Consider the following 144,179-nt stretch of genomic DNA (forward strand, 5'->3'; position numbering starts at 1 on the left):
AATGTTCTCCTATCTATGGAATATTCCTATGAGAAACTGGGTGTAGCTTTCCCAGATTCCCTGCCCTGCCCCAGGTGATTAGGGCTCTCTCCTTCCAATTTCTTTGTTTTAAGCTCTTTTCTGTGTGTTGTATCTTACTTAGAAGAATGTAAACTCTTTGAGAGGCAGAGGTTTTCCTTTGAGTCTTTCCAACCCCAATTGTTCAGTCATATTGGAAAGAACCCATTTGGGGTTTTCTTGGCAAAGATACTCAAGTGGTTTGTCATTTCCTTCTCCAGATCACTTGGCAAATGAGGAAACTGAGGCAAATGGGGTCAAGCCACTTACCCAGGACCACACAGCTAGGAAGTATCTGAGGCCACATTTGAACCTAGGACCTCCCATCCCTAGGCCTGACTCTCAATCCCCTGAGCCACCCAGCTTCCCACAGATTAATAAATATTTGATTGATTGATTGATTGACTGAACAAATAAATTTAGGCTTCTAGGGTAGAGAGTTTTTGTTCAAGCATTTTGAAGCTTTATTCCTATAGAATATGGACGTGTTCACTGGCATTCTGCTAAGAGGAAAAAATGCATCACCTTCAAGTTTCAGTCACTGGAGTTGTCTCCACCAAGATGAATTAGTGCTTTGGAACCATACTTTTGTGCTTTTTGGAGGATGAGCCTCACTTATGTGGGGCTCCCCTCAAGATGTGTTGTTTGGGGGACAGATAGGTGCCTCGGTATATAGCTAGGCCTAGACACTGGAGGTTCTGGTTTCAAATCTGACCTCAGACACTTCCTAGCTATGTGATCCTGGGTAAGTCACTTAACCCCCATGGCTTAGCCTTAACATTCTTCTGCCTTGGAACTGATACTTAGTACTGATTCTAAGGCAGAAGGTAATTTTATCAAACATTCAAAGAACAACTAATCCCAATACAATACAAACTATTTGACAGAATAAGCCAAGAGGACTATCAAATTCATTTTACAACACAAATATGGTACTGATCCCAAAGCCAGGCAGGTCAAAAACAGAAAGAAAACTATAGACCAATCTCCCTAATGAATATAGATGCAAAAATCTTAAACAGGATACTAGCAAAGACTCCATTAAGTGATCACGAGGGTTATTCACTATGACCAGGTAGGATTCATACCAGGAATGCAGGGATGGTTCAATATTAGGAAAACTATCCACATAATTGATAATATCAGCAATCAAACCAACAAAAATCACATGATTATCTCAACAGATGCAGAAAAACCCTTTGATAAAATACAACACTCATTCCTATTGAAAACACTACAAAGTATAGGAATAGAAGGGCCTTTCCTAAAAATAATAAACAGTATATATCTAAGACCATCAGCAAACATCATCTGCAATGGAATAAACTAGAAGCCTTCCCAATAAGATTAGGAGTAACACAAGGATGCCCATTACCACCTCTATTATTTAACATTGTACTAGAAACACTAGCAGTAGCAATTAGAGAAGAAAAAGAAATTGAAGGTATTAAAATTGGCAATGAGGAGACCAAGTTATCACTCTTTGCAGATGACATGATGGTCTACTTAAAGAATCCTAGAGAATCAACCAAAAAGCTAGTGGAAATAATCAATAACTTTAGCAAAGTTGCAGGATACAAAATAAACCCACATAAATCATCAGCATTTCTATATACTTCAAACTCATCCCAGCAGTAAGAGTTAGAAAGCTACATTCCCTTTAAAATCACCCTAGACAATGTAAAATACTTAGGAATCTATCTGCCAAGACAAACACAGGAACTATATGAACACAACTACAAAACACTCTCCACAAATTAAAAATAGATCTAAATAATTGGAAAAACATTAACTGCTCATGGGTAGAACAAGCTAACATAATAAAAAAAATTACAATCCTACCCAAATTTATTTATTTATTTAGTGCCATAGCCATCGAGTCACCAAGAAACTTTTTTACTGAATTAGAAAAAACCATAACAAAGTTCATTTGGAAGAACAAAAGATCAAGGATATCCAGGGAAATAATGAAAAAAATGTGAAGGAAGGTGGCCTCGCAGTACCAGATCTCAAACTATACTATAAAGCAGTGGTTATCAAAACAATATGATTTGGCTAAGAGACAGAAAGGAGCATCAGTGAAATAGACTTGGGGTAAGTGACCTCAGCAAGGCAGTCTATGATAAGCCCAAAGATACCAGTTTTGGGGACCAAAATCCACTATTTGATAAAAAACTGCTGGGAAAATTGGAAGACAGTATGGGAGAGATTAGGTTTGGATCAATATCTCACACCCTACAAATGGGTAAATGACTTGAATATAAAGAAGGAAATTATAAGTAAATTAGGTGAATACAGAATAGTATACTTGTCAGATCTTTGGGAAAGGAAAGATTTTAAGTCCAAGCAAGAGTTAGAAAAAATTACAAAATGTAAAATAAATAATTTTTATTACATTAAATTAAAAAGGTTTTTTTTGTACAAACAAAACCAATGCAACCAAAATGAGAAGGGAAGCAACAAATTGGGAAACAATATTCATAACAAAAAAATTCGACAAAGGTCTAATTACTCAAATTTATAAAGAGCTATATCAATTGTACAAAAAATCAAGCCATTCTCCAATTGATAAATGGGCAAGGGACATGAATAGGTAATTTTCAGTTAAAGAAATCAAAACTATTAATCACATGAAAAAGTGTTCTGAATCTTTTATAATCAGAGAGAGGCAAATCAAAACAACTCTGAGGTATCACCTCACACCCTACCAGATTGGCTAACATGACAGCAAAGGAAAGTAATGAATGCTGGAGGGGATGTGGCAAAGTTGGGACATTAATGCATTGCTGGTGGAGTTGTGAATTGATCTAACCATTCTTAAGGGCAATTTGGAACTATGCCCAAAGGGCGATAAAAAACTGTCTGCCCTTTGATCCAGCCATAGCACTGCTGGGTTTGTACCCCAAAGAGATAATGGGGAAAAAGACTTGTACAAGAATATTCATAGCTGCGCTCTTTGTGGTGGCAAAAAATTGGAAAATGAGGGGATGCCCTTCAACTGGGGAATGTCTGAACAAACTGTGGTATAAGTTGTTGATGGAATACTATTGTGCTAAAAGGATTAATAAAGTGGAGAAATTCCATGGAGACTGGAACAACCTCCAGGAAGTGATGCAGAGCAGAACCAGGAAAACATTATACACAGAGACTGATACACTGTGGTACAATCGAATGTAATGGACTTCTCCATTAGTGGCAATGCAGTGATCCTGAACAACCCGGAGGGATTGATGATAAAGACCACTATCCACATTCAGAGGAAAAACTGTGGGAGTAAAAACACAGAAGAAAAACAACTGCTTGACTACATGGGTCGAGGGGATATGGTTGAGGATGGATACTCTAAATGATCATCCTAATGAAAACATCAACAATATGGAAATAGGTTCTGATCAAGGACACATGTAAAACCCAGTAGAATTTCCTGTCGGCTATAGGAGGGGGTGGGGGAGGGGAAGGAAAGAATATGATTCTTGTAAACAAGGAAAAATATTCTACATTGACTAATTAAATAAAATTTTCAAAAAAAAATAAGACAGAAGGTGGGAGTTTAAAAAACAAAATGACAAAAAAAGTATGTATTGATTAGTTTGGACTCTTGAGGACAGGATCATCAGAAGAACTGCCCTTTTTTGCTGGTGTAAAAAAGGTATCTTCATCACACATTCGAATTCTTTTTCACCTTTTTCCTTCTAGCTTTCTTCCCAAACCCAGCAAGAGTATGTTGAGGGAGTCATTCTCTACTCCTGCCCAAGAGTCTCCAATGACCACACTTCAGCAGAAGAAACAGATAAGCTGAATGTGCCTGCCCCATGTGGCCCGAGGAGAGTTCCCAAACAATGCTAGTCTTGGGATTGCATCATGGTTAACCTCAATTTCAAGAGTCCTTGGGGGGAAGCTAGGTAGCAGAGTAGATATAGTGCCAGGCCTGGAGTCCAAAGAACATGGGTTCAACTCTGGCCTCAAACACTTCCTAGCTATGTAACCCTGAGCAAGTTACTTAACCCCCAATGCCTAGGCCTTACCATTCTTCTGCCTTAGAACCAATACACAGTATCAATTCGAAGATGGAAGGTAAGGGTTTAAAAAAAAAAAAAGAGCTGGACTTTGTTCTCCACTATTACCATGAGATGGTCAAAAAGTTCAGGTCTTATGGGAAAGGTTTACCTGTAAAAACCACAAAGTAGGCTTCTAGAGGAATCCAAGCCCTCCAAGCTAAGAGATTGACATGTAAATTATCTCACTGGATTTTCATAACAACTTTGTGAGATAGATTCTATTATCATCCTCATTTTACAGTAGAGGATACTGAGGAAGACAGAGGTTAAAATTAATTTCTTAGAGTCATTGAGTCCAGATTTGAACTGAGGTCTTTCTGACTCCAGGTCCAGTACTCCATCCACTCTGCTACCTAGCTGCTTCTCTTGATAATGTTTTTAAAACATTGTATAACTGAACATTTATATGTAGTTAGGGTAAGTTGAAGCCTTTTCTCTATAATGGTAAAATCCTGAAGTTTTAGCTGTTCTAGAAATCTAGGAAATATGTAACCGTCCAAGAGAAAATTAGAATTCCTTAACACAAATGGTCTCTTTAAAAGAATATGACTGAAAAACATTCCACTTGGCAGTTGTGAAGATAATTTTAGGGTTGTGACTTAAAATCTAGATTTAATTGGCCACTAGGGGAAATTCCAAATAAAATACCCAAGTCAGTCTGGAAATTTATGGTAATTTAATTAATATAGAGGGAAGGAATTTAAGGAGGAGGGAAGAGGATATAGGATTTCTCCTGCCTGGCCTATGCCAGGGGGGGGTTAAAATTCCTGCCTCTAGGTCTCTGAAGAAAATTAGAGGCTTCTAAGAGGATAAAGTTGGAAAAGTAAAGGAGGGAAACTCAGCCAGAAACTCACCACCAAACCGGAGAATAGCTTGTAGCCACGCTAAGATGCCGAAATGCCCAGTACCGCTGCTATCAGCCAACTCTCCACCGCAAAAGGTACCATAGAGAGGAAATGAGCCAATATATAGACCTTTCACTCTTGTGTCTCCTCCTCTAAATGCTCATTCTTTTTAGTTCTCATTTTCTTTGATTAGATTATATCTTTAGATTTACTTAACACTTCTTTGTTAAGTTCACCTTTTGTGAGTTACTTAACCTTTTTGTGATTAATTTAACCTTTATAGTTACTTAACACCTTTTTGTATTAAGATATTAAAATAGACTTAGCTTAAAGTTCTAGCTTTACTATAAGCTAAGAGTTAAGTACCTTCATTGTTCAATTAGGTGATTACAACTTTATCTTCCCCTAAAGTATGGTCTAAGTAGGGTGGAGTAATTTAGAGTTCTGTGACAAGGAAATCACTTTAAAAGACTGATATATATTAATTTAAGGTCGCCAAGGAATTCAGCTATGTAATTCCTTAATGAAAACTCAAGTCAGTAGTCAACCTTTTATGGAGTTTAATTACAAACAGGAGGAAGAAAAGTATTAGAGAGAGAGAGAGAGAGAGAAAGAGAGAGAGAGAGAGAGAGAGAGAGAGAGAGAGAGAGAGAGAGAGAGAGAGAGAGAGAGAGAGAGAGAGAGAGAGAGAGAGAGAGAAGGGAATAAGGCTTAAATACCCCCTCTGTTTAGGCTGGGCCAAAAGGCCCAAGCCCTTAGATAGCTGAGGCAAAGAAAAGAGATCAGTCCCTATCACTCACGTGACCAAAATGGAGAAACAGTCTCAGGGGTCTCCACCTTCAGCTTCCTTCAGAGCAAGCTTCTCAGAGCACAACCTCTCAGAGCAAAACCTCTCCAACCAACCTCTTAGTCCTCAGACCCTGCTATCTTTAAGGAAACCATCCAAGTTCCCTCCCCTCAGTTCTCACATCTACCAATCACTGTCCATGTCTTCCCTGTGCCAATGGTGGCTCTACCTTAACCCAGGACCACCCAGAGGTCTGTGGCTTTGCACATGTCTGTTGAAGGTCATATTCTCAAATAATTAAATCTTGATCTATACTGCAGCCCTTCCTAAATCCTGTTAGGACTGAGTAGGGTTGAAATTGTATTTTCCAAGACCTGGTTCTGTCATTCCAAGTATCTCTATTGTATCAATTCTAAAATCAATCATGACTCAAAGAACTTCCTGTTCTATGCTTAAGCATAGGTCAAAGCCCTTTCCATTGTTCAGCAAAAGGTTTCTGTCCTAAAGTAATCTTAAGTAGGGAGGAGAAAGACCCTCCCATGCCAAAGGGGGGTTCACATTCCAATAGACTATCAGTAGGAAATTTTTCAAGTATGAAATTTCCCAATGGTGAAATTTCCAACATTTTTAAGTCTAAGAAATTTTAAGGTTTACAGTTCCCAAGACATTCCTGATTTTATTAAACTAAGTATCTTCATTGCTACAATCAGGAAATGGTTAAATCCAATCTTCATACAGTGGTCAGTTATTTAGAAATAACAGAGTACCCTTGAGGATTCTCTCTTAGAAATGCAATCTGCTCATTTATTTATCTGTGCAGTTTCACTATTTTGTCTCTCACCCCTAAGGTGTAAGGAAAATCTGGGAAGCTTTTCCCCTATGTTCAAAATTATAATAATAATAATATAGAAATATAAACTAATAATAATATATAAATAAAATGTAGCAATAATAATACCAGTGTAGATGAGTTTTTTCCTTTAATGGTGGCCCACTAGATCTTACAAACAGCATTCCCAATCATAAGAGGAATTAAGAAAGATGACTGTTCTAGTCCTATTTCTACCATCTGATCTAGCCAAACATAAGCCCTAAAAAAACCTGGAATCAAAAAAAAACATTAAAACATTACTGATGTGTGTCAAAGATGGAGATTTTCTTTATTAAAAGGAAATCTAGTAAGTAAATCTTTGGCTTTTGTACCTCATTGGAATGCTGCAATGCCCTATACCTACCACACTCTCTTTGTGAATACTGTCATTCCAAACTAACTGATCTGAAGTCATAGGCTTCTGTGCCACTCATAGAGCTGGAGGAAGGGCTTGGCTTATGCCAGATCAGTTGTTCTTCACTGTCTTTCTATAATTAGTTCAACAATATTTTAATGGCAATCTATACTATAGAGGAAAACAAATCCTTTTTAGGTAACACTAAAATTTTCTATCAAAAGTCCATAGGACATTAGTGGATTTATTTTTTTTATTTCCTTGGGCTATATACATCAATAAATGCTTTAAGTTAGAAAGAGAATATTATTTTTCCAGATGTTTTTCCTAAATTAATATCTATTAGTCAGAAGTAGGAAATACAAGTTTAAAATCTAAAAATAATTAAATGTCTGAAACTTTTTAATTTTCATCTATCACCATCATTGCTAAATAGTCTCTGTATTGAATTGTGTTTGTATCTGGATCAAGTGCAGCAGACAACATTTCTTCCATTTCCTCCTGGGTAAAAGGCTCACCTAGCAATAATAGAAAGGAAAGAAAAAAAAACGATTTTAGTTCATGGAATCATTGAGGCAGTGACAGATGATCACATCTCCAGTTTTTTGGTTTTCTTTCTTTCTTTCCTTCTGCCAATGCCAAGCTTAACTGCCATACGACCCTATATCATTCTACCTCATCATATGTTCCCTGGCATCGAGAGTTTTTCGCCAGACCATTCCACTGTGGCATAAAGCATTCCCTGGTGATTCATTGCTTCTCTCCCGTCCTTTTCTCCTTATTAGAATTTGGATCTGTCCTCTTTCCCAGCTAACAGAGGCTGAGGAAATTGCCAAGCTTATAATTTCACCTGCAACAACAGGCAAGGTATCAAGATATCACTTCCAGATAAGCTTATATTAAACAAGGCTGCTGAAATACCGAGAGATCAAATTGCAACTCCCATCTGAAGAGGGAACCTAAGAAGTAATGTTTCAGAAGACTATGAATAGAAGGCCACATGGCTTCCATGCAAATCTTGTTGACGGGGCCATGTCTGAGACTTGGGGATGTGAACATTTTGTCTCTGATTGAATGTGCCTTAATAAGAACCTGCCATCTTAGACATGTGAGCAGTGAGAGATACCAGGGAGAGAAGCCACATGACAACCATTTCAAAATGACTCTCTTTGTCTCAGCTTGGCTCAGTAGATTGTTGCACAATTAAACCAAAAAAAGCTGAATGGAGAATCTGTAGGTTTTAGTTGGCTTCAGATAATAGATGAGAGCCATCTGGAGGTTGGTTTCACCAGGATGGAAAATGGTCCTGGGAAGAATTCTGGCAAGATCATGAACTAATTAAAATGGTATTCAATACTAACACCAGAGACAAGAATACAGGGATGTATCCAGAGTAGTAACCCCCCACCCCTTCCCCAAGTCCAAATGGATTTGGTGAAATGGAATAGAGCCACTAAAGCTCAAAGTTCATTTATCCTGAGTTGAAGTCACTGCCAATACAGTGTCTTCCAGATTTGACTCAAGTTCACAATTCTGGGATGATTCAAGAGGTTTCCGTCATTCTATTGAAGCAATGTTTATATTCCAAATTCAGAGACAATTTAAGCTACATCAGGACTCCTAAAACCTGAATGGGGGTCAATGTCCTTGTGACAAATGCCTAGCTTTTGCTTAAAGACCTCAAGTGAGAGGCAACCCATAGCTTTATGAAGTAGCCCATTCAACTTTGAGATAACTCTAATTTCTAATAACTTTCTACCTGACAACAGGCCTAAATTCACATCCTTCTGATCATGAAGACCAAGCCTTGACTTTGCATAGAAGGTAACTAGGTTGATAGTTATCGCAGGATGGTGTCTATCAGACTACTTAAACCTGGGGAGTTCAAATTAATTTTAATATTTGCCTTGCTAGGTATAACGAACAAGGTCAATGAGTTTTCCCTCTATATATACACACACACATACACAGAGAAAACTTAAAATTGCACAATGACTTTGGGGACACTGGAGAGAAAGAGACAGATTTAGAGATATAGAGATATATGAATCTAGATCTATATTCACATAGATATACACAGAGAGAGAGACAGACAGACAGATGGAGACACAGAAAGAAAGTGAGAAAGCTATCTTTTTGCTCAAAAGGCACAGCATGACAGAGCAGATAGAAAGTTGGCCTCAGTTCAAATTCTACTTGACATCTACTTGCTGTAACACTGGACAAATCACTCAACTCTCCATGTTCTAAGCAACCATCTAAAACTACAGATTATTGAAAAGGTACCAAGTTTGCATTGGTAGAAAAGTTCTCTATAGCAATGACATCACAGTTCAGTGACATCACAGGTCCTGTTATTATCCTACTTCTTGCCCACTGCAAATACGAGCAACAGATATTTTTGTAGCTTTGTCTATTTTCTATAAGAAATTATAATTAAGTTTAAGTAAATGAAAATACATAAAAAACTATTGTGTTTTACTTTATCAACTGTCAGCTTATAGAAATTAGATACTTTTTTTTAGTTTTTACATTTTTTTAAACTCTCACTTTCTGTCTTAGAAGCAATATTAAGTATAGGTTCCAAGTCAGAAGAGTGGTAAAGGCTAGGCAATTGGGGTTAGAAATTGGACACTTATAATGTCCTCTAACAGTAGCTACTAGCATTTATTATTCCTACTGTTTTGAGAAAAACCACAATTCTCTGCCTCACAGATTTGTTTAAATAAACTACGATGATTTCTATGTGTAAATCGTTGTTCTTTCTTTCATATATAGGTCCTGGGAGAACGCATAAGAGAAATGATGAGGAAGTTCACCTTGGAGAAACATGAATTAGCTCAATAATTAATACTAATTTTTCTATTAACTATCACATCTTCATCTTCCCAAATGAGAAAGCTTTTGCTTAATTATTACTGACATTACTAACACTAGTAGAAATTTATTTTTACAAGAAGCAAATTATTTTTACCTTCTTCAGTCATATACCTGACCAGATCTTCTTTAGTAAGAAATCCCCCTTTAGCTGTATCTAACACCTATAGGGAAATAAGAGAAAAGTATGACCTTTTTGGTTCTGGAAGGCAAATTCAAGTTGACTAATGACTTGAATTTTAAAACTCTAGCAATTAGATACCTCAAATGCTTGAAGAAGAACGTCTTCTGGAACTGGTCTGTATCTGTAATGATATAATCAGAGACATGGCTGCCATGATTTGAAAATGGCTATTCTTACTTTAGCTAAAGGACCCTTTATAAATCAAATCTCTCTCTCATGCACACATGTGCGCACACACACACAAAAGAACTAACAATATAATATCCCTTCTGAAGTCTTTTCAGGTTTCAGATCATAAAAAAAGAAAAAACTATCTGTTTTCTTCTCTCAAAAGAAATAATTTTCCAGTTTAAAATAGCAAACATTGTGGGATATGATGCACTGTTTATTTTCACTGACTGTCACTGAACAAAATCTTTACCATTACCTAGAATCAACGGATTTCAAAATATTGATGTTGAAAAAGGACCTTAGAAATCAGCTAGTTATTTAGTCAATTCAGTTGTGTCTGACTTTTCGTGACCCCATTTGAAGTTTTCTTGGCAAAGATACTAGAGTAATTTTGCTATTTCTATCTCCAGTTCATTTCATAGATCAGGAAACTGAGGCAAATGGAATTAAATGACTTGCCCAGAGTCACACAGCTGGGAAGTCTGAAATCAGATTTGAACTCAGAAAGATGAGCAATCCTGACTCCAGCCCCAGCACTCTACTCACTGTGCCATCTAGCCGCCCCCTAGAAATCAGCCAGGCCAACATTTTACTCCATGTGTCAATTCCTTCTATAGGTTTCCTCATAGATAACTGCCCTACCTCTTTTTAAAAACAATGACAAATGATAGAAAACTCACTTTTTCACAAAACAGTCCATTCCAAATCCAAAGGATTGTATTTTTCTCATGTTAAAATTTCAAGTTCATTTTATTGCCTATTCCCTATCCACTATATATAAACAACTCAGGTCATTGTTACTATTTGTGATTCTCTTTACAGTTAATTTTCTACCATTGGAGAAAGTATCTCCCCCAGTATTAGTCTTCAGATAAAATTATATCTATGTATTTATTACCTATTAGATTTCTCATATTTCAATATACTTAGTTTTACAATTTTATCTAAAAATTATTCTCCTTCATTCTCCATTTTTAGGTTAAATTCCCCCTGCTGACATTTACAAGTCTCTAGCCAATACATTTATTCCATTATTCATGACATATATTTTTTCCCTAGAAAGCAGTCTATTATTCCAGTATTTTAAACCATGGTCCTAAGAATCAAACATTCTCTACTCAATCATCACCTCTTTTTCTTTTTCATATACTCACTTTCCCTATTTTCTTCTTTTTTTTCTTATGTCTATGTCTTCTATCATTGGGAGGCAGCTTGGCCTACTATATAGCGTGTTGCACATAGATTCAGGAGGCTTGTGTTTGAATCCTACCCCAGGCACTTCCTAACTGTATGAACCTGCATTTAATTAAGAATCAACTAAGCATTTAATTGAGAATTAAACTTCCTGAGCAGTAAAATGAGGAGAATAATAATAGCTACCCACCTCACACTATAAAGTCCTTTGTAAACCTTAAAACTCAACAGAAATGTTGGCTATTATTGTTAACGGAAGGAAGGAAGGAAAGAACATGAATCATATAACCATGAAAAAATACATAATTAAAATTTTATTAAATCTATATTATAAGCCTTCTATTCCTTTAACAAGGAAGCTACCTAGTCTTGTGTGATCCTGACTTTAGTTCTGTAATGTCTGAATAGTTTCTTTCTGGCTTCTTGTAATATTTTCTCTTTGACCCAAGAGATTCAGAATTTGCCTATCATTTTACTGGAAGTTTTCATTTTGGGATCTCTTTCAGGAGGTGATTTCTGGATTCTTTTAATTTCTATTTTACCTTCTGAATCTAAGATAACAGGGGAGTCCTTGATAATTCCTTGAAATATGATATTTAGGTACTTTTTTTTATCATGGATTTCAGGGAGTTCAATTCCTAAAATTTATCTTTTATCTGTTTTCTAGGTCAGTTGTTTTTCTGTTGAGATAATATATTTTCTTCTGTGTTTTTTTTTCATTAACTTTGTTTTATTGGGTTTTTTCTTTTTTTTTATTTATTTTTAAATCCTTACCTTCCGTCTTGGAATCATTGATTCCAAGGCAGAGTAGTAAGGGCTAGGCAATGGGGGTTAAGAGACTTGCCCAGGGTCACCCAGCTGAGAAGTGTCTGAGGTCAGATTTGAACGTAGGACCTCCCATCTGTAGGCCTGGCTCTTAATCCACTGAGCTACCAAGCTACCCAGCTGCCCCCTTTTTTTTTAAAACTCACCTTCTGTATTAGAATTGATAAAAAAAAATAAAAAAAAAGAATTGATACTAAGCAATTAGGGTTAGGCAACTGGGATTAAGTGACTTGCCCAGGGTCACAAAACCAGGAAGTGTGTAAGGCCACATTTCAACTCAGGACCTCCCATCTTTAGATCTGACTCTCTAACCATTGAGCCATGTAGCTCCCTAGTTTTATTGTTTCTTGATGTCTCATAGGATGATTGCCTTACATTTGCCCAATTCTAATTTTTAAATTAATTATTTTCTTCAATGAGGTTTTGTATCTCTTTTTCCATTGGGCCAATTTTGCATTTTTCTTCCAGTGAGATCATTCATCTCCAGTAATGATGAGCAGAAGTAGGGAGTGGTTAATGGGTTTTATAATCTTGACAGATTCCCTATCATGTTTCAGATACATGCTCTGAAAAAACTGTATTCCTCCCATTTGGTCATATTTGTACTATCTAGGCTCATCTCTGTACCCCTCAGCAGAGAGTCATCAATTACTATGATGCTCATCTTCTTCCTGGGGCTACTATCGATATTTCTCATATTAACTATTTATCTTCTTTATATTTTCCTTCTCATAAAGCCTAGATTAGCCTATGGATAGGAAAGGTCTCATATTTGCTACACAGTACTAGTGATTCAGAGTTTCTCTTCCTCCCCCCTCTCCTTTGTGCCATATTTTCCACTTTCCAACCTCTTAACACCAATTTCCATCCCCCCTCCTGCAGATTTTTCTTCCAGGCTTCCTTCACTGTGTATATACTTTTCTAGTTTGTCTAAAAACCTTTGTTTTCTTAAGAGTCTGGAGGATAGAAGGGCATTCCTCAAACCTTCTCACCATCTTACACATAAAGATTTCATAAATTTAGAGCTGGAAAGGCACTTGGAAGCATCGAGTCCAACCTTACATTTTATAGATTTTGCTTTTATCTAGGTTATATTGAACATAAATATAGTTGGTGAGTGTCTCTGGCAAGAAAATAAGCATAGCACAAAGCCTTCTGGAAGACTGAACGAACCCAGAGTCATTGGAATGATTATTTCAGTTTCTATCTTTATTGAATTACAATTCAGGCTACATACAATCCCTTCTGAATCACCCTGAAGATGTTACCTGTTAACTGCCATGGCACATTTCCTTTTTTCTGTGATCACCCTATCACTGGGCTCCTCATCTTCTAGCTAAAATAATTTAAACTTTGCAAGTTAATTCTTGATTAAATGTGTTCATGGAAGAGGGTATCATTATGAAAAATCCCAAATAGCTGATAAAAAGCATTATATTTGAATTCTCAAATAATGATGATTTTGGCAGCATATTTATCTCCCTAATGGTGCTCTGCTTAGGCAGATATACAAATGAGTTTGAATTCCTAAGCATGTGCCAATGACAGTGGGGCAAGGCTAATCCAGGAGTATAGAGAGAAGTCTGGGGTGAAATATTTGTTGTGGCCAAGCTATAAAATGGAAAAATCACTTAGAGCTGACTTTATATACTAAGTGTTTTCATCTGTAGCCATCCAAATCCCAATCATATCTGATCTCAACGATTCTATTAGTCCATTTACCTTCTTTCCTTGAGCACTTTAACCATCATCGGAAGAAATGTTTCTAAACGAATGTATCCAGTGGGTTCTTCTTCCTCCACCTGAAGGTCCAATGTAGAAACACCAATCAGAATTTCAATCCACTTCGTATTTATTTAATGCCCAAAGGCTACATGGAACTAGGTAATCCCACAAAACAAGAAGCAGGCGGTAGCCAAGCAGCATGACCTTTGGTACCTGACGATATTGGATGAAGATGTGATTGCTGCCTATGGGCTCTGCTGTGACAGTGGGCCTGAAATCACTGCTGGGTTTTTGAGGGTTTATGGCTGACAGGTGTAGAGTTGGGCCTCTATCGATCTTAACTTGTATGTCAGGCTATTTATGAGGCATTGTAAATTTTCCACTCCCTCTCAAAAATCCTATTAAAAGGCTCGTAGATCCTAATTCAGTAGATGAGCTTATAACAGATTTATTCTTTGAGTAAAAATAAGAGGCCTACAGACTGCTGCTAAGCGGGGCATACTGTCATCCAAATGACAGCTATTTTTAATGTGTTTATACTGGCCTCACCCCATTACAATCTCACAGCCTTCAGACTACTGTGCCACCAGAAAATGTAATCCATCTGACGATAGAATGATGCGTTATCAGAATTTCTGATCCCTTTAAAATATGAACCATTGTCTTCAGCTGCTCCGCTGTTCAGCTGAGTGGGCTGCATTTTAATACTCGTATGGTTCTGATGTGCATGAGTAGCACTCTGGGGCTGCCAGCCCCTCGGATCTTCATAAGCAAGCTTCTGCCCCATGTGACTGTCCGGGAATAATCCTTCTAAAATAAACACATTTCATTCCTGTTCTGCTTATTCCAGAAACTTGCTCTAGAAGCCGGGGGGGGGGGGGGGGGAGATTGGGGGGGTGAAGAGGGGGGGCGATGGGGGGGGCCGTACCTATTACTGTGTCCCTCTCAACCTTTTCAAGATAAAAAGGTCCACTTTGGCAAGAACAGCCTTTACAGAGGAAAAGCAGAGAATGGATTTTTGATCATCACCAAGAGAGTGTATCCTAACACCAGGCTAGAGCTATCATGTGAGTTTTCTCATTTATAAAATTAAAAGATTGGACTTTGATTGGCCTGTTCCCTTCCAGGTCTAAGATCTACGTCTCTACAAAATCCACCTGCAAAATGGGGATAGTAATAGCATCCATCTCCCAGAGTTGCTGTGAGGATCAAATGAGATAATCATTGTAGCCCTCTCAACACAGTACCCGACACCCAGCAAATATTCTATGTTGTTCCTGGGCTTCAGACACTTCAGTCCTATCTGACTCTTTTTAACCCATCTGGGGTTTTCTAGATATTGGAGTGTTTTGCCATTTCCTTTTCCAACTCATTTTACAAACAAGGAACTGAGGCAGAGATAATTGATTTGCCCAGGCCACAGCTAGGAAGTGTCTGAGGCAGCATTTGAACTCAGGAGGAAAAAGCCCAGTGCTCTCTCCACTGAATCAACCAGCTGCACAAATACTTTATAAATGTTAGTCATTATTAATATTATTATTATTATTATTCTACAGTATCCTATGTATCACAGTATCTCTGTTGGCTGCACCATTTATCCCAGCTGCAAAGATTGTGGCCACCAACTTGAAAGATATATAATGTCATTATTTCCTGACAAAAATTGGTAGATATAAAATAAAATCTTCTTAAAAAAGAAAAATTGGAAAAAAGATATTATCAGATAGAAAAAGATGTTTTTAAATGCTCCATGAACACTTTTGAAAAGTGGGGGAATGGCAAAGAGGAACAAGGTAGAAAGGGAGTGGAAGGGAAGAGAGTTCTTTTGATTCTAAAGTTAGGAGAAAATAATTAAGATGTTTAGCATGCCCTCAAATTAGCCAGCCACAGGGGAGCGTTTCATTAATAAATATTGCCCTCTAGCGGCCATCATGAATCAGATCTTCGGGGCTCAGCAGGGCCTGCTGGATGCCATGCACTGGGCTGAGCTCTGGGAACAGACAGGAAGGTGGGAACAGTCCCTGCCCTCAAGGACCTTATAGTTTAATGGAGTCACAATGAACACTGCCAGGGCCGAGTGGACGTTCCACCATCTTTTTCTAATTAAAGAGATTAAATCCTAAGAGTCGTGGGGAGGCAGGTGTGTGCTCAGGGTATCTGCCCTCTCCCTGAAGCTACAGCACATACACAAGCATGTACAAACACACAAACAACCACCGCAATTCTCAAAAATAATTCCCTGGAGGCGCGCTGTGATGCCCCGCTGTGGGATGATGACCCTGGGTTCTCGGAAAGGATGGCGGGAGAGAATGAGGCCTGGGAGGGCCTGGCCTCCTGATGAGCCTGACGCTTGTCTCCAGGCCCAGGCCTGCTTCGCTCGCTCAGTCCTGTTGGGCCACCTCGGGATGAAGGTGGCGGCCATAGTAACACTCTCCAGGACTTATAAGAAAGTACTCTATCCACATCAAGAGAAAGAATGGTGAAAGTAGAAACACGGAAGGGAAACATTTGATTTTTCATTTGTTTATATGGGTTTATAATGTGGGGCTTGCATTTTTAAAAGACTTACAAAAGTGAATAATATGAAAATGGGAATTGAGTGGAATTGCTTGTCAACTCTAGGAGGGGGAAGGGAAGAGGGGAGGGAAACAACATGAATCATGTGACCATGGAAAAATACTTAAATTAAATAAATTAAATTAAATAAAAAGAAATAAATTAAATAAATAAATAAAAATTCCCCAACATGACAAAGAATGCTATCCACCTCCAGAGAAAGAACTGTTGGGAGTAAGAATGCAGATTAAAGCAGATCATCTTTCCATTGTTTATTTGGGTTTATGTTTGGGGGGGTGGTTTTATAGGATTATTCACTTATAAAAATGAACAATATGGAAATGTGTTTTGTGTGATAATAATCTATAACCCAGATCAAATCGCCTGCCAGCACCAGGACAGGAAAGGAAAGGAGGGAAGGAGATATGATCAATCATATAATTTTGGAAAACTTACGTGGAAATTTATTACATGAAATTGGTTTAAAAAATAAAAATACAAAAACAATTCCCTAAGTCATGGAGAATGTGTTGTGTCAGTGAAGGAAGACCAATTCTAGCAAAATTCTAGATTGCAAAATCGCATCTCAAAGTCCGCTTATGATTGGCAGAAGCCTACTCAACTCCTTCAGATGGAAAGGTCAAACTGGAATAGTGGCTCTATTGTTCAGGTAAAATAAAATCAGGTTTCCTATCCTCAGAGTGGAATATTATGTATTTTTTTCTAGACTAGATGGTTAATAAATGTACAGAGGCCAACCGTGAACACCCAAAGAGGGCTTATCCCAAAGAAAAGAATCCCTAACTAGCAAAATTTCAGACACTGTCAGTGAATATAGATTTTCTGCAAAATTTAATCATAGGTAGCATTTATATCAGGTGTCCCAAGTTTGCAAAGCTCTTGTATCCCCGGTGCTAAGTATATAGGCTTAACAAATATTTTTTCATTCATTCGTTTTTTTTAATCCTTACCTTTTGTCTCAGTGTTCATTCTAAGATAGAAGAGCAGCAGGGGATACCCAACTAGGATTAAATGACTTGCCAAGAGTTACACAGTGAGGATATATCTAAGGCCAGATTTAAATCCATTTTACTCTCAACTCCTTGTCTGGTGCTTTATCCACTGTCCTGCCTAGCTGCCTCCATCCTTTGTTTTTTTTTTAACTCTTACCTTTTGTGTCTCAGAATCAATACTGGGTATCGGCTCCAAGTAGAAAACTGACAAGAGGGCTAAACACCCAGGGTAAGTAATTTGCCCAGGGTCACACAGCTAGGACCAGTCTGCAGTTAGATTTGAACCCAGAACCTCCCATCTCTAGGCCTGGCTCTAAGTCCACTGAGCACCCAGCTACTCCCATTCATTCCTTCTTACTTGCTTTCTTTCCCCTGACTCTGTGATTGATAGCAATGTCAAATACTTCTACATGCAATTTCCAGAGTTTTCTGAACTTAAAAGGAGGGAGCCAACCTTTTAGCAGCAACAAACCTCCCATAAATAAATTATAAATAATATATTATATAAATTTTTTCATCATGTCGCCCCTCCACCAAACAAAAGCAAAAGTCAGAGTGATAAGAAAACACATGAAATTAGGACCTCTGAGTGGCGCAATAGATAGTTCCAGGCCTGGAGGCAGGAAGACCCGGGTTCAGATCTGACCTCAGACACTTCCTACTTGTGTGACCCTCGGCAAGTCATTTAACCCCTTTTGCCTAGTCCTTGCCTTTCAATCTTAGGGTTGTTACTAAGACAGAAAGTAAGGGTTTTAAAAAGAAAAGAAAATATATGGAATTCACAAGTAACCTTTCTTTCATTAGAAGGAAGTTTAGGTGCCTCAATGACAGCCAGGCCCAGACACGGGGATTCAAATCTGACCTCGGACACTTCCTGGCTAAGTGACCCTGGACAAGTCACTTAACCCCCACTGCCTAGCCCTTACCACTCTTCTACCTTTGAACACAGTATTGATTCTAAGACAGAAGGTAAGGGTTTGGGGGGAGGGGAGGAAGTTTGCCATTTGGAAGCCAATGAAGGCAACTCATGAAAAAAATGGGTACTCAATCTTAAAATATTTATTTAAATACCTAAAATATCTATTAAATTATTTCACTTAGGGAGTGGCTAGGTGGCCCTTACTGCTCTTCTGTTTCAGAACAAATGTTGATTGAATACAAGATACACAACATTGATTCCAAGATGAAAAGTTAGGGTTTAAAAAAAATTGCTTCCCTTAGGAGAGAAAGGCTAACGGGAGAGACGGAGGGAATAGCAAAAGGCCAATGTCAATGAAAACATCCTATTGGAGAAGAATGTCTGACCGTGAATAAATGATGATGATGATGACGATCATATTTTCTTTCATGGCAACAGCCATCTAAGAATCTCAAAGTACTAGGCAAACTGAGTTTCTGACTGGAATCTAGTGGAAACAGGTCAGGGTTCTTAAGCCCATCCTGCAGATGAGAAAATGTTAGCACAGAAGGTGAAGTGCGTTAGCGGGGGCCACGGAGGAAGTCGGGGTTCCCCTAGGATTACAACCCAGAGCTCCTGACTCCCCCACTCTGGCCGAATCATTAAGCTCCATCTCCTCCCATTACAGCATTATTTATTTTAATGCTGAATCCACGGAAAAGATACAGTAAAACACACACAGTGAAAATTCATTTCTCTCTCGTGACACAACAATCAGTCAATAAACTGAACTATTTCATGCTTCACAAAAACCAAGATAGTATCTGTAGTTAAGATGTTTTATGAAGCACCTACATTTCAACCAGTTCCAGGTCAGCAAACAAGAGATACGCACAAGATTCGTTTTTAACTATTTAGAGTGAAAATTACAAAGGCCAGAAGAAAAACATTTTTGTGCTTGAGAATCAAAATAAGAAGGTTAGGCTGTGAGGCACACATGACAAAGATGTTAGAGCAGGAAAAATAATCCCTCAGGAAGAACGGTTTCTTCCCCAGGGATGAGGGACCAGCTGGCCCAAAGTCCCCGGCGCAGCTCCTCTACACGGCACTCATTCCCCAACCCCCTGCGGCCGCCGGAGCTCTCACCAGCCTCTCAGAGGATGCTCAGAGCCAACAAGGCCATCTTTGGGAAAATGACAGCCAGGATCCTTCTGTAAGGGTCAGGCAAATTCCCTTAGGGATAAAGAGAGCAAATGAATTTGGCTTAATTATATTTTCAAAAAGACTTTGATGTGGTTTATCTATTTTACTGAAATGGCAACTAGGTGGCTCAGCAGATAAAGCACTGGGCCTGGAGTCTCAAAGACTCATCTTCCCAAGTTCAAATCTGGCCTCAGATATTTACAAGCTGTGTGACCCTGGACAAGTCATTTATCCCTGTTTGCATCGGTTTCCTTATCTGTAAAATGAGCTGGAGGATGAAAGGGCAAACCATTGTAGTATCTTTGATAAGAAAACTCCAAATGGGGTCACAAAGAGTCGGAAATGACTAAATAACAAGAAATAACACTCTTAAAATTATATCGCTTTAAAAGGAAAAAAATACACATAATTATCACTTAAAATAAATTTATCATGGAAGGATTTTTTTATTTTTGTTCAACTCAAAGACCTTTTATTCATTTTTATCATCACGACTCTCTTCCAACTTTTGCTGCTGCTCTCTTCTCCCTGATCTTCCCACCCACAGCACAGACATGTTTTACACAAACCAGATTTAGAAGGAAAGTCTATGTCTGAGTCACCCTAGAGCCATAAAATATGATTGTTACCTGCCTACCTAGTATGACGGTATAACCACTGTAATGTGTTATTCAGACATGCCAAGAAGAATCCTGTTACCTTTTCTGTTTAATTCCCTAGTTGATGCTTTGCTCTGATGTACTTGCACTTTAGGAAACCTCTAGCTGAAGCTGTAACCTAAGGCAAGACTGAAGCGTACTCCTAAGAAGAACTCATTAAAAAGGTAATTAATTTCAAGCACTGGGTGCAAAATCAGCTTTATGCCTAAGAGAAGTCAAGTAAGAGTAAATTGAAAAAATATGATTTTACTTGGGGGGGGGGGGAGAAGTAGGGATTTTTTCTACTTAATAGAAAGGCAACTTTTGAGACATTTTTTAGACTTTTAGGAGAAGAAGAACTGTTAAGGGCATTTAGCTGAAAGAGAAAGGCAGCTAGGTGGCACAATAAATGGAGTGCCCAGCCTGGAATCAGGAAGACTTGTTCTTGAATTCAAATCAAACCTCAGACATTTATTAGCTGTATGACTCTAGGAAAGTCACTTAACTCTATTTGTCTAAAAAAGGGGGGGGGGGGGCGGGCAGCTGAGTAGCTTAGTAGATTGAGAGCCAGGCCTAGAAACTGGAAGTCCTAGGTTCAAATCTGACCTCAGACACTTCCCAGCTATGTGACCCTGGGCAAGTCACTTGACCCCCATTGCCTAGCCCTTACCACTCTTCTGCCAAGACAGAAGGTAAGGGTTTTAATAAAAATTTAAAATAAAATTTTAAAAGGGGGGGGGGGGATCAGTGGAGAGAACCTGGTTTCAAATCTTGCCTCGGATACTTCTTAGCTATGTAATCCTTAGCAAGTCATTTAAAAGGAAGGAAGGAAGGAAGGAAGGAAGGAAGGAAGGAAGGAAGGAAGGAAGGAAGGAAGGAAGGAAGGAAGGAAGGAAGGAAGGAAGGAAGGAAGGAAGGAAGGAAGGAAGGAAGGAAGGAAGGAAGGGAGGGAGGGAGGGAGGGAAAGGGAAGGGAGGGAGGGAGGGAGGGATGGGAGGAAAGAAGAAAGAAAGAAAGAAAGAAAGAAAGAAAGAAAGAAAGAAAGAAAGAAAGAAAGAAAGAAAGAAAGAAAGAAAGAAAGAAAGAAAGAAAGAAAGAAAGAAAGAAAGAAAGAAAGAAAGAAAGAAAGAAAGAAAGAAAGAAAGAAAGAAAGAGAAAGAAAATGGGAATTATGTTTTCTTTCATTTCCTTCCTGGTAACTTCTTCCTTACCCAGTACAGGTACTGATACTACTACCCTAAACCCCTATTCACACTGGCTGGTTGGGTCCCCAGAACAAGGCTCTACCCAAGGTTGTAGAGGTAACCTGGAAAGACTAGGAAGATATTCTAGTACTACAGCTCAGGAGTGCCAGGCTGGTGTGCTTCCCCCACCCTTCACTGTCTATCCATTGTTACTGGTTAGCCAGGAAGATATAATGATTTTTATGAATGGATTTTTACAAAGGAGGTATATAGTCAGAGCAGTTGGTACAAATCATCCCCTCCAAGCCAGGGGCATACACTCCCACAAGGACATGAAGAAGGAAAGGAGGCTCCAGCCTAGGATATATGACGTGGCAAACATAACTCCTGTTCTCTCCTTCATGAGGCTCCCACAAAATTGCTCCAGTCTAGTTTATCCATGGCTCCCAAAGAAGACTGCCATCAGCTATATCAAAGACACTGCTAGGATGCTCTTGAAATTTCCAAATCTTTCAGACCTTTCAAAGTTCATAAGGTCTTTCTCTGGTCAAGGGCTACAGGGAGGAGGGAGGGGAAAGCAGAGGCTCTTCTCCCTGACCCCCACCCCCTCATAACTGATCTTCTCAGGGGCTTGGAGCTGTTTCCACCACGGGACTGACCGGGCAAATGAATCCTGGGTTCTGAACTGACTTACTCTTTTATTCAAAACTCACAGGGTATGGCTCAGTCGCTTCAACCAATTCATACACGTTCCCTGTGTAGCATGATTTCATTCATTTCATGGCTGGAAGCATTCTACTCTTTCCCAACTTGATTAACTGAGTGATTTATAGCTAGTTCAGTGCCTTTGATTTAGTGATTGAATAGATGTATTCTCACCCAAGAAAGGTATCAGGGAAAGAGCCTTTTTCTAAGTATTTAAAGTAGGATGGGGTAATTGATTAATTGGTTCAATCATCCCCATCCTTACACTTATAATAACTGAGAGAAGAGAACTGGAAAACAGAAGTCTTTTGCCAGGTGAAACAATTGCTTAGTTGAAGATAAAATGAAGGGAGTTTTGTACACATGAAAGGAGATAAAGCTTCTTTTTGGAAGCCACGTACAGGATTGAAGGAGGAAATTTAGAACACAGTGTGAAAAAATATGTCCATGTATGTGAAGAAGCTTTTCAAATATCATCTCTATAGAACCTTCCTAAAATTTAATGATTGTTGGGAGCAGCTAGATAGCTCAGTGGATCAAAAGCCAGGCCCAGAGACAGTAAGTCCTGGGTTCAAATCTGGCCTCAGACACTTCCCAGCTATGTGACCCTGGGCAAGTCTATTAACCCAAATTGCCAAGTCCTTACCACTCCTCTGCCTTGGAACCAATACACAGTATTGATTCTAAAACAGAAGGGTGTTTTGTGTTTTTTTAATGTAGTGGTTGTTTGAAATGTTAATAGAAACAATTTTAATAGTGATTTTTTAATATAAAAAGTTATGAAAATTTATAATTTAAATCCATTTGAATAGAAAGTCACCACCAAAAGGCACAGGAAGGCTGTCTTTGAGCCTCTGAGATACTTAATTATGGTGCCGTGCTGCCATCTGGTGGCTGTGTGCCCAAACTACAGCCAGGGATGGAACAAGGGGCCAAAGAGCAGCTGCCACAGAACTGAAACTACAAGTAAGTCACAAACCAAAATTAACAACCTTATTCCATTGGTGAAATACATCAAAGAATGGGCTTTTCTTTAGTTAGGGGTTATTTTTCATTTCAAAAAAAAGGGGAGGCACTGGGGGTGTAAAAATAAAATTAATCTACAATAATTTCAATATTATATTTTATAAGATTTATTAATGATATTAGAATAAAGGAATTAAAAGGTAACAAAATTTAAAAACCACGTGCCCATGGCTAATCTATCTGTTCAAAAAGCCCACTTACCACCACAGTAGCAACTCAGGAAGCCAAGAGAGCAAGACCAGGAACCTCACCCAATATATATCCCTGTCTAAGTCACCAAGTAATGACAGGAAGTCAGTGGGCTCCTGGGAAATGCAGTTTTTAGGATAACAGATATCCAGTTATACACAGAGGGATAACAGAAATTCAGTTTAACAAAAGAAAAACATATGTCTTATCACTTGTTTACATGGGTATATGATTTGGGGTTTCAGCGTTAAAAAGATTGCTCTATTGCAAAAATGAATAAAATGGAAATAGGAATCAAGTGATAATGCTTGTATGATTGCTTGTCAGCTCTGGGAGGGGGGAAAGAAGAGGGAAGGGGAAAAAAAACAAATCATGTAGACATGGGAAAATATTTTTTAAAAAATAAAAAAAGGGGCAGCTAAGTGGCTCAGTGGATTGAGAGCCAGACTCAGAGATAGAAGGTCCTGGGTTCAAATCTAGCCTCAGGCACTTCCTAGCTGGATAACCCTGGGCAAGTCACTTAACCTTCATTGCCTAGCCCTTACCACTCTTCTGCCTTGGAACTAATATACAGTATTGATTCTAAGATGTGTAAGATTAAAAATTAATATACAATAACTCCAAGAATTATATTTTATAAGATTTATTAATAATCACTTGAAGTAGAAGAAAGTAGTAGCCTGAGTAAAGAGCAGTTTCCCAAAAAGCAAAAGCAGAAGAGAGCAAGGGGGCAGGATTACAGAAACTTTATCTACAAAAGGTAAGGACATAAAGTGAGGACCAAAAAGGAATGCTGGAAAATTTGTTCAAGGGGTACAAAATTCTGATTACACAGATGAAAGGGAAGGGTTTAAAAAATAAAATAAATAAAATTTTTAAAAAGAAGAACTCAATCCAACAAGCATTAGGCCCCTTCTTTAGCTCAGAAAATGCTGTGCTCTGGGAACATCTGAAAAGAAAGAAAACTACTTGTGGTGGGAGGAATCAGGGAAAAGAGGCAGCACCTGAGCTCAGACTGAATGGAGATAAGGAACAAGAAAGGAGATGAGTAGGGAATGCACACTTGGCATGAAGGCAGAAATGAGACAGCGCATTGAGCTCTGGGAATAGCTAACATGTAGTCCCATTTGGCTGATCATAGAATATATGGAATTAAAGGAGAGTAGAAGTGCAGGCTGGAGTCAGACGGTATGGGCTTTGAATGGTGGGAGGGAAGACCAAACAGATGAGGAGCCAGGAGACTAGGGTTCAAGGCCTATTTCTGCCACTGACCCGTCTCTCTAACCATTGTACTATGTGAGTGTATATGTGTGTATGTGTGTGTGTATACACATCAGTTTTCTCATCTGTAAAATAAGCAGAGTAGATGAGCTCTCCTAAGTTCTCTTTCCAAATTCTAAGCATCCAAGCTTCTGTTGTTTTCCAAAAGTCTCTTAAAAAATAAAGGACATAGAACTCTCTGAAATTGGGAAAATATCAAGTTTTGGAAATTTATGTATATGATAGGATATGTAGATTCTCCTAGTGTATATGTTTAAAATTATATTTGCAAGGGGGCAGCTGGGTAGCTCAGTGGATTGAGAGTCAGGCCTAGAGACAGGAGGTCCTAGGTTCAAATCTGGCCTCAGACACTTCCCAGCTGCGTGACCCTGGGCAAGTCACTTAACTGCCATTGCCTAGCCCTTACCACTCCTTCTGCCTTGGAGCCAATATACAGTATTGACTCCAAGACAGAAGGTATGGGTTTAAAAATAAATAAATAAATAAAATTATATTTGTGGGAGGAAAAATTATTTTTCCCGAAAATGATTTAAGTTTAAGACCATCCCCATCTAGAGCTGTATAACAAACAATTTGTCTTTGGTTTCTTCCCATGAACCCTTTAAAAGTGGCCTCCATCTCTGACTCTCCAGGACACAAGGCTTGCTCTCCAAAGGCAACTTTCCCTTGGTTTGAACTCTTCCACCCCCTTTTCTCCTATCGAAACCTACTCCATTGTCATTGTAAAGTATCTGATATTTTTATCCTTCCCAGGGTCTTTCAATGAAACAAGGTACATGTCATTTTTCTTTTTTTTTCTGATGGAAATTCTCAGTTTTTATTTTTTTTTTTAATTTTAATATTATTTTATTTGGTCATTTTCATACATTATTAACTGGAAACAAAGATCGTTTTCTTTTCCTCCCCCCCCCCCTTTCCCTCTCCCATAGCCGACGCATGATTCCACTGGTTATCTACATGTCATTTTTCTAAAACATCCTTACCTTTCATTTTAGAATCAATAATACATGTAGGCTCCAAGGCAGAAGAGTGGTAAGGGCTAAGCAATGGGGGTTAAGTGACTTGTCCAGGGTCACAGAGCTAGGAAATATCTGAAGCCAAATTTGAACCCAGGACCTCCTGTCTCTAGACCTGGCTCTCCATCTATTGAGTCACCTAGCTATCCCTGGTACATGTCATTTTAAAAAATATTTATCAAGGAGGCAACTAGATAACACAGTGGATGGAGCACTAAGTCCAAAGTCATCAGGAGGATCTGGATTCAAATCTTACCTCTGATACTTCCTAGCTGTATGAGCCTGGACAAGTAAGTTTACCCTGATTACCTAGCTTTAGTCACTCTTCTGTCTTGGAACTGATACTAAGATAGAACGGTTCAAAAAAGAAAAAGAAAAAAAACAAATATTTATCAAGATCTATGTTTAGACTACTGTGCTAGGGAGAGAGAGGAGGATGCAGAGAAAACACATGTAGTAAAAGATAAATAAGGGACAACGGCCTAGCCCTCACGGCTGTTCTGCCTTTGAACCAATACTTGTATCAACTCTAAGACAGAGGGTAGGGGCTTTAAAAAAAAGACGAATAGGACCTGGTTCCTACCATCAGTTCCCTTGTCAGGGGAAAAAGGACATGCACAGCAATGTCCCCTCCTCTCCAACTGTACAGTCACAACCCCTTTTTAGGTCATCACCACCTCTTCCCTGGACTAATTGCAAAAAAATAATGATCTCTGGTCTCCCTGCCTCAGATCTCTTTCCACTCCATTCCATCCTCTTCGTTGCCAAGCCCATTTTCCTAAAGCATAGGTCTAGCTACCTCTCTCCGCCACATGCACGGACACGTAGACACCCCCTAGTGGCTTCCCATGACCTGCAGGATCACTCGGATGCTTGGCATTTATCCAGCCTTAGCCCCTCCTCCCTTTCCAGCCCTCCGTGGAGCATGTGCCCTTTGCAGTTCCTCCTTCCTCTCGGTGCCTTGGCACCGGCTCCCCTCCAGCTCCTCATGTCCCGGCTTCCTTCCCCTTCCCCTCCAGTCCGAGCTTCTCCAGCGGGGCTTGCCTGGTCCCACTAGCTACAAATGTCTTCCCCTTCCGAGCGCCTTCCTCTCGGCTCTCTAGAGCTGGTGTGCCCCTGGATGCTGGCTCCTCTTCTTCCGGGTTAGACGGAGGACCCAGCACCGGGCAGCTGTTGCCTTTTTTTTTTCGGAAGATGCTTGTTCACTAACTGCCTGACAAATAACCGGGAGGAGAGAAAACCAGGTACCGAGAGCTCCAGGGCTGCCGACAAAATCATTTGTCGTTATTGGAGCTGAGAGAGCTTCGCAGCATTAAGCGAAGTCCTGAGAGATGGGCAGGGTTTCCATAAGCAAAGTTGGGAGGGGGTGGGGGTGGGGGGGAAGCAAAGAGGAATCTCGGCATTGAGAGAACAGGGTGAGCCCAAAGGCGGGGAGGGAGGAAAGCGCAGGATGGCTCCCAGGACGAGTCTGAAACAGAACAGCCAGGGGGAATCCTGGGAGACGCGGCTGGGGAGGGAAGGCACACAAGCTCGGGAGGTCCTCGATTGCGTTTCTCCATCGATTTTTTTCCCAACCGCGGCTAGGAGAAGAAATGTGATTACAGAAGATAAAGAGGCCAGTTGGGATGGCAGAAAAGTAGAAAGCTTCTGTGTCTTTCACAAACGCACAAAGATGAAGTCTTTGGGAAAGACCAGCAAAAAGGTCCGATTAGCCGGAGCCAATAGTGTGGCCGAGGGAAAGACGGAGAGGAGTGGAGACCACGCCTGCATAGGCAGACTGGAGGCAGGCTGGGAAATGCCAAACGTTTGGTCCTGGAGGCGCTAGGGAGCACCTGCAGTTAGCTGAGCGGGGGAGTGACACCAGCAGACCTGGGGCTGGGGAAGAGCAATTTTTGCAACTCCGTAGAGGAGGGATGGAAAAAGGAAAAGATAGGGATGGAGGTGGGGAGACGCGCCAGGGAAGAGAGGACTCTGATACTTCAGGCTGAAAGGTGATGTGGTGGGTGTAGCAAAACCAAAACCAAAACGGAGCTGTAAACAGAACTGAGGCAGGAGGAGTTCCGGCCGTGAGCTGTGTGCCATTCAAGGGAAATGCCAGGCGAGCCGTGCTGGAACTTCCCCCAGGAAGGATGCCCAGAGAGCAAGGACGGAGCTGAAGCAGCAGAGGATTGGGTCAGGAACAAGAAAAACAGGAAGCAGTAACAGATTCTTTACTAAACCAGGGAGGACCGATTTAATATTTAGAATACTTCTGCTGTTTTCAGTCATATCTGATTTGGTGATTCCCTTTGGGGTTTTCTTGGCAAGGATACTGGAATGGTTAGCTCTTTCCTTCTCCAGCTCATTTTACAGATGAGGAAACTGAGGCAAACAAGGTTAAAAAGTTTATAGGTATGAGGCAGAATTTGAACTCAGGGACTTCTAAACTGTAGAAGTGGCATTCTATCCATGGCACCACCTGGGTTCCCCATTTAAAGTACTCCTATTCTCTAAATATCCAATTTACCATCTAAATAACCATGTTAAAATGCACACATTTGTACTTTTTTTTAGAAAACCCTTACTTTCCATCTTAGAATCACTACAGCCTATTGGTTCCATGGCAGAAGAGTGGTAAGGGCTAGGCAATGGGGCTGAAGTGACTTGCCTAGGGTCACGCAGGAAGAGTCTGAGGTCATATTCAAACCCATGGCTTCCCAACTCTAGGCCTGGCTCTACTTGTACTGTTAGGCAACTGGGTGGTATAGAAATCCAACCTGAGATACTGACTGTGTGATCCTGGACAAGTCACTTAGTCCCTGCCTCAGTTTCTCTATCTCTCAAAAGAGAACAATAATAATACCTACCTCCCAGAGTAGTTGGAAGAATAAAATGAGATATTTGTAAAGCATTTTTTTTTGTTTAGATTATTATCACAATAGAAAGGGGGGAAATAGCACTACAAAGATGAAGAATGTGTTTAAGTGCATTGATGTCTGCCTCTGAGTGCATCTCAGGCTTTTGCCTCTGAACCTGAAACAGGATGTCGGTCTCTCAGTCAAGAGGTACTACTGGAAGTTTTTACTACTAACAATTGGGATAGAGAAATGGATTTAAGGAGTTTGGATGATGAATGTTGTTTTATTAGTGTAGATAGGTAGTTAGTAAATATTTTATGGATAGAGTAGGTTAGATTAGGCCTGAATGACCAGGCAGAAGAACCTGTCCTTGAAGACAGAGTAGATTTTTTTTAGAAATTTTAGTTAGAATTAGGAATTTAGGTATAGTCATAAGGTATTAGAGAAATCTCTCTTTCCTCCTTATTATTTTCTATCTGTACTTCTTAAACTAAATATTTTTATCAAACTGTCCTCCTCACTTCTGTCAAACTCCTACTATTTAATCTTTACAGGCAAAGGTGGTCGCCACTGTCTCTTAGGGAGAAATTGGGATTTCAAAGCAAGCATTCCCCAAATGTGATTCTCCCATGATCAATTGCAACAAAATCACAATTTCATTGAATCTCAAAGTTGGAAGGAACTTCGGAGAACATCTAGTTCAAATCATACCTACAATAATAATAATAACTAACATTTCTACAGTGTTCATGTGTCCCAAGCACTGTGCTAAGAGCTTAATAATTATTATTTCATTTGATCCTTGGGAAGTAGGTGCCATTATTATTCCCATTTTTGAGATGAGGAAAATTGAGGCAAAAAAATTAAGAGACTTGCCCAGGATTATATAGCCAGGAAGTATCTGAGCCTGGATTTAAACTCAAATATCCCTAAGTGCAGACCCAGTACTCCATCCACTGTACTACTTAGCTGCCTGAACAGGAATAATCAATCAATAAGCATTGATTAAGCTATTACTAGGCACCATTCTACATGGCAGCCCAATAGTTCTTAAGACAAGTACCATATGCTTGAGAAGGCAAATTTAATGCAATTTAATTAGTTAAGTTTATACAGCACTTTACCGCTCCCAAAATACTTTTTCATGAATTAGATAGTTTAGTCTTCAAAGCAACCCTGGAAGGCAGACAAAACAGAAGCAGAGAAGCACTGTTCCTCCCTTCTAATAGATGAAAAACCTGGTTCCTTGAAGCCACAAAAAGTACTGTCATGAATATACTGATACATGTGGGGTCTTTCTTTCTATCCTTGACCTACTTGAGAAGAAAATCACTTTTTTTAGCCCCAATTCAAATTTTAGCAATTATGGGCAGCTTCTCCTGATGAACAAGTCTAAATTGCCCTCCCTGGAGAACTTTCTTTCCTCATCCTCCTCAGCACACAGCTGCCATGGTGACTGAAGTGGTCTCCACATCATCCCAAGACTCTGCCTTCCTTATTCCCAAGCCATGTCTCTATTCCTATTTTCCCCTTTATCTGGAATTCCTGCTTTTCTCCCTGCCACCTGTTTAAATCCTGTCTATCCCTCAAGATCCAATCCAAGGCTCACTTCCTCATGAACCCTCCCTGACTCCTCTCCTTTACTGATTTCACTTTCCTCTGGATTTGTGTGGCATTAAAATATATAGGCAATTTAGTATTTAATTATAGCCAGATCCTGATGAATACAAACAAGGAGTCCTATTAAGTGGTCACATGTATTTGAATTCACATTATTCAAAGTAATAATTATGTAAACTCTTGTAATTGGTTCCGGCCCAATGGGAATGTGCCATGAGGATTCCACAACTGTTTTATGGGGTTCATTACTGGCACTAATTGGGACCAAGCTATAGAACTACTGTTTTACTATACAACAATCATTATTAAAAGCGTAATGTGTGCGGAGTATTATGCCACTTACTACTGCTTTATACCTGGTAATCTCTTCTTACCAACTAGATTATAAACTGAGAACAAGACCCATATTTTAGTTACTTCTACTTCTCCACAACCACCAGCCAAGTGCTATGGAATAAATGCTAATGTTTATATAGCACCTACTCCATATCCCAGACACTGTGCCAAGTGCTTTACAATTATTTATCACATTCCTGGGAGATAGGTAATATTATTATCCCCATTTTATAGATAAGGAAATGGAGGCAAACAAGTTAAGTGACTTGCTCAGAATTACACAGGAAGTATCTGAGGCTGGATTTGAACTCAGGCCTTCCCAACTCTAGCCACAGGGTACCATCTAGCTGCTTCTAGTACACAGTAAGTGCTCCATAATCACTTTATTTTTTAAAAAGCCTTACTTGCCCAAGGTCACACAGCTAGGAAGTCTGTGACCAGATTGGAACCCAGGACCTCCTATCTCTGGGCCTGGCTCTCAATCCACTGACTCATCTAGATGCCCCCTATAATCACTTCTTGATGGATGACCACCACCTCCTACTGCTCATTCCTTCACTCGGTCTCTTAGGAGTCACCTATTTATATAATCTTTTTTTATATTTATTGACATATTGCTTTGTAACAGTTCTCCAATTATTCCTTATAAGTATTCTTTGTCTTCATAACCAGATTTGGAATTCCTCTCGGGATTCTAGCAGTAGCAGTCTAGACAGCCTAGAAGGTAAATGTACCATCAAAAACTCAACCACTGCTGAGTTTTCAAAACAATTCAGCTCTCTCCCTCTCTCCAATCTTCCAGAATAAAAAGATGAAAATATTTAGGAGGCAGCTGGGTGGCTTACTGGATTGAGAGCTAAACCTAGAGACAAGTCCTGGGTTCAAATATGACCTCAGATACTTCCTAGCTGTATGACCCTGAGCAAGTCATTTAACCCCCATTACCTAGTTTTTACTGCTTTTCTGTCTTGGAACCAATACACAGTATTTTTTTTATTTTAAATATTTAATATCAGTACCTAATATAAAACATGACTGTGACTTTCTTACCTATCATCCTTGAGGAAGCTTAGGAGAGCCAAATCCTAAGAATAATTCAGAATAAGAATTCATCTCTCTCTTGAAAAAAAAGATTTTCCCTTCCAAAAGATGTAGATTTCATAAATCTCATTTTATTGACTAAAATGTTGCTGTAGTTTTTAGTTAAGAAAGAGAAAATTGGACTATTAAAGGATGAAAAAAGATATTAATAATAATTATAATCTAGTGACCTTTTGTTCTCTGTGGTTGTTGTTATATAAAAGGAACTCGTGATAACATCCAAAATTTTTAAAAGGTTTGACATGAAGTGCCAGGGAACAACCCTGAGAGGTTTCTATTACATGGCGATTGCATGTGGTGATGACAATGTTTCCTCACCACCATTAATTAATAACAGTGCCCATGAGGTATGGAGAAGTCAAGGAGGTACTTCACTGGATACGAGATATGGTCCCTTTCCTTATTTGAATGGTTGGGGCTGACTGCAGTGCCAACAGTTTATAATATATAGATATTTTAAATTGCTAGGTTCATTAAACATTAGAAATGTTTTGCAAAGTCTGCCCAGAGGCTAGGTGCTTAATAATTGAGAAGTCTGAATTCCAGGGTTTATGAAGTTTAAAAACTGATAATATTCAAAGTCAGATATATTATAAGCACCTCATTCCCAGAGTACTTAAAATGTTTCTCAGTCCTGACCTTCAACACTTGCTACTATTCTGGTAGTAGGTCTCTTAAAAAATAGGGGTTGGTCATAGTGCCAAGTGATGTGGTGTGGGAGTCAGAAAAGAAAGTGTAAAAATCATGAGAACCAGAGGCGAACCCAGACATATAACCTACCCTGAACCCAGAAACAGAAAATCAACACAAAAAGTGGGAAATTTTGGAGAAGGAAAAGATTTTGTGAGTGGAATATAACAGTTTCCATTTTGGATTTGCTGAGTTTGAGGTATTTGGGAATCATACATATAAATATAAAACTGAACACATAATAACAAAATTCAAGAAGCAAACATAGAAAGGGAAACCTAATTCCAGATAAGTACAAAATGCATAAAATACCTGGGAATTAATCTCTCAAAGCACTCAAAGTACTCCTTTAAAAAATAAAGAACAATCTAAATAGTTGGAGGGATATTCAATGCTCATGGCTAGGCTACACCAATGGAATCAAAATGACAACACTACTTATAATGCTGTTGCAGTCAAATGACCAAGAGTGTGCCTTATAAAATTTGATAAAAATAATAACAAAATTCATTTTGGAAAATAGTTTATCTATGATAATCAGGGAAATTATAAAAAAAAAAAGAGGTAGAACTTCCAGACCTCAAAATATAAAGCAGTAGTTATCAAAACCATTTGGTATTGATTTAAAAAATAAAGACAGAACAATGGAACAGATTAGGCAAGGGAGAATCTCTATAATCCAAAGTTTGATAAAAGGAGAAAACATAAATTACCTAAGAAAAAACCCTTACTTGATTTTTAAAAATTGCTGAAAAACAGACAACAGAAATTAAGCTTAGACCAATATGTTACAATATATTCCTAATTAGACATGTGGCTTTAATATTAAAAATCATACTATTTGATGCAATTCAACTGAAATATAAATGGATATGTAATCTTAATATTTGAGATCACATTATAAAAAATTTAGAAGAGAAGTAAATCATATACCCCTCACAACTATGTTAATAGATCTATTCTTAACCAAAGGAGAGAAAAATTTATAAAAGATAAAATAGATAACTTTGATTTACATGAAATTGAAACAGTTATTCATAGACAAATTAATTTGCCTAGGATATGAAGGTAGTGGTTAAATGGGGGGGGAGAAATCTTTATATTAAATTTCTCTCATAAGAGTTTGGTGTCTAAGATATATAAATAATTTATATATGCCCATTCCCCAATAGATAAGTAGCCAAAGGATATGAATTAACAAATCTCAAAAGAAGAATTGCAAATTATTTATAACCATAAGAAAGAACAAGCCAAATCACTAAAAATAAAGAGAAATGCACATCAAAATCCTGAAGTTTCACTTCACACCTTGCAAATTGGCAAAAAGGACAAAAAAATGGCAACAGTCAATGTTGGAAGGATTGTAGGAAAAAAAAGGCAAGCTAATACATTGTTGGTGGAACTGTGACATGGCACAACTATATAAAAAAGTAATTTAGAATTATGCAAATAAATTGACTAAAATGTTCATTTACTTTGAACCAGAAACTCCATTGTAAAGTTTATACCTCAAGAAAGCCATTAAAAAGAAGAAATTCCCCCATATCAATTAAAATATTTCTAGCAGCATTTTTTGTGATAGTAAAGAACAGGAGACAAAATAGATGCTTATTGCTTAGGGAATGCCTACACAAATTGTGGTACATGAATGTAATGGAACATTACTATGCTTGAAGAAATAATGAACGTGATAAATATAGAGAAGCATGGCAAGATATGTATGAATTAAGGCACAGTGAAACAAGCAGAGCAAAGAAAACAATATACACAGTGATTACAACAATGTAAATAAAAAGAACAACCACACTCCAAAAAATCAAAAATGAATTAAATAAGAAAACATAAAGATAAAGCATGAAAGGACACTCCCAAACCCAACTCTTCTTAGAAGTCCAAAATACTACATTTTGCACATGGTTCTTTTCTTTGTTGTTATTTTCTGTCTTAAAAAAATACTATTTATTATACAAGATGGCTCTCTGGGAAGGGGAGGGGAAAGAATACTGGTGATAACTATGATGATGCAAAAAACAGAAGACATCAATAAAAACATTCAAAAAGGATAAAGGAAAGACAAAGGGCCATTGGTAACCCTAGAAAGAACCATTTGAGTTGATTTAGAAACCAGAGGGAGGGGGTGGCAGGAATGAAAAGTGAATGAGAGGTAAAAAAACAGAGGCAAAAATATGTGAAAGGAAAAAAACATATGAAAGTATGTGAAAAATCTGTCAGGAAAAAAAGGACAAAATCTTGTAGGTTTTATAAAATCAAGTTAAGGCTTTTTTTTCTCTTTTTAAAGGATGGCAGAGACCTGGAAAAAGAGAACAAGGGACAATTGAAGATTAATTACTGAAAGGTCAAAGAAATAGGAGGGAATAGGATTAAGTAGGAAGTTAGATTTGGAAAGAAGAGCCATCTCTTCCTCAAAGAGGGGAAAAAAGGAAAGGATGCTGGATTAGAGAGGAGATGTGAGGAAGGTGTACAGCAGAAGAAGGAACATAGGATGAAGAGCCTCTATTTAATCACCAAAATGGGAGGCAAGGTCCTCAGTTGAAAGAAGAGAAGAAGGAAAGATATCAGGGACTAAAGTCAAAAGAAAAAGTTTGGAATAACTGCTATAGAGAAAATGGTAGCAGTCATCAGGAAATACTAAAAAAAAAAAGATTGCTTTGCAACTATCAGAGCCCACTTGATAAAAAGTATAAATTACAATGGACCCAACAGGCATGGTCTACTCTTTCCAGAAGTCTTCAGTTGTGTGTGAATAGGACAAAAAAAGGAAATATATGGTAGATGATTCAGGACTTCATGAATAAGGTATAAGTTGGGGAGGAGGGGCATTTATTAATTTTTTTTTCAATTTTATGTAGAAATCTTTTTTGACAATTATTTTCAGACATTTTACAATTCAAATTCTCTTCTTTCTTCTCTCCCCAACATGAGGCAGTAAATAGTCTAATATGGGTTATAATAGTGCTTTCATGTAATATGTATTTCCATATTCCCCATGTCATGATGGAAGATGCCAATCATACATACAATAAAAAATTCATGAAGGAACTAAGGGCTAGCATACTTTGATCTGCAATCAGACTCCAACAGTCCCTTCTTTGGCTGTGAATAGTGTGTTTTTATCATGTGTACTTGGGATTATTCTGGAACCTTATTTTGCTGATAACTGTTTAGTACAGTATAAAGTATGGTTCTGTACAGTTAAGCACAATCATGTTGAGGTGAAGAGTGTGATGGCATCAGTGTCACAAGACATAGCCCCTTGCAAATAGGCTATTTTACCTTGATCACCCTTTTCATTTTTGATACTATTAATTTGATTATCTTTTTTTATTAGATTTACCAGTACTTGATTTTATTTTTTCAAAGTACCATCTCCTAGTCTTATTTATTAATTCAATAGTTCTTTTACTTTCAATGTTATTAATTTCTCCTTTAATTTTTAGGATTTCCAATTTAGTTTTTATCTGGGGATTTTTAATTTGTTCTTTTTCTAATTTTTTAAGTTGCAAGTCCAATGCATTGATTTCCTCCCTTTCTATTATGTTGATAAAGGTCCTCAGAGATATAAATTTTCCACTGAGTACTGCTTTGGCTATATCCCATAGATTTTGATATGTTGTCTCCTCATTGTTATTCTCTTCAATGAAATCAGTAGTTGTTTCTATGACTTGTTTTTTGACCCATCAGTTTAGAAGAACTAGATTATTTAGTTTTCAATTAATTTTAAATTTTCCTCTCCATGATCCCTTGCTAATTGTAATATTTATCACATTCTGATCTGAAAATTTTGCATTTATTATTTCTGCTTTTCTGCATTTGTTTGCAATGTTTTTATGCCCTAGTACATGGTTGGTCTTTATATATGTACCCTAGTTTTACTTTGAAAGGTATTGAAATGTCCTTGAGATCTAACTGGCGCTGAGGATGAAGGCTCCCTGAGCCCAAGAGAGGCAAGATCAGAGGGAATTTGGCTCTTCCGATCTCCGACCAGTACCAACACAGGGGAGCAGAGCTTAGCTGAAGCCACGCTGTAACCTCAGTGAATCTATCCCTTCCCCTCTCTGAATGTCAACATTCTTTTGTAAACTGATGTATGAATCTCAAATGTTTTATATCACTCTGACACTGTACCTGAGATACCAGTCTAGCCTGAGCCAGGTCTGACCCACTCACTCACTACAAAGGGTTTAATCATCTCTGTGGGAGGCTGAGGGATAAAGAGGATTGATGCCATTAAAGTTCACAAGACTGAGGAACTGGAAGGACAGGTTGTACAAGAGGATATCAGTATATATGTACTGAAGTCCTCCAAAAAGAAGAGAATAGAAAGGGATAGAAAAAGATTGTGATCTAGTCTAAATCCCTTAAGAAAGGCTTTTTCTGGGCTAAAAGAAAAAAAAATTTTAAAGAATTATAAAGCAAAGATACAGTGAGATAGCACAGTGGATGGAGTGACAGTCCTAGAGTTGGGAGGACCTGGGTTCGAATCTGTCCTCAGATACTTCCTAACTGTGACCCTGAGTAAGTCACTTAACCCTTAATTGTCTAGCTTTTGGCACTCTTCTGACTTAGAGCCATTACTAAAGCAGAAAGCAAGGGTTTGTTTGTTTGTTTTTTAATTATAAAGCAATTTGAAGGGAAAAAAATTAATTACTGAGGTTTTTCTTTAGAGGTGTTTTTATTGATATGACATTTCCAGTATAGGAACTTTTTCTACTGGGTACATCATCAAGCATCTGTAACATAATCTTAGAGAGTTCCCTGGGGCACTGAGAGGTGAAATGATCCTCCTCTGATCACACAACTGGTGCTGGAAAAATATGATTATATTTGAAGTGATTACTTCAAACACATGTTAACGTTTTTGGGATGCCCTATATATTAAATCTATTCCAAGGTCACTGGGTAGATAGCAAAAATATCCAAATTAATCCATAGACAATGTAATAAAATAAAAAATAGGAAATGGGCTACTTCAGAGAATTAAAGTGACAAAATTGCATTTTTTATTTTATGTTTCATTCTGGAACCAATAGGGAGCCACTGAAATTTATGAAGGGGGGGAAGGGGTGATCTAGATATTCCAGAATTTTATCACTTGAGTTTTTTCAGTTTTACAACTAAAAGGAAAATGGAGAGGAAAGAGACTTGTTGCAGGCCACAGCCTACAACCATTCAAGGTGATGAGGTCTGCCCCAGAGGGGTAAGCAATGGCAGAGGAAAGGGGGAATATGCAAGAAATGTTATGAGTGCAGAAAACACAGGACTTCACGACTGCTTGGATGTAGGAGGTGACTGAATTGGGCATCTGTGGTAACCCAATTGCCATCTGGAATTTTGTTGCGTGGGAACTCCTTCTATTGACACAGATTGAAATGTCTTTAACTAGAACTCAGTTTAAAAAAAAAAAAGTCTGTAAGCCACATTGGCTGAAAAACTCATCCGCCTGGTGTTGAGTCTCTGAATTTAATTAGGCTGATCCTCAGATGGTAAATAGACAGTTTTTTCACTGAGTCAAGACTTGGTAGGGCTTGAGAAAATATATACTGGCAGAGGTTTTAATATTAGCTAACTAACATTTAGATGGCCCTTTAAGGTTTGCAAGGCACTTTTTATATATGTTAATTCTTTTGATTCTCACAACAACATGGGGAGGTAAATACTATTATTCCCATTTTACAGATGAGGGAACTGAGCCTGAAAAAGGTTAAATGTCCATGATCACAGAGCTAGTTAAAGCTGGATTTAAAGTAACATCTTCCAGACACCAAGTTCAGCTTACCTGCCTCTGTACTAAGATCACACACACACACACACACACACACACACACACACACACATACACAAATATAGTTCAGACATGGAAAAAATGGCATTTTTGTTAATATTAAATTATTTTTTTTCTAAAATCATATAACTTTAAATTTTGTGTATGTTTTGAAATGTTTGTATTTATATAGCAAAATGCCTTTTTGTTGATGACTTGTAAGCTTACAATTTCTAAAAAGTTATCCCCAATTCTTGTGGTGTGTGTGTGGAGCATGCCTCTGATTCTTTTCACCTTTTCCTCTAGTGTGAAAACCAACCTGAATTTAGTGACCATATGACGATCACTTGCCACTGGCAGAAATACAAATTTAGCATATTCCTAGGTCACTGGAAAATTCCTTTAGCCCTCCATATTTCCTCAGTTGCTCTGGTGTGGCCAACAGCCTTGTCTGTCTTCTATTAATTGCACTATTGGCTTCCTTCTTGTAATTGATGCCTTGTCTGCATTGGGTTGTGGCTCACAGTATCCCTTCCCCCTTTTCTTCTGAAGTAACAGCTCCTACCTGCTTGGTTCTCCAGCTAAATGTAAGGAGAAGATTTCAGCCAAAGTCTTAACTCTCGCTTATGACAGCTGAGCTTGGTTGTTGTCTATGGCATCTTGTGTTGGAATCCACCTTCTAGCTCACTTCTCCTTTCACCACTGATCCCACCACTGATGGAACCATCAACTCTTGTCTCTTTGCCCATTCTGAGTCATCTATCTCTGCTGAAAGGAAGACTTTTTCTCTAGTGAAATCCCCCCTTTTTTCTGGGGTTTTCATTGTTTTGCCCTGAATATAAAGGATCTCCCCCAGAGCCATCTGGGGCAAAACCGCCTTTCTTAACCCCCTTAATTCCTGCATCCTCCCTTGTTGTTGTTGAGTCATTTCAGGTGTGTCTGATTCTTTGCAACACCATTTGGATTTATCTTGGCAAAGATACCAGAGTGGTTTGCCATCTCCTCCTGCTCCTTTTACAAATGAGGAAATTGAGGCAAACAGGGTTAAATAACTAACATGCCCAAGATCATCCAGCTAGTAAATGTCTGAGGACAGATTTGAACTCAGGAAGGTGAGTCTTTGGGACATCAGGCCTGGCACTTTACCCATTGTGCCACCTCATTACTGCCACTCATTCTTTGTTTTTCCCCTTATTCAGATCTATGATTTCACTGGAGAAATTCAAGGTGGGGTGACTAGTCCCAAACTGGATCCCATGCTGGATCACTCTATTTCCTCACCTCTGCCTTTCATTTTCCCTGACTTGCTTCAAGGCTCAGCTGAAATCTTACCTTCTATGGGTATCCTTTCCCATTTTCCTCCCCTTCTCCCCTCAGACAGACTTCCATCCACTCTGCATATAGCTCGTATGTAGCTAATGGAACAAGGACCTGGCCCATACCAGGTCTCCTGAGATGGAGGTTCCTATGTGAGACACCAAGGACCTGCTTTTGGTTGGTTTGCACAGATATGGACATTGTGCACCAGTCTATACCACACAATTGAGCACAGCCATTTTCCATTAGTGGTATAAGAATTCAAATTTAGGTTTTATGCTAAATATGAGAATTCTAAAGTAATATTGTGATCACCAATTTAAAAATATTACTGCTTAAGTCAAAATGATTTTTAGCAGCTTTATTTACAAAGAGGTAGAAAGAGTGAAAGTAGAAAAATGTAGATGAAGAGACAGAAAGTACTGCCTAGTTACAAAAATTCCCTAAGTTTAATGCTAATGTCTCCAGACCACAAATGCGAATCCAAAAGTGAATCTTACCAGAATCCAAGGTCCTAATTAGGACAAGAACCCTCAGTGCACACAACGCTAAGACTGCCAAGAATCTCACCAGAATTCACGCTAAAGAGAGTGTCCCACCTAAGCACCAATGAGCACAAAGGATCTCCTCACCAAAGAACCAAGGAAGGAATCTGCACTCACCACCTCAAGCCTGATGCAGGACCCAGAGAAAAAGTCTTCTCCTCCAGTCCGGCTCACCAATGCAGAGAGTCCAAAGACAACTCCAAAGGAGAAGTTTAAAGGAGAAATTCCTTGGACAGGAAGTTCAGGACTTTTTATAGTCTTTTTTCCCATGTCATTTCCTGTCACTCACCCACTTTACAGGAACCAATCGCTGTCTTTCAATTTGCCTAGCACTGACCAGGGGCGGGGCAGTAGCCTCTGGAGTTGTCACCCACTCTAACAAGTGACTTGTGAACTCTCATACTTAGTGACTGGTAAGATACTAAGTAGAGGTACTTGAGTTTTGATCACTTAACTTAAAAGTTGCTGATTGATAAACAAAGAAAGTTTGATTCACTCTTCACAGCTGTCACTGGCTCCATTGGCTACATGGCCAGAATAGTTTGTACCTTTAAAACTCCTGGGCGAGTATACTTGAGCTCTCTCTCTTTCTAGCATCCAGGAGTGAAGGGCTCCTTCCCCCATAGCAAAGGTTAGGAGTTTGGTTGTCTAGTTTGTCCTTTTCTGTTCTAGAAGCAGAGAGTGGAGTCTTGGATCTGGGAGCCCTTACAAGTTGGAATTCCAGGCCAGGTTTTGCCATGGTCTATTGGGATTATCCCTGAGAAGCCAGGGTCCTGGGAAGTATGTCCATGGGGGCTTTATACTTGGAACTTCATGAGAATAACACTGTGTAGGAACTAAACTGTAACCCTAAACCTTTCCCATGGGCTAAGGTAACGATGACCATTCTGCCCCAGAGGAACTGAGGGAAATGTTCATGTTTGTTTTTGTTATACCTTTGAAGTACTGTTCCTTTGTAAAAGTTAATCTGATTATTCAATGGTTAAATGGAACTGAGGTGCTTGAACCCCTAAAATTGGAGGAGCACAATTGGTAGGGTTGCTAGCCAAAAGCAGAGCAATTCCCCAAACCATAAAAAATGCCAGAGATCCCTAGAGTAGGGGTGAGATTGTAATAGATCTGTCCTTGAGGAAATGGGTGGGGAGGAGATACAGTATAACTGTTAAACTAGTTATTTATATCTTGTCTCCCACACTGGGGACACAGCCAAGTAGAGCAGTAAATAGAAAAGTGGGCTAGGAATCAGGAAGACCCCTCTTCTGAGTTCAAATCTAGCCTCAGACACTTCATTAACTTTTTAAAATTATATTTATTATATTTTTATTAACTGTGTGATAAGTCGTTTAATCATATTTGCCTCACTTTCCTCATCTATAAAATGTGCTAGAAAAGAAAATGGCAAAACACTTCAGTATCTTTGCCAAGAAAATCCCCAAAATGGGATCACCAAGACACAAATGAACAATATGTGAGCTCCTTGAGGAGCTCTGTATTTAGTGCCTATCAGATAAATGATTGTTGACTGACTATAACATACAGTGCCTAAGAGTTATCTAAAGGCATGCAGAAGTTAAATGACTTGTTCAAGCTCACACAACCACTAATCAGATGTAAAACTTAAATTCAGATCTTTCTAGCTCTGAAATCAGGTCCTACGTGTCAGTAAGTAAATCAACATTTAATAAGTACTTACTGTGCTTAATATCAAGTACTGTGCTAAACACTGAGGGTATAAATACAACCATACCCTCAGGGGCCCAGAATATTAATAATTAATAATATTAATAAGGCAAGTCAACCTATACGAGAAATCGGTGGCCAGGAAGATGGAGGGCTAGAGTGGAAGACAGGCAGGCATGATCACAGTGGTATGGTATAAGGCTGGCCAAGAAGCATCATGGAGGATGGACCATCCTGGACCTTTTCCAGGCTAGATAAGTGGGAATGTTCGCCAATTAGAAGCCTAGAGTTCAAAGTAGTCAAATGTAGTATCTCCAGCACAGGAGTTTAACCAGGAAGTACTGGTATTTCTCTTAATTTCTGCAATTTGGAATAATCATTCCTATAGTTATTATATAGTTTATAAATTTTTTTAATTGTTGCTATTAAGGGTAGCTAGGTAACACAGTGGATGGAGTACCAGGTCTGGAGTCTGGAAGACGTGAGTTCAAATCTAGCCTCAGACACTTCCCATCTGTGTGACCTTGGGCAAGCCACTTAACCCCAACTGCCTAGGCTTTACTGCTCTTCTCTCTTAGAATGGATACTAGGTAGAAGGTAAGGGTTTAAGGTGGGGAAAACTGTTGATATCCTTTGATCACTTGTCAATTGGGGAATGGCTCTTAATCTTATTAAATTTATGTTAGTTCTCTATATATCTGAGCTATGAGGCCCTTATCAGTTATACATGATACAAAAATTATCTTCCCAGTTAGCAGTTTCTTTCCTCATTCTAGCTGTATTCTATTCATATAAAAGTTTTTCAATTTCAAGGTACTGAACTGTTTTATTTTATCTTTTGTCATTGCCTATACTCCTCATTTAGTTAAGATTTACCCCCAGCTGTGGCAAAATAGGGACACTAATACATTGCTGGTGTATAAGAGGGAAAGACCAGATGCAATGAAAAAATTGAATTTTGAAGAAATGTCTTAGAAGAAGAGCAAATGGAACCCCAGCTGACATTGGGGAATGGTATGGAATTTTCCAGAAAGGCTTAAAAGGCAGTTGGGGGAAAACCAGGACTTCTTGTCTTGGGTTCCTTGACCCAAGAAGGAGGGAACTACCCTTGGCTGTGAAGATACACAAATCTCTCAATCCTTTTACTTGAGCAGCAGAAAACCTTATCTCGCAACTGGTGACAATCTTTAGGATAAAGACTCTCTTTTTTTCCCTTAGGGGAACCCAGAGCTTATTTCTAAAGAAGACTCTGGTTCAAACCCTCAAGATCTGTATAGGGAAAATAGCTAGGGATGTCCTTTTCCCCCCCTGTTCTTATTACCCTTCAACCCTTTATACTTAAATAAAAGACATCTTGATTTTTAATAGAAACTTGAATCAGATTCAATGTGTTAGGAAGGGAACTTCAAAAAGCCATCATTTCAAGAAGGAAGTTGATGGAAAATCTTACTTACCCTTTTAGTCTAGTCAGACTGACTCCATTGGTCAACAGCTCAACTTGGCAACTTGGGGGAAGAGGAGGAAGGAAGGAAGGAAGGAAGGAAGGAAGGAAGGAAGGAAGGAAGGAAGGAAGGAAGGAAGGAAGGAAGGAAGGAAGGAAAGAAGGGAGGGAGGAAGGGAGGGAGGGAGGGAGGAAGGAAGGAAGTGTCACCTTATATTCAATCCCCCAAGTGTCTAACAATTTTGGTTCTTCCTTCAAGTCCCTCACTAATAGCCTGGTAGAGTTGTGAATTGATCCAACCATTCTAGAAGACAGTTTGGAATTATGCCCAAAGGGCTTTAAATGACTGTCTGCCCTTTGATCCAGCAAAACTGCTGGGTTTGTACCCCGAAGAGATATTAAGGAAAAATAAATGTACAAAAATATTCACAGCGGCACTCTTTGTGGTGGCAAAAAATTGGAAAATGAGGGATGCCCTCCCATTGGGAAATGGCTGAACAAATTGTGGTATATGTTGATGAAGGAATACTATTGTGCTCAAAGGAATAATAAAGTGGAGGAATTCCATGGAGACTGGAAAGACCTCCAGGAATTAATGCAAAGTGAGAAGAGCAGAACCAGGAGAACATTGTACACAGAGATTGATACACTGTGGCACAATAGGACATAGCAGCAATGTAATGATCCAGAACAATTTGAAAGGATTTATGAGAAAGAACACTATCCACATCCAGAGAAAGAACTGTGGAGTAGAAACACAGAAGAAAAACATTTCCTTGATCACATGGTTCAATGGGGATATTATTGAGGATGTAGACTCTAAATGATCACCCTATTGCAAATATTAATAATATGGAAACAGGTCTTGAGCAATGATACTTGTAAAACCCAATTGAATTGTGTTTTGGCTACAGGAGGGGGGAGAGAGGAGAGGAGGGAAAGAATATGAATCATGTAACCATGGAAAAAATATTCTAAATTAATTAATTTTTAAAATTTTAATTAAAAAATAAAAATAGATTTACCCCAAGTTGTAGCTGTGAAAGTCATTCAATCTTATTATTTTCCAATTTTTTAATAGTATGATCTTTAATACTAAAGTCAGGTGTCCATTTTGAACTTGTTATATATGGTGTAAGACGTAGGTCTAAACCTAACTTCTGCCAAGCTGCTTTCCAGTTTCTTCAGCAGCTCTTGTCAACAAGTAGGTTTTTCTCCTACTAATTTAAATTCTCTAATTTGTTGAATATTGCATATTTGAGTTCAGTGGTTTCTGATTCTTACTTATCATTTACTCCATTGATCTACTTTTTTTAAAACCCTTACCTTCTTAGAACTAATACTAAGTATCAGACCTAAAATAGAAAAATGGTAAGGGATAGGCAACTGGGGTTAAGTGACTTGCCCAGGGTCACACAGCTAGGAAGTATCTGAGGCCAAAATTTGAACCCAGGATCTCCTATCTCCAGGCCTAGTTTTCTATACACTGAGCCACGTAACTGTCCCTCACTGATATACTTTTCTATTATTTAAGCAGTAGATTCAATAGTTTTAGTGAATAAAGTTATTTATGTGTGTGTGTGTGTTTAAACATAAAATTTTTAAATGAATTAATTTATAATAAAAAGCTTTTTAAAATTGTTATAGATCCTAGTCCATATCACATAACTTAGTTGTTGTTGGTTTTTTTTAACTTATTTTTGGAGCCAAGATGGTAGAAAAGGAATAAGGACCTACCTAATCTCTACCAAATTACCCTCCCAAAAATTATGATATAACACCTCAAAATTGATTCTGGAGAATAATAACCTACAAAAAACAAGGTAAAATAATTTTTCAGTCCAAAATAGCACTTAGCATGGTGCTCAGTACATAATAAATGCTTAATAAAAACTGATTTGTTGATTTTAAAGTTTTACTGTTGACTTCTCTAAATTTGGCTTCCCCTTACTAAAAGGAAGGAAATGTGCTATTAAAAAATATTTATTTTACAAGACAACAATAGCTTACATTTATGTCTTATAGTTTACAAAAATGTTTTTTATCTCAGATCATTGATCTCTTTCACAACAACTCTGTAAGGAAGAAAAAGAAACTTGAGCATCTGATAGACAATATTATTTGCACAAGGCCACAAAGTTTTTAACTGGCTGATCTGGAGCATCAGATAGACAATATTATTTGCACAAAGCCACAAAGTTTTTAACTGGTTGTTCTGGAACTGGAATTGAGGCATTCTGTCTCCAAATCCAGGGATCCTCCCCTGCCTCTTACACATTTCATTTAAAATATGACAAGTATTTTCAAGGACTTAAAAAAATAATCTTTGAAGCAAAATCCTTTTTGCCCTACTTACCTCTGCAATCAAATCATGTAGTTCTCCTTCACTTGGGCAGCAACCCAATGATCTAATAATTGTGCCAATTTCTCTGGAAAACAAAATTAATTAAGTCCTTGTAACAAAATACTTTGAGAGAGCAAGTTGTCTGCTTTTCTGAATAAACATCTTGAATATGACTTATTAAGTTATAGAGGGATTGAAATTTGCATTGGTAGGAAAAAGTATCTACACTGATTTATAAATCCTTAAAGTTTACAAGTTAAGATGGTATGTGTGAGTGTGTATATGTGTGTATACATGGATCTGGTGTTTATTATATGCATGTGTGTACATTATTAAATCTATTAAATGTAAATTGGTTCAATATAAAAATATACAAATTAGCATTTATATATTTGTTATAAATATATGCTAATAGATATATGCTAGTTAAATATTTGGGAATACTTACATGAAAATTTTATGAACACCTGTAACAATCTAAAGGAAAACAATGTCAAGAAAACTTATCAATGAGGGCAACTGAGTGGCTCAGTGGATTGAGAGTCAGGCCCAGAGACAGGAGATCCTGAATTCAAATCTGGCCTCAAACACTTCCCAGCTGTGTGACTCTGGGCAAGTCACTTAACCCCCATTGCCTAGCCCTTACCATTCTTCTGTCTTGGAACCAATACACAGTATTTATTCTAAGACAGAAGGTAAGAGTTTATTAAGAAAGAAAGAAAGAAAGAAAGAAAGAAAGAAAGAAAGAAAGAAAGAAAGAAAGAAAGAAAGAAAGAAAGAAAGAAAGAAAGAAAGAAAGAAAGAAAGAAAGAAAGAAAGAAAGGAAGGAAGGAAGGAAGGAAGGAAGGAAGGAAGGAAGGAAGGAAGGAAGGAAGAAAGGAAGAACTTATCAATGCAATAATCAAACATGAGTTCAGAAGAACAATAATGAAGCAAGCTATGAATCTACTTTTGCTTGATTATGCTTATTAATTACAAGAGAAATTCTCTATGTGAGGTGGGGGGAGAGGGTCCTGGGAGAGATAGTTCATGGATAGTGATAGTGATGCCAAAAAAAAAATCACCAAAACTTTTTTAAATAGCTAGAAGAGAGCAGAAGGAAGTTCCAGAAGGAGCACAGACAAGCAGGGCAGTTTTGTTATTGTGTATATTTATTCCCACATACATTTAAAATAAACTACATAATAGAAATTTGAAGTTTCATGTACAATCCTCTTCTTCAGTTCTTTGTATTTTTAAATGTTCATGTTTATGGTATGATGCAAAGGCAGCCAGTGGTGCAATGGATGGAGTACTGGGCCTGGCAGTAGGAAGACCTAACTGCAAATCCATACTCTGACACTTACTGTGTGACTTTGGGCAAGTCACTTAACCTCAGATTCTTCAACTGTAAGATGAGAACAATAAGAGCCCCCACCTCCTGGGATTGTTGTAAGTATCAAATGAAATAATAATTATAAAGCACAATTTAGCACAGTGCCTGGCACCTCCTTTAAGCACTGTTTAAACGATCATTCTTTTCTCATATAATGTATAATAAAAAATAATTTTTAAAAATTCTCTGAATAGGTCAACCAAAAGGAAATCGTGTACTTCTCAATGTCCGTGTCTCTGCTCCTCCCGCTCCCTACCTTCGGATGCTCAGGTCCTTCCCACAGCAAAGGCCCCATTCAAACACCCTGGGAAAGTTTCCTGAGCCCCGCTCTCTGAAGACGGCCAGGACATTTCCCTCTGGAACTCGCAGCCATGCCAGTGTCTGATGAACTGTCTAATTCCACGGCTCTGGCAAGTAAACACCCTAACTGCAGTGTGGCGTAGCCCAGGGTGTAGTGGGCCAGACCCCGTCCCTTCCCCCACTCCCCATCATCCCCCCACCCCCACTGGTGTTGTAGGTCCCTGGGGCCACACTGCCCTTCTTGGCTCCGTGGTGTTGTGTGGCTGTCCTTGTCCCATGGGGCATTGTGTGGCATGTGTGGTGTGACATGTCATTGTATGTTCACGTGTGTTCTGCTCCGGCGTGGCACATGCTGCCTGTAATTGCATGGCTGGGCATATTGTGCTACTGTGAGCCAGCAGCCTGTGGCTGCACTCGATGGTGTGTGGGTGGTACCATGTGTATCCTATGGTGTGATAGGCGTGTGTGGCTGCATGGCCCAGGCGGTCCCTGGGTGATGGTGTGTCATCAGTGCACTGGGGCGTAGGACACAACGCCAAGTTGTTTATGTGATAGACTGTGTCACTGTGACTGCGCCTGGTGCAGGTGCTGCTGGAGTGCCGGAGTATGCTGGGGGTCACTAACGTGGTGTGTCATCAGCATGGCATGGCATGGTGGGGTTGCACAATGCAGCCGTCCCCATGTCCTGTTGGTAGAACACTAGGTATAGGTATGGGGCTGTATTGCACAGGCACGTCCATTCCTGGCCCGGCACAATGTTGTCTGAAGCATGCAGGAGTGGTGCATGAAGCAGGTGTGTCCTGGGGTGGCACTGTATGGCACAACAGGGGCAGTGCACGTCACTGCACACCACGGAGGTGTTCCTGGCACGGTACGTCTTTGTGTTTTACTGTATTACCCAGGTAGGTCACTGAATGACATTGCGCATCATGTGACTGAACAGTTTTGTTGCATGACACATGTGTATCCCTGACTGCCACTGCCTGCCTTGTATGAAACCAGTATGGTGCTATATGGCAAGCATGCCAATGCATTTCCCAAGCCTGTCTTTGTTTCTCTCAAAAATAAGATTTTAAAGACAAAATGAAAAAACACTTTGATTAACAAGAGTTATCTCAAAAGAGATGGTCCCGGATTCATAGTCTTACAGTACTTAGGTTTTTATTTTGTTTGTTTTTTTAACTACATAAGGAAAATGGGAAAAGGTGAGGTAATAGAGGATGACTATAAACGCATGGCCCAATCCAGTAAATCAAGTAGATCTAAATTTTAGGATGAGCTAAAATTGTTGAAATGAGCTAAGGACAACAAAATTGGACTGTGGTGGGGAGGAAGTTGGGGGGGGGGGGCGGTGGGCAACAGAACACACTTTTAAGTCTCATCTGTAACATTTTCTCCAGTCAAAACAATAAATCATGCCCTAATTTGTACTTTTTTCCAGTTTCTAAGGGTAAATGCTCACACTGAAAAATATAACAAGAGCTGACTCCAGCACACCCCTGCCCTAAATAAATAAGGAGAAAGTAGGCCTAGCTGCCCTTGGTGGAAACCAAGTCTTCCAAATGAAGTAGAGAATTTTGAATACCCAAAGAAGTCGTGGATATTTGAAAGATCATGAAGAAGAGGAGAGAGATCATTAGAATTGAAAAATGCCAAATACTTTGCAGATTTAAAAAAAAAAGAATATGACAAGACTTATATGAACTGTTGTGAAGTGATATGAGAATATTTAAACTGTAGACCAGGGAGCTTCATATTTACTCTTGGCAAAATTCTAAAAAGTTATTGTTAATCTAGAAGTTCTGTTATTCTAGAAAGTTATTATTATTAAAGACATGATTAATGAGTTTCTGCAGACAGAAACAGTGATCACAAGAGCCTGCATGGTTTCATCAAAAATAGTTTATACCAAGACAAGTTTCATTTCCTTCTTTGGTTGGGAATGAGATGGATGGCTGTGTAATAATTAAAGTTAAAATTATGAGGCTGGTAGTAGCTTTATAACTTTATTAAATCAAAGTAGTGTAGTAAAGAAAGGGAAAGGTAGGAAAGAGGTAGAGAGGTACTTAGCTTACTAATCTATTGGCCACCATGATGTGTCTGTAGCTAACTTCGACAACTCCAGCCTCCACTCTCCAGCAAGAAGGCCCCAAAGACTCCTGGGTCTCCCCTTATAAGCTGTTTTTGCCACCCAGTAGCTCTCACACATCACATCTAAGGAACCAACAACCATAGTTTCTTAATTTGCCTGGGCCATCCAGGGGGCAGTGCCTGTGGAATCAGTTTCCTGTCTCGTTGGTTCCTTGGTTCTTTAACTTCCTTTCTCTAAGAGTTCATCTATACTTGAATTTACTCAGTGGTCTTTGACCTCCAGGTCACTGAGAGATGAGGTTAAACAAAGCAACATAATGGAGAAATTCTCTTCCAACAGATGGAAGGGTGGATGGATAGATAGATAGATAGATAGATAGATAGATAGATAGATAGATAGATAGATAGATAGATAGATAGATAGATGGACGGACTGACAGATAGATAGATAGATAGATAGATAGATAGATAGATAGATAGATAGATAGATAGATAGATAGATAGATAGATAGATAGATAGATAGATAGATAGATGGACGGACTGACAGATAGATAGATAGATAGATAGATAGATAGATAGATAGATAGATAGATAGATAGATAGATAGATAGATAGATAGATAGATAGATGGACGGACTGACAGATAGATAGATAGATAGATAGATAGATAGATAGATAGATAGATAGATAGATAGATAGATAGATAGATAGATGGACGGACTGACAGATAGATAGATAGATAGATAGATAGATAATGGACATCTTTTTTTTTTTGCAAAAGATTTGATTAGTCTCATACCCTTACGTGAAGTGGAAAGGGAGAAATGGAGATCTCACTACTGATTGTTGTTTCAGTTGTGTCCATTTCTTCATTTGGGGGTTTTTCTTGGCAGTTACTAGAACTTCTCCAGCTCATTTTTCAGCTGAGAAAACTGAGGCAAACAAGGGTAAGTGATTTGTCCAGAATCATACAACTAGTTAGGTATCAGAGGCCAGATTTGAACTCAGGAAGATGTGTCTTTCTGATTCCTAGCCTAGGGCTCTATCCATTAAGCCATGTAGCTACCCTCTGTGTACTAGCAGGTGTTAAAATTCAATACATTCAGAGCCAGTTGGATAGCCAATCCGTGCTTTATGAGGATCAGATGAAGGAACTAGGAATAGTAAGCCTAGAAAGGAGAAAATTGCAAGGGAGTGGGGGCATCACAGCTGTCTTCAGTTATTAGAAGGGGTGTCATGTTACAATGTATTAAACCTGTACTATTAAATCCAAGAAGGCAGAACCAGGACCAGTTGGTAGAAGCTTCCAAAAGGCAAATCTAGGTTTGTCCAGAAAAGCTTCTTAATAAACAAAAGGCAAATCTAGGTTTGTCCATAAGAAAAGATCACAGTCAAAGTGGAGGGTCATTTGCCAGAAATGTTGTAGGGGGGTATCATAAGGTTCCTTCCAACTCAAAACTAGTGTGATGATGTCAAATAGAATGAGGATTGGGAAGAGGCACTGGATTTAGCAATTAAGTGATTGCTGGCAAACTTGGAGAACAGGTGAGTGACTAAGTTGGAGACAGATTGCAAGCGGTTGAAAATTGTAGAGAAAAAACAAATTTAAAAATAAATAAATACAATTGTGTGAGAGGTTTGGAATTGGAGGCAGTGAGTAGAGCTGACTGTGTCATATAAGTTTGACTGTGAAAAGGAGAAGTCATATAGGATGATTGCTTGATGGGATGTTGGCAGGATCAAGTGAAGGTTTTTTTTTAAGGAAAGGGAAGCTCTAGGTACTGCTGTGGTACTACTAGTCAGGAAACGGAAGAAGCCAGTGAATAAAGAGAGATTGGAGATAAGTGAGAAAGAGGGCAAGTTCCCAAAAAAGACAAGAGGGGAAAGGCAGCTAGGTGGCTCAACGGATAGCGTCAGGCCTTAGATGGGAGGTCCTGGGTTCAAATGTGACCTCAAGTACTTCCTACCTGCATGAATCAGGACAAGTCACTTAACTTCTATTGCCTAGCCCTTACTATTGATTCCAAGGCAGAAGGTAAGGACTTAAAAAAAAAGAAAGAAAGAAAAAAGGACAAGAGGGGATGCATAAGTACAGTATTTGACCAGGACAAGAAGGGCTACCTCTTTCTCTGAGCCTGGAACAAAAGAGGACAAATCATAGGATAATTTCAAGGCCATTTAAAAGGATTGAGAAGATGACTGAGCTCATGACAATTTCTCTTTACATAAAAAAAAAACTTCAAGTTGTCAGGTTACTAAATCAGCTTACTTTATAACCGTAATAACAGTAAACAGTTATTAAACACCTGTGCTAAGTGCTATATATAAGACAGACAGGCACAGCTGTCGTTTTATTATGAATCTAGTTCCAACAGATTATTCAAGCTATTATGCAATTTATTACTTCAACTGGCAATTTAGAAAGAAGACTAAAAGACCCTGGCAATAAGGACAATGGGTCACCAGCAACTGTCTTTTGAAGAATAATCAAGACAATGGGTTTAAATTTCCTAAAATTGTTATAACTTCTTGACTATCACACTAAGTATGTGATGAATGCTAGGAAGACACTACCAAGAAAGGCAATAGAATCTCCTTTTAAAACTGGAAATATTAAAGACAACAATCTGCTTTACATGGTTTGTTATTAAAAATAAGAATAGATAGCATTCATATAGGAAGGACCTACAATGTGCCAGACAGTGTGCTAAGTGCTTTACAAATACTTCAGTTAATTCTCAGAACAATCTTTGGAGGTAGGTGCTATTATCATCCCCATTTTTCAGATGAGGAAACTGAGTCAGACAGAGGTTAAATGACTTGTCCAGGATCCCATGACAAGTATCTCAAGTCAAATCTAAACTCAGATCTACCTGGATTCCAAACCTAGAATTCTGTCCACTGGACCATTCAGCTGCCCCTAGGCTGAAAGCTCAAGGCTGGGAGGGATGAACCAGATAGCTCTGGGAGGCTAGCCCAGTTAAATGATTGTTTGATAGAGACAGGGATTGGACCTGTGATTTCTTTGCAATAGGGAAGTCCCAGATGGGGAGACTCCCTCTATCTATGTATGTTGGCACATTTTTTGCTCCATATCCTAAGACACCGAATGGTTATATGACTTGCCTATCCAAGACCATATGACCAGCCAGCCAGTGTATGTCAGAGGCAGAATTTAAATCCAAGCCTTCCTAGCTCCAAGACCGGGATTCTGTCCATTCTCCAGTGGTTCCCATTTACTGGTTCACAAGCCCCATCCCAAGTTGACACAAAGGAGGCTCATGCAAAAAATTCCTCAATAACACCATGAGCAATAAGTAACTGCAGAATATTATAAATAGCATATATTAATCTGGGGTTGAAAGAGTTTGCAGACCAAAAAACATTGGAAACTGCTATATTATTTCATGTTACCTCTGAGGATTACATGATGTTAAAAATGAAAGAGGGGGGACAGCCGGGTGACTCAGTGGATTGAGAGTCAGACCCAGAGATGGGAGGTCCTGGGTTCAAATTTGACCTCAGACACTTCCCAACTGTGTGATTCTGGGCAAGTCACTTAATCCCCATTGCCTAGCCCTTACCGCTCTCCTGCCTTAGAACCAATACACAGTATTGATTCTAAGATGGAAGGTAAGGGTTTAAAAAAAATCAAAGGAAATATAATGCTTCGCATCTTAGCAATCAAAACCAAATAGCAATGAGGCAAAAGAAGAGTCTCTCTGACAATTACAACCAAGTCTATTATACTTAGATTAACAGGATCTTTATTTCTGCAATAATCCATGCCTCTGTTCTATATTATTTTCATCAATCTCATTCAAAATGAAATTATCAAGCTATGCCTTGATGCTGGGTTTTACATTGTAAATATTAGTGACTTTGCCTCTCAATTTGCCTGAAATAAGAATTAGAGTCCAAGTAAATTCAAATTAAAAACTGAAAGCCTGCCAGCAGTAGATGTCATCCTTTAGAACCTTCTGCCACATTTAAAGGAGAATCAGAATGAGAAGAAATATCAGTGGGTCTCCTCTGCAAGCAGCAAAAAACAACATGAGGATGTTTCTTCCTTCCTTCTTCCTCCAAAGAACAGTGAGGATAATTCTATGAGCAGTTCCATTCTGTAGAAACCCGGTAAATACTGATTTTGTGATTGACTCATGCTCAGAACTGTGCCCAAGCAGTGGAGAATGAGCAGTAGCCAACTGTCTAAAGCCAGGCCAGGCTTTGGTTCCTCTATTGAGTTCCAAATCTGGTCTCTGATCAAAAAAGACGAGATCTCATTTAAGCAGGTGTTATCCTGCTGAGCACACTGAGCAATAAAATAGTGATGTAAAGAGTGGCTATCAAGGAAAAAAAGGATGTTTAGCTTACTACATTCCCAAAGATTCTATGGATTTTTTAAGAAGGATTAATGGAGTGGAATAAGTTTTCTTTAAGATGTCCCTGTGCTCTTAAATTGTAACCCCGAAATAGGTAAGTCTGAGGGGATTTAGAGCAATAAGTTTCCCCATGGGTCCTCTTATTCATTCTCCCTTCTGGGATTCAAGGGCAAAGAAGAGAGATGAGTGAATAATTCTGTGATCTCTACTCCCACTGTAGCCCTATTGCCAGGAGCATGGAGAAGCAGCAGAAGGGTGCCAGGTGGGTCCTGAAGAACTCCAGATGGCAACTGAAGGGAGCTGGGAGCCTGGCCAGTCCAGAAGAAATCTTATTGCTAACTGTTTAGCCCCAAGAATAAGATAGTAGGGGAAGGGGGGGGGGGGGGGAGAAGAGAGGAGAGGAGAGGAGAGAACACAGGAGACAACAAAAGTCAAAAATATTGCCGAACTTGTTTGAGGAAGTCATCAAGAAGCCTAGGAAAGGAAAGAGATAAGAAAGAAAGGCAAGTTCAGGGGAAAAGATGGGGAAAGCATTAAAAAGGCAAGGGGGTTAACATATAGAAGACAATATTGCTGAGAAAAAAAATAAAGGGAAAGAAATTAAATGTGTGGATATAAGTTTATGATACAATAAAAGATGAAACAGAAGAAAAAAGAAAAAAAACAAGAAAATTAAATGCAGTATTATGAATAAGCCTATTTTTATTCCACAAACATGGGTTTTTTAAAGGTGAATTTGTATTGAAAATTAGGCCAAAATCAAATTATATTTTAAAGAAAAAAAATATATAATAGAGCTCAAATATGGTAATGGTTGGAAAGAAATTTACTTTATAAAATTCTAATAGTCAGTCTGATGCTATAGTAGATAAGAAAGCTGACCTTGAAACCTGGAAGATCTGGGGAAGTCTTGCTTCTGCCACACACTAGTTCTGTAATCCTGGACAAGTCACTTGATCTAATTTCTCAGTGACTCCAGGAACTACTTGAAAACTAGAAATTGCATAAAAGGTACTGAGCTGCGTTGGTAGACAACGTACCTTACCTGAGAGCCCTGCTCTAGTAAATATGCATACGTGCATTGTGTGTATGTGTATGTAACACAACATATACATCTATAGGCGCCTGTTCTATTTACATGTGTGTGGTGCAGTTACATTGATAAAACACATGTTGAGTGCATGTGTGTGCGTACATGCACATGAAACATAGAGTAATCCATCAAAAACTGAGTCCACTCTGGAGCCCAGGGAGGTTATGATTTACCCGGGGTCTATGACAGTGTTGTGGGTAGTTTGAGGGGAACGCCCTGGGTTCAGGATGAGTACCCTTTGCAAGAATGCAAGACTCCAAAACTTAGAATAAAAAGAGAAATTTTATTCATTCGGAATTCATGTTGAATTTGACTGGGAGGACAGCATAGATAGAAAGCCTCCTCCTAGAGGGCATTAATTCTAGGGCCTTTATACTCTTTACAACAGGCAATAAGGGACTTGAGGAGGGTATGCACCAAGGGGTGGGGGGGTGGGGGGTAGTCATCTGACAGGGGTCGGGGTCAGCCTGAAGAGATAGGGGGTGATCCTCATAGTTTAGGGGACAAACTGACTAGGTACATCCTGATGGTATCAAAGCATAGCCTGGAGGTGTATCTCTGCGTCCAAAGGGGATAATTCTCTCAAGGATCTTTCTTATCATTAGCCTTTGAAGTCCAGGCCAACCCTTTCTCTAGCCTTAACAAGAACAAAAGGAAGCAGAGGAATTTTCCTGTTTATAGTTTGGCCTGAAATGCTTCTATAATTTGGGGGTATGAGGTAAACCTAGAGGCCCACATCAGTAGGATTTGAACTCCGGTCCTCTTAGTCCTAGCCACCACATCATTTTGGAAGAAGGTGAAAAGGAGGGCCCAAAGGCAACAGGAAATCAATCAATCAATCCCTACCCTCTGTGACTTCTGATTCTCCCACTCCTACCTTCTTCCTGTCCAGGCTATTTTCTTGATTAGCTGTTTCAAGTTTGTCAGTATTTATGACATTTATTCAATTCTTTATCTCGGCTCCTTAAACAGGGCTCTTATAGTCTTCTGCAACACCACTGAGAAAAGAATAATTATTTTCTTTTCAAATGCCCTCTCTTAAAAAAACAATGGATCTAAGGTCATGAAGCTATCTCAGACTCTTACTGTGTGACCCTGAACAAACCATTTAATCTATCTCAGCCTCCTCAACTGTAAAATGGGTATAACAGTACCTATTTCACAAGGTTGTTGTGGAGCTCAAATGAGATATTTGTAAAGCATTTAGAAATTTGTACTCTTATTCAACATAAGCTATTGCCTTTAAGAGTCTCTGGGAACAGTGACTTAGGGCCCCCCTTTCTCTCCTAGTAAGCCTCCCTGATATCTCTTATCCTAACTTAATGTAAGAAAACTTCTCTTGTATATACAAATCGACACAACTATAAAATGAGGATAATAACAGCACCTACCTCAAAAGGCTACTGGGAGGATTAGATGAGTTAATTATTTGTGAAACCCTAACCATAGCACCTGGCACTTAGTAGGGGCTCTATAAACACTTATTTCCTCTCTCTACTCTTATATGCAACAATTAAGCATTTCAAATTAGGGGGAAAAAAGGGTTCTGGCTAAGTGAAACCCAATTATTTCATTTAGGGCTGGGGTTTGTAACCTAGGATCTGAGAACTTGGGCTTCTTTTATATTTTGGTTACTGGATTTCAATATAATTGGTTTTTTAAAATATTTCAACAAATGAATTTCAAAATAATTTATTTCCTTTTTAATTCCACCTATTTTATCTTGTTGCATTTGAAGATGGTATTCTGAGGAGTCCACAGGCTTCACCAAGCTACCAAAGAGGTCCATTACAAACACACACACACACACACAGAGGCTAAGAACTATTATTCTCTAGCCATTCAGATCCTCAGAGAGGTCTCATTTCTACTCTCTAGGGACATAGTCGTCTCCCATTTTGCTAAATGGAAACTAACTGCAGAAGTCTTCTAAAGCTGGGACACAAGACGATTCACACTTGCACCAGCACCACATCTCCTGCAGTCACTGTGATAAGGGCTAAATTCAAGTCAGAACAAATGAGTCACAATCAGGTTGCTTCAAACAATGGCATCATCTTTTAATTTAGAACAGCATTTGGATCAGGGTAAAATTTCCGCCCTGATAACCAGTTCCTGGAGTCCTTCCAAGGCATTGCATGTAGTATCAGCATTCTACCACTAGATGGAGACAGAACCCTTGGATGCTTGGGGAGGCTCCCATGATGCACTGCGGTGCAGGCCCCAAGCCACCTTCGTGGGTGAAGGTGTTGGATTCAGGGCCTAGTGTTCAGAATCCTTTCTGATATGCAGTGCCAGGGCAGCTGAGGGCCCTTCCCTTCCAAAGCATGGGCTAGGAGGGAGGCCAAAGCCAAATTGGAAAAGAGGATTTGGATTCTTTTTTTTTCTCTTTTCCTTTTTTTTTTAGATTAGATTCCATTTGGCAAAAGCACAAGATGAAGTAAAAATGAGGGTTAAATGTCCTTAGTTAACTCACCCCAATGAATGTTAATTAAGTCAGAGGCTGGGAAATGTGTACTGCCGATCTTGTTCAGCACCAGCTATGACTTTTAAAGGTCCTTGGGAACAAATGAAGAGCCTCCTTCCCCCCCAAATTAAGCCTCCCTGATACCTTCTTATCCAGACTTGTTTTTAAGAAGACTTCTCTGGTGCATAACATAGACAGCAAATCCCTGCCCTCCCAGGGAAGTACTTCACTCCACCGAACCAGGGAAATACTGGTACCCACCCTGGGAGGAAAATGGGCCATTGTTCTCCGCACCCGAGGTAAAAGTGGGGGATGGGGAAGCTGCCTGGTAGAATCTGAATATTCGAAACAGCCTTGAAGGTGAGCCAACTACTGGAAATAACACTTTGGGGCTCTGAAAAGCCCGTGCTATTTTTCCACACTTACAGGCAATTATCTGAGAAATTATTATTGGCAAATGGCTATCAAAACATTTTTTAAGGGTGTACTCTTGTGAATATTAAAATACATGTGTAGACATATATGTATATATTAAATACTCGTTTTAAAAATTACAATTTAACAAAGCCTTTGTTTTCTTTAAATGTAGGAAATGTAGTATTCTGACTAATAAGTTATTATGAATAATTATATTGAGAAGCAGGCATTTAATCAGGACATTGCTTCGACAAGCCAAGAAAAACAATTATATTCTTTAACAGACACACCATTAAAAAATATGTGTTTATGTGTATACCTAGGCATATTTGGCTACATAGATATCTAGATAGATAGAAATAGTTAGATATATCTCAGGAATGAACAACTAATGGATTGTTACATGGCTTCTCAAGGTTCCTGTTTGCCCACCCTTAATTTATAATATATATTATACATGGTTTAAAACTTTCCAGAGAATTAGAATATAGTAATAATAATAACATTGATATAATGCTTTCTATGTGCCAGGCACTGTACTAACTGCTTTAAAAATATTTTCTCATTTTATCTTCACAGCAACCCTGGGAGGTAGGTGCCACTATTCTTCCCATTTTATAGATCAGGAAACTGAGGCAAACAAGGGTTAAGTAACTTGCCCAGCACTCTATCCAACATGCCACCTAGCTGCCCCCAAAAGATACTCAACCCCAAATCTAATATAAAAATAAATCATCTTCTTTTGATGATTCAGAAGGTACTCCAGGGAAGGGGGGGAGGGGAACCACTAACTTTAGAACCTAAAGACCCAAGTTCAGTTATCTCTTACAAGCTATATATGTCACCCTGAACAAGTCACAACCTCTGAATCTGTTTCCTCAAGGGGAAGATGGAGATGATAATATACTACTTATCACTACAGGTGAAATAATATATCTAAAGTTCTTTGTATACTACAAAGTGATATTTAAATGTCATCTATTTTACAAGATAAAAATCATTACTGTATTAGAGAGATAAAGAACCAGTTAATAAGCAGTTCTAGGAGGCAAAATAACAAATTATCTAGAACTTATTTTCTATTGCCAAGCCTGTCTATATAATAAATATGCATATATGTGTGTATATATGTACATAGATACATTATCTTTCATTTCTCTAATCCTTCCCACTTCTGTCCTCTTGCTACCTCACCTTTGTTAACATCAAGACATATAAAAGCTAAAAGCTCAATGGATAGAGTCAAGATTAGAGATAGGAAGTCCTGGGTTCAAATTTTACCTCAGACACTTCCTAGCTGTGTGACTTGGGCAAATCACTTAATCCCTATTGCCTAGGCCTTACTGTTCTTCTGCCTTGGAACCAATATTTAGTATAGCATCTAAGTCAAAAGAGAGAGTTTTTTTTTAAATTTCGTTTAAAGCATTTAAAGCCTTGAAATAAAGATACAAGGGCCATAACTAGGTCTTAAAATAAAAAGTATTTTCCAGTGGATTGCTTAAAAGTATGCTAGCAGGTGCAGCTAGATGGCTCTGTAAATAGCAAGCCAGGCCTAGAGACAGGAGGCACCAGGTTCAAATCTTGCCCCAGATATTTTCTATTTGTAGGACCCAGGACAAATCACTTAACCTGCATGGCCTAACCCTTACCTCTCTTCTGCCTTGAAACCAGTATTTAGTATAGAATCTAAGACAGGAGGTAAGGATTTTTTTTTAAGTATGCTAGGGTTTTTAAGTATTTATGGAAAACCTAGTATAATTGTTATGCCTATTATTACTAACAGATAGATGCTTTCTTAAGAATTTTAGAGGCAATTTACATAAGACCACAAGAAAAGGTTAAGGCCAGCCAAACTTAAATTTCCAAAACAGTATAATATAATGATTTATAGAAATCTCTTTTTAAGACCAACTGAATGCCCCTATTAGTATGCTATGAACATGATTTTCCCTGTCCTTTTTCCTAACAAAAGTTTTTAACCAAGACAAACTCCCTGTCAGATGGATTATTAGCAAAAAGAAGTAAACATTTTTATAACTGATGGAATTTTAGAAACCTTCAATAAGATCTTAAGGAAACAAATATTCTCTGGGTAACTAACTGGCTTGTTGAGCATTATGGTATTTTTTCCTTCTATGCCAATTTTCTAGTCACAGGAAAAAAATTAATCTTATGGCTTTAGAATTATGCCTGACTTAGAGGCCAACATGGCAGATTAAGGGTAGTATCCAGCTAACCTCTCCCAACATTCCCCTCTAAAGAACTTGAACACCAAATGACATTTTAAAAAAAAAATTGGAGGAGCAAAACCAACCAAAGGTCAGGGTGAAACATTTTTCCAGCCTAAGAAAATTACGAGGTCAGAAGGAAAAGTCCATGGCAGAGGACAGAAGCCTGTTCAGAGAAATGAATGGCTGCAGCAACAGCACCCTTGGATAAATCAGGATGAGATTACAGAGGTTCCTTTGCTGGCACTGGGTATAGCGGGTGCTGACTGGCAACTCTACTGCCCAAATGCAGTTCTGGATCACAGATCCAGGGCACAGAGGAGCGCTTCTGGTCAGTCACAAGGGAGCAGGGGTCCTGGTTACGGTTCCAGGGCCAAGAAAAATGCAAGCATTCTTGGCTGCAGGGGACCAGGGTTTCTTCTGGGATAAAGAACAGGAACAGGCCAAGAGAGCAGTGACCATACCTCTCCCAAGAGCATATCACCTTAGAACCACTGAAAACCTGTACATTCCCCAGAACTAGCTCTGAAAAGAGCAACACAAAACAGCTTAAGGCTTACGACAATGGCTCCCTACCCCAAGGTTAGCAGAGCTCAACTTTAACATAAAGTTCAAAGTTAAGAAATAGGCTGGGAAAGAAGCAAACAATAAAAATAGAACTTGATCCTAAAAAAGCAACTATGGAGGCAAGGAAGCCCAAGATAAACAAACTTAGAAGATAGCATTGTGAAAACAGCTACCAAAAAAGCCTCAAAGAAAATTATAACTGAAGCCAATCCCAACAAGAATTCCCAGAATTGCTAAAGAGATAAATGGTGGAGGAAAAATTGAACAAAGAAATGACAGTGATGCAAGAAAATTATGAAAAAAGGATTAACAGTTTGTCAAATGCGACCCAAAAAAAAACTGAAGAAAATAGCACTGAAAAAACAGATGTGGCCAAATGGTATTATAATTAAAATTATTTTGAGAGACCGATTTTGGATAAAAATATCAATTTATTGATTAGGTCAGCATCATAACCAATTAAATGACAGATCAATGGCCCTCTTGACAACTAGAGACCTCAAAGGCCCTGGATCTGATACCGATCTGATACCGATATATACTTTGAGAAGCTCATTATTCAGCTCTTCCCTTGAACATACCAAGATGTCTCCAATTGGTAAACAGGAGGTGGTCCATCAAAGGTGGTCCCTTCACCACACCAACAGATAGGTAATGGTTTGTAACATATACAGGAAAAAAAATCATTGTAGAGGGTAGCTTGGTGGCTCAGTAGAGAGAGAGGAGAGGGTAGCTTAGTGGCTCAGTAATGGTTTGTAACATATACAGGAAAAAAATCATTGTAGAGGGTAGCTTGGTGGCTCAGTAGAGAAAGAGTCAAGTCTAGAGATGGGAGGTCCTGGGTTCAAATCTGACCTCAGAAACATCCTAACTGTAGGACCCTCGGCAAGTCATTTATTGCTTAGCCCTTGCTGCTCTTCTGCCTTAGAACCAATACAATGATTCGAAGATGAAGGTATGGGTTTAAAAAAAATGATGTGATGAGGGAGATGGTTTCAGAAGTATATGGCAAGACTTATATGAACTAATGCGAAGTGACATTAGAAGAAACAGGAAATCACTATACACAATAACAGCAATATTGAAAAGCTCCTCAACTGTAAAAGACTTGGCTACTCTGATCAATATAATGATCCAAGACAATTCCAAAGGATTTATAATGAAAGAAGCTATCTACCTCCAGAGAGAGAACTGCTCAACTCTGAATGCAAAAAAAGGTATAAATTTCTCATTTGCTTAATTTTTCTTGATTAAAAAAAATATATTGCCAGTATAGAAATGTGTTTTGCATGATCTCACATGTATAAATACTATCATATTCCTTTCCGTCTCAGTGAGTAGGAGAGAAGACAGGAAAGAATTTGGAACTCAAAATTTAAAAAGAAAAGAGTGTTTAAAATAAATATTTTTAAAGAATTATATCTGATTTTTTTAACCAAAAATTACCTCCTTATTCACCAAATATGGCTTCAGATGATTTTTTTATTATTTCCAAAAGTTAAATCCAATGTCAAAGAAAGATTTGGCAAAGTTGAAAATTCTTTTAAGTGTTTAAAAAGAATTTGCCATTGATTCTAAAAATAATTCCAAAAACAATTTGGATTTATACAATAAAAATCAATAAATTATTCATATCCTTTAACCCAGAGATCCCACTATGATGCATATATCTCCAAAGAGGTGAAAGAAAGGTCCCATGTAAAACAAAATATTCTTAACTATTCTTTGTGGTAGCAAAAATTGCAAGGAAAATGAGTACCCACTGATTGAAGAACAAAGAAATTTTAGTCTGTAAATGTAATAGAATATGATCATGCCATAAAATGACAAAGGAAGCATTTTAAAAATTAGGTATATGGGGGGCAGCTGGGTAGTTCAGTGGATTGAGAGCCAGGCCTAGAGATAAGAGTTCTTGGGTTCAAATGTGACCTCAGAAAATTCCTAGCAGTGTGACCCTGGGAAAGTCACTTCATCCCCATTGCCTAGCCCATACTGCTCTTTTGTCTTGGAACCAGTACACAGTATCTATTCTAAGAAAAGGGTTTAGGAAAGACAAAAACAAAAGGCATTATTTAAATATGAACTCTTAACATTTTAACAATATTATTTATTAGGATAATCGCAGAACTTTTAGAGTTGAAAGGGACCTCAGTGGCTATATCTAATATAACTTATACCTGAAAAAGAATCTCTATTACCACATACCAAGCAAGTGGTCATTCAGACTGCTAGAATCCTCTAGGGAGGGGAAATTCACCACTTCCGGAAACAGTTCAGACTACTTATGACTATCTCTAATTATTAGGAAATTTTTCCTTATGTCAAGCCTAAATTTTCATCTTTGTGACTTACAACATTGCTCCTAGTTCTGCCCTTTGGAACCAAACAAAATAGGTCTAATTATTGTAAATTATTTTATTTGACTGAATTGCCAAAGAGTAGATAGGAACTATTCTCAGACAAAAAAAAAATCCACAACAATGAAAGTCAAGCACTACAAAAGTAAATTCACTCCATCCCTGGCCAAGAACCTGTAGTACTTATATTTTAAATTATGGGATTGACATACAAATCTTGTTCCCAGACACCATCTTTTTAATCAGTCTTTCACCTCTCTAATCAGTTTTTTCATTTCCTTTATTCCTTGCCTTCACTAGGTAGCAGACCTGGAAACAACATTGTGCTCTAGGGTTCTCCTTGTACAAGGCTCTGAAACCTTGGGCAACGCTTTCTAAGGTCCTGGTAGCAGTGTCATTTAAACCCACATGAATCATCAGAAGTAGGCCATACTCATCTGGATTGACTAGTCTTCTTAGGAAGTTTTCTGACATCCCAGTATGACACCAGACCTCTCATCATCAATAAAGAACTAACTCAGTTCCCCAACAAAGAGCCCGCAACCAGCAGTTCTTCCTCCCATCCTTCCTCCCCAGAGCATCCAGCTCCCTCTTCTGGAGAACAGTCATCCTCTCACTCATTCCTGACATAAGTCAAGTTCTCCATGTCTTAACTTTTACTCTCTTTTTTTTTTCCAGATTGAAGTCCCTCTTAACATTTTTTAAAGGAACACTCCATTTTCCTCAATCACCCAAAGGAAGTATGGAGAGAAGGTAAACATTAGTTAACTGTTTTGCCCAAAATCATGCTATCAGTTTTCATTGCTTGTACTATTCCTTCCACCTACAATGCTCTTCCCACCACATCTTCAGCTTCTGAAATCCAACTAAGCTAAAACGCCATCTAAAAAACCAAGGTTTAAAGCCTTCTTTGATTCTCCCTGAAATCCCTCTGAACTCCCACAACATTTTACTTTTACTTCTCATAGGGTATTTATTTTGCCTTAGATTTGTGATCAGAGAAACTCAGATTCCCATTCTCTTTCTACTACATAATACCTGTGTGGCCTTTGCTAAGGTGCTTGTCCCGTCCTAAGATGTTTCATTTAAATAAAATAAAGAGGTTGAACCATTTGATTTTAGAGGCCTCTAAATCTATGGTCCCAGGTATTGACCTGGCACCCAGTAGGTGTTTAACTAATACTTTATAATTGATTGATCCTATGACTTTATACTGAGTTATTTGTATACTTATCCAATTTCTTCCCACTTTCCCTCACAATACATTTTTTTTTTTGTAAATAGGGCTGGCTACTCACTTTGAAGAACCAGCACAGCAGAGCAGATAGAGCATTCACAGCTCACAGCTCATGTCAGGCATTTATTGCATGACCCTGAACATCACTTAAACTCTATTTTCTCAACAACAAAATGAGTGTAACAATATTGAGGCATTTACATCACAGGACCATTGGGAGCATCAGATGAGATAATGTATGTAAAAAGCTTGGAGGTCTTAAAGTACTCTCTAAATAACAATTAGTAGTAGTAGTAGCATCCTCAGCAATGCCTATCATGCAGTAGGTACCAAATAAATATCTGAAGAATTTAAAGAATTCCAAAAGCAAAACACAAGTCTCTGATGTATTTTGTGTATTATCTATATTTAGATCTGGTGAGGATTTCATGGTATGGCACAATGGAAAGGGCATTGATTCTAGAGCCAGAAGCCCTGGGTTTGAATTCTCCCTATTTGACAAGAGGCATTTAACCTCCCTATACCTCAGTTTCCTCATCTGCAAAAAGAAAAAGTTGAACAAGGCAGATTCTAAACTCATTTCAGTTCAAAAACTATTTGGTCCTATGATCCTGTGACATTTTGCAGGGCTTTCAAAATTTACCACATAAACATATTAGCATGTTATTACTAATAAGAAGGCTGTCTTTCGTCTGGAAAAGTGGATTAAGGTAGTTTAACCCTTAGAAAGATTTCCTCAAAATTCTCTCCTCATTTACAATGATTTGCAACAAGAACAGCCCTCTATCTGTAGTATGATTGGAACTAGGTATACTGGAGTGGAAGACTTAGGTTAGAATCTTGGCTCTACTACTTATCATCAGTGTGCCCTTACCAAGACATTGAGCCTCTTGGAATGTCAGCTCCTGTAAATGTAAATGTAAAATGGATGATTTCTACCTCTAAAGTCCAATCATTATCATTATGCTTCTAGGCATGGTCACAGCACATGGATAGAATTGGCACTTACCAATAAGAAGCAATCGTTTAATTAAAAAGTTTTTGCACAAACAAAACCAATGCAACCAAGACTTGGAGGAAAGCTGAAAGCAAGGGAAAAAATTCTGCAGCAAGTATCTGATAAAGGCCCAATTTCTCAAATACATAGAGAACTGAGTTGAATTTATAAGAATAGAAGACATTCTCCAATTGATAAAATGGTTAAAGAATATGAACAGGCAATTTTCAGACAAAAAAATCAAGGTTATCTATAGTCCTATGAATAAATGCTCTAAATCACTCTTGATTAGAGAAATGCAAATTAGAACAAAAATGTACCAAATCATACCTATCAAATTAGCTATATGACAGAAAAGGAAAATGGCAAATGTTAGGATGTAGAAATTAATGCTCTCTTGGTGAAGTTGTGAACTGGTCAACTATTCAGAAGAGCACTTTGGAATTATACCTGACAGGCTATAAAACTGTGCATATTCTTTGATCCAGCAGTACCACTACTAGTTTGTTTCTCAAAGAGATTTTTTTATTTAAGAGAAAAGGACCTATGTGTATAAAAAATGTAGCAGCTCTTTTTGTAGTAGCAAAGAACTGGAAATTGAGGGGCTATTCATCTATTGAAGAATTGAAGAATGGCTAAACAAGTTGTGGCACATGACTGTAATGGAATATTATTATGCCATAAGAAATGACAAGAAGGTTGATTTCAGAAAAACCTAGAAAGGTCTACATGAACTGATACAAAGTGAAGTAAGCAGAACCAGGAGAACATTGTACATGGTAATAGCAATACTGTATGAAGAACAATTGTAAATGACTTAACTATTCTTAGTAATACAGTGACCCAAGATGATTCCCAACACCTAGCAATGAGAAATGCCTCCTGACTAAGAATCGATGGAGCCTGAATACAGATCAAAACATACTATATTGCATACTATATAATATGTTTCAGTTTTTTCTTCATTTTTGTTTTGTTTTTTTGTTCAAATCCTCTTCCACAAAATGACTAATATGGGAAAATGTTTTATGTTATTGCACATGTAAAATCTTTATCAGATTGCTCGCTGTCTTAGAGAGCGAGACACAGTGAAAAAGAGAATTTGGCTCAAATTTTTTTTAAAAGGTTAAAAATTGTTTTTAGGTGAAATTAAGAAAAAATAATTAAAAAAAAACAATCAATTATTCAATGCAGACGGCTAATCTGCTTACTCATTTCCTGCAGCTTCATATCCCAACAGGTTATCAGTGGATAGAAGACTGGGCTTGGAGTCCAGACAACTTGAGTTTATATGCAACCTCAGATACTTCCTAGCTGTGTAATACTTAGCAAGTTTTTTAACCTGTTTCCTCAACTATAAAGTGGGAGATAATAATCAAAGCACCTACTTCACAGAGTTGTTGTAAACATCAATATTTATATAGTACTTATACGTTTGTGGTACTAGTGAAACATTCAGGTAGAAATGTAGCTAGTTGGAAAAGTGGATCTGGAGCTTATAAGAGGTAAAGACTTAGAAATATATATTTGGGAGTTATCTGCAAAGAAATGGAGACTGGCTCCATGGAATTAATTCAACAATAAGAGATTAATGGAACAGACTAGACAAGGGAGAATCAGAAATAATAGAATTTAATAAACAACCCAATGTTTGTTTGATACAGAGGAAAACATAAATTACCAAGGGAAAAATCTCCTTATTTAATAAAAACTTCTAGGAAAACTGGAAAGCAATCTGGCATAAAATTAGGCTTAGGCCACTACTTTGCACCATATTTTACAATATATTCTGAATGGACATATACACATAACCTTAATATTAAAACTCATAATATTAAAAAATTTAAAAGATCATTAGTTTATCATGGCTATGGATAAAAGATGTATTCTTAACCTACCAAGGGATAGAGGCAAATATAAAAGATAAAATAGATAATTGATTATATAAAATTGAAAAGCTTCTGCACAGACACAAGTAATACACCTAAGATAAGAAAGGAAGGAGTTAAACAGGGGAAAATATTTGCATTAAATTTCTCTGATAAGGGCTTGGTATCCAAGATAAATAAACAATTAGTAAATATACATGATTAATAGTCATACTCCAATATATCAGTCAAAGAATCTGAACAAACAGTTCTGAAAAAGAACTGCAAATTACTCACAATCACATGAAAGAATGTTCCAGATCACTAATAATTAGAGAAATACAAATCACAACAACCCTGAGGTTTTACTTCCCACCCTCCAAATCAAGAAAGATGATAAAAAATGGCAATAGTCAATGTTGTAAGAGTTGTGGAAGGATAGACACCTTGATACATTTTAATGAAACTATGAAATGGCACAACCATATTGGAAAGCAATTTGTAATTATGCAAATAAAATTACTAAAATCTCTATACTCTTTGAATCAGATATTCCATTACTGAGCTTATACCCCAAGGAAGCAGTAAGAATAAGAAAGCACTCATACACAACAAAATATTTATAACAGCACTTTTTATGATAGCAAAAATTTGGAAACAAAGCCCATCAACTGGAGAATGGCTACACAAATCAAGGTACTTGAATGTAATGGAAAGATTGCTGAACTGGAAGAAACGATGAATGTGATGAATACAAGGAAGCATGGAAATTTCTATATTAATTAATCCAGAGTGAAGTAGAAGCAAGAAACCAGTATACATGGAGATTACTGCAATGTAAATGGAAAGAACAGCTACACATCAAAAAGTCAAAAATGAATGTAAACAGAATTGCAAAGATCAAGCATAACATGAAGAGATAAGAGAGGACATTCCCAACCTACCCTTCTGTAGATGTGGGAGGTCCATAGGTATTACACATTACACAGATTTTAGACTTTTTTGAATGTACTAATCCATTATGCTGATTTTTTTCCTCTCTCAAAAAAAAAAAATCCCAACTACTGTTTATATAATAGGATGGTTCCCTGGGAGGGGTTTGGGAAATTTGGGAAAACAACAATGAAGTAAGAAACAGAAATTATCAGTAAAAAACTTATTTAAAAATTCAACTATCAATGTGGCTACACAGTCAACATTTTTTAAAAATTCTTTGCCTTCAAGGAGCTTAAATTCCACTGGGAGAGAAAGAGAAGATTCTCTTGTTTTTGCTTATTTTTATCATTGGTACTAAGCATAGTACCTGGCATATAGTGTTTATTATGTGTATTTTATTATTTATTATTAATATTATTATGTATCATAATAACATAATACTTATGTTTGTTTATGTCCATTTGTTAACTGCTAAATGACTGATGAGTAATTAATTTTGTTTTTATTGGATATTTTACTTATCACATCAAGGGATCAGTCTCGGTCAGGCTCAGCCCACTATATCACAGGGAGAGAAATTAGCCTTTGTAAGGGACAGGGGAGGCATTTTTTTCTCTGTATCCAGAGGAAAATAAAGCAGGTAATCATGCTGAGAAATTCCAGAGAATGGAGGGAGGAGAGCTGAGGTCAGATCAGGTGGCCTCAGTCTTCTCAGTGATGCAGGAGCTAAAGGCCATCTTCTAGTTTTCTGGGATGCCTGCGATGTGGTTGGTAGTGAAGAAAGAATAAAAGGTATCCCACAGTTTGTGTGGGAAATGGGATAAGAAGCTGATGAAGGTTAAGTAGAAAGAATATCTACTTACAGTGTGGACCCTGCTGGGGTATATACCATAAATAGTATTAGTGAGTAAATGTTTTTACTTCAGCTTCCTTAAGGTCCTTTTCATTACTAAAATTCTATGTCTCTGTGTATAGAAAATAGGAATTAGCAAGGATTCGGTTTCTATATTTTAATAAAGCCAAAGGTAGAAAACTATTGCTATGGTATAACAAATCTAATATATTCTGTGAATAGGAAAGAGATTTCTTGATATTTCACTTGTTACTTAAGTAATTTATGATTCTATGGCTTAAACAACATTCCTATGTAATATTTTATGAAAGAAAAGATTTCCAAACCTGACATCCACAGTGTCATTGGATTCATGGTCAAAAACCTCAAAAGCTTCTTTGATCTTTTTTTGAAGTTCTAGCAATCCTGCATCTGTAAAAGATAAAGCAACAAAAATAAATCTACCCAACCACTTAAATCAAAGTAGAATTTTTAATAGCCCATGATTACTAAATAAACAATGATAAAATCAAAATTCCTCTTCCTGATTTTACCTAGTTTCTTTTTAAGGAATAATTTCAGGTCCCATCTTCTATCAGAAGCCCTTCCTACTCTCCCCAAGTTGTTAGAAATCTCCCCTACCTGGGACAGAGCAAAGATAGCAGAGAAGATACATAGATACATCTGATTTCTACCAAATTACCCGCCAAAAAGCTAAGATATGGCACTTCAAAATGAATTCTGGAGCAGAATAACCCACAAAAAGACAGGGTGAAGTAATTTTTCAGCCCAAAACAAGTTAAAAGGTCAGGATGAGGGATCTAGTACATGGAATGGAGGTGGAGTAAGACCCACTTCCACAAAGGGGCCTGGGTGAAGCTGAAGCAGCAGCAAATGCTTCTGGAGCTCTCAGGCACAGAAAGGAGGAGGGGGGTTGATAAACTGCTCAGAAAGAGATTACAGGGATCTATTTGCTGGTTCTAAGTTGCACTATCCATATACAGAGCTAGGAAGTAGTCCTAAGGGCATGGCCTCAGGGGGATGAGAAGCACTAGGAAATATCAGTCACAGAGGAAAGGATCCTGGCCATAGTTCTAAGATGGGAAAGAGTGCTTGTGATTACTAACAGATCAGAGTACAAGCCAGGAGAGTATTAAACACACCTCTCCTTACATCATACCACTGTGGAAGAACTGAAAGCAGATAGATCCCCAGTGTCAGCTCTTTAGGCAGCTGCACAAAGAACCTGAAGCTTAGAACAGTGCTCCCTTCACCACACTTACAGAGCCCAACTTTAACAGTTTGGTATTGGTTTTTTGGGTTTTTGGGGGGTTTTTTGGGGGGGGGTTCAATCAAAAGCCTGGAAAATAAGCAAACAACAAAAAAAGAAATTCAGCATGGAAGGTTATTTTGGTGACAGGGAAAACCAAAACACCAACATAGAAGACAACAAAGACAATACTCCTATATCCAAAGCCTCCAAGAAAAATAGGAATTGCTCTCATGCCCAAAAGAATTAATGGAAGACCTCAAAAAGGATTTTAAAAATCAAATAAGAGAGGTAGAAGAAAAATTATAAAAGAAATGATAATAATACATGAAAACCCTGAGGGGGGTGGGGGGAGTCAACAGCTTGGTAAAGAAAGAACAAAAAAAAATACTGAAAAAAAGTAATACTTAAAAAACAGAATAGGCCAGTTGGTAAAAGAGGTATAAAAATGCACTAAGGAAAAAAAAAAACTTTTAAAAAGTGAAACTGGCCAAATGAAAAAGAAGGTACAAAAGCTCACTCAAGAAAACCATGCCATATTTTTTAAAATTAGAATTGTGCAAGTGGAAGCTAATGACTCCATCAAGAAACAATCAAAATCAAAAGAATGAAAAAATAGAAGAAAATGTGGAATATCTCATAGAAAAAAGCAACTGACCTAGAAAATAAATCCAAGAGAGTTAATCTAAAAATTACTGTATTACCTGAAAACCATGATTAAAAAAAAAAAGTTTCAATATCATCTTTCAAGAAATTATCAAGAAAAACTGCCCTGATATTCTAGAACCAAAGGGCAAAATAGAAATTGAAAGAATATAATGATCACCTCCTGAAAGAATTCCCAAAAGGATAATTCCCAGGAATATAGCCAAATTCAAGAATTCCCAGGTGAAGGAGAAAATACTGCAAGTAGCCAAAAAAATGCAAATATTATGGAGCCACATTCAAGATAACACAAGATTTAGCAGCTTCTACATGAAAGGATCAGAGGGCCTGGAATATAATATTCTAGAGGGAAAAGGAGCTAGAACTTCAACTAAAAATCACTTATGTTACCAAACTGAGAATAAACCTTTGGGGGGGTGGAGAATGGATATTGAAAGAAATAGGGGACTTTCAAATATTCCTGATGAAAATTCCAGAACTGAATGGAAAATTTGACTCTCAAATGCAAAATTCAAGAGAAGCATAAAAAAGATAAAAAGGAAAGAGAAATCAAGAGATATTCAATAAGGTTGAACAGTGTACATCCCTACATGAAGAGATGGGCATACATAGACAGAAGGTGGGGGGGGGGGGTTGAATATGATGGGATGATATAAAAATATTAATAAAATTAAGGCATAAAAAAGGAATGCATTGGGAGGAGGGTGAAGGTGATAATAGAATGAGGAGAATTATATTAAAGAGCTTTTACAATGAAGGGGAAGATGGGGAGGGGAGAACACTTGAACCTTACTCTTATCAGAATTGGTTCAATGAGGGAAGAACATACACAATCAATTGAGTATATAAATCTTTCTTACCCTACAGGAAAATAGGAAGGGGAAAGGATAATAGAATGAGAGGTGCAGCTAATAGAAAAGAGGGTAAATCTAGGGAGGTGGGGTCAGAAATTAAAAATAGGGAAATAGGATATAATGTAATACACTGCACAATTTTTCTACAAGTCTCTAATAAAGGCCTCATTTCTATGAAGATTGAATTTAGCTATCTCCTGATTGTAACAATGAAGGTACTTAGCTCTTACTTTATAGAGAAGCTAGAATTTTAAGCTACAATCTATTTTTAGATTTTAACTACAAAAAGGTGTTAAATAACTTCGAAAGGTGAATTAATCACAAAAAGGTGTTAAGTAACCCAAAAAGATATAATCTAACCAAAGAAGGTAAGAACTAAAGAATGGACAGTCCTGGAGAAACTCTAACCAAAGAAGGTAAGAACTAAAGAATGGGCAGTCCTGGAGAAAAGTGTCTGGTAGATGTGAAAACTTAGAGGAGGTGACACAAGAGAAAAAGATCTTTAAAAAGAGGACCAAAAGGCAAAATCAGTCATTTGGAGTCACACAGTTAGTGACCCAGGCTTGGAGTGAAGGATCATTCACTCAGAGTTGAAGGGAAGACGGACATCCGGAGGTTCAGAGATTCAGACAATCGGGCATTCAGAGATTTGGGCACTGACTTGGAGGAGCAGCTGGAAGACCAACACCCAGACTTCTTTTAGACTGTCACCATTGGTGAGTGAAAAGCTGACTTAGTGACCCCGCCTTTCTGGAGGCATGAAGCCTCCAGGTTAGGCCCAACTTCTTGAAACTTTCTTCCCCTGGCTGGGACTTAGAAATTCTAACTGGTATAAGAAGAAGCCAGAGTTTTTTCTCTCTCTCTCTCTCTCTCTCTCTCTGTCTCTGTCTCTGTCTCTCTCTCTCTCTCTCTCTCTGTCTCTCTCTCTGTCTCTCTCTGTCTCTCTCTCTCATTCCTTAATATCTTCCTTCTATTGTAAATATTATAAACAAAACTTACCATAAATTCCATTTACTCTAATAATTCATTTTGGGATTTAGAAATTAAATCCCTGGTGACCACATAATTAATATATTTCACAGTTCAACTATAATTAATTCTAACATTTCTCAAATAGATAGAGAAATTAGTTGAATATATAAGAATACAACTCATTTCCCAATTGATAAATAGACAAAGGATATGAATAAGCAGTTCTCAAAATAATTAAAGCTCTCAATAGTCATGCAAAAAAATGCTCTAAATCACTAGCAATTAGAAAATACAAATTAAAACAACTCTGAGGTACCACCCCTTATCTATTAGATTGGATAATATGACAGAAAAAGAAAATAACAAAACTTGGATGGGATGTGGGAAAATTGATGCACTAATGCACCATTGGGGGAGTTATGAATTGATTCAACCACTTGGGAGAGCAATTTAGACCTATGCCAAAGGGCCAGAAAAGAGCACATATCTTTTGATCCAGAAATACTACTACTAGATTTGTATCCCAAAGAAATAAAAAACAAAAAGGAGTAAAACCTATACGTACAAAAATATTTAAAGTAGTTCTTTTGGGGAAGGCAAAGAATTTTGAAGTGGGAAATTGGGGAATGGCTGAATAAGTAATCAAATATGACTGTAATGGAATGCTATTGTGCTGTAAGAAATGGTGAGCAGAAGGAGCTCAGAAAAATCTGGAAAGGGGGCAGCCGGATGGCTCAGTGGATTGAGAGCCAAGCCTAGATCCTCAGTTCAAATCTGGCCTTAGACATTTCCTAGTTGTGTGACCCTGGGCAAGTCACTTAATCTCCATTGCCTATCCCTTACCACTCTTTTGACTTGTAACTGTGGGTTTTAAAATGTATCCTGGACAGGTACTGCATTCCTCAGAGTGCCTCTGGGGTCCCTCCTACTTCCTGGCATGGGATTGGTCTATAAAAGGACTAATCCTGCGCCTAGGAGGGGTGCTTGCTCTTTTATGAATGATGGTGGTGAATGGGGTTAGGAGGAGAAGTTAAAGTGGTAAATTAATTTGGGGGGAGAAAGATCAGGGTGAGAGAGTTTTCTTTTAGTGCTCTCCACAGAACCAATACACAGTATTGATTCTAAGACAGAAGGTAAGTGTATTAAAAAAGAAATCTGGAAAGACTTGGGTGAACTGAAGCAAAGTGAAATAAGCAGAACCAGGAGAACACTGTACACAGTGACAGAAATACTGTATAATGAACAACTGTGAATAATTGTTATTCTCAGCAATACAATGATCCAAAACTATCCCAAAGGGCTCCTATTTTAAAAATGCCATCTGCTTCCAGAGAAAAAGAACTGATAGTTTGAATCTAGACCAAAACAATTTTTTTTACTTTCTTAATTTTTTAATTTGAGTTGCCTTCCACAAAAGGATTAATATGAAAAAATGTTTTATGTGATTGCACATGTAAAATATACACATGGATGCTGTTTTTATATATAATTGAGGGAAAATTAAATTAAAAAAAAAGAAAGTCTCCCTTACCTGAAATTAATCTTGTATTTTATTTATGTGTACTTGCTCTATACCTGTGTCACCCCCTGTTCTGTACAATGTAAGATTCTTGAGAGCAGAGACTGTGTTTGAACTCTTTTGGTATCCCCAGACCATAGCATCTAACATATTAAGTGGTTAATAAATGTTTATAGATTGATTGACTTTCTAAGTATCCCAATGCCTAACATAGTCCCTTGCATTAGTAGTAAGCACTTAAATTGAATCCCCAAGTTTTTTCTCTAGGTGAAATACAAAGAAAGCTCAATTTGGAGTCCAAATTGAATCCCAGCTCTGCAATTTGCTACCTTTGGGTCTTTAAGTGATTTCATCTTTCTAGATCTTTCTACCATGCCATCAAGCCAATGCCCACTGGCTGCTAGGAAATTCTCCAGGGCTACTCTACTATGACCTAGGGAAAGAAAAATGTATTAAGTAACTGGGATATAGTAGATCTTCATAATAATCCTATGAGGAAGGTGGAAAAATAAGCTTCTATTTCTAAGGAAGGAGGAGGACAAGAGAGAGGACAAGGAAGAAAAGTAGAGGGATGAGCCACCCAAGAGGTAGGAGAACCAAAGATCAAAGAAACAAAGAGGAATAAGTAGAGAATCACTGTTCTGTTGGGCACTGGGCAGCAGCCTCATTAGAGACTGGAATCAGAAGAGGAAGAGACCAGGCCAGCAGAAGCCATAGAAAAGAAGTCCCACGGAAACAGGGGCAGAATTTTAAAGATGATGTCATCATGATGCCCCAGACTCTGGAGCCAGGTTGTGTGTCTAGACAGACCTTGGTTTTTCTGAACTTATTATCCAAGAGGGTCAGATTCAAGATGGTGATTCCCTTTCCAACCCTCCCTTAATCCCTTCCTGTGAGAGCATATGGTGTTCCAAAGTGTATCTCTGATGCTTTCCTTTTTAATTTTCATATGAGTGAAAAGTCTTTTAAGCCAGTATTAAACTAAAGCTGTGGTTAACCACTGCATTACTGATATGTATGTGTTTCACTGCTAAAAGGTAATTCAGAGGAAAGCAATGGGTGGTGAGATATACAGGGAAGGAGATAAATAGATAAATAGATCTTTATTACTTCTGGGACCTTTCTTGGCACAATGGGATCTCAGAGCTGAACAGAAGAGAAATAATTTATTTTTATTTTTATAGCCTTCCCAAAGCAGAGAACAGGATGGATATGGACTATCCTAGGCAGAAAACAAACCTAGCAGTTTTGGGAGAAACTTGCAAGTGAGATGAAAGTTGGTATTGCTAAAATGATAACCTTAGGCATTTCCTCTCTCAATTTTTTTTCCACTGTTGGGCTTGAGACAAAAGACTAAATCACAGCAAGGGGCAAGATTGAGGGAAGGAGTTAACCAGAAAGAAGAGGGTTGGGTAAGGGGATGCATCATCCAAGAGGGAATTATTAGTTTCCTTCTTATCAGCACAATACACCTAATACATATCACTGCTAGACAAAGATCTGATATTGTCTGTCTTTGCCCTATTTCTTTTTTTAAATGAATGAATGAAAAAAAAGTATTTACTGAATACTTACTACAAGCATTGTGCTTAGAGCTAGAAAGACAAATAGAAAAATCAAGACAGTTCCTGCTCTCAAGGTCACATCTATAGGGGGGAGATATCAGATAAGAAGAAGTTCATCTTCAGGGCCAATTAAGATGCATAAGTCAGGAGAGATCTATGGAAGGGCAGATGGCAAGGTCTGAGTGAGACCTGGTAGATTCTCCATCTCAGAAGAAGTAACAGAGCCAGAAAGTACCATTCATCAAGGTTCGTAAACAGTCGAGCAGCACCATTGGTTTCTCAAAGTTCCGGGTAGGAATTGTTACAGAAAGAATTTAACTTCAAGAAGCAGAAAAGGTGATGGCTATCTTTCTCAGATTCAGGACTTTTCTTATGGTTGTCAATAATCTGTGTTTCTCCTTATATTCTTTTTTTATTTCTTTTTTTGAATTTTACCTTCTCAATTATATGTAAACACAAATTTTTAACATACTTTTACAAAATTAAAATTCTTCTACCCTCTTTCCCTTCCTCCCTCTTTGAGAAGACAAGCAATTGATATAGATTATACATGTACAGCCATGAAAAAACATTGCTATATTAGCCATATTGCAAAAGAACTTCTGTTCTTTTAAGAGGAATTTAAAATACAGGAAAACCTAGAAAGTTAACAAAGAAAACAGGAGGGAGGAAAGAAGCCAAAAATAGCTATGGAATATAGCTCCAAACCAAAGGGAGAAAAAAAAGGTAAGAGGAAATGGTGTTTTTACAGTAGGGTTAAAATGATATTGCCTTAAGCCAAAATCAACATCTGTAACCATTGATTGAGTCTTCTCACTTTCTAGTTCCTTGTCTGGCTCATCTCTGAGTTCCTATATTGCATTCAATTTCTGAATAAACAGAAAAATACTTCCACTCAATACCAGTGTTGAGAATCATGTTATCCAATGAAGTTGCTCTCTACGGACATGCCTACTTTCTAGCCATTTTCTTTCCAGATTGCAATTCATCCATTCATGAATACCTACAGAGACAATTTCTGTCACACCGTGCATACAAGTTTATCCTTGTTTCAGTCCTTTGTTCAGACCCTTTGGCAGCAGTTTTTAATGCTGCTGTTTTGTTTGTCAGTCATCCAGCATATGCACCACATATTCAGAACATGGTATGGTCCCCAATAGATATCCATGCCTCCCTGTGCTCCTTCTCTTCCATTATCTCTGCAGGAGCCCTTTTATACACATAGTGTTGAGGTCTAATCCCTCTTGGTTTTGCTGGGCCCACCTCCCAAGTCACACATCTTGCCAGTCATTGAAACGGCCCTGGAAGCTGCACTTATTGTGTTCCCAACTCATCTCCAGTCTCTCTAAGAGTTTGGTGAGTGAATTCTGGGTATATGCCACACCTCCCCACCAAGAAGTTTTCTTATCTGTAAAACAAAGGCTTTAGACTAAATAATCAGCCTCTGAAGTCTCTTCCAGCTCTTCAGAGTTCAGTTAGTTTAGAGGTACTTCTGCTAGAGGCAGAGAATATTAAATTCAGTAAATGTTTTTTGAGCATCTACAGTATGCTTAACAATGTTAGGCAATGTGGGAGAGATCAGTCTATGGCATGATCCCTGACTTAAAGGAATTTATAATCTTGTTGAGAAAAACAACACCTTTTATACACATGTCCCCAAAGTCCTAGAAAAGTTTTAAGTTCTAATAGCTTAAAAGTATGTCTGACAGATGGCAAATGTAATGGGCCTGGAATAAAAAGTTTTCTATGAGTCTAGATGAGTTCTTATAGCTTCACAATTCCGTAAATTTGATGATATTGAATAGATTGTGTAGATGAGAAAGTAAAAGGGCAATCGAGCTTACATGATATAGGGGCTAAATTGGGGGGAAATCTGGATTAGAGACCTCTAACAAGAGGAAATTCTATGAAAAATCTCTAGAGATGCCTGGCACACTGGGTGCATTGATGACCTGTGGGTGACTAATGAGAAGGAATGGACCAGAATCTCTCAGGATGGTAAGAGTTGATGGGCCTGAAATCTGCACAGTTGGAAGCAATAATCTCATCAGTGAGATTAAAGATCCATCCATTAACATACAGAAGTATTTATTGACAGATCTTTTCTGATTTGTTATACCTAGCCATCTTACAATACTGTAAGCAAAACTTCATTGTTTCTCTTGAAGTAAAAATTAACTCTTTGTTATGTTGTTATGTAGGTTATTTCATCATAGCAATTAGACAATCCTGAGCTCTGGGAGGGTGACAAAAGTGAAACACAAACTTTGACAAGTTCTGCTCAACTGGAAAGACTCTGAGTATGGACCAGGTGAAGAACTCGGTGTCTGTTACCAAAGGACTTACAAAGCGGATGCTGACCACTTTCTCCTCTTGGACTTGGTCTTTGGGTTCTTGTGATACATCCTCACTTGTTTCTCCTTCTTGTCTGACTGTTCCTTGTCAGTTTCCTTTGACAGATCATCATGTGTATTTTATTCCCCTAACTGCGGTTAAAAACCAAGGCTCCAACCTTATTTCTGTCAAAGGCACCACCATCCTTCCAGTCCCCAAGGCTAACAAACTTAGTCTCACTCTTGACTCTTCTCTCTCTCTGATTCTTCTCTTTATCTCTCTGCCTCTCTACCTATGTCTCTCTCTTCTCTCACTCTCAAACCCTTTCATTCTGTCTTAGTAACAATTCTAAGACAGAAGGGCAAGGGCTACTAGGCAAATCAGGTTAAGTAACTTGCTCAGGGTCACACAGCTAGGAAGTATCTACAGCTAGATTTGAATCCACATCCTCCTGACTCCAAGCCTGGCACCCCATCCACTGTGCTGCCTAGCTGCCCCTAACTCTTCATTCTCACCCACAAATCCAGTCATTTGCCCAATCCTGTTTCAAACTTGACAACATCTCTTCCATCTTTCCAATATTTTCCCCTCTCAAAGCCACCAGCCAAGCTCATCATCTCATCCCTTCTCATCTGGATTATTACAGTAGCCTAACTGACCTCCCTGCCTCAACTGTCTTAAGTCTTCACTTCATCCTATATACAGCAACTGAAATCATCTTCCTAAAGCACAAGTCTGACCAAGGTACTCTCCATTACCCTCAGGCTCCAATAGGAACTTCTCTCTTTGGCATTTAAAGCCCTTTATAATCTGGCTCCAGTTTGCCAGTCCAGTCATATTACATATCATTCCTGTCCACACACTCTCTGGTCCAGCCCAACTAGCTATCTTATTATTCCTCCTACCCAGCATCTCTGCCTCAGTACTGGCTGTGCTCCATGCTGGCAAATCACCTCCTTCTCAGCCTCTCCATTAGAATCCCTGGTTCCTGTCAAGGCTAAGCTAGAGCAGCACAGAGCCCTTTCTGATGTCCAAAGCTATTAGTGCCTTCTTCCACCCAAATTATCTCCTATGTATTTTGCATATATTTCTATAGATGTATGTATATGCTGTCTTCCCTGGTTAGCCTTCTTACGTGTAAGCTTCCTGGATAGACTATTTTCACTTTTCTCTTTGTCTCATCAGTGACTGGCCTGCAGTAGACACTTTTATCCATCTATCAATAAATAGTATAAATTAATATTATAATAAATAACTAGTATATGACTAGGCTTGTCAGTCAGTCAATAAATATTTATTAAGGGTCTACTATGCATCAGGCACTGTACTAAGCACTGGGGGGGCATACAAAACCTGCCCCCAAGGAGTTCACTCAATTATATCACCAGAAAGTTAGCCATCAAGTAGGGTAGAGTTTGGGGTCAAAGCAACTCATGAAACCGTCTAAGATGTAAAAGGATGGCAATATGCACTAGTGGTAGGAATATCTACCCTAATTTAAATCAAGGATATTTTGAAATACAGAAATGCTTCACTGATGATATTTTCTATTTGGTTATAACTTAGAATTAATTCCTAATCAATGTACAATTTTATTTGTTTGGTTTCTGAAGGCAAAAGAAGGGGACAACTGCTAAAAAATAAAATAAAATACAGTCACATTATTAAACCCTACCCAGTCTTATAATTTGAGTCAATAAGATGAGCCTTTTAAGATGTATACACTTTAGAAAGGTACCTTAATGATGAGATTAATATGTTACTGAAAGCAATCCACTTTATTATTATTTATTAGTAATAAGATCTACATTGGCAAGCCTTAAATAAAATTTATCCCTGACAAAGAAGCATTTTGTTTGGCACTGTCTTTAACTGCTCAATTGTAAATTTCAAAGGCAAACATTTGTTTTGCTGGAAAATATTTCAACAGAAAAAATGTTTGTTTCAAGTATTGTAGAGAAATAATATTTGCTTTGAAGTACCGAGGCCAGCCAAACACTTATGCAATTGTTTCTTCAGACCAGATTGCTATGAATCAGCTCTCCAATTTGACCTGCCTGAACTCCAGGCCAGAAAATGTGAGAAGACTGCAGTAATTTCACAGGCAAAACGTTTGTGTTGGGAGGATGGGTCAAAACATTTTAAAACCAAATTCAGTTTGATCAAAATACTTTTCAAAATGCTTTTATGATTCTGTAATGTTACTACTGTATACACAGAAAAAAAGTGCTAATGCTGCATAAATTATTATTGAACCACATAGGAGAATGTTGTCTTTCTTGTAATTAATTAGTCATTGAGAGAGAAACAAATTTATCAAAAATCCTGAGACATATTCCATTTACATTCTCCCTCCTGCTCCTCACCATTCCCTTTCCTCCCAAACCTCCCCTGCACCTTACTGATAATAAGCAGGGTTCATTTAATTTTAGATCATTTCAACATGATGCTCCTTACTTTATATAAAGTTCTTGTGTTCCTTATGACTACAAACATGAATCTAAGAAATAAATCTTTTCAGATTGCCATATTAAAATCCCTGCTCGGCAATGCTAAACTTGACAAGTCATGGTAAAGGGCTTCTTATCATAAAGTACCTTACCCTCCTCAACAGCAGATTCATTCATCCTTCTTCATGTGTGTGTATGAAAAAAGAAATGTTCAGCCCTCAATGCTGGTCCTTCCTATGGATCATATATAGCTCCTAAGAATTTGTAAACCCAGCCTGGAACTAAGATTTTTTTCATCAAACAAATACAAAATCAGAATCATTGCAACCGATGACACTAAATAATGAAGATTCTGAAAGAGAACTTTGATTTATGTAAATTTTTTAAAAGAATACACAATTTGAATAAATTAGAATTAGGTTGTTGTTTTTAAATGCAATTTATTCTGACAGAAAGAGAGGTATGTCAGCTTCAAAAGCATCTACAGAACTAGGAAGCTGCAGTTGCCTGAGAAAGAAATGGTTCCAAGAAGACAGACTGCCCTGCAGTATTCCAATACAAGAAAGAACCAGTGTAAGATAGATGTATATACTATGCCCCCATGCTCCAAATGTAAAATGTCAATTATAAAAATATATTTTAACCAAATAATATTAAAGAAGATGAACATTTTGGGCAGGGCAAAGAAATGGATCTGTTCCCAATAATACTGCAGATCACTGCTGCCCAAACGTTCCAGATGGTTAAGCCAGCAAGCAAAGCCAAAAACAAACGGAAGCATCACTTTCCTTTTTGAGCTGGTGATTTTTAAAATAAATGCCTCTAGCTTCTTTTGTTTTCCTATATTCTCATCCTTTAAAAAAAAAGAAATGGAAGAAAATGAGATCCGCTCTTTGTCAAAATATAAAATTTGGACAAATCCTCCCCCCACAACTCACCTTAACCAATCCTGCCATTCTACTGATTTTGTAAGACAGTAATATTTTCATAAATGCAAAATGGTGGTTTTTAGTTAGCTCTGGGGGAAAAAAAGAATTCCGTTATCCAAACTGGATGAAAGCAGAAAAGCAATCTGCCTTCATGGATACAAATGTTTACCCAAAAAAAATATTTATTACATGGCTTCAAAATTAATATTTCAGTTCAACAATTGAAATAAATGTTTGAAATTTGAAAACATTGACTAGAAAATAAATATTTTCATCTGGAGGAGAAAAAAGACTTGGGAGCTATTAGAATACAACTAAATAAATTGTTTATGGAAATAATTATCCTTAGAAGAGATTTTTTTTTTCCACAAGAAGTTTAATAGAGCTGGAAAGACTATAATAATGACAACCAAATTATTAAAATCATGCTGATAATCATTTCTCACTTCTTTCAAAATATCAAGAAAGAATATGGGCAATTTTAAAGCATTACATAAATGTTCACTGCTATTATTATTTATGAATATATAATATTGCAGGGCTTAAGAGGTGCTGTGAATAGAGCACCAGGCCTAAAATCAGAAAGACTCTTCTCTGTAAGTTCAAATCTGGCCTTGAGAATACAAAAGGAGGCAAAAGACAATCCCTACCCTCGATCTAATGGAGGAGACTGCAATCGAACAAGTATGTTCAATCAAGCTAGGTACGGGCTAACAGGGAAATCAATAAAAAAGAGGAGGCATTAGGATGAAGGCTTCTTGTAAAAGATGGGATTTCACTGGGGCCTTAAAGAAATGAAGGCAGCCAGCGGGCAGAGATGAGGAGGGAGAACATTCCAGGATTGGTGGCCCGCCAAAGGAAAGACTGGGCGCCTAGACAGGGAAGGTATTGTTGGAGGAACCTGGAGGAGGGGGATGATGTCCCTGGATTGAAGCCTCTAAGGCCAGGGGAGGAAGGAGAGGACAGGGCTGGGAAGAGCTCTGAGGCAGGCCAAAGAGAACGTTCTGTATTGGGTCCCATTGGTGGGGAGCATGAGCAGGAGGCCCAAAGAGTCTGCATAGGAGGGGCAGCTCCAAACTTGGTTCTGCAGGACCCACAGGCCCATTCTCCATTACTGGAAGGCTCAGACCCAGGAGCAAAAGGCTTCCCAGACGTTCAGTGTCAACAAATACTAGAAAGGGTCATCTAACATTCAGATGAATCTCTTCCTCTAGTCTTTCCAAGGCCTTTCCAAAGGCAGTGATGTCATCTAGAGACACATTCAAAATGGGAAGATCCTACTGGGCACATGAAAACAATCTTCTTTGTTGTCCTCTGCCAATAAGGATCTGGGAAAATCCATTGTACAGATCCAAACCCCAAAACCACTGGCTGCCTAACACATGATGCAGGACATCCTGAGCTCATGGCACAGTACAGTTGTCCACTTTCATTCTTCTGTTCAGTGCCCAGAAGTCTCTATATGTCTGGATCTTCCTGGTCTTATTCTTAGATACGCTCAATTACTCCCAATATAGTCTCTGGTTTAGTCAGCAAATGAACTTCAGTCAAAACTGAAGATAAATGAAGAAGGGGCAGCTAAGTGACACTGTGGAAAGAGTAAGAGGACTTGGATTCAAATTTTGCCTCAGACACTTCCTAGCTGTGTGACCCTGGACAAGTCACTTAAACTGACCTGCCCAGCCTTTGTACTTCTTTCTGTCTTACAAAGTTCTTAAAAAGATAGAAAGCAAGGGTTAAATTTTTTTTTTCATGGGGAATGGCTGAACAAATTGTGGTATACGTTGGTGATGGAATACTATTGTGCCCAAAGGAATAATGAACTGGAGGAATTCCATATGAACTGGGACAACTTCCAGGAACTGATGCAGAGTGAGAGGAGCAGAACCAGGAGAACATTATACAGAGACTGATACACTGTGGTACAATTGAATGTAACAGACTTCTCCTTTAGTGGCAATGCAGTGATCCTGAACAATTTGGAGGGATTTATGAGAAAGAACACTATCTACATTCAGAGTAAAAACTGTGGGAGTAGAAACCAAGAAGAAAAACAACTGCTTGATCACATGGGTCGATGGGGATATGGTTGGGGATGTAGACTCTAATGAACATCCTAGTGCAAACATCAATAATATGAAAATAGGTTTTGATCAAGGGCACATGTAATACCCAGTGGAATTGCATGTCAGCTATGGGAGGGGGAGGGAAAGAACACGATTCTTGTAACCAAGGAAAAAAATTCTAAATTGACTAAATAAATTTTTCAAAAAATAAAAAATATAAATAGCCTAACCAAAAAATATTTTTTTTTCATCCTTACCTACCATTTTAGAATCAAAGGCAAAACAGCGGTAAGGACTAGGCAATGGGGGTTAAGTGACTTGCCCAGGGTCACACAGCTAGAAAGTATTTGAGGCCACATTTGAACCTAGGACTTCCCATCTATCGATCTAGCTCTCAATCCATTGAGCCACCCAGCAGCCCAAAAATTTTTTTAAATTTTAATTAAAATTTTAAGTTTAAATGTGTTTAATTTTAAGGAGACATGGTCATTGTTTTCCATCTATCTGGATCCCATTGGGGTATTTATTATACATCTATCAGCAACCTTGATTGTTTTGGTTCTATATTCTGAACAGCAAAAACTTCAGTCTTCCTACAATTATTAAAGGCATTTCATTTCAATGTTTTAAGTATCTAGTGACATAGAGAAAAATATCCAAGGGACAGAAAAGAATCAATTAGTAAAATGATTTAGTAATAGAACTTTAAGAAAATATATATGGAAATATATATGTCTACTTCCATAGACATAAATCCTAGTTCAAGACATTATATCTTCCCTGGACTATTGCAATGGTTAATTAGGAGTCTCCTTGCCTCATGTCTTTCTCTACTCCAAGAAACCCTCTAGAGCCAGATATCAAAATGATTTTTCTGAAGTCCAGCTCTAACCCTGTCATTCCACTATTCAACAAACTCCACTAGCTCTCTATAACCTCTAGGATAAAATATAAATACCTTTGCCTTTAACAGCCCTTGACTACCTGACTCCAACCTATCCTTCCAACTTCAGTATACACTCTACTATATGATTCATCTAAACTTGTCTTCTTTTCCTCACTCATAGCATTCCATCTCCTATCTAGATGCCTTTTCACTGGCTGTCCCCCATGGCTGAAATTTGCCCCCTCCTCCCTCTACCTCATAGGACTCCTTACTTCCTTCAAGATGCAGTTGGAGTAGCCATTCCCTAATTGAGAAATGGGCAAGGAACATGAATAGGCAATTTTCAGTCAAAGAAATCAAAACTATCAATGAAAAAATGTTCTAAATCTCTTATAATCAGAGAAATGCAAATCAAAACAACCCTGAGGTACCACCTCACACCTAGCAGGTTGGCTAATATGACAGCAAAGGAAAGTAATGAATGTTGGAGGGGATGTGGCAAAATTGGGACCCTAATGCATTGCTGGTGGAGTTGTGAATTGATCCAACCTTTCTGGAAGTCAATTTGGAACTATGACCAAAGGGCTTTAAAAGACTGCCTGCCCCTAAGAATTTCAATTCAAAATAACCACATAATTAAGAAAATGTCTACAAGTCCATTTTCTAAGTTAGACTAAAGTGATTTTAAATTATGTTACATTTTATGTCTTTTTATAAATAAAGGAGTACCTAATTGAAAAAATTAAAAAATAAAAATAAAAAGACAATTATAAGTAAAAAAATAAAAAAAAGATGTAGCTGGAGTACCACTACTACACAAAGCTTTTCCTTATTCCCTCACAACTACTAGTACTTTCCCTCCCTGACTACCTTGCATCTATTTTATATTTATCCTGCATATGGTATATAAGGGTTGTTTCATTTTTTTTATATTTGTATCCTTAACAACTAGTAAAGAGCTAGTCACAAAGTAAGCACTTAATAAATGCTTAATCATTGATTGATCAAAGATTGCTGAGTAAGCCTGCCCTACCCTCCCACCCCTTCTACTTCCCTGGACTCTAAAGAAGAAAGCAACTCATGTGTATCCTATACCTTGTATATTCAGTCACTAAATTATGACATCTTGAACAGGCCAGCTAAGTCAGAAAGGTATCCACTTCCATAGACTCATAAAATTAGCCATCTAAGCTATGAAGGATGAAAGAGAGGAGAAAAATCAGGGAGCACTGGATGCACACCATTCCTCCGAGGAAGAAGAAAGTACTAAGAAATCATTCACATGTAGAGAGTGCTTTAAAACTTACAAAGTATTTTCCCTTTAATGTGACCGTGAAAATATGGGTTCAATGACTGTGAATTGCCAAAACTGTAAAGATAATTTTAGTGTCTTGATTTTAAATAAAAAAATAAATGATCGCCATGAGAAAAATTCCCAGATATGAAATACCCAAGTCAGCTGGGTTTTATGAAGATTTTAATTAATACGAATGAAGGAATTAAGGGAAGGGAGAGAGAGTAAGAGGAAATAGTAGGAAAAGGCTAGGGCCTAGGCCAAATGGCCTAGGCCTTTCTCTTTAAGAGAGAAAACTAAGTCAGTCACTCACCACAAGATTTTGTCCCAAGCAAAACTCCAACTAAGTTCAGAGGCCCAGCTACTCCAACTAGTACGAGATCCAACTCACCCTAAGTTGAGAGAGCCAGCTCCTTTTAAAGAGAAATTATCTTGTCACCTCCCCTAAATTTTCACATCTACCAATCACAGTAGAGGTTTTCCACAGGACTGACCATTCTTAATTCACATCTTCTTTTGTTAATCACCTTCCCTGAGTAGACTAAAACTTCACACCTCTTGTTAAGCTTGCCCTTTGTAAGTTGCTTGACCTTTTAGTGATTAATTTAACCTTTATAGGTACTTAGGACCCTTTTGTATTAGATCTAAAAATAGACCTAGGTGAGTTAGGGACTTTTCCATTGTTCAGTAAGGAGTTTTACAACTTTATCTTCCCCTAAAGTATGCCTAAGTATTGGTGGAGTAATGTTAGAGTTCCCAATACATTCCTGACCAAGTACCTACATTATTTAAAATGGGGAATAGCCTTAACCAAATGTTCCAAGGTAGAGTCTGAGAAGTTTTAAGATTCACAGTAATAACTCTATGAGGTAGTGTTTCCCTTTTATAGAGGAGGAAATTAAGATTCTCTGAGCTGAAATGGTAATAGAAGAAACACTGGATCAAACAATTCCTTCTGTGGGTCACCCACGGTGGCTTAGTTGTCATCTAATTGACCTTAAAATGAGAAAAGGGAAAACAAGGCGATGTGATGCCAGCTGTTCATGTGCATAGAAAATTTGTCACTCCAGTATCTGTAATGTGGGAAGCAACTCTGCTTAGAGGCTTGGCATCATAAATTTAGAACCAGAAAGGACCTTCAAGACCATCCAATCTAACTTCCTCATTTCAGAGATGAGGAAACTGAGGCTCATCCCCATATCCGGGTAGTTTCCAACTCCTGTCACCCCACATTTATTTACATCACCTCTCCCATCTACCCACAAAGAACCATCTTGACTTCAAATGCAGCTCTGTGCTTGACTACAAACTCTGCATTTCCTATTCCAACTAGAGCTTCAGCCCTGAAGTTCCCAAAGCTGGAGGATGTCACCACCATTCCTTTTCAGTACAATACCCAAACTCTCCATTTCTGTTTATGGAACTTTGATTCTCATGGACTCCTTCTTCTCCTTTGTCCTTCATATTCCAGTAGTCTCCAAGCCCTATTTGTTTACCCTTAGAAATCTATCTTAAATGTACTTTTCTTTTCATATTCTCAGCTATCAGCCTGGCTCAGGCTCTCATCACTACCGACAAGGATTATGACAATGCTATCCTAGTTAGTTTCCGGTTTCTAATCTCCTCTCCATATGTTATTCACCTCATTATTAAATTAATCCTCTTGAAATGGAATTTTCATCCTATTACTCTCCTGCTTAAATATGTGCCACCCTCCTTATTCTCTACTAGTATAAACCACTCAATTTATTATTGACTGTATTCCATAATCCAGCCCCACTTCACGTATCCAACCTTCTCTTTCACTATTTCCCAAAATAACCCCTTTACTCTAGTCAATCTGGTCTCTTTGTTTCTTTGAATATTTATCTTCTCTGCTGGTAGCCTTCAGGCTATGATGTCTTGACACAGTCACACGTGGAAGCCTGGAGATCAAAAGTGGTTCCTTGGCAGAATGGAATCACCCACTCAGCCCCCTCTGTATGACTTTCTCTCATCAACATCCCTTACTAATGGAATTGACATGATTATTGTCCTTTCCCTGGTCTCAAAAAAAGGAATATAAGAGCAAAATGCTTGCACACTATTTCCCCAAAATATCAGCAAACAATCAGACTCACAAAATTAAACCCAAAAGACTAGTATGGGCTAACTTTTGCTTAGGTATATAATTCCTAACAAAAGCTGTGCCCAGAAATCCTCAACTCCCATGCACAGAAACTAATTCTCTAAGCCAACACATAAAGCATTCATAAGGAGAGGCCTGTACAATATGCCTTAGTACACCATGCCTCAGTGACTTGATTTACCAACCAAAACCCTTCTTGGAAAACTCCTCTACAATCTCTGAAAAATGATTAGTCTAATATTAAATCTGAATTGTGTTTTTAGTACCCCTTTAATATCTCCACTTAATTACTATGATTGTTAATTGTCTCTAGAATTTCTGATTGATTATCTATTTTTATTAAAGGTAATAAGTGATTTTCCTTGATTGTTTGTAAGCTCAAACTCCTCACAAGTTAATAGGAAAATTAAGCCACCTGTGATGAAATCATTTATCTTGGGCAAAATTTTTGTGTATCCTGTCAGAATTAATAGATACAATATAAGTGTATAGAATGATCACAGTATGTTAATCAAGCGATTTGCCAAAAGTTAATATGTCACTTACCCAATTATCTGCATTTGAACATATATAAAACCAAACCTGGGCCAAGGGAAGCAGCCATTCCATGCAGAACCTGGCCCCAGGTTGATACACACACACAGCTATCTTCTATCATTTATTTCTGCCTACGCCATTCCACCTACTGAGGACCCCTGGATTTGTGAGCATTGCTGAACCCAAGCCCTCGGCACTTCTCCACTTCTACCTGCCTACAGATGATTGGCACAGTGGATAGAGCTTCAGGCCTGGAGTCAAGAAGATCTGAGTTCCAAACCAAACTAAAAACCATTCTAGGTGGGTGACCCTGGGCAAGTCACTTAACCTCTATCTGCCTTCGTTTCCTTATTTATAAAATAGGGATAAAAATAGCACCAACCTTCCAGAGGTGTTGTGAGGGTAAAAAAAAAAAAGTTATATTTTTAAGGTACATTCCAAATTTTAATGAGCTTTGATGTTGCTGTGTTATCATCTTTTGTGGTGGTGGTTAGAAATTCCTGAAAAGTCGCATGGTTCCAGCTGTGCTTTAGAAAGATTACTCTAGGTAGCTCAGCCAAGATGGCTGAAGGGTTGCCATTAAACCCAACTCCCTTTTAGTACCTAAAACCAGCCACACACACACTCCCACCTACCTCCACCTCCCTGCAGATAGACTAAGCCCTTTCTTCCCATGGACAGTGTGTATAATGATGAGAGTATGCCCAGATCTGGAGGGAGGAATTTTTAGTAGTAATTGTTCCTATTATGCCATCTTTATAAATATCTTTACTAAAAGTTAATAATTTTACTGACTGATTTTTTATAAGAAGCACATCAGTGGGGACTTGTGTTTTAAATCTTATAGTAAATGGTAGGGGTAGCCACCTCAACCAGAACCTCAACCAACAGTCTTCTTTCTTCTTGAGGATGATTTGGTGGATTATCTCTAAAGTAGATGTTACCCAAAGATTATGTGAAAGGAAGTGTGAATAAAGAATGTAGGACCTGCGTTCAAATTTGGGATTTGCCAAGTACTAGCTCTGTGCCTTTGGATAACTAAGCTTCTCTGGGCCTCACTTTCCTGATTTGCAAAATGAGGGAGTTGTACTAAATACAAAGATCCCTTCCAGATCTAAATTAATGAACCTATGATTTAAAGCTAGAAAGGCAAGTTTATATGAGATTGAAAAAAGTTGTGAATGCCAGACTAAATTCTTAAGATTCTCTGAGATTAAATGGTGATATAAGAAACACTGGGTCAAACAGTTCCTCCTGTGTGACCCCTATGGTGGCTTGGTTTTCATCCAGAGTGACCTTGAAATGAGAAAAAGGAAAGCAAGGAAATGCGATATCAGCTATTTATCTGCATGGAAAATTAATAGCTCTAGTATCTTACTTAGTAATCAATGGGAAACCACTGAAGGTTTTTGAATAAGAAAGTGAAATGTACCAGGTAAAGATATACAGGAAAGGAAGGATTTGGAAAATGGGCCAATGTTCTAAGAAGTGGTGAAAGCAAATTAAGGAAATAGAGATTTGAAAAAATATATATAGACACTTAACATTTTATTAAAGAAATTAAGGCTAATTTGTTTATATACCTTTAATATATCTTACAGATAAAAAGGAAAGATAGCAATAGCATTTAGAAATAATTTCACAATTACAAATATTTATGTCTCATGTCCAAAGTGTTGTTTTTTATAATCAAGTTTTAAATTACTAAATGCAAGTAGTAGAAGCAAAATTGGAATAGTAATGCCTTGCCGATGGATTTGTGAATCGATCCAACCATTCTGAAAGGCAATTTGGAATTACGCACAAAGGGCTTTAAATGACTGCCTGCCCTTTGATCTAGCCATGCCACTGCTGGGTTTTTACCCCAAAGAAATAATAGGGAAAAATACATGTACAAAAATATTCATAGCCATACTCTTTGTAGTGGCAAAAAACTGGAAAATGAGGGTATGTTCATCAATTGGAAAATGGCTGAACAAATTGTGTTGTCTGATGATGACTTCTTATTGTGCTAAAAGGAATAATAAACTGGAAGAATTCCATGTGAACTGGAACGACCTCTAAGAATTGATGCAGAGTAAAAGGAGGAGAACCAGGAGAACATTGTACACAGAGACGGATATACTGTGGCGGGCAAAGACACTGGTGTTCCTTGCGAACAGTGCTGTGCCAGGCTCAGAGCGTGGAATGCAGGCAGTGGAGAAGCAGCTGGAGAGAATGGGAGAGTGCCTGGGAGGCTCCAGCCTTCCAGAAGTCTTCGACCTCAGTGTACATACAGCCCAACCCAGTTGAAATTAATCCGATCAAAAGCCTCCAGAGGACAGGGAAGCCAACATTCCTCCCCCAGAGACTGTACCAAGAGATGTGACAAAGTTCCAAGAGGGGAGACTGACAGCCCAAAAAACAAAAAAAAAATGAGAGGAGCAAGAGCACAGACAAATATGGCAAGTAAAAAAGGGGTAAACACGAGCAAACAACAGAAAAAGAAGAAAGATATTAAAATAGACAGCTTCTGTACAGGTAAGGAGCAAAGAGCGAACAAAACAGAGGAGGAGGGATCAGCAAAGGAAAAATCAGAAATCCCAGCAAATTGGATACAGGCTTTGTAAGAACTCAAAATGCAATTCAAAACACAATTAAGAGAGGCTGAAGACAACTTTAACAGCAAGATAAGTCATCTGGAAACAGTAAATAGTGTCTTGAAAGCCAAAATCAACCACCTGGAAAATGAGGCAAAGGAGATGAAAGATGAGGTGAAGAAGATTAAAGATGACAAAAAGGAGATGAAAGATGAGGTAAAGAGGATGAAAGATGACCTCCAAAGAAAATCAGAGCAGAAGGAAAAGGATGACCAAAAAGCCAGGAATGAAATCCAGTCTTTAAGAACCAGAATACAACAACTAGAATTAAATGACCTCACAAGGCAGCAGGACACTATAAAACAAAACCAAAAGAATGAAAAAATTGAGGAAAATATGAAGCATCTCATTCACAAAACAGAGGATTTAGAAAATCGTTCAAGGAGAGACAATTTAAGAATCATTAGTCTATCAGAAGACCATGACAAAAGAAAAATCCTGGACATCATACTACCGGAAATTATTAAAGAAAAATGCCCTGATATCCTAGAACAAGAGAGAAAAAGTGGAGATTGAATTGATTTCTCAATCCATAGATCACCTCCTGTACTTAATCCCCAACTGACAACACCCAGGAATGTTATAGCCAAATTCAAGAACTAACAGACCAAAGAAAAGATATTACAAGCTGCCAAGAAGAAGTCATTCAGATAACACTGAACCACAGTGAGACTAACACATGATCTGGCTGCATCCACACTAAAAATTCGAAAGGCATGGAATATGATATTCTGGAAAGCAAGAGAACTAGGTCTACAACCAAGAATCAACTACCCAGCAAAAGTGACTATATTCTTACAAGGTAAAGTATGGTCATTCAACAAAATAGAAGAATTCCAAGAATTCGTAAAGAAAAGACCAGACCTGAACAGAAAATGTGATGTCCAAGCACAGAACTCAAGAGAAACATCAAAAGGTAATTAAAAAAGAGGGAAAAAAGAAAAACAAAACAAAAAAATTAAGAGACTCAATAAGTTAAAATGATATGTATCCCTGTAAGAAAAGAGGTCATTGGTAACTCTTAAAAACTTTTGTTATTAGGGGCAGCTGGGTAGCTCTGTGGATTGAGAGCTAGGCCTAGAGATGGGAGGTCCTAGGTTCAAATCTGGCCTCAGACACTTCCCAGCTGTGTGACCCTGGGCAAGTCACTTGACCCCCATTGCCTAGCCCTTACCACTCTTCTGCCTTGGAGCCAATACACTGTATTGACTCCAAGATGGAAGGTAAGGGTTTATTAAAAAAAATTTTTTTAAACTGTTGTTATTACCTGGGCAGCAAAAAGAAGTACACTTAGAGGGAACAGTGACAAACTGTATAGGATGAAAGGAAAAGACATAAATAGGTATATAATAGAAATATGCATGCATAAATACATACACATGTGTATGCATATATATATAAATATATATATAACTAGAGCTAAAAAATAGGTTAATATTAAAAGAAATGGGAAAAGAAACAAATGGGGGTAAATTTATATGTCACAAAGAAACTCATGGTGGGAGGGAGGAGAACATCAATACACTGGAAGGGTAAAGAGGTTGGAGATAGGAAATACTCAACTCTTACGTGCTTTGAAATTGACCCAAAGTGAGAAGAACAATCCAATCCATTGGGGCAGAGAATAGATTTGCACCCTATAGGGGAGTAGAAGGGTAACAAATGGACTGGTGGGGAGGGAACCAGTAAAAGGGAGGGATGGGGCGGGGGGTTAATTTTAGAAAGACTACAAGGAAAATAAAGGTGGGGAATAAGAAGGGAGGGGGTAGAAAGGGAAGTAAATAAGGGTGGGAACTAAGGGGACTGATTAAAAACAAATATTGTTGTAGAAAGAAATAGTGAAAGAAGAAAAGGCAGGACCAGGAGTAGAAATCAAAATGCTGGGTAATACACAGCTAATAATCATAACTCTGAATGTGAATGGGATGAACTCACCCATAAAACACAAGCAAATAGCAGAGTGGATAAGAATCCAAAACCCTACCACATGCTGTCTACAAGAAACACACATGGGGAAGGTAGATACCCGTAGGGTGAAAGTAAGAGGGTGGAGCCAAATCTATTGGGGATCAACTGATAAAAAGAAGGCGGGAGTTACAATCATGATATCCGACAAAGCGAAAGTAAAAATAAATCTAGTTAAAAGAGATAGGGAAGGTAATTACATCCCAATAAAAGGCAGTATAGACAATGAGGAAATATCTGTACTCAACATGTATATACCAAATGGCATAGCATCCAGATTTCTAAAGGAGAAACTAGAGGAGCTCAAGGATGAAATAGATAGAAAAACTATACTAGTGGGAGAGCTGAACCTTCCTCTCTCTGAACTAGATTAATCAAACCAAAAAATAAGTGAGAAAGAGGTAAGAGAAGTGAATGAAATCTTAGAAAAATTAGAGTTAGTAGACATGTGGAGAAAATAAATAGGAATAAAAAGGAATATACCTTCTTTTCAGTAGCACATGGTACATTCACAAAAATTGACCATGTATTAGGGCATAAAAACATTGCAAACAAGTACAAAAGAGCAGAAATAATAAATGCAACTTTCTCAGATCACAATGCAATGAAAATAATAATTTGTAAGGGAACATGGAGAGGTAAATCAAAAATTAATTGGAAATTAAACAATACGATTCTCCAAAACCAGTTAGTTAAAGAACAAATCGTAGAAACAATTAATAACTTCATTGAAGAAAATGATGAGACATCCTTTCAAAACCTATGGGATGCAGCCAAAGCAGTACTCAGTGGGAAATTTATATCCTTGAGTTCATATATTAGCAAATTAAGAAGGGTAGAGGTCAATGAATTGGGCATGCAAATTAAAAAATTAGAAAGCGAACAAATTAAAAATCCTCAGATGAAGACTAAATTAGAGATCCTAAAACTCAAAGGAGAAATTAATAAAATTGAAAGTCAAAGAACTATTGATTTAATAAATAAGACTGGAAGCTGGTACTTTGAAAAAACAAATAAAATAGACAAAGTACTAGTCAAATTAAAAAAAAGAAAGAACAAAACCAAATTGACAATATCCAATATGAAAAAGGAGACCTCACCTCTAATGAAGAGGAAATTAAGGCAATCATTAAAAACTACTATGCCCAATTATATGGCAACAAATATGGCAATCTAGGAGATATGGATGAATACTTACAAAAATATAAATCGCCTAGACTAAAAGAGGAAGAAATAAATTACCTAAACAACCCCATATCAGAAAAAGAAATTGAACAAGCCATCAAAGAACTCCCTAAGAAAAAATCCCCAGGTCCAGATGGATTCACAAATGAATTCTATCAAACATTCAAAGAACAACTAATCCCAATATTAAACAAACTATTTGACAGAATAAGCCAAGAAGGAATTCTACCAAATTCATTTTATGACACAAACATGGTACTGATCCCAAAGCTAGGCAGGTCAAAAACAGAGAAAGAAAACTATGGACCAATCTCCCTAATGAATATAGATGCAAAAATCTTAAATAGGATACTAGCAAAAAGACTCCGGCAAGTCATCACAAGGGTTATCCACTGTGACCAGGCAGGATTCATGCCAGGAATGCAAGGGTAGTTCAGTATTAGGAAAACCATCCACATAATTGACCATATTAACAAGCAAACTGACAAAAATCACATGATTATCTCAATAGATGCAGAAAAAGCCTTTGATAAATACAACACCCATTCCTATTAAAAACACTAGAAAGTATAGGAATAGAAGGGCCTTTCCTAAAAATAATAAACAGTATATATCTAAAACCATCAGCAAACATCATCTGCAATGGGGATAAACTAGAAGCCTTCCCAATAAGATCAGGAGTAATACAAGGATGTCCATTATCACCTCTATTATTTAACATTGTACTAGAAACACTAGCAGTAGCAATTAGAGAAGAAAAAGAAATTGAAGGTATTAAAATTGGCAATGAGGAGACCAAGCTATCACTCTTTGCAGATGATATGATGGTTTACTTAAAGAAACCTAGAGAATCAACCAAAAAGTTAGTCGAAATAATCAACAACTTTAGCAAAGTTGCTGGATACAAAATAAACCTGCATAAGTCATCAGCATTTCTACATATCTCTAACCCATTTCAGCAGCAAGAATTAGAAAGAGAAATACCATTTAAAATCACCCTAGACAATATAAAATACTTAGGAATCTATCTGCCGAGACAAACACAGGAACTATATGAACACAACAAGAAAACACTCTCCACACAATTAAAATTAGATCTAAACAATTAGAAAAACATTGATTGCTCATGGGTGGGATGAGCTAACATAATAAAAATGATAATCCTACCCAAATTAATTTACTTATTTAGTGCCATACCCATTGAACTACCAAAAAACTTCTTTAGTGAATTAGAAAAAACCATAACTAATTTCATTTGGAAGAACAAAAGATCAAGGATATCCAGGGAAATCATGAAAAAAATAAAAATCAAAGGAAGGAGAACTTGCAGTCCCAGATCTCAAACTATACTATAAAGCAGTGGTCATCAAAACAATTTGGTACTGGCTAAGAGACAGTAAGGAGGATCAGTGGAATAGACTTGGGGTAAATGACCTCTGCAAGACAGTATATGATAAACCCAAAGACCCCAGCTTTTGGGACAAAAATCCACTATTTGATAAAAACTGCTGGGAAAATTGGAAGACAGTGTGGGAGAGATTAGGTTTGGATCAACACCTCACACCCTACACCAAGATAAATTCAGAATGGGTGAATGACTTGAACATAAAGAAGGAAACTATAAGTAAATTAGATGAACACAGAATGGTATACATGTCAGACCTTTGGGAAGGAAAAGATTTTAAAACCAAGCAAGAGTTAGAAAAAAATCACAAAATATAAAATAAATAATTTTGACTACATCAAATTAAAAAGGTTTTGTACAAACAAAACCAATGTAACTAAAATCACAAGGGAAGCAACAAACTGGGAAACAATCTTCATAAAAACCTCTGACAAAGGTCTAATTACTGAAATTTACAAAGAGCTAAATCAATTGTACAAAAAAATCAAGCCATTCTCCAATTAATAAATGGGCAAGGGACATGAATAGGCAGTTTTCAGATAAAGAAATCAAAACTATTAATAAGAACATGAAAAAGTGTTCTAAATCTCTTATAATCAGAGAGATGAAAATCAGAACAACTCTGAGGTATCACCTCACACCTAGAAGATTGGCTAACATGATAGCAAAGGAAAGTAATGAATGCTGGAGGGGATGTGGCAAAGTAGGGACATTAATTCATTGCTGATGGAGTTGTGAATTGATCCGACCATTCTGGAGGACAATTTGGAACTATGCCCAAAGGGCACTAAAGACTGTCTGCCCTTTGATCCACCCATAGCACTGCTGGGTTTGTACCCCAAAGAGATAAGACTTGTACAAGAATATTCATAGCTGCACTCTTTGTGGTGGCAAAAAATTGGAAAATGAGGGGATGCTCTTCAATTGGGGAATAGCTGAACAAATTGTGATATATGTTGGTGACGGAATACTATTGTGCTCAAAGGAATAATAAAGTGGAAGAATTTCATGGAGACTGGAACAACCTCAAGGAAGTGATGCAGAGCAAAAGGAGCAGAACCAGGAAAATATTGTACACAGAGACTAATAAATGTGGTACAATCTAACGTAATGGACTTCTCCATTAGTGTCAATGCAATGTCCCTGAACAATCTGCAGGGTGCTAGGAGAAAAAACACTATCCACAAGCAGAGGATAAACTGTGGGAGTAAAAACACAGAGGAAAAGCAACTGCTTGACTACAGGGGTTGAGGGTATATGATTGAGGAGAGACTAAGTGAACAACCTAAAGCAAATACCAACAACATGGAAATGGGTTCGAATCAAGGACATATGTGATACCCAATGGAATCTCGCATCGGCTATGGGAGGGGGGGAGGAAAAGAAAATGATCTTTGTTTCCAATGAATAATGTTTAAAAATGACCAAATAAAATAATGTTTAAAAAAAGGCAAAAAAATAATAAATTATTACTGATATTCTAACACCCTAAAAAAAAAAAACAGTGGAATTGCTTGTTGGCTACAGAACGGGGGGGGGGGGGGGGGAGGAGGGAGGAGAGGAAGAAAAGAACATGAATCATGTAACCATGGAAAAATAGTCTAACTTAATTAAATTTTTAAAAAATTTTAATTAAAAAGATTTTTTAAAAATTAAAACTGATGTTATGGCTCTATACCCTGAAGAAAATACATTTGGGAATATTATTGTACTTATGGTTGCATTAAGTTTTCTGTATACATAGCCTATATACACAGTGATAGGTAGTTTTAATAATTTTTCCAGGTATACACTATATGCAGTATATACAACATATGTGTATACATATGTAAAACATGGTTTGTGTCTACATGTATATATGTGAAACATGGTTCATATATATACACATATTTATGTGTGTATATTTTTATTTGTACTATTTTTCATTCTATATATTCATGTATATATTGGCCAAAGTACTTTTATTTTATATATAAAATCAAGTGATGAATATAGAGAGAGAGAACAGAGATATAGATGTGGAGATATATTACATCTATTCTCCTCCCCTTCTGTGTTAAGACTGCCTGAACATTTAGAATTTTTTATTTCCAACACCAAATCTTCAGTTTTTCTGAGGGAGTTCCTTAATGATTTGTTCAATTTCTTTTTCTGAGATGGGATTAAGTAATCTAGGCATTTTATATTTTTGTAAATATTTGCCCATTTCACCTATATTGTCATATTTATTGCAATATACTTGGGCATAGTAGCTCTTAATAATTGTCTTAATTTCCTCTTTCATTAGAGTTGAAATCATTCTTTTTATTTTTGATACTGTTAATTTGATTCTCTTATTTCTTTTGTTTTCATTAGATTTAACAGTACTTTATTTTATTTGTATTTTCAAAGTACCAGCTCCTAGTCTTACTTATTAGTTCAATAGTTCTTTTTACTTTCAATTTTATTAATTTCTTCTTTAATTTTTAGGATTTCCAATTTTGTTTTTATAACTTGTTCTCTAATTTTTTAAGTTGCAAGCCCAATTCATTGATCTCTTCCCTCTCTATTTTGTTGATATAGGCCCTCAGAGATATAAATTTTCCCCTGGATACTATTTTGGCTGTATCCCATAGATTTTGATATGTTGTCTCCTCATTGTCATTCTCTTCAATGAAATCAGTAATTATTTCTATGTTTTTTGACCCACCAGTTTTGAAGAATTAGATTATTTAGTTTCCAATTAATCTTAAATTTGCCTCCCCATGAACCCTTATTAATTATAATTTTTATTGCATTATGATCTGGAAAAGTTGCATTTATTATTTCTGCTTTTCTGCATTTGTTTGCAATGTTTTTGTGCACTAATGCATGATCAATCTGAAAATGTACCATGTACTGCAGAAAAGACAGTATATTCTTTTTTATCCCTGTTCAGTTTTCTCCAAATATTAACTCTCATTTTTCTAACATTTCATTCACTTCTCTTATTTCTTTATTTCTTTTTTTTGGTTTGATTTATCTAGTTTTAATGGGGAAAGTTGAGGTCCCCCCTAGTATGGTCTTACTATCTATTTCCTCCTTGATCTCATTTAGCTTCTCCTTTAGAAATATGGATGCTATACTATTTAGTGCAGATATTATTTCATTGTTTATATTGCCTTTTAGCAAGATGCAATTTCCTTCCTTATCTCTTTTAATCACATCAATTTTTACTTTAGCTTTGTCTGGTATCAAGATTGCTACTCCTACTTTTTTTACTTTAGATGATGCATAATAAATTTTGCTCCAGCCTTTTACCTTTAATGTTTTTGTCACCCTGGCGCAAATGTGTTTCTTATGAACAACATATAGTAGAATTCTCGTTTTTAATTCACTCTGCTATCCACTTATATTTTATCAGTGAGTTCATCCCATTCAAATCTTCAGTTTTTGACCCTTGGACTAACTTCAGAGAGGTCAAGATACAAAGAAACTATATATCAGAGAGAGAATCAAAAAAAGTTCTCTATTTTGAAGATTGAATTTAGCTATCTCCTGATTGTAATAATGAAGATACTTAGCTCTTTCTTTATTGTGAAGATAAAATTATAATCTCCTGATTGTAACAATGAAGGTATTTAGCTCTTCCTTAATAGTGAAGCTAGAATTTTAAGCTACAATCTATTTTTAGAATTAATCACAAAAAGTTGTTAACTACAAAAGGTAAACTTACCAAAAGAGGTGTTAAGTAACCCAAAAAGATATAATCTAACCAAAGAAGGTGAGAACTAAAGAGTGAGCAGACCTGAAGAAAATCTAACCAAAGAAGGTAAGAACTAAAGAATGGGCTGTCCTGGAGAAAAGCATCTGCTGTGACTGGTAGATGTGAAATTTAGGGGAGGTGACACAAGAGAAAAAGATCTTTAAAAGGAGGACCAAAAGGCAGAAGGAGATCATTAGATCATTTGGACATTCAGATTCAGACATTCAGATCCATTGGGACTCAGACATTCAGAAAGTCATTCCGAGATTCGGGCACTGATTCGGAGGAGCGACTGGAAGACAGACCCTTGAGGAACAACTGGAAGGCAAACACCCAGACTTCTTTTAGACTGTCACCATTGCTGAGTGAAAAGCTGACTTAGTGACCCTGCCTTTCTGGAGGCGTGAAGCCTTCAGGTAAGGCCCAACTTCTTGAGACTCTCTTCCCCTGGCTGGGACTTAGAAATTCTAACTGGTATAAGAAGAAGTCAGAGTTTTTTCTCTCTCTCTCTCATTCCTTAATATCTTCCTTCTATTGTAAATATTATAAATTCCATACCATAAATTCCATTTACTTTAGTAATTCATTTTGGGATTTAGAAATTAAATCCCTGGTGACCACCAAATTAATTAATATATTTCAGAGTCCCAACCAATTAATTTTAACATTATATATATATATACTTTTAAGAGCCATATACATAACACTTAAAGCTATAGTACATTGCTTATATGCCACCACTTTTCATCTCAATTTGAAGAATCAGTAGCTCAAATTTAAATTATTTACCTTTATGTTGACTTATGTGGGTGCTTGGCTTTCTAATTTACTGTAGTTTGCCTTTAATGAATGCTTAAGAAAGATGTTTCCTTCTCTGAAAAGAATTATCGAGACTGAGAAAACAATGTACAGCTTTGGGCGTGGGATAGAAAAAAGATGCTCCACGACAACATGTTTCAGTGTAGGAGGAAAGCTTATTTGAATGCACTTCCTGGCTCCCCCTTATATCTTCAGTGTAGTTTATACAGTATATGTTCAGTGTAGTTTAAACACACACACACACACACACACACACACAGAGATGAGTGTTAGAGGTCTTTTAAAACTAGCTAGTTTCTTTTTCTTCTACAATTGATTTCTTCTTAATCAGTCTAAGAGCCAAATTTTTAACATCTTCTGCCATCTCTTGCACCATGGAAACCATGAAATTCCTTTTTTAAAAATACTCAAACCAAATGAAAATGCTTAAAAATATAGTCAATGACAATGCCTGGGATTTAAATGTCTTTTATACTATTATTCTGGTGCAATTACAAAGTGATTTTGGTCAAATTTAAGTTGGACAAAGCCAGAGTTTGTTTACATTTATTTTGTTCCCTATTTTACATAATTGTTCATCAGATCCTTACTGGGACTTTTCAGAAAAGTTCTTTAAAGATGAAGCTATTGCTTAGCACAAATTTTTAATTAAGAAAAAAGAAGACAAAAAAATCAGGACCAAAAGGAAATGTCCACTTTAAAATAGACCATTTCAACCTGTTTTTATTGTTGAATTTTTAGAGAAATTGGTTATACCTACTGTATCTCATAGATTCAATTATAAGTGAAGAATTTCATTTTTACCTCACTTTTATTTATTCCTCAAAAGTATGCTTACAGTGAAATAAAATAATTTTTAAAATCATTTCAAGTGCAAAATAACTACTACTTGTTTTTGTGACATTATAGACCTCATTGGAGTCTATTAAATGACATGGTATGGCCAGGAACATAGAGTAGTCTACAGTGAATATTTTCCATTGCCTTATAATTTCACATTAGACTCTATCTACAAGGCCAACAATATGGAATGAAGGAGACTGATGAAATGTAAAAAATCCCTGGATTTGACATCAAAGAAGCCTATGGGCTCTAATGCTACTCTTCCCACCTTTTCTCCAGGCAATTTTGGAAAAGTCACTTAATCTTTCTGAACTAGATAGAACTGATGCTGAGTGAAATGAGCAGAAGCAGGAAAACAATTTACACCATGGCTACCATCATTGAAAAGGAAAAAAAGCTGTGAAAAACTTAATAATTATGATCAGTGCAATGACTAATCACGACTCCAAAAGACCAATAATGAATTACGATTCCCACCTATTGGCAAAGAGGTGATGCATTAGACGTGCAGAAAAAATATCCCTTATAAAATATAGCCAATATGTGAATTTAATTTTGCTACATTTATTTGTAATATGGGAGGGATTCTTTTTGAGGGGAGGTGAAAGGAGTCAGAGGAGCATAATAATACTGATATCAAAAATAGGGGGGAATTTTTAATGATCAATAAAACATTTTTTAAAATACACAGAAGAGATAATACATGTATAGCCCAGATTAAATTGCTTGCCAGATCTGGAAACAGGGAGAGGAAGGAAGGAAAGAGACAAAATTAATCATATAACTTCAGGAAATTTATGGAGAAATTTGTTATTACATGTGATTGGTGTGTGACCCTGGGCAAGTCACTTGACCCCCATTGCCTAGCCCTTTCTACTCTTCTGCCTTGGAACCAATACACAGTATTGATTCCAAGAAGGAAGGTAAGGGTTTTAAAATAAATTAATTAATTAAAATAAAATAAAAATAAACAGAAGAGAGAAAAGGGAAATCCAGAAAGGGAAACCACAATCAGCAGTGTTAGAACTCTCTAACTCAATTTAATATATACTTTTGGGGAAAAAAAAGTATATAAGAAGACTCAGTATCACATACAACTTTTTTAATTCTTTGTATAAAATGTTCATGTTTGTTGATATATGTCAAGTTCACTCATTTAAAATGTTTTAATCAAAAAAGAATATTTTAAAAGGAACATATTGAACTAGATGAATTATAAGGTTTCTTATGGCTTATAATCATATCTGTTGATTTTTTTTTAGTCACAGAAATACAAAGATACAAAATAGTACAGCTTCTTGACAGATAGCTGGTAATAGATATAATATTGCATTACAGTTAAATGTTGGAAAGGAAAATTGAATAACTTTCCTAATGTAACCTCAAAAGAGATAAATTACAAAATTACAAATGTTGAAGATATCATTATCAGAATGAGGGAGATGAATTATCTGAGAATGAAAGCTGACTTTCACAAAATCTGAAATAACAAACATTCCTATTATTAGACATATACCATCATTGCCCAAAAGTCTGTGTACATCTTTGAAGCATTTAATCAAGCACTTAAAATCCTACCTGAAGAAGTTATGATAAAATAATAGGTCTCAAGGGATGACTTACCATGAGAACTGTGGAAAGCATATAACAAAAGGCATATAGAAACGCCCTCAAGGTTAATTAACTGATAGTACAAATAATGTTACTGTTCAAAGATATATGCCATGTACTACTAGATAAACATTGAAAAGTAATCTAGAACATGTCTGATCTTTACTAAAAATTCTTAAGAATTCTCAGTCCAGTCTGATTGTGAAAAACCACCTAACATAAAAAGCTACATTTACACAAGATCCAAACTACTGACTCAAAAGTGGGGGAAAAAAGCTCATTTCATCATCTCTCAACATGTTATTTTTGAATAGAATTTTGGAGAGAATTGGACTGAATCTGGGGATTACACAAACATGGTTTTATGTCTTATCAAAAAGCCTTAGAATATTTCATTTTTGAATATTAAATTTTGATTAGAAAACTTACCAGGTTTTAGAGCTATTACATTAGTATTTGATGTGAAATGGAATTTTACACATCAGCACTGAGAACAGAGGTGAAAAAGAGACATCCAGCTTATCACTTATATTCCTCAAGATCCTAGACAATTTAATTCTTTGTACTTTGCATAATTTAATTTTTATATTAAAAATCATGGGACTTCTCTTAAGATTAACAGATGTCACCATTAAGCCTTTCTGATATTCACATTTTTCTTCACTTATTTCTTAGTTGTAACCTCTGTTCAAACCTAAATACTTAGTCATGTCTTCATATTTACTCTTTAAATACTAATAGAATATCAAGATATGTCTCTATGACATTCATATTTGATAATTTTATTGTTAAATTATATATATATGTGTATATATATATATATATATATATATATATCTTCTTATTGGCACCTTATTTTTAATCTTTCAAATTCCCTTCATTTGGTTGTCAATTTCCTGGTAGTAATGTGACAGTAAGTGAACATATAATTTTAGGTGTGGTATCATGAGGACTAGGGAAAAAGAGAATTCATTATCTCTACATGAAATCTAATATGACACAAAAAGGCATCCAAAATTCACACTAAATTATGAAGTTTATATGAATTTTCCTGTATAACTGTCTTATCTATAATACACAGATTTCTCTGCATTAATGATATTTTCCCAAGAAGCATTTTTATTTAGACCTTCTCAATCTATTTTTCATTTGTTTTTTCCAAAGAGCCTTACATAGCGGCACATTCTTCTTGCATTCTCTTTTTAAAACCTCAACAAAGGGTTAATCACAATAACTTTAAAATTCTATTCTTTTTTACTTTTAAGAATTTTAAGCATTAAATTCCTTCATTTCCTCTAAATTTCCTTCTTACAATTTAAAATTACTGGATAGGAACCCATTCGTTATCACTACAATTCAAAATGGCCCAGTTATTTGAGTTAATTATCCTTGATTATTAGAAAGGTATTATGTTGATGGGAGAAGGAGTAAGAGCTACATCTGGAGAAGGGATGTCAAGACACTAATCATGGCTTCAAAACCTATTGAAGTTCCCTATCATCACGGGACTAGATTCCAATTGGGAAAATGCACTAGACTTGAAATAATAAGAGACCTGGGTTTGACTCCTAATTCTGCCACCAATTACCAATGACCCTGGGTGAATGATAAAGGTGAAGTTCTCTATAGGCTTCATATTCTTCAATTGCAGAATGAGGGTGACAAATCCTTCTCTACGATTACCTATAAGGGCAAAGGCCCATCTCTGATGCTAACATTTTAGTGGTGCTGCTCTAAGATAGGAAATCTCATTGCTTCCAAAGAAGTTGGCACACAGAGATTAATGGAGAGGCTGGGATGAGTGGGAACATGAAGAAAAACAGGAGTCAAAAATGTCACAAAGATGGGTTGGTCATATGGCAAGAGCAAGAAATAATATAGGACATCCAAAGCAAAAAAAATACATTTTTTTCTGATGTTTTGAGCTTTGCAAGCCATTTTATTTTGAATTTTTTTATTAATTTGTTTGTTGGTCACATTAAAATTCCCAGGTATCTCCCTCCCTTCATCTCTCCCTTACTAGTAAAAGAATCACTTAACTAAAAAACTAAGTCTATGTAAACTATGTCTTTCATGTTTCTGTTTATCAGTTCTTTCTCTGGAGGTAGACATTCACAAGTTATTCTTCAAACATTAATTCTATAGCTCTCTATAATTTCTTGGTTCTTCTCATTTTGCTTTTCATAATTTCAAGTAGGGCTTTCCATGTTGTTGTTTTTTAATTAGCCATCACATCACTTTTTACAGCTCAGTAGTATTCTATCACAATTGTATGCCACAACTTGTTCAGCTATTCCCCAACTGTGGTGGGCATCCCTTCAATTTCTACTTCTACAAAGAGAGCTGCTATAAATATTTTAGAACATATAGGTTCTTTGGGAGAAATTGAGGAGAGCCTCTAGCATACCAGGGGAATTCTCTGTGAATAAGGGTTGTGCAGGATAGGCAGGCACAGATGGAAGGAATTCTGCATTGTAAATGGGAAAAACTGAATTGATATGATCACAGATCCATCTGAGAATAAATTAAGTCATGAAAATCAAATTAATTAATCTGTATGAAAGCACTTTGAAAATGGTCAAGTATTCTACCAATACAAGCTATTCATCTTCAACAAAAACTGTAATACTATCAAGCAGGTGAAGTCCCCCACAAAAGTCTTCCTCTGATCCCTCATAGTGATATGGAGATAACTCTTGGTTCTGTAAGGCCACATACACACTGCCATGACCAATCTAGGTGGAAATACTTCCCTGATGAGGCTGGTGGCCAGACTGTTGTCTCAGGAACTGTCTGCCTAAGACCATAGAAACACATCATCACATGACTGCCAGTGGATGAATTTTCTAGCCAAAACAATTCTCAGAGATAATCTACTGAAGATTGGAAGCAGTTAGCTATATTTATGTCAGTGATGGGAGTGTACACACAGGCAAATTCTTGGATCCTAGGATTGAGGAAGTTTCTAGTAAATTAAAAATTAATTCATGTTGTCCCAGGTAGCATTTCCCTTTTTTCCCTGCATAGAAAACATCATTATTAGGGGACCCAAAGCTATAACACATCCTGCCATCCTCCTCACTAAAAATATGTAGGAATAATAAGCTAACTTCATTTTTGAGTATTCTCAAAACATGCTCAGGTGACATATTGGGCAGCACTTGATGTTCAAACTCTTGTTCAAATCCATCACTGATCAGCTTGGGCCAGTCATTGAACCTCAGTCTCAATCATTTTCCTCCTCTGTAAACTGGGAGTGATAATGATGGCATCTACTTTCCCAGGGTTCTGAGGAGCATGAAATGAAATGATGTTTGTAAAGCTCTTTGCAAACCTTCAAGTGCTTTTGCCTGGGTTCTAGGGCTTTAAAGATTCAAGTTCTCTATTTGGGGAACATACAAAATCCTCTTTCCAGAACACTAATTAATGTAACATTGGAGAACAGAGGTTTGCTGTTTGTTTGTTTTTTTAAACCCTTATCTTCTTTCTAAGAATCAATACTTTATAATGGTTCCAAGGAAGAAGAGCTGAATGGGGAAGGCAGTAGGTATTAAGTGACTAACCCAGGGTCACACAGCTAGGAAATGTCTGAAATCATATTTGAACCCAGGACCTTCCTGTCTAGTCTCTAGACCTGACTCTGAATTCACTGAACCACCTTGCCACCCCCAAGAATAGTTTTAATGGAAGTTAGTTTTAGATATCAGCATCATAAGCAAAAATGCAAATAAAAAAAATGATCAATTAGAGGTTGATGATTCACTTTATAAGAGAATTTGCCACAAGTTTCCTTAAAATAGATTCATTCATTTAAAATAAAACTTTATCTTAAAATGAACATATTTAATGAAAGCATTCGGTAAACTAGAAACCAGAAGACCTGGCTGGCTCCTCCTAGCAAAAGTTCTAACACTCATTTGCTGAGGGATCTTGGCCAAGTCCCTTAACATCTTCAGACTTCAATTTTCTCTTTTGTAAAATTAAAAGGGTTAACTGGATATATAGTACCATTATGTAATCACTATATTGACACAATCTCTCCCCGATGAAAATTCAGTAATTCTATTGTGATTAAATTAGATATGCCTTTACTACTAAAATTAAATGTATTTTAAATTGAATCTAACGAAAACCTAAAAACAACAAAGATATGACAAATATAGAAAATCAAAGCAGTAAAGAAATCTAGCTGATAAAGAGTACTGGATTAGTTTAAGGAGAAGGCAGTGTTCCAAGTTATGTTGTCCAAGGTCAAGGATAATAATAGTAGTGATTCATATTTAGATCACAAGTCAAGGTTTACAAAGCTTTGCCCCCTCCCCCTCCCCCAACCATACTCATTTTACAAATGAAGTTGAGTTTCTGAATGTGGCATACCTAAAATCACATAGCAAATAAATAGCAGAGATCTATGACCCACATCTTTTGATTCCAAGATTTAGTCCATAAAGATTCCTGGTGGGATCAAAGGATTCAGAGCTGGAAAACATCTTAATAAGATCCCTTAATTTTGCAGATGAAGAAATTGAGTCTCACAAAGGAAAAGTAACATTCCTAAAGTCAGGTCCTCCCTGACTTCCACATCCTGGGGTCTCTCTTTCCAATGCTGCCACTTAAATCCATCTTGTTTTGGGGAGTATAATTACATATTTATTTCACTTCAATAGATGCACAGAATACAAATGATATATTTGTTATATATTAGCCAAATTTCTGTAAAACAAATCATATTTTCCCAATGACATAATTTAAGATTTGTGTACCTATGGGAAAAGATTCTGCCACAAAAAAATCATGAAAATCCTACTTGGGAATAGATGGAGTCATGGAACTGAAAAGGATATTAAAAAATCTGGCAAGGTGATAAGACTCAAGACCCAGAAACGTCCATTTTGGACATGGCCACTATTTTAATTCGTTTTGCTTGATTAGCTTTATTTGTTACAAAGATTTTTTTTCTCCCCTCCCAGTTTTTAATGAGGGATAGAATGCAGAAGAGACAAGGATTGGAAATAGTGATTTTTTTAAAAGGTAAATAAAACTTTTCTAAATGCACAAAAGAAAATAGGAAAAAGCACAAACTGGACAGTTTTGAAAGTTAACATGAACCTTACTTTTTTTTAAGCAAACTATATGAAATGGAGATTTATGGTTTCAAATAAAATCCTTGTTTGTGTTCTGCTATATATATGTAAATACCCTTTTTTTATTGGTGGTAGTGTTTGAATTGCAAATTTAAAAAATTAAGTGGAAAAAAATAATCTGATGTACCTTATTGCCTCATAGATGAGTACCATCCATAAACATCCCCTATTAGTGATCCAACAGGCTCTGTATAAACATTTTCAGTGTCAGGCAACAACAAACTACCTAATCTAATAATTAATCCTATCTTCAAAAAGTTCTAATTAATTGGAAGTTCTTCTATCAAAATCTGTCCCTGAAATTTCTACCCATCAGTCCTAGCTGTCCCCTTTGGAACTAAAGAGACTAAGCAAAATCTAAATAGCTATGTGACATCAGGTAAATCACTTTTGTGTGCTTCAGGTTATTCTTTTTTTTTTTTAATGAGAAAGTAATCCTCTGCAGTTCTAAAATTCCATTGCTTAAATATCTTTCATTTGAGGTAACCCTCCAGATATTTAAAGATACTGTCTTCACATTGAACTAGCTCCTTACACCAATGTCTGTATGACATGATTTCCAGTTCATCATCCTAATCACCCTTGTTCCAGTTTATCAATGTCTTTTCAAATGCGAGGATCAGGTTCTCCCTAATACTCCTTCCTTCTGGAAACTGAATAGTACAAAATACCATTACCTCCCCCAATAGAAACATACTTCTTCTATTCTGTAGCTTAAGACTGTATTAGCTTTTTTTTGACAACCACCTCATGCTTTCAGCTCATACTGAGTCTGTAAAAGCTCAAATCTCTTTTTTTTTTCTTTACATGAACTACTACCCTTTACCTTGGCAGATTTTTATTTTCTTGAACCAAAGTAAATACAAGGCTTTACATTTATACCCAACAAATTTCACTTTGCTAGGTGCTCTAAAATTCTGCATAGGAAAAAGTATATGATATATAAGTATATATAAGACTATAGACAGAGACTTAAAAAAATTTTTTATTCCTTTTATTTTCTTTCCAGCCTCAACTTCCTAGGAAAAAAAAAGACTACATGAATACCAAAATAAATAAATAAATTTTAAATGAAATAAAAGTTCTTGAATTAGGAGAAAAAATAACCTAGAAGAGAAAATGGTCAACTTTACTCAAATAACATGAAAAAAAACTGAAAAAAAAACTGAAATAGACAATAGAAATTAATGACTTCATAAGATAGAAAAAAATTAGAATATTAAAAGACTGAAAAAAATTGAAGACTGTAACTGTTGTTTGTTTTTCAGTCATGTCCAACTCTTTGTAACCCTTTTTGGGGTTTTCTTGGCAAAAATACTGAAGTTATTTGTTTTGCCATTTTCTTCTCCAGAGACAAAAACTGAGGCAAATAGGGTTAAAAGACTTGTTCAGAATCACCATGATAGTATCTGAGGCAGGATTTGAACTCAGTAAGAGGAATCTTCCTGACTCAAGGCCCAACACTCTATCCATGGCACCACCTAACTACCCAATAGGATCAAGGAGATATAAGGTAACAATCATCAGACTCCTGGAAATTATTTTTTTAATCCTGAATTTTATATTTTTAAAAAATCATAAATTAAAATTGGCCATATCTATTATAACCAGTGAGCAAAACAAAGATAAATACGCTGATCACCTTCTGAAAAAAAAAAACACCTATACATATTTATAATAGGTTTTGTTTTCTTTGCCTTAAAAATGAGAGGGGGGGTAGATAAGAGTAGGAAGAGAATTTGGAACAAAAAAAATGTGCTTTGTGAGAAAAAAACAAGCATTAAAATTCTCAAGAAAATCATAGACAAAATCTAGAGTTTCTATAACAAAGAAAAAATCCTGCAGGTATCCAGAAGAACTTCAAGGAACTATAGTCAGGATCAGATAAGATGTCAGCTTCTAGAATAAACTAGAGGGCTGAAGACATATTTCTATAGAAGGTATACTTACTCTTATCTCATCCTTTATCCAACTGTATTTGGGAAATGGTACTTTGTCTTATATATTTGTGTTAATTGCCTACATATTTATAGATCAGACTTCTATCAGATGTAAGTGCAAAGACTTTTCTCCATTGATGATTTCTAATCCTAGCTGAAATGATTTTGTTCACACAAAAGCTTTTGAATCTTCTATAATAAAAAAAATCTAAATTTTTTATGATCACCTCTATCCCTTGTTTAAAATTTCTCTCAGCCAATAATTGTAAATGGTATTTAGTTCCCATTTCCTATATTTTTTTAACATTTATCTTGTCTAAGAATCCTTACTAAGTATTTGTTCCAAGACAGAAGAATGGTAAGGGCTAGGCAAGTAGGGTTAAGTGACTTGCCCAGGGTCACATGGCTGGAAAGTATCTAGGTCACATCTGAACTCAGAACCGCCAATCTCCAGACCTGCCTCTCTCTATCCACCAAGCCATGGAGCTACTGGGAGCTGTCAAGCAATGACGTCTTGATAGTCACTAGTGGTACCTAAAGAGGCCACAGAGTGGCCCTTGGCAAGATGTGATTGCCCACTCAGTCCCCCTTACATGACCTCTCTCATCAATGCCCCTTACCTATGAAATTGACATGATTACTTACTATTCCCCCTAGTCTCAGAAGGAGTAATGCAAGAGCAAAACACCTGTACCCTAATTCTCTAGAACATCACCAAAAGATCAGACCCTCAAACCCTATCCCAAAAGACTATCATGGGTTAACTTTTACTTAGGTTCATAATCCCAAGTGAAACCACAGTTACAGGCCAAGTCCAGAACTTTCCCACTCACAGAAACCTATTATTCTCATGAAGCCAACACACAAATCAATTATAAAGGCCCATACAAAACTTATAGGCACATTAAGCTTAAATATGCTTCAGTGACTCGATTTCACAAACCAGTAACTCAGAAACTCCCTAGTAAACCATGAAAAATGAACATTATAAATTTGAATGGTGTTCCCAATAATGGGAACCTCAACCTCAATGATACGATTGTTGAACTGTCTTTTAAGAACTTCTGATTATTCCATTTTGTAAAAAAAAAATAAGTAATTTTCCTTGATTGTTTGTAAGCTCAAAACTTCTCACGGGTAATAAGAAAATTATGCCACCTGTGATGAAATCATTTATCTTGTATGGAAGCTTTATGCTATCTATAATCACAATACAAGAATATAGAATGTTAATCAAGTGATTTGTTAAAAGTTAATGTATCACTTTTCTAATTATCTCTCTTTGGACATGTGTGTTGGGTAATGTAGCTGTGTGACATGAAAATGTGTATAAAAATAAACACAAGGCCTGGGGATGGGGGAGCAGCTATCAGATGCAAAGCATTCCCATGGCGGTAATGATTAAGCTGTCTTCCATTTGTTATTTTTTTGACTGATTGTTCACCACCTGTCAGGAACATCTGGAGTCACAAGTGAGGGTGGACCTTGCCCATGGAATGGAGCTGCCCCCCTCCTATTTTCCCTGATTTTTTAATGATATAACCTTTTATATACTAAGCTCCATTTGGAACTGCTTTTAATATATGGTATAAGGTATTCCAATAAACTTTTTTTTTTACTCAAACTGCTTTTTAATTTCCCCAGCAATTTTTGTTGAATAAGGAATCCTTTCCTCAAGTAGTTCATGTTCTTGGATTTACAAAACACTGTACTAATCCAGTCCCAAGTTTCTAACTGTCTGCTGGACATCTCAATCTGAATAGCCCACTAATACATCAAAATTCAGAGGCAGCATGGCAAAGAAGGTGGCATCAGAAATCTTGAGTTCCTATCTTGCCTTTGACTTGTCCTAGCTGTGTAATAAAGGTCAAATCTCTTCACTCCTCAGAGCTTCAAACCATGCTCTAAACCCATAAATTATAGATACATTGAGATCTTGAGATCTGTATAAGGTGAAGAAATATTCAGGCCTACAAAATCATGGGCAAATTTTGATCAATGGTCCCCAGACTTAGCAAAAGCCAAAGAGATATTCTCATCCATCTTTCTCTCTCACCTGCTCTAAGTTCCCAGCTTGTAGATGATCTCAAGGTACAGCCAGGTGTTTACACTTAACATTTGTTAAATGTTATTAAGTGGCTGTCTCCCACAGGAAAAGCATTCTGAAAGATGCTGAAAATGGAAAAGCAGAAGCAACATGGTTCTTGCCCTTTAAAGAACTTGTAATCCACTAAGGGAGGAAGGAGGTGATGCAAAACAGAGTTTGAGTCACCTGAATGACCAACTAGCATAACCTATATTTGAAAGGAATCCCCAACAAAAGAAACCTGACACGTGGTCAATCATCCTGAAGAACTCCAATACAGGCTGAGGGCCATTACCTGCTGAGGAAGCCCATTCCACTTTAAAATACTTCTAATGGTGAATTAGTATTTCCTGAACTGAGGAAATAATCCTCAATTGAGGAATGGCTGAACAAATTGTGGTATATGGTGGTGATGGAATACGAATGATAAGCAGGATGATTTCAGTGAGAACTGGAAGATCCCTATGTGAACTGATGAAGAGCGAAATAAGCAGAATCAGGAGAACATTGTCCACAGTAACTGAAACATTGTGGGACAATCAAGTGTGAGAGACTTTACTAGTAATAGCAATGCAATGATCCAGGACAATTCTGAGGGACTTACGAAAAGGAATATTATCCACATCTAAAGAAAGAACTGTTGGGAGTACAAATGCAAATAAAAATACATGATTTATCATAAGTTTATTTGAGTATGTGATTTAGGGTTTGGGTTTTATAAGATTACTCTTATAAAAACAAGTAATATGGAAATGGGTTTTGAGTGATAATATATGTATAACCAGGAGGAAGCTGGGTAGCTCAGTGGATTGAGAGCTAGGCCTAGAGACTAGAGGTCCTAGGTTCAAATGTGACCTCAGACACTTCCCAGCTATGTGATCCTGGGCAAGTCACTTAACCCCTATTACCTAGCCCTTACCACTCTTCTGCCTTGGAACCAATACCTAAGTAGATTGATTCAAAGACAGAAGGTAAGGGTTTAAAAAAAAATTTTTTTTTTTAAATATATATATGTATAACCAAGTGAAACTGCTTGTCAACTCCAGGAGGCAGGAGGGAGAAGAGAAGGGAGACAACATGAATCATGTAACCTTGGAAAACTTATGTGTAAATTTGTTACTGGAATAAAATAAATTTTAAAAAAGAAAGTATTTCCTGATATTATTTTTTTTAAACCTTTACCTTCCATCTTGTAATCAATACTGTGTATTGGCTCCAAGGCAGAAGAGTGGTAAGGGCTAGGCAATGGGGGTCAAGTGACTTGCCCAAGGTCACACAGCTGGGAAGTGTCTGAGGCCAGATTTGAATCTAGAACCTCCCATCTCTAGGCCTAGCTCTCAATCCACTGAGCTGCCCCCTTTCCTGACATTATTGACCCTAACATCTCTTTATAATTTCCACTGCTTTTTCGCAAGTCAAAATTTTGAAGAGGAAAAAAATACTAGTAACTCTAGAGATCAGAAAGAAGACCTGAGCAGAGCCTTAAAGGAAGATAAAGAGAAGAAAGATCTAGAGAGATATGGATGGGTTCCTAGGAATACTATCCTATTGTCTAAAAGATGTCTCTCTCTTATTCAATCCCCACCCCACCTCCCTGCAAAAAGTTGAAGGAAACATGCACTTTATTAATCTCCTTCTATGTGCCAGTCATTGTACTAAGTACTTTATAAATATTATCTCATTTTACCCTCACACCAATCTTATGAGGATTATCCCCATTTTACATTAAGGAAACTGAAGAAGCAATCATAATTATTATAGACTGGATCTGAATGCAGATCTTCCTGACTCCAGTCCCAATCCTTCACTGACTATACTACCTAGCTGCCTATAGGTCAGCTGACTCATTTATTTTAAAATGAAAAATAATACCCTTTAAGTATTTAAATTTTAAAATTTTTTTTAAATTTTTTAAAATTATATATTTAAAAAACATACCCTTTAAGTAATTATGCACATATTCACACACACATATATATATGTGTATGTATATATGTATATATACATATTTCAAATTAGATGGGAGTCAATGTGACATAAGAGAAAGGTCATGGGAAAAAAATGAGCAGATATTTGGGTTTTAAGAATCACATCTTAGAGCTAAAACTGACCTTAGATGTCTTGTCCAAACCCCTCATTTTAAAGATGAGGCTGAGATTGCATAACTAGCCTAAAGCCTGCTAATTAATGACTAGGCCTAGAAGCCAAAGCTACTGACTCCCAGTCTGGTCTTGCCACTCTGGGAATAATCACTTCACATGACAGAATTACAGCTGTCAGATATCTGACCTTGTTCAACCTAAAACTGAGGCCCAGAGAAGTCTACTGTCTCATACAAGGTCCCACAATATGCGATAACATAGTTAGATAAATCCAGGTTTTCTGATCTCATATTCGGCATCCTTTCTACTGGCCATTGTTCTAAAGAAAAGAAGAAATGACTTCTCAAGTCCTTGCTTGAAACTTAAATTTTTTTTTAAATATTCTCTTACTATATCACAGCAAAATTAGCACACAAATATCCATGATTAACCTGTTCAGTTGATGACAAATCTACTTGTCATTGCTAAATAATCAAACCAGGTTCTATTTCCTGCTTTGCAGCCAACTAACTAGCTATAAGGCCTAGCTAGGCAAAGTCATTTAACCCTTACAGTAAAGAATCCTTATCTATAAATAAAAGGGATTAGAATAATGAAAATAGCTTTTTTTTTATTTTGTTTTATAATAAAAATTATATTATATAAATAAGTATACTGTGTAATGTAATATTTTAAAATAATTTTTAAAATTATGTTTTTATTGCTTTCCTCGCTATAATCCAGGGACGTCTGAAATAGTATTATCATTAGTCTAATTTAATACACAGTACAACACAGATTTGGAAAGGCTAAAAATTTGTGACATAAATGGTGGAAATGATACTCAAACCTAGGATTTTTATTATGTATTCACTGTTCCTTCTTTTGTGGCATGCTGATTGTTTTTTTTTATTTAGAATATTTTTCCATGGTTATATGATGCATGATTTTTCCCATCCCTCTTCCCTCTCCCCCTCCCCAGCTGATAAGCAATTCTACTGGGTTATACACGTATCATTGTTCAAAACCTGTTTCCATGTTATTCATATTTGCAATAGAGCTATCTTTTAACATCAAAACCCCAATCATATCCCCATCAAACCATATGTTTTTCTTCTGCATTTCTGTTCCCACAGTTCTTTCTCCTAAGTTCCTCTTGATCATCCTGGGTCATTGCATTGTTGCTAGTAGAAAAGTCTATTACATTCAATTATGCCATAATGTATCAATCTCTGTGTATAATGTTCTCCTGGTTTTGCTCCTTTCACTCTGCATCAATTCCTAGAGGTTGTTCCAGTTCACATGGAATTCCTCCAGTTCATTATTCCTTTCAGGACAATAGTATTCCATCACTACCATATACCATAATTTGTTCAGCCATTCCCCAATTGAAGGGCATCCCCTCATTTTCCAATTTTTTTGCCACCACAAAGGGCGCAGTTATCAATATTTTTGTACATGTCTTTTTCCTTATTATCTCTTTGGGGTACAAACCCAGCAGTGCTATGGCTGGATCAAAGGGCAGGCAGTCTTTTAAAGCCCTTTGCACATAATTCCAAGTTGCCCTCCAGAATGATTGGATTAATTCACAACTCCACCAGCAGTGTATTAGTGGCCCAATTTGTGGCATGCCAATTGTAAATTTCCTTATGCTTCTAAAATTATATATTCCAGTTTCCTTGTATAGCTAAAAAAATTAATATAAAAATAAGTTATTTCTTGGGATGTATATACTGTAGCACTGTACTTTCTAGTCACTGAAAGATAGTTGCTTATTTTAGGAAAAGTAACATATCAATATTCATAAATTTCATCAGAATGTAAACTACTTTAGGCCAGAGTCTGATTCAATTACAAATACAAATATTACTTTTACTGAAAATAGATAAATTTATTTGAGTCTCAATTGACTTTTTTTTAAATAAGTCTTACCTTCTATCTTAGAATCCATACTAAGTATTGAGTTCTAAGACATAAAAGCAGTAAGGGCTAGGCAACTGGGATTAAGTGATTTGCCCAGGTAGCTAGTAAATCTCTGGGACAAAATTTGAACCCTGGTCCTCCCAGCTCCAGGCCTGGCATTCTATCCCCTGTCCTAGATGGATGCCCTCTCAACTGACTTTCTGTGACACAGCAAGGTCTTATATCTGGAGCAAAAAGGGGCCTCAAAGGTCATATAGTCAGTCCATTGTCCTTTTACAGATGAAAATATTGAGGCTGAGAGAATTAAGTGATTGACTCCCAAGTTCACACTGTTCCTAATTTCACAGCTCTTTCCACAGCCTAACCTGAGGGCCCATAAATGTTGATAATCTGTTTTGAATTTTTAAGGTGCTAAATGTTAATAAATATTGCTTTCAATTGCTTTGCTGAGATTTTTCAGTGTGCAAATTGTTTATCAACTTCAATATATAACTATGGTAATATTTAAAATATAAGAGTGATTTAATAACCTATATACTGGATTTCAAATTGTCAACAAGTGGTTATTTAACACCTTATTATATATATATATATATGTATATATATACCAGGCAGCTAGTTGGCAAGATGTATAAAGCATTCGGTTGGGAGTCAGGAAGGTTCATCTTACCGAGTTCAAGTCTGGTCTCAGACACTTTACTAGCTGTGTGACCCTGGGCAAATCCCTTAACCCTGTTTGTCTCCATTTCTTCATCTGGAAAATAAGTTAGAGAAGAAAATGACAAACCACTCCAAGAAAACTCCAAATAAAGCCTTGAAGAAAAAACAACCATATATGCCAAGCACTGTAAGAATGGAGGATACAAAGATAGAAGCCAATAAACATTCTTTGCTCTGAAGGAACTCAGTCTAATGGGGAAATCAATACAATAATTTATAAATCTGAACAAATCAACAGTCATATTTAAAATACACAAGAAGGAATAGGCTGGGTTTTTAAGAATCCAAATGCATTTATTAAGCACCTGCTACATACACACCAGGCACTGTCTAGACATTTTGCAAAAAGGCTTTCAAAAAGGGTAAAAAAAAAAGATTCAGGTCCGGAGGAGCTCACGGTTTAAATGGGGAGACATTAAAACAATGATGTGAAAATAAGCTATAGACAGAATAAACTAGAATCAATAATATATGCACCAAAATGGAGGGGCAGGAAATATTGGGAGATGGAGACAACTTGCATTAAAAGCTATCTTTGCAATAGGTAGGGTTTAGGCACAAGAGCCAGGGGGACGTTTTTTCCAAGTGCTTAGTGCAGAAGGGTTTTTTTGTTGTATTTGTTTTAATGTATGGCGATTGCCTGTTTTAGGATCTAGCCCGGAAGGATTAAAAAACGGTTCTTTTGTGGCCTTCCTGGACTGTAACGGCTACATTGCGGCTCCCCACCCCCTCCCCAAGGTCGAGAATGACTAATCTTTTCACCGGAGCCGCAGTTTCTTAGCTTTAAGGCCCTCTTTATTGTGTGGTGAACCCAGCAGAGGAAGAGAGGCCATCATGTCTGCTATCCACAACTTAAGATGGAGGCCGCAAGACCGCCGTGGGCCCGCGCACGCAGCGAAAGCAGCGCGGAGGCTGGCCAGCAGCAGCCCGGACGCGCGAGCAACCTCGGGATTGCAGAGGGGAAGAGTCCCGATAGGGACGGCCTCTAGGCGAGCAGCTCCACCTCTGAGGCCGGGTTTCCTAACGCACTTATCTCGGGGAGGGTATGGGTTCTAGCGTGTGTACTCGTGTTTTTTTCCTCCTCCCCACCCCACCGAGTCTCCAGACTTGTTCTTTCTTTCTCCACAGACAACCCAGGGCTGGAGAGAGGCGCGGCTGAGCAGGAGCTAAATGGCGCAGAGGGGGAGGGAACCGCCGCAGCCTCTTCTGCTCCCGCCCTCACTTTCCTTCCTAGGGGGCAAGATGGTGCGGCCAAATGGTCGTCAGACAGAAGGAGGCATAGCGCGCAGGGGCGATGATTGATAGGGGGAAGGAGGATCTAGGAGGAATCTCAATGGACTGAAGCCTGAACCCTGGGGTCTAGTGAACGGTCACGGCAATCTCCGTCCATAATGTCACTACCGAGGCATCATCTTTTTGTTCCCGAGCCCACAGCAGTTTCCGAACCCGAGAAGAAAAATAGGGAAGGAGGAAGATGGGGTGCGGGGGAGAAGCCGCCGAGGCGTCGCACTAGGACACCACGCCTGGCTTTGGGGTGGGGAAAAAAGACGAAGGGAGGGGGGGATGAGAAAGAGGGGTGGGAGAGGAGGGCAGAGGCTTCCCTCCCCCTGCGCTGGGCGGGGCCAAGGTCACCGCCTCCCCCTCTCCCCACTTCGGTACCCGACGCTTATTACCCCCCCCCCCGAGAGTGGTGCATACAAAGGAGTATAGAAAAGGGATCCCCTTGGGGCGCTTCCCCGAAGGGCTGGAAGAACCTGTGGGAGCCAGGCCGGTCCCTCCATTCCATTCCCTTCCCTGCCCTAGGAGGTTTCCTACCTCCGTTGTCTTTTTCTTCCGCCATCTTGTTGACGGCCCGGTCGCCCTGGAGATGCCAGGTGGCGCTGGGCGGCGGCGGCGGCGGGAAAGAAGAACCGCCTGGATCGGGAGGGGAAGGGAATGGAGGGAGACACCAAGCCCGGCGTTGCTCTAGCCCCAGAGTCTTCCAGAAGGGACGTTCTTCTAGTCATGGGGGAAGGTGGGGAAGTCAAAGACTAGCACTACCCCCTCCAAAAAAAAATCCCCTCCATTAACATTCTGCGGACCTCCCCCCCAAAAAACATAGGCCCCTCCCTTCCCCCCCAGACCCTGGGGTATTGTTAGGTAATTGCCGCCAAAGCCCTCTCTTCCCGCCTTCCACCCGGGGACCTCCCCCGCCCCAACCTTTCTCCCGCTTGTTTCCTCCCTCCCAGGAGTTACCCGGGATAGCTGTTTTTTTTATTGCTAGATTGGGGAAGGGGGGAGGGGGGAAAGGGCGGTTGGAACCGCATAAGAGGTGCAGTGACCGGCTTAGCCTGACTCGGGATGTAGCCCGGGGCCCGCCCCTCCCCCTTCCTTGTCTCCCACCCCATTCCCAGTGGCTAGCAGCCCACGTAGGGCGCGCACCAGGGCTGCTCCTCCCCGAACTCCCTAGCCTGGGGGCCCGAGGGAAGGAGCAGACTCCCGAAGGCCGAGCTACGGGCCTTCCCTGCAACCGTCCCTCCCCACCCATGCTCTCTTCACCGGCGGGCGAAGTTTAAAAAAAAAAAAAAGCTCAAGCTGGATGGCGCGGCGACTTCAATGGAAAACTGGGCCGGGAGCGGGAGGAAATCTGCCATTAAGTTAATGTTCCTGAAGGAGAGGAGCGCTAGCTGTAGTCAAATGCCAAGCTCTAGTTAAAACACTGGCACTGGTGTTGTCTAGGCTACAACGTCAGATACCAGCCAGGAGGCAAAACATAAGGTTCTCATAGCAACAACTCGCCCATATTGCAATACACAGGATTGCATACGTCGAAACGCATGCTTAGCTTTTTAAAAATTCTTTGTCACGTTCTTCTGCCCCAAGTTGCTGTGAAAGCTTCAACTTTAGCCTTTCTTTTTTAGCAGACATTTGTGACTTGGTTTTAATCAGTGTGCAGTAAGTGTTCTTTTTAGGAGGACATTTGAATAATGCTCAAAATATTTTTTAATTCAGCAGTCTCATGAAAAATACACAAGTATTCTGATTATATTAATACTAAATAATGGTCTATTAATTACATGGTACAGAGGTCATTCAGTAAAGCAAATCGGCTTCGTTTTTCCTTGTTAAAATACTAATTTTTATTTTTCTTGGAAAGATTCCTGCACAAGAATAACATGTACAGGCCCTGGGCTCACTAACTTAAATTTGTAATTGAGCCAGAAACTAATCATGTTGGGAGGCAGATTCTTTCAAAAAGTACTAAAACTGCATTGTGTTGTAAAGAACTTAAATTCAAGTATTTTTAACTTATTAAAGATGGTACTGGTAAGTTTTATATTGTCAAACTGAACCTCTTTTTTAAGTTCAGCCCAATAAAATGTTCCCCATCCCCCATATGGATTCAGAACAGTTGAAAAACTCACTTTCATTCCTAGGCATAATACTTACTGATAATGTTTACATAGGAAAAGAAGGGCTGTCCTCTAAGGAGAGACTTTCTGTTGTTGTAATCAACAGGTAAAAGACCAAAATCCATTTTAGCTGTAACAAAATTCATCCTGGAGATGTTTCTCTGGCCCTGGAGGAACTTCCTGTCTTAGATGTCATTGTTCTCTGATCATCTTATGAAGAATAAATTTGTGAAGATTTCACATTGTGCACCACAAAAAGGGTCGAAAGTAAGATGAATGAAATGCTATCAGGTTGAGCAAGTTGTCTAGAGGATGAATTACCATATAGGCTGCAACCTCCCACACTCCTTGTTAGCTGTTCTGGGGCAACCACCAGAGAATTTTTTGTGACTAAATTGGGAGTTCTGGGCAGATACCAAAGTTAATAGATTTCTTTCTTGTAGGGATGGATTTCCTTTTGCTTTCAGTTTCAGCATATAAAGTGGTATTCTTAAATATGGAGAGATTAAAGTAATTACATAAAAGTTGATAGAAAGTAGGGATAATTTTTAGTTAACCAGATTCTTTTCAAATGTTCCTCCTAGAAAATACTAAATGTTTGAAAATTTTAATTTTTACTTTTGAAGAAGCTCTTGTTTAAATTTAAATTACTCCAGCCCACATTGATCTCTCATTGGTCTGTTATTGTACTTTTAAGTCAACTCCTTATAAGGCAAATACACAACTGTTCCCTAATTGTCAAGTGGGGTTAGTCCTTACTATCAGTCCAGCCAGATGGGGGAAGGGGGTTTTGGTCCATCTTTATATCACTTACAACTAGAATGTAAATTCCTAAGGGACAAGAACCAAGGCATACATTTCATTTGTATTGTACACAACTGGTTTCCATCAGGATACCTAGAAAGGGCTAAATTTGGTTGATTAAACTTCGAATCAGATCACTTTAGAGTTACAAGATTTAGACATCCCCTATAAGCCCATACTTAATTATTGTGCTTTAAAGCATTTTCCCTAGCAAACTATAAGGATCAGTTAAAGGAACTGGAGATGTTTCTCCTTAAGAGAGATCTTTGTAGGATATAACAGCTATCTTCAAATATTTTTTTAATGGCTGTCATGTGAAAGAGGGATTAGATTTGTTCTGCTTGATCCCAGAAAGCTGCATATAGATAAGTTTAGGCTTGCTCTAGAGAAAATCTAGCAATTCAAGTAGCATCCTCCTAGGACAGCAATGACTGGCACTAATAGTGTCTCCTCTCCAGGATGAATTCATTCGTCTTTATCAGACTTTAGAATAATCTCTTCACCCTGGAAGCTTACTCCAGCCCTAGACTTCACCTACTGGAAGAACCTTCTGCCCATGCAACCTTACCTTCTGATGGACTGATTCCTCCCAGTACCTCAATTTTGAGGAGGACACACCAGTTAATCATTTTCTTTATTCTTCTCCATTTATTCTCTTTATTATACTCTTAACTCTAAGACTTTCCCTACTGTGTTCCCAAATCTATACTTTCATCTCTTCTTTCTATGTAGCCTTTTCAGCTTCTTTTTATATAATCTTCCCCATTAGAATGTAAACTTCTTAAGGACAGGGGATTGATTTTCTTTCTGCTTACATTGATATTCTTAGCACTTAGCATAGAATCTGGCACAGAGTAAGCATTTAATAAATGCCTCAGGAGCTGAGAACAAAGTAGACAGACAAAGGCAGCTTTAGGGCTCTACCAGGAGCCCAACAGAAGACTGTTTTCATGCCTATGAAGAATTTTATCTGGACACAATGAAGGAGATAAAAAGGACTTCTAAGCTTGGCCTCTACTTTCCCCTGGACTTGATGTATTAGTGGAAAAGTGTGGTGTTGGTTTGGGAGTGATGTTTTGCACCAGTCATTCTTCCTGTTACACCTGAGCAAATAAATGCCTCCTGCTAAGAGCTAATTAAGTATGACTGATATAAATAAGAATGGGGGGGGGAATCCCCCAATCCTGAAAGTTCCCCAAGAATTCTGGAGGAAGAAACAATAGCATCATTCTGGGGATCTGACTTGCTAGAATGAATAAAGGTTAGGATAGTAAGCCTATATTCTTTCTTTTTTAAAGTAACATTAATTATCTTGTTTTGTAAGCAAGTTTTTTTATTAATAAAATAATTCAGTTAACAAGTCAATCCACAAGAAATATTATATAATCTTAAATTATATTTCCTTGACTTCAGAGACACTCTTTTAATGCCTGGTTGATCCAAATATTTCATAACAATTTTTCTCCCTTTGAGAAATTAAACTAAAAATTATTGTGAGTACATAGTATTCATGTTTGATGCCCTCTCAACAGAATTAGTGTGGCCAAAGCCAATTCCTTCTGTATTTTTCTTATACCCCTTACTCATGTTTCACAGCCAATAAAAGATATTCAATAAAAAAATAAAGTAACCTTTACCTTCTTTTGTTTTAGAATCTATACATATATGGATGCCAAAACAAAAAAGCAGTAAAGGCTAGGTCACTGGAGTTAAATGACTTGCCCAGAGTCACACAGGAAGTATCTGAGGCCAAATTTGAACCCAGGTCCTCCCAACTCCAGGCCTGGTGCTCTTATCTGTTATGCTACCTAGCTGCCCCTAAGCCTAGGTTCTATTAGAGATTCTTGATCTGGGTTCCATGAGCTTGTTGTTATTAGTTTGATAATCGTATTTCAATATAACTGGTTTCCTTTCTAATCCTACTTTTTTATTTTATGCATTTAAAATTATAATTCTAAGAAGAAGCCTACAGGCTTCACTAGATTGCAGGAGGGATTCATGAAAAAAAATGTTAAATACTCCTAATCTTGAGCCAATGCCACCCCCAATATGGAGTATCCTTATCCCTACTTCATTGATGAGGAAACTAAAGGTTTGAAAATTTAAATAATTTGTCCAAGATTACATAGCTAGCAAGTATCAGAAAAGAAATTTCAATCCAAGTCTTCTGCCTCATATTCAGTGTTCTTTCTATTAAAGGATGATGCCTTCCTGCTAACTAAGCTGGGCCTCAGGCCACATGGAGACATGCTTTACAAAGGGAAGTACTATAATCTTATCTAGCTCCCACTGTGGCCAGTTTCCATCTCCAAGAAGAAGTGTATTTTGAGATTATCCAGCTAATATTTTAATTAGGGAGTTAGGAAGACATGATTAGAAATCCCAATTTGCTGACATTAGCTAGATGACCATTGGCAAGTCATTTAACATCTGAGTCTTAATTTCTGCATCTATATGTAAAAGGGGGATATAATCCTCCACTGGACATGACATTCTCTGAAAGCAAGTAGTAGATAGATACCTGACTTCATAAGATATTAGTATATTAAAATAGTGTTAATACTAGATGATTTTTTTAAAAATGCCTTCACCTTCCATCTTGGAAACAATACTGTGTATTGGTTCCAAGGCAGAAGGGTGGTAGGCAATGGGGGTTAAGTGACTTGCCCAGAGTCACACAGCTAAGAAGTGTCTGAGGTCACCTTTGAACCCAGGTCTTTTGGCCCAACTCTCAAACCACTGAGCCACCTAGCTACCCCCTACTTGGTGATTTCTGTAGGAAGTGGGATCCCCTTTCTCAGAATGAATCAGAAGAAGTAATATGATTGAGTGGGCTAAAACTTGGCCCTACCCTTGGGGAGGGTCAAATAGCTAGGCCCAGAGGACAATTCAACTGTCTATGAATACAAACCAAGATCTATCAGTGAAGAACCGTGCAAGAAAAGAGGATTTTCTACACTCCTCTCCCATCCCCACATTGGCCATGGGTTCCATTTAGTGCAGTAGAGTTTAAAGCACAGTGGAAGTGAGAGAGATACCCAGTTCAGGCAGACATACAAACAAAAAGGCAACCACTTGACAGAGAGCAGCACTCTGTAAACAAATATTTATTAAGCAATTATGATGTGTGAAATGGGGCAGCTAAGTGGCACATTGGATTGAGTGCTGGTCCTAGTCAGGAAGACATCTTCCTGAGTTCAAATCTAGCCTCAGACATTTATTGTCCATATGACCTTGGACAAGTCACTTAACCCTTTTTACCTAAGTTTTCACATCTGTAAAATGAGCCCTAGGAGGAAATGGCAAACCACTGCTGTGTCTTTGCCAAGAAAAACCCAGTTGGGGTCAAGGAGTCAGACAACTTTAAGGACTGAAGACAACAACAAAATGTGTCAGTCTCCAGGCTAAGCACAAGAAATCCAGATAGGAGCAAAAAGATAATCCCTGCTTTCAGAGTTATATTCTAATTGGGGAAGAAAAGAGAAAAAAGGAAGCTGAAAAGGGGGGCAAGGAGGATAAAGTCTCTGAACCAGATCCTTCCTAGAGATCTGAAAAGGAATAAAAAAAAAGACTCCTGTTCTGGGCATCTGGGTAGAAGGAGGAGCCCCAGAATCAGGTGGGTGCTTACAGTATGTGAACTTTAGGGCTGGAGTGAGCTTCTAGGGTGGCAATAAAGTAGAGTGAAGTCTGAGAAGATAGATAAAAAGAGCTAGCCTTGGGCACAAGAGGTTTAACCCTATTGTTTGTCAAAGTCCCCAAACTTGTAGCTTAGAGGGATTTGGTGATCCCCAGTTTATTGAGTTTGGAGGCAGAAACCTCAGGTTTGACCCTGTCACATGAGAGTTTCCTCCCTGAGGGAAAGTCCTACTTCACTGATCTCAGACTAACAATAGATTTTAAGATGTCAAATGACTCTCCTAGTCTCCAGGAGCCTCTCCCAGTCTATCACACCCTCCTTCAGTGCATAGTACTGGGGACCTTCTGCTACCTACTGCACCAAATCTTAAAATCTATTGTTAGTCTGAGATCAGTGAAGTAGGACTTTCCCTCAGGGAGGAAACTCTCAGGTGACAGGTCAAACTAGGGATCACCAAATCCCTCTAAGCTACAAGTTTGGGGACTTCTAGATTCCACGTTGACATGTTAGAGAGCCAAGCTGTAGAGAAGACCCCAGCCAAGCAACCTGCCCAGAAGAGATCTAGCACCCAGGGCAGAGTTTTGTGAGGATTCCACCAGGAGATAAAGGATGCCCAAGCCCTGTGGTACTAGTATTCCCATTATGTGTGGCTCCTCACCATTTTACCCTAATATTGTGCTTATTCTCCCCCCAGACAGTGTATAGTGGAAGAGAGGTCCCCAGGTTTATGGAGGAGGGAAGAGATTTTGTACTTAATTCTTTCTAGTATCTGATCTTAGTCAGTGCCTTTACTGAAAGCTAATTTTTGCATTTTGTTTTTGTTCGGTGGGTTTCAGGCATATCCAATTCTTTGTGATCCCATTTGGGGTTTTCTTGGCAGAGATCCTGGACTGGTTTGCCATTTCCTTCTTCAGCTCATTTTACAGATGAAGAAACTGAAACCAATAAAGTTAAGTCATTTGCCCAGGGTCACACAACTAATAATTGCCTCAGGCTAGATTTGAACTTGGGAAAAGGTGTCTTTCAGACTCCAGGCCCAGCACTCTTTCAATTGCCCCACCTAACTCCTTTAGATAAATCATTTATGGAGCATTTATTCATCCCAGGCCTAATCCTAAACCCCAGGAATATAAATACTGGGAAAATTAGAGACAGTCCCTACCCTCCAATTGCTCACACTTGAATGGGAGGGAAAGTTAGATGTGAGAGCTTGGTAGAGGTGAGTACTTCCTTGAATGGAAATACTAGGGAGAAATTCCATAATTGGAGCAGGTCTGGCCATCAGGAAAAAGATGTGAAGTAGCCCAAGGTGTCCTGATCTGAGCTGCAGCTGATCCTTGTGTTGTGCTTGTGAACCCTTTGGTTGACACAGTTCACATGTGAAATCTCCTTTTAACAGAAATACTAGTTCAACAGACTAAATTGAAGGCCAAGGAATATTTATGTGTGATAAATGTTAAATATATCAAAGACCCAGGAAGTTTGCGTACAATACATTTGGGTAAATCACAGGTCCCCTCTGGACCTCAGTTTATCCATCTAGAAAATGAGGCTGAACTAGAATAATTTCCAAGTTCCTTCCAGATCTATAACCATAGTTCTCCTGTTAGACTACTTCTCCCTTCCTTTATTAAACTGTCCCCCACATCTTGACCTTTGAGCATCCCTTCAGACTTTGCCTTTGGGACCCTTTCTCCCTTCTCTCTAAACTCTCTTCCTTAATGATCTCATTTATTTCCATGAGGTCCAGGATCATCTCTACAGGAATGACTCCAAGTCTATATATCCTGTTCTAATCTCTAGAATTCCAATCCCTCACTATAAACTACCTGCTGGGCATCTCTCTACAGCTCAGCATGTGAAAACAGAACTCATCTTCCCTCCTAAATCTGCTCCTCCCTACAACTTCCCCATTTCTGTTAAGCGTCCTTCTGTGCTCGGTTCCTCAGATTCATAACCTCAAAACCTTTCTTCTACTCCCATCCCATCATCAGGTCATGTGACTAGTTGAGACAGTTGCAAAATCTTGAGTTTTCCTTCTTCAACATTCCTCACCTTGTGGGGTGGAGAGGGGTACCCCTGGGGTTTGGGAAGGATGTCTTTTGCAAGAATGCACAACTCCGAAACTTAACTTTAAAGAGAGATTTATTAGTAATGTTGAATTTTTGGCCAGCAAGACAGTAGGAGTGGAGCAACCTGAGAGGTTTTACCTAGAATGCCTCCATTCTGGGGTTTTTATATTCTTCTGCAGTAGTGGGGCCATGACTCTGGTGCAAGGGTTGAGGGGAGGAGGTTAGCTGGAGGGCCTGGGGGTGGTTCTCCTGATTTGGAGGATGAAAGAATGAGGTGTGTCTCTTTGTCCTCAGTTCAATGGGGCAGTCAAAGGAGGGTCCTGTAATCTTCTAGGCCATGTGTTTTGGGTTGGGAGTCATGAGGGCCTAAGGGAGCAGAGGCATTTCCCTGGTAGTAGTTTGCCTGAGTTTCTGGGGGTACAATGCCCATGATCACCTCTTTCATGGTTACTATAACCAAATACCCACTCCCCTATTTCAAGACCTCCTCACTTCTGTGGACTACTCTAATAGCTTCCTAAGTGGTGGTCTCTCTGCTTCTTGTCTCTTTTCCTCACCTCCAGTCCAATCTCTAGCTGGGTAGGAACCCAAGCCAATTACAAGATGAACTTCAGAAGAAATAGATCAACTCCAAGTCTCTGAAATCTTCACTAGCTCTCCATTGCTTCCAAAATAAAATATAAATTCTTCAACCCAGCATTTAAGACCCAAAGCAATCCACCTCCTTCGATTACTCTTATTTCCTGATACTCCTGGGACTTCACAAACTCCCAGCTGTTCCCCAAACTCCAAACTGCCTTCTCAGTGTTTGTGCATTTTAGGAATGGAGGATGACTTGTGTCAATCCATGGAGATGCAAGAAAAAGTGCTAAATTCAGGGAGTGATTCATAGTTATTTGACTAGAACATATCCCTGCTTCCCAGCACCATACCTCACACATAATAGTTGTTCTTTAATTAAATTTTGATTCCAGTTCTTCCCACCCTTTCTAGTGCATCCTATGTGCCATTGCCAAAGTAATTTTTCTAAAGCATTACTTTGGTTATGTCACTTTCCTATCCCCCAACCTTCAATGCCTGCCCGTACTCTCTAAGGATGATGTCCAAATGGCTTAATTCAGGCCTTGAAGGTCTTCAGCGGAAAGAATGCTGGGCCTTGAGTCAGGAAGACTCCTCTTCCTGAGTTTAAATCTGGCCTCAAACACTTACTAGCTGTGTGGCCCTGGGCAAGTCACTTAATCCTATTTGCCTCAGTTTCCTTTTCTGTAAAATGAACAAGAAGGAAATGGCAAGCCACTGAAGTATCTTTGCCAAGAAATCCCCAAATGGCATCATGAAGAGTAAGACTGAAAAATGACTAAATGTTCTGAAATACAAATAAAACTAAAACTCTGAAAACAATCAAAATGCTCCAAGATGTGTTCTGACTAAATAGAGCATAGTACATTCATGTAATAGTACCATAATGCATGATAAAAATAAAGAATCTAAAGAAATATGGAAAGACCTATGTGAAACAATGCAAAACTAAAAAAGCCTAACTAGAATTATAATATACATATGGACCACGGCTGTGTAAAAGAAAAGTATATATTTTATCCATATGTGAATGTATAATTAAAGGTATCAGAAAAGCATAATTTTGTATGTATTGTTAAGTTGACATTGATACCTGGATATTTTAGTGTATTTAATTATGAATAATTTGTATTTTAGTATTGTGTTCTTAAATTGATTTTTCATAATGATAAAAGTAATGATGATGATGATTAAGAGTTGCAGTGAGAGGGCAGCTAAGGTGCCTCAATGAATAGAGAGCCAGTCCTGGAGTCAGGAGGACCTGGATTCAACTATGGCCTCAGACACTTCAGAGCTGTGTGACCTTGGGCAAGTCACATGACCCCCATTGCCTAGCCCTTACCACTCTTCTGCCTTAGAACCAATACACAGTATTGAATCTAAGACTGAAGGTATGTTTTTTAAAAAATCAATGCAATGTATTGGTTCTAAGGCAGAAGAGTGGTAAAGACTAGGCAATGGGGATTAAGTGACTTGCCCAAGGTCACACAGGTAGGAGGAATTTGAGGCCAGATTTGAACCCCAGACCTCTAGTCTCTAGGCCTGGATCAATCCACTGAGCCACCTTCCATAGTATTGATTCTAAGGCAGAGGGTAAAGGTTTAAAAATAAAAAAAAGTTGCAGTGAACCAAACTGTAAATATTCATGAAATTCAAATAAATTCAGGAGAAATCAATACAATTCAAGTTTAACAAGAATTTATTAAACATTGTGTGCTCAATATTCTACTGTTATTGAATGGGGAAGATTCAAAGATTAGTTGTGAAATAGCCTCTACCCTCATGCAGTTAACAGTCTAGTTCTACAACTCTTTCTCCTTTTCAGCTTCCCTTATTTACATAAAAATGTCAAGGGCAGAAAATGTGAAGTTATCTTAACAGTTGGATATAGAATGTTACATGTTCCTCCAGAATTTGTACCTTTTTATTATGTCTAATCTGTATTAATGTAATCCTCTGATCATGCATGGGCTAAATGTTGGAAGACAGAGAGAAGATAGCCTAGAATTGAAAACTTTTTACATTTAAAAAATACACTGATAATTGAAAATTATCTAAATTTGTGTGTATTATTGAGCTCCCCCTTATTGTGTGGGCCCCTTTGATCATAGGATCAGAGTTAGAGCTAGAATAGATCTTCAAGATCAACTAGTCCAAATCTGCCATTTTTTTTTACATTTCCTTTCCCTACTTAAAAAATAACTGCAAGAGTTGAAAAGAATACAAAACTAGGAATTTCCAGCATGTACAGCTCTGCTCCTTTGTTTGTTGTATTATTTGTGTATGACATGGTAGTTCATATGCTGCCCTTCTTGTCTGTCTCTTTTTGAATTTTTTTCTGCTGTTTTATATATTTTTAAATGATTCATTGGCACTCTTTGTTTTCTTCCTTTAAAAGAAAGTTTTATTATGCTCTTATTTGTGTGTATATATTTATATATATACAAATATATATTTTATTTTTTTTACATAAAGATACTAGTTCAAAGTAGAAGACATTTAATTTTTAAAATGGCAAGATAAGTCAACAAGCATTCCTTAAGATCTTAGTATGTGCCAAGATCTATACCAAGCACTGGAATACAATGAAAGACAAAAACAGTCCCTACCCTCAAGGAGCTCACAATCTGATGGTGGAGACAACATGCAAAAAGCTATGTACAAACAAGATACATATAAGATAAACTGGAGATAATCTGAGAGAAGGCATTAGAATTAAGAGGAACTTGGAAAGGCTTCTGCAGAAGATGAGATTTTCATCAAAATTTGAAGGAAGCCAGGCAGTAGAGACAAGAAAAAAGCATTTGTGGCTTTAAGAACAGTGAAGAAAACAAAGTGATTCTGTGGATTGAGAACCAGGTCAGGAGATGGAGGTCCTGGGTTCAAATTTACACTTAGACACTTCCTCACTGTGTAACCCTAGGCCACTCATTTAATCTCAACTGACTAGCCCTTATCTCTCTTCTGCCCTGCAACTGACCCTTAGTATCAATTCTAAGAGGGAAGGCAAGTATTTTTTAAATTTAAGTTTAGTTTAATTTAAATTTAAAAAAAAAACAGCCAGTGAAAATTCAGTGTCATTGATGGAATATGGAGGAACATTGTGGGAGCCAGTGTTAGTAGAGAGCAGAGTTAATAGAGGAGAAAAGGTAGACAGACTGGAAAGGTAGGGAGAGCTATGAAAGGCTCTAACAACCATATGATTTTATATTTGATCCCAGAGGTAATAAGGAAACACTGGGTTTTGTTTTTAAATAACTTTTGATTGATGTCTTATGTTTTTTATATTATTATACCCCTCTTTCCCTTCCCACAGAGACTTCCCATGTACAATGAAACTATCCCTCCCATGTTTGTCACATGGCTTGAAGAAAAGAAATAGAATAGACATCTCTGGTCCCTTCTCCTAGGGAGACTTTAATTCTTTCCAGGAGAGGAAGCAAGAAGAAGCAGAAGCAACCTTTCAGCTCTCCCCAGAGAGAGGAGTTGTGGTTGTTCTACTGTTTAGCCTTTCTGACTCTTTGTAACCCCATATGGGATTTTCTTGGTAAAGATACTGGCACAGTTTTTCATTCTCTTCTCCAGTGGCAAATAGGATTAAGTGACTTGCCCAGGATTACATAGTTGGTAAGTGTCTGAGACCACATTTGAACTCAGGTCTTCCTGATTCTAAGCCTGGCATTCTCTCCACTGTGCCACCTAGCTATCCTCAGAGAAAGAGGTACTGGCCTAGAATTATACCTATATGCTCCCTTAAATATTATTAGTTTAGGACAGTGGGAGAGTAAAGGGGAAGGATGCAGAGGGCAACCCTGGAGCTATAAAAAAAACAAAAATTTAAAAATATATAAACATAAAATATATTCTAATTTTAAAAATAAAATATTAAAAAGCAATAAAACTAATTTTTAAAAAAACAGAGCCACTGAACCATATTTAAAAATCCATCAAGACCTCATTTTGACAGTTTTAAAATGTAATGTTGTCTATTCTGTTAAACATTTTCCAATTACATTCTAATCTGGTTCAACCATATGTTTGATGCCTCTGACCTAGGGGATTTAGTTATCAAGTTCAAGCTAAACTCCTGATTGCTATTTCTTAATGGAAAAAAAAGAGACCCAAACTCTATATCTAGGCTTGACTTTCTTCCCATCAAAAAATAGATCCATAATGAACACCCATAGGAAAAAAGTCCCTTTATCCAAGTTGATAAAACAAAAAACAGACATCTGAGAAACTGTCCATAGTGTATAAATGTAGATTTTGAACCCTAGACTTAATTTCCCAAAAGTCCTTGGTATTTCCCAGAATTCCCTATAATCTCTTCTGTGTCTCCATGTTGTCAAGATCTCTTCCTTTGCAATGATGCAGCAAGTATGGTGGTGATGGCTAACCAGCCATGGGCACATGGTTTTTATTTTGTATCCTCTTTATTCCTTGATTTCTAAGGATCCTTAATAAACCTCATAAGATACAATGTTTTTATTATTAGAAATATACATTTAATTTTTACAATAGAAGAATATATGGCAGACACCTGAAGGAGTTCAACCACTGGGATCAAAGTAACTCAGTTCAACCCAGAGAGTTCCAAAACCCACCCAAGGAGGAAGTTCTCTGACATCTCTAGTGTAGAGAGGGGTAAAGGGTATAAGGATATGATGGAGACTGCCCGCTTCTCTCATGAAGACTTTTTTCCCAGAGTCTTTTTCTTCTTCAGCAACCTGTATAGTTGTCATTGTCTATCTTCTTTCTCAAAGCTGGATGCCAAGAGAGCCCAAAGTAACTGAAGAGACTGGATTTTTCTCTTTTGCACTTACAAACTCCACCTCTCCCTCCCCTCCAAAGAAAAGAATGTCCCATTCCAATGACCTTTGGAACTCAGGTTACACATATGACAAATACTTTTTTTTTTAAGATTAAAAAAAGAAAAATAAGGAAAAATCAGCATAACTGTGATCAATACATGAAAAAAATCTAAAATATACACAATACATGGGCCTCAAATCTCTGCAAAGGTTGGGGACAAAGGTATCTTCTCATTTCTCTTTTTTCAAATATTAACATATTTAAAACTGTCTACTTTATAATTTTGCAGCCTTCACTTTTGATTTTTTTCTCTATGTGGTTCTATTTGTGTTTTCATAGTCATTTTGCAGATTGTTTTTGTGCAATGTGCATCAGTTCATGTAGCTCTTTCCATGTTTCTCTGTATTCATCATATTTGTCATTTCTTCTAGCATAATAATATTCCACCACAATTTGCTTGGCCATTCCCTAATTGTTGGGCACCTATTTTACTTGAAATACTGGTTTATTGAATAGAAGAGAAGGGCAAATGTTCCTTTAGGAATATAAAATCTATTTCTGTAACCCACGTATAGGAGAGCACTCTCTCTAATGTTACCACAGCACCAGAGAGAAAGAGGACCTGCATAAGGAGCAAATGGAATATATATGAAGGGACACGGATGTGTTCAGACCAACTCATGGCTTCAAGGCTCCAAGGCCACCAGCATCATCTGGTCAATTTCTTCCTCCCCCATGGGTGGGGGAGGGGGTCCTCTCTTCCCTGCCCTATGATGCTCTCCAGGGATACCCTCTGCTGGGCATCTTCCCCACTGCAGCTGCTATTCTTTGCTACCATCTGCTGGTTTTCAACGACTGAGAAACTTCTTCCTGCGCAGAAGAGGGAGGGGGTCTCCCAGCTCTTTAGCTTGGTAGCACCAAGGACTATCTTTAGCTATTTTGTGATGTAACCTCATTCAGACAGCTGTACCAAGCCTGCTAGCTAGAGAAGCCCTTCGGCATTTTTTACAGCCTCTCTTTTGAACAGATTCTTCTCTACCTTGTGAATTCTCAGTGTATCTTCTGAATTATGGCTTTAAAAAAAATTCCTTTTCATTCCAGGCCTGTCTCTAGTCTGGGTATCATTTCTAGGGGACCCACTTAGCAAAGTACAAAGGACCTTTGGAGAAGCTATTGTCAAAGAGGCTCTTCTCACCCTGCCCCCATTATTCTCCTCATGTTACATGCAAATCACTGGGGCCCATGCCGAGTGGAAAAGGCCATAAAAGGCTAATGACCCTTTTCCCGGCTTCTCCTTATCTCTGGGCTACCTACATTCACTGGCAAGTAAATCACAGCAGCCAGCATGCGGGTAGAATTTGCAGATAAACATTATATAAACAGTCTCTGTGTCTAATTGCAGATACCCAGGAGTTGTGCAGTTAACATATCTTTGGAATTACAGCAAGTGTGGGCATTTATAGAAAAAGGACACAAAGAACAAAAAGAAAGCACACACCATGACGATAAAAGAATCTGGTTGGGGAATCTGGGGCTGGGGGCGTTCATCTTCTCTCTCTCTCTTTCCAGTATCAGCTTTTGGATCCAGTCAGCTTGATTGCCCAGTTTAGAGGACCTGGAATAAACCAAGATCTGAGTTCCCATCTGACCTAGGACATTTACTAGTTGTGATTCCCAGCATAAGTCATCTCATTTCTGAATCCCTCAGTTTCCTCATCTGTAAAATGGGGATACTCATATCACCTCCTTCCCAGGACCAAGTCACTTTTCTTCTTAGCTCTTTGGATGGACTCTGGTCTATACTGTCTCTATCAAGAGCTCTTAGGCTTTTTCACCAGGTTTTTGGCTATTTATTACTCTACCTTACAGCCCAGGGAAAAATACCTAAAGCCTAAGTTTGACTCTCTTTAGGTTAAGGGGGAGGAGTAGAAAGATATCAAGTGTCTGATAATAATCAGCTATAGGGAAGCTATTTATTTCTACACACAATACAAATCCTAAAAGGACTCACAAATGCTCACATTAATGGAGACTCCAAACAACAGATGATAATTTAAAGCTACAGGTTAATCTCTGGGGAGGTTGGAGGTTGATTCTTAAAACTATTAAAACTGGGGGCAGCTGGGTAGCTCAGTGGATTGAGCACCAGGCCTAGAGATAGGAAGTCTTAGGTTCAATCTGACCTCAGATACTTCCCAGCTGGGTGACCCTGGGCAAGTCACTTGACCCTCATTGCCTAGTCCTTACCGCTCTTCTGCCTTGGAACTAATATACAGTATTGATTCCAAGATGGAAGGTATGGGTTTAAAAAAAAAAACTATTACAACTATAAGGTTTGTTTTTCACCTCAGTTCTGCTTTGTCCCATCCTCACCTTGTTCTCTGACAGCGTTTAGGGTTCCTCCTCCTCTCTGGGATCATCTCATCCCAGCAGGATGAGGTTAGGGATGCAACATCTTGCCACAATGAGTCAGATCCAGTCCAGGGACCCAGGACCTCCAGATCTATTGAGCTCACCTCTAAGGCTGAACAGGTCCCTCTCACCATTGCTCTTTGATAGTAAAGAAACATTTAACCAAAAAACAAAAGGGGGGGGGGACACTTAAAGGCCAAAGGCTGACCTGAGGCAACAGCTGTCTGTTAGCCTATTTCTGGTCTGTCTCTCCTTAATCCTTCATCTGAGGAAGAATTACAAATGACTCACCACATGCTCATTTGAAGATCTAGACAGTGGCCTCATTGGACAGAGCATCCATTTCTTTCATCATTGAGTCCCATGGATCTCAAGAAGTAGCCCAGTCTTAGGCTCAACTCCATGGGATGGCCTCTGTTTACTCCCATGACATAGATTTGGCACAATTAATGTAGATCAAACATACAGATTCCTTCATTTTTACTTCATCTTTTCTCTTCATTGAAGGCATAAGTCAAGATTTTGAAGTATCTTTTAACTTAAACCCATGTTGACCAAGAAAAGGATTTTTTCCCCATTTGATATGTTTTCATTCTTTTTTAAAATATAATTTTAATTTTATTTATTTTTAATTTTTTCCTATGATTCCATGATCCATGTTGTCTCCCTCCCTCTTTCCTCCTCCCTCCCAGAGCTGACAAGCAATTCCATTGAGTTATAAATCTATTATCACTCAAAACCTATTTCCATGTTATTCATTTTTGTCTTGTAAGAAAGTAATCTCTTAAAACCCAAACCCCAAATCCTATACCCATATAAACAAGTGATGTCATGTTTTCTTCTGCATTTCTACTCTCACAGTTCTTTCTTTGGATGTGGATAGGTTCTTTCTCATAAGTCCCTCAGAATTGTCCTGGATCATTGCATTGCTATTAGTAGCAAAGTTTATTACATTTGATCATCCCACAATGTTTCAGTTTCTGTGTATAATGTTCTCATTTCTGCTCATCTCACTCCATATCAGTTCATGGAGATCTTCCCAGTTCATATAGAAATCCTCCAGATCATCATTCCTTACAGCATAATAGCATTTCATCACCATCAGATACTACAATTTGTTCAACCATTCCATAATTGAGGGACATCCTCTCATTAAGAGAAGAATTCTTTTGTTCAACAGTTAAGGAATATTTAAGATGCTGCAGTAGCCAGGTGCCTCAGTAGACAGAGGACGACTAGACTTAAAATCAGCTTTAGACACTAGTCCTGTAACCCTACGCTAGTCACCTAATATGTCTGCCTCAGTTTCCCCAATTGTAAAATGTAAAAATTATAAATATAGTAACAATACCTTCTTCCCAGGATTGTGATGAGGATCAAATGAGATCATTGTAAAATGCTTAGAAAACCTCATAAGCCTATATACAAATCAGCTATTATTATTTGTTGAGCCCCTAATATGGACAAGGTACTATTCTAGAAACTATGAGGGAAACAAAGGTATGTAAGATGGTAGTACCAGGGGCTTGTAAAACCTAGGGAGGGCTGACCTAATTATCAGGGAAAATCAAGGGGACAAGTACTTCATTAATCAGCCTCCTCTCAACCTTGCCAATCCCAGAATATTGCCTATACAAAGTGAGATATTCTAAACTAGATTTAACCCCAGGCCTGGAGCTATAATTTACATTCTCTTGAGGTTGGGCCTACTCAGTAATTTGGATTCTTACATCTTCCACTTAGAGCTGTGGAAATGACCCCCACATGCTCTGTACTTAGTCTGGCTCTGAGCATGCCTTGATTTTTCAAATTCTGTCCTACCTCAAGATCATTTGTGCATGAATATATAAGGGAGAGATGTTAGGGTTCTACTCTGGCCCCAGCTTAGTTGCTGTCCTCACAGAATATAGTCACAGATAATTATATCAGTTAAAATCTAATATTAATCAATTTTCAAAGTATAACCCTCCTGGGATCCATTTATGAGGTGAGCAGACCCCTAAAATTGAGCCAAAAAGGGGAAAATAATGAGTGGCTGAGCAAATAAATTAACCACACTTCTGGGGGCTTTAAATAGCTAAGCCACAGATAAATGTCTAGGATCAAGAGCAGGAGAAAATGGGAAGACTTTTATGTGGAAGAGAAGGATAGAATTAATCTCTCCTCTGGCCCTCATCATGCTTGGTGGAGGAAGCTGTTGGACCCAGAGGAGATGTTGCATCCTTTAGGGATGGGAGAATGGAGAGGAATAGTAGCAGATGGGCAAAGCAGCCTCCTGCAGGCAGAGTCACCCTTGTGAGAGGAGCACACCCTGTTAAAGTTCCCCCAAAGGGAACTGTGTGAGGATTCCATTAGGAGCTGTGTTTATCAACACCTCTATTTTACACATCTGCTCCAAACCACTGCAAGGTTGAGCCCATTCTTCCCAAGGAACTTCCAGACTCTCAATGAAGGATCCAATTCTTGTTCTGCCCTGCAATTTGTGTTCTCTACACCGATAGTATAAACAGTGTGTGTTACTTTAGAGCCTTTTTTTTCCTCTTTTCATTCTGGATTGCAGTAGGTTAATTCCCATGAAATTGACTAAGAAAAGAAAAAGAATTTTGTGTTACTTCATTGACAAGCGATCTTCTAAAACACCTTCATAAGCAAATTAACAGAATTGAGATTGCACATTACAGATTTGTGATTCACTCTAACACAACCCAGCTCTTAAGATTTAGGAATTAAATCCAGAATGACATAGAGTTTAAATGAATTATCCAAAGTCACACAGCAAGATTTGAATGCAAGTCTTCCTAACTCAAGTCCCAAGTTCATCTTTACTAGTCCATGCCATTTCATAAAATGTGTAATAATTCACTGATATATTGCTTTAAAGCTTGTAGTGTACTTTCCTTGTAGTAAAGTGGTACAAGTATCTTTTTCCTTCTAAGGAAACTGAATTTCTTAGAGGCTAAATAGCTTACCCATCATTATATAACTAGCAAGAAACAGACTCAAGAATCAAATTCAAGTCCTCTGATATCAAGCTCAAAATCTTCCTCTACATCATACACTCTAGTGGGTCATGTCTATTTATTTTATTTTATTTATTTACTTTTAAAACCCTTACCTTCTGTCTTAGAATTGTCAACATGGATTCTAGAAACCCCAAACTGTAGCCTAGTAAGATCTGATGAACCCCAAGTTTTAGGACTAGTTTGTAAGTTGGAAACCCCAAAGCTTGTCCTTGTTCCCTGTTCTTGTGAGAATCTACCCTGAAGGGAATCTCAGGCTAGCAATTTCAAACTGAATAGAGGATTCTAAGGTAAAAGACAATCCTGTCAGGTGGGGCCAAGCCCAAGCCAAGTGACTCTTCTTGTCTCCAGAAGCCTCTCCCACTGTATCACACCCTCCTTTTGAGGATCAAACCCAGGACCTTCAGCTTATGAGACTTAGACTGACTCCGATGCACTGCCTACTGTGCTAAATTAGAGTCACTGACTCTCAATCCACTGAGCCACCCAGCTGCACCCAGGTCATGTCTACTTTGCTTTGTTACATGAGAGAGAGAATTTAACTGATTTGAGATGCCCATGAAGTAACTGAATTAATTATGGAATCTTGAGTAGGACTGAGGATTTTGATTTCTCACTCTTTTTTTAAATACGTTTCACAAGGCTTCACATTAAGAAGACTGAGTCAAACTTACTTAGGGTCAGAAAGTAAAATCAAAGATGGAGAATTGTGATAAACAGCCAAAAAATTCCATACTTTCCCCCTTTATTATCAAAGTAGGTTAAATAAAAGCTGGGGCTTTGCCTTAATTACTTTGAAATTTGTTTTTTTTATAGTGTCCCCTTATGTCTATTTATTTTAGGAATGACAACTTATTTAGTGTATGAATATACAAAGATGTTTTTGTTTGTATTGACTATTGATGAGTGATATAATTAATAATGATCTATATTTACATAACCCTTTTTAGGTTATAAAGTACTTCTTGTATGTTATCTCATTTTATCCTCATAACACAGGTAGGGACAATAGATATTATCTCCATTTTACAAATGAGGAAATCAATGTTCAGAGAAGTTTAATACCTGCCCCCTCATAATTGCATAACTAGTAAATGTCTGAGGAAGGATTTAAAGCAAAATCTAATTGACTTCAAGTCAAATATCCTTCACTATACCATAATGCTTTTCATTAAACAAAACCTCTAAGGTTTTTCTCATTTTTATTTTGTTAACAGTAAGTGCACAATCTCTTTGTTCTCATTTTTTTTAAAGATGGCATTTTCCTGAACCATATCATGTTTATACACAGATGTAATGATGACATTTGACATGTACAAGTGTTAATTTGGAAAAAACACAGAATTGATTAAATCGTCGAAAAAAGCAAGTCTTTAATCAGGAAAGAGATAGTGTTCAATATTTAGGCCTCCAAAAAGAGTCACACTCCCCAAAACCACAGAGCCAAATACCCTGGCACTCTGACTACTATATCCCTGGGAGTATCACTGTGCTAGTTAATAACTTTGAGGAACCATGGAAATTGGGGAACTTATAAACCTCTTGGGGAACTGGGAACAAAGGAGTATGGTTGATTAGCTTTACAAGGGCTACAAAGAGATGAGAAGTTCAAGACAGGATTATTAGGAAGGGGATGATGCTTTACAATGGACACAAAAGGGAAAGATCCAGCCATTGGCTTGACTACCTTAGAAAGGACTTTGATGCAATGGAAGAAACTACCAGGACAAAAGGGAACTTAACATCTGTGAATTGTTGGGCATTTGTCTTAGGTCACAACTCTAGGCAGTGCCCCACATTTTCTCTGTATGCGGGCATCTCTCTTGGTTCTCTCACCTGAGACAGTGCCCCCACCCCACCTATCTCCCTCTTTCTCTTTCTTTCTCTCTTAAAAAAGCCTTATATTTTTTAGTGATTGATTTCCATAGTCATATTTTTTTTAATAAGTGGTAAAAGAGAATGAACTTTGAAATTTCCAAGGTTCCTTCAATTTCCACCCCATACATTGGTGACCATAATAATCCAGTTTTTGATAAACACAAAGACCCCAGCTTTGGGAACAAGAACTCACTAACTGACAAAAACTGCTAGGATGAAAAGCAGTTGGCAGAAATTAGGTTCAGACCAACATCTCATCAAGATATGGTCAAATTGACACCCACTATGGGTATTAATTTTGTTGGTGTTACAAGTCCTCCCATCACTTTGTGTTCTCAAGGAAAAATGAGGTTCCTGAGAGGGTGGGCTTAGCAATAATGATGTCTTAATGGCCATTGTAATATTGTAAATTCACACAAGGGAAGAGAAGTTCAAATAGCATGATAAATGTTTTAAAATGAAAGTGTAGAATTTTATACTTAAATCAAATGGTATGAAGGTAACATTCATGGTTTCATATGAAGTCCAGTTTTTTGTTTGCATATTTTGTTTTATGTTTGGAAATGCTGTTTGTGTTGTTTAATGTTAGTAATAAAAGTTTAAACCCTCCCCCTAAAAAAGATACAGCCAAAACGATTTCATTTCTAAATCCCAAAACTAAATTTCTAAAGTCAAATGGAATTTATGGTAGTTTATTTTCCAACAGAGGGAAGAGAGAAAGAGAAGAAAAAGGGGGGGGGGAGAGAGAGAGAGAGAGAGAGAGAGAGAGAGAGAGAGAGAGAGAGAGAGAGAGAGAGCTCTGACTTCCTCTGAGCCAGGTAGAGTTTCTAAGGCCCCAGCCAGGGGAAAGGAGTCTCAAAATTATGGACCTTTTCCCGGAGGCTGACGCCTCCAAAAGACCAAGGAAGGAAGTCAGCCTTTATATGCACCACATGTCAGTTCAATCAGCAGATTCTTTATCAGTCTCATCTCTCAAACTCCAAATGTCCATCTTCACTCCAAGTTTCTCTTCATTCCAAGTGTGTCTGTGTATGTCTCTGTTTCCACTTTTAAAGACCTTTTTCTCTTGTGTCACTTACCCTAAATTTTATGTCTACCAATCACAGCTGACAGTCCACTCCAAGACACCCCACTCTTTCATCCTTGGGTCACAGACCTCCCACCCTGTATATGAAATGGGTGCTCACACATTTTTGTGGTTAAAATCCAAAATGGATAGCTCTCCCTACTCAACTTTAAGTACTATGCTTACATTTTGGGGGATTAAAATCTAAAAATAGACAGAGGATTACAATTTAATCTTCACAATCAAGGAAGAGCTAAGTACCTTCATTGTTACAATCAGGGGAGAGCCAAATCCAAGCTTCACAGCTAATATGACAGAAAAGAAGAATAAATGTTGAAGGGGATGTAGAAAAACTGGGACACATATACTGTTGGTTGAATTGTGAACTGATCCAATAATTCTGAAGAGCAATTTCAAACTATGCCCAAAGGGCTATGCATACTGTTTGACCAAGCAATATCACTACTAGGTCTGTATAGTTAACTGATTTTTTTTAAGGGAAAAGGAGTTATTTGTACAAAAATTTTTATAGCAGACTCCTTTTGTGGTGGCAAAGAACTGGAAATTGAGAGGATGCCCAACTATTGGGGAATGACTGAAAAGTTCTGGTTTATGATTATGATGGAATACTATTGTGCTATAAGAAATGATGAGCAGAATACTTTGAGAAAAATCTGGATTTACATAAACTGATGAAAAGTGAAATGAACAGAACTGGGAGAACATCGTATACAGTAACAATATTGTAAGATGATCAATATGAATGACTAAGCTATTATCAGTAATATGAAAATCCAAGACAATTCTAAAGGACTAATGATGAAAGATGCTATCCACCTTCAGTGAAAAAACTAAAATGGGGGTGGGGGGGGCAGCTGGGTAGCTCAGTGGACTGAGAGCCAGGTCTAGAGATGGGAGGTCCTAGGTTCAAATCTAGCTTCAGATACTTTCCAGCTGTGTGATCCTGGATAAGTCACTTAACCCCCATTGTCTAGCCCTTACCACTCTTTTGCCTTGGAACCAATACACAGTATTGATTCTAAGACAGAAGGTAAGAATTAAAAAAAAAAACTAATGGAGTTTTAATGCAGATTAAAGCATATTATTTTTAAAGTTTCTTCTTTTTTTTGGTCTGTTTTTCTTTTATAACATGACTAAGATGGAAATATGTTTTGTATGACTGTACATGTTTAAGCTATTAAACTTGCTTTTTTTTTGCTTACTTTTTCTGGGAGAGGGGAAAGGAAGTAGGGAAGGAGAACTTATAACTCAAAATTTTAAAAAATAGTTAAAATTGTTTTTACATATAATTAGAAAAATAAAATCTAATATGTAACTCTTAATCTATTAAATGGTTGCATTAAGGCATCTAAATTTTTTTTGTCAATTTCAAACATTATTCCTTGGTTACAAAAATCATATTCTATTCTTCCCTCCCCTTCCCCGACCCTTCCCGTAGCCCACGCACAATTCCATATGTGTCCTTGATCAGAACCTATTTCCATATTATTGATGTTTGCACTAGGATGTTCCTTTAGTGTCTATATCCCCAATCATATCCCCCTCCACCCATATAATCAAGCAGTTGTTTTACTTCTGTATTTCTACTCCCACAGTTTTTCCTCTGAATGTGGATAGTGTTTTTTCTCCTAGATCCCTGCAGACTGTTCAGGGACATTGCATTGCCACTAATGGAGAAGTCCATTACATTGGATTGTGCCACAGTGTATCCGTCTCTGTGTACAATGTTTCCCTGGTTCTGCTCCTCTCACTCTGCATCACTTCCTGGAGGTTGTTCCAGTCCCCATGGAATTCCTCCACTTTATTATTCCTTTGAGCACAATAGTATTCCATCACCAACATATACCACAATTTGTTCAGCCATTCCCCAATTGAAGGGCATCCCCTCATTTTCCAATTTTTGGCCACCACAAAGAGTGCAGCTATGAATATTCTTGTTCAAGTCTTTTTCCTTATTCTCTCTTTGGGGTACAAACCCAGCAGTGCTATGGCTGGATCAAAGGGCAGACAGTCTTTTATCACCCTTTGGGCATAGTTCCAAATTGCCCTCCAGAATGGTTGGATCAATCCACAACTCCACCAGCAATGAATTAGTGTACCCACTTTGCCACATCCCCTCCAGCATTCATTACTTTCCTTGGCTGTTATGTTAGCCAATCTGCTAGGTGTGAGGTGATACCTCAGAGTTGTTTTGATTTGCATCTCTCTGATTATAAGAGATGTAGAGCACTTTTTCATGTGCTTATTAATAGTTTTGATTTCTTTGGTTGAGAACTGCCTGTTCATGTCCCTTGCCCATTTATCAATTGGAGAATGGCTTGATTTTTTGTACAATTGATTTAGCTCTTTTTAAATTTGAGTTATTAGACCTTTGTCAGAGGTTTTTATTATGAAGATTGTTTCCCAACTTGTTACTTCCCTTCTGATTTTGGTTACACTGGTTTTGTTTGTACAAAACCTTTTTAATTTGATGTAATCAAAATTATTTATTTTACATTTTGTGACTTTCTGAGTCTTGCTGTTTGGTTTTAAAATCTTTCCTTTCCCAAAGGTCCGACATGTATAGTATTCTGTGTTCACCTAATTTACTTATAGTTTCCTTCTTTATGTTCAAGTCTTTCACCCGTTCTGAGTTTATTTTGGTGTAGGGTGTGAGGTGTTGATACAAATCTAATTAAGGTGTTGATACAAACCTAATTTAAGGCATCTAAATTTAAACTATGTTCTTTATCATAATATATAACATAATTTTTATAGTATATATTTAAAATCTACAAAATCTAGATTCTTATTGTACTACATAAATGTGAATTGTTATTAGTCTTATTAGTCTTATTATTTTTAAGCCTGTTATGTCTGGAGATAGTTTTAAGCTGTATTATAACACAAATCAAACTTGGCCAGAAAAGTCTTTTGTCCCTTAGAATTCTAATCTTAAAAAATACCACACAGAGCTGTGTTCTAGCAGATGTTCTTTAAAAAATAAACAAAAAAAACTTCTTTTGATAACACATATAAAAAATACCAAGACATACTTTCTAATAAAGTGCATTTCTCAGAAAAAGCTAAACAAAACTATATAAAGGAATGATATTAACTGAAAATACATGTTCTCTTCCATTTATATAGCTCATTGATTATTTTAAAAAGTTAGGCTGTATTAACTCTAATAATTTTGTACCAAGACAATGCATTTTTTTAACCTTACTTTTAATTGCTTTTTGGGGTTGTCTATGTCATTTTAGTTATTTTTCACGATGCTCTTTTGGTTCTCCTTTCTTCATTCTGCATTGCTTCCTATGTTTCCCTGTATTTCTTTTTAATTTTTCATGTTTGTGTTTCTTTATAGCACAATAAGGAATTAACATATCATTCCATTCTATTCCATTTATATGTAAGAATTTGTTCAGTTATTCACCAATCATTGGCCATAAATTTTGTTTCCAGCTTTTTGTTATCATAACAAGGAGATTCCTACACCAAGCAAATCACAAGTCCAAAGAGAAAAAAAAAGAATATTTTCATTCACATGAGTCTTGTCTTGCTGTCATTATCCTTCTTGGGGGACAAACACTATTGATAATAAGATCTATGAGTCAAAGGATATGAACAACTTATTTTTCTTGCATAATTCCAAATTGTTGACCAACTCACAATTCCACCTATAGTAAACTAGAGTAGTTGTCTTTCCATAGCCCCTCTGATATCAATTTTTCCCCCTCTTTTTCAATCTGATGGATTTGAGGTAATATGTAAAAGTTATTTCATTTATATTTTTCTGGACCTTTGGGATTTTTAACATTTTTTAGCTGATAATTGAAAGTTTGCCCTTTTATAATTTGCTTTTCATTAAAAAAATCCATGTTAGTTATCAATTAGACTTCTGGAAAAAAAATTAAATGCAAAAATTTTCCCCATCATATCTTTTATTTTAATTCTCACTATATTGATTTTATTTGTACAAACATTCAAAATTTTTATAGGATCAAAACTGTTGATTCTCTTTTATAATCTTTGATTAATATGAGGCTATGAATTCTTCCCCCATTCACAGTTGTAAACGATATGCCTTCTAGTTTACTCTAATTTTTTTCATTTAAAAATATTTAGATTGCATATCTATTTGGAATTTGTGCTAATATATAAAGTAGGATACAAATCTAAATCTTTTTTCCACTGAACTGCTTTTGAGTTTCCCCTTTGTCATTCCTCATAGCACAATAACATTCCATTCCATTCATATATATAATCACAGTTTTTGTACAACTGTTCTATCATTGGCCATATTTTTTATTTCTAGTTCTTGTCACAAAGAGTTTCTTTCCCAAGAGTTTATGTTATTGTGTTTATTATACATTATAGCACTGTAGGCATCTGTTTCTAAGTTGAGTTTTTTCATCTATTGCAGGGGTCCCCTAACTTTTTACACAGG

General features: G+C 37.7%; 1 protein-coding gene and 1 long non-coding RNA gene across 4 annotated transcripts; one reads left to right on the forward strand and one right to left on the reverse strand.

The window, feature by feature from the left end:
* Positions 1 to 6,708: 6,708 nt before the first annotated feature.
* Positions 6,709 to 118,118, reverse strand: EFCAB2 (EF-hand calcium binding domain 2). Of its 3 annotated transcripts, XM_056816056.1 has the most exons (8): positions 117,870 to 118,118; positions 116,005 to 116,088; positions 68,847 to 68,931; positions 45,364 to 45,436; positions 13,947 to 14,026; positions 10,113 to 10,155; positions 9,948 to 10,014; positions 6,709 to 7,491 (listed from the first exon to the last, which is right to left on the reverse strand). In XM_056816056.1, exons 1-8 carry the CDS (start codon positions 117,892 to 117,894, stop codon positions 7,376 to 7,378), a joined length of 573 nt encoding a protein of 190 aa, XP_056672034.1. In that variant the 5' UTR covers positions 117,895 to 118,118; the 3' UTR covers positions 6,709 to 7,375. The 3 variants fall into 3 exon arrangements, with proteins under 3 accessions (XP_056672034.1, XP_007481584.1, XP_007481585.1); XM_007481522.3 differs by lacking the exon at positions 116,005 to 116,088 and having other exon boundaries at positions 117,870 to 118,112; XM_007481523.3 differs by lacking the exons at positions 116,005 to 116,088; positions 117,870 to 118,118 and adding an exon at positions 80,282 to 80,442.
* On the forward strand, positions 55,045 to 68,891 carry LOC130457159 (uncharacterized). Its single transcript, XR_008916238.1, has 2 exons — positions 55,045 to 63,382; positions 63,914 to 68,891. It is a non-coding gene; the product is annotated as an uncharacterized LOC130457159 (long non-coding RNA).
* Positions 118,119 to 144,179: the final 26,061 nt, after the last annotated feature.

The sequence above is a fragment of the Monodelphis domestica genome, chromosome 2 (assembly GCF_027887165.1).
Source record: "Monodelphis domestica isolate mMonDom1 chromosome 2, mMonDom1.pri, whole genome shotgun sequence".
Classification (NCBI taxonomy): Eukaryota; Metazoa; Chordata; class Mammalia; order Didelphimorphia; family Didelphidae; genus Monodelphis; species Monodelphis domestica.

Excerpts from the sequence above, each read along its gene's own strand:
- EFCAB2 (XM_056816056.1), bottom strand. The coding sequence starts at position 117,894 with ATGGCGGAAGAAAAAGACAACGGAG. Across the intron at positions 68,932-116,004 it reads TGAGACCAGACTTGAACTCG|ATGCAGGATTGCTAGAACTT; the intron begins GTAAGATGAACC and ends TATCTTTTACAG. Across the intron at positions 10,015-10,112 it reads TTCTTCTTCAAGCATTTGAG|GTGTTAGATACAGCTAAAGG; the intron begins GTATCTAATTGC and ends ATTTCCCTATAG.